Source organism: Lacerta agilis, chromosome 3 (assembly GCF_009819535.1).
Source record: "Lacerta agilis isolate rLacAgi1 chromosome 3, rLacAgi1.pri, whole genome shotgun sequence".
Classification (NCBI taxonomy): domain Eukaryota; kingdom Metazoa; phylum Chordata; class Lepidosauria; order Squamata; family Lacertidae; genus Lacerta; species Lacerta agilis.
Window position 1 is genome coordinate 27,262,076 of NC_046314.1, and position 144,179 is coordinate 27,406,254.

The following is a 144,179-nucleotide window of genomic DNA, read 5'->3' on the forward strand; positions in this document are numbered from 1 at the left end:
AAATATGGGTGGCAAACTCATGACACATGGAGGGGCTTTCTTAATTTACTGAACATGAAGAAGCTTTAGATTTTCAATTTTTTTTTTAAGGAAGTGTGGGAATACGTTCTGACGCCTCCCGCGCATGCTGCCGCACGCAGGAGAAGGAGGAGAGAAAGAATCACGGAGCTGGAGTTGAGTTCCCTCCGCTCCAGGAAAAGCGCGCCAGGAAGCCCCCTCTATTAACGGTCCCTGAGACTGTTTCCCGCCCGGAAGGGCTCTTTATGCTTGCTTGTTATTGGTTGTTATTATGCTGACGTTATTATACAAATTGTTAATAAATAGCCCCTGCCTCCGTGAGAGGAAAGGAGAGCTCACTCGCTACCATTGAGTGCACTACAAGCTACGACTGCAGTCCTTTTATTTTCGGCCACCAGATTCTGCTGCTTCGGCCGCCTTTGCTGCTTCAACTGCCTTTCGCTTCTTCAGCCCTGAACCTCCTACCATCTCTCCAAAATCTCACGACCTTCTAGAATTGTTGGAGCAAGGAGAATTGCTCCAACAATTCTAGAAGGTCGTGAGAACAATGAAGGACACATGGGGGGGGGAATGTCAGCTATTCCTTCCATATACTGGGATCCATTCATCATCTACAGACAAAACAGAGAAACAGCTATGAGGGATCACCGTAATTGTCCACAAAAGCTTCCCCTCTTCTTTCTGCAATTTCGTTAACTTGTTCGCTTGATCCCATTCCATCTTCCCCTTTGTCTTCTATCATTTATTTGGTTTTAGTTTCTTTAACTCATTGGTCTCTCACTTTCCAGGTGAATTTACTTCCACCTTTAAGCCTAAAACTCTCTCTTTATCTACCCACTAATCACTGCGTTTCTTTTCCTTCATTTTTTCCCCTTGCATGTATTTTATTCCTGTTGTCTTGGATATCTTACTACTTTCTAATATATATATATATATATATATATATATATATATATATATATACACACACACACACACACACACACACACACACACACACACACCCCACTATGTCATGAAAATATTTCAAAGTGATTTGCAGCAATAAAAAAACTGCAATAAAAAAATTACAAAGTTTTTAAATTTCTTTAAAAATTGCTCTTTTTCTCTCCGATCTAGATTTTCTTCCCTTCAATCTAATAATATTGCCCTTACTAACACACAAAGAAAGCTTTACTAACACACAAAGAAAGCCAAACCCCTCTTTCTCTTGCTTCTCCTCTTTATTCCTCTTCCTCCTTCTCTTGATAGTATTGACTGTTTTCTTTATAATTATCTTCTTCTGCTATCTTGCACAGAAACTAGTTTTAAAAATGCTAAAATCCCTCCAGACTGGTGTTTTATTTTGTAACATGTCAGGTAATTGTGCGCTAATGGCGGATTTGTGCTGGACTGCCAACACATCTTTCTACTTCATTACAGTTGTTTTGTGATGCTTCCCCAGTGTTACTACAATATTGCTTTCTGAAAGGTCACTCCTGCACTATAGTGCAACAAAAGTGGAACCAATACCCCCACCCCCACCCTGGAATGTTTGTGGTATTAAAAAAAAACAAAAAAACCCCACAGGATTTCGGCAGGAAGCTACAGTTCATTCAGCAGCTGGAAATGAACCCTTGCTATGTTTAAATGTGCAGTGAGATAATAGGTTTTGTGTTTTTTCTTGAATAGGTCAGTAAATCTTTGAAAAAATGAAAGTCAAGGATGAGATGAGTTCTTGTTAGAAAAACGAGATTGCAGGAGAAAGTTAAAAACAAAACAAAAAAACACCACGCAATCCCAGGATACTCACCTTAAGGTCATTAACTCAGGTTCATGAAGTGTGGCCACAGATTTTAAAAACACAAATTGCAAAAATACATAGAACACACACGAGCAAAATATATGATGTGAGCACGTACCCAAAATATAATCCGAGCGCATTCACAGGCTGTGGGCTATATGTCACTCAAATCCACTACATATAACTAGGTAATAAGTGACCATGTATATTTTGGATTCAGCAGAGTGATCATAGGATGCAGTATATGTAGAGAAAGACGTGACCTGCCATGAGATGGACCCGATGCCATTGGAGATCCACTGATACACATGCAGAAAGCTCCTGTGGTGTAGACAGCAGTATTCCATTCCTGGTGGGGGTCAGAATGGGGCAATTTGGGGGTGGAGGTAGCTGAGGTCCTCCTCCGTGGGTCTTCTGCTGGTTCCCTCACTATGAGAAGTGAAGTTACAGGGAACCAGGCAGAAGGCCTTCTCAGTGGTGGCACCCACCCTGTGGAACATCCTCCCTTCATATGTCAAGGAGGTAAAAAACTATACAACTTTCAGAAGACATCTGAAAGTGGCCCTGTATCAGGAAGTTTTTAATGTTTGATGTTTTATTATGTTTTTATATATGCTGTAAGCTACCCAGAGTGGCTGGGGAAATGCAGCCAGATGGGCAGGGTATGAATAATAAAATTAGTAGTAGTAGTAGTAGTAGTAGTAGCTCCCACATTCCCTGACATGCCCCTCCAGACAAAATATACTAGTGAGGATCTGGGAATCATCACAATGCACAGATTTTCAGGGAATCCCGGTTGTTGCCCTTCTTTTGTTTATTTGCATATTTATATCCTACTTGTAAAGATGAGCCTTCACAAAGCGTCTGGCAGTAACTTAATGAACACAAAGCAATAATAACCCACTTTATTTTCCTTTATTTTCACACCGCCACAGCCAGGTATGGTGATTTGGTTTCAGATGAATAAATGCTAGCAATGGTTTTAGGAAACATATGTCCTCTTGTTGGAAATCCCCGTCCTCCAATACGGAATGCAGTTATCTTCCCTGGACACTTGGTATGTGGAAACATCTTGAGAAAGGAAGCGTGATCCCAGCTGAACTGATAAACAGCTCCCTTTACCTAATTTTTAAAATACACACACACTCATACAATCACACCGTCATCATCCCTTTCCGATAGGATTGCCAAATTTTAAGTTTCTTCCCTGATTTGTATATCCTGCAGATGTGTCTCCTTGAATTCCCCACTCTATTAAACTTTTGGCATTATATTAAAGGAAACAAGTATTTACCTGGACCAGAAAGCTAGCACATTTTTTACATCAGTAAGAGCTGACCTAGTTTTTGCTGAGGAAGTAAGCCTGTGTCAGGGCTGTGCCACTTTACACTGAAGGTGTGGCCTAGAACAGAGATACAACCATTTCCATGCCCCACATGCACCCTGCACATAGAAAAATGGTACATCTGAGAGAAGGTTATACACTGGAACTTTCCTCCCGAACGTCTAGTTTATTATGTGCAGCAAAATGTTGCATGAAGGAAAGTCCAGTGAGCCTCCGCAGACAGTCTGAATTGGTACAACCCAGACATATTTGCTACCTCTCTGTGAAAGCTAGGCCACAAACGGAGGCATCAAAGAGATGAAATGTCGCAGGTGAAATGTCAGAAATGAGCAGGGCATGATTTAGCCAAAGCTAAGCACATTTATGGGACGCGGGTGGCACTGTGGGTTAAACCACAGAGCCTAGGGCTTGCCAATCAGAAGGTCGGCGGTTCGAATCCCCGCAACTGGGTGGGCTCCCGTTGCTTGGTCCCTGCTCCTGCCAAAGCTAAAGGTACCCCTGACTGTTAGGTCCAGTCACGGACGACTCTGGGGTTGTGGCACGCCAGCCAAAGGAGCCGGCGTTTGTCCACAGACAGCTTCAGGGTCATGTGGCCAGCATGACTAAGCTGCTTCGGACAAACCAGAGCAGCGCACGGAAATGCTGTTTACCTTCCCGCCGAAGTGGTACCTATTTATCTGCTTGCACTATGATGTGCTTTTGAACTGCTAGGTGGACAGGAGCTACACATGTGCTTAACACTTCCATTGAAATTAATGGTGCTGAACAAGCTTAACTTGGGACAGGATCTTGTCTGCTGTACCTGCAGCACTTCAGTTAAGCCTGTTAAAAGCTGGAACAAAGCCTAAAATATACATAACGATTATTGGCCCATGGTTATTTGCAGCACAGTCCTGTGCATCCTGCTAAGTTCAATAGGAATTACTTCCAGGTAAATGTGTATAGGATTGCAGTCTTTTGTTGCCTCCCAACTGCCACTGTTTTGCTCTCTTATCTAGTTCTTACCTTTATTACAGGGAATGGGGAACTAAGATCATGTTACTTAAATGGAAAAATGAAAATATTTTCCCCAGTCCCGTCTTTATTTTCATCTTTCTACTTAATTCTGAATGCAGCTCCATCAATTTGTTTTGTTTTGTTTACAAAATTAAATTCTGGCCAGATCAGTGAAATTCAAGCTGATGTGCAATAATATTTCCATGCAGGGGTATGAAGAAAAAAAATGATCACATGTTTGACTCACATATTCTGCATTTCCAGTAATGTTAAATTCCTTATCCACTTCTGATGTTACCTCTTGGTATGCACCCTTTAAAATAAAGGCAGGTGTTTACTATGTTATTCCCTGAGCCCAGCAAGCTGCCAATCAAAAGTATTGTGGCTAGTACCCATTGAAACTGGTAGGCCAGAAGGCAGGAAGACCAACAGTAGGTGGCGAAAGAGCCAATGAAAGGTAGACCCACTCCATGACTGATTGTAAATAAGAAGGCAGGAAGGTAGGGGTTGCTGAGGGCAAACTAAGTTTGATCTGGCAGTGCCCCATTTCCTGTAAAGGACCAGCCCCCGCTGCTCAATGGGTTTGTTTCTTTGTTTCTTTTTTAAATTGTTTTTTTTTAATGGTCCAGGGATACAACTACTGAAATAGGAGTGAGGTCTGCTTTCTACATACTGATCATCACAGAAGGGAGGGGGCAGTCTCCCTGAGCATTCTGGGATATCATAGAAGCATCTATTCTTGCTCAAACAGTTCATTTGCATCCAACCTCTTCACCCTCTTCTGTTGTCCCCAGGGATCAGCAAATTTTTCCAGCAGGGGGCTGGTCCACTGTCCCTCAGACCTTGTGGGGGGCTGGACTGTATTTTTTGGGGGGGGGATGAACGAATTCCTATGCCCCACAAATCACCCAGAGATGCATTTTAAATAAAAGGACACATTCTACTCATGTAAAAACACGCTGATTCCCGGACCGTCTGCGGAACGGATTTAGAAGGTGATTGGGCCGGATCTGGCCCCCGGGCTTTAGTTTGCCTACCCATGTCTTAACCCTCTACAAAGGACAATGAAAACTACCACAAGTTAATTTGTGACTTCACTGGAACACCATGCAGTGAATTATTGAAGAACCACATCCAGTCTCCAAATGCTATTCTATATGATGTGGTTGTGACACTTGTGATTTCCTTCCCTGCCATAAAAGCTGGGTTTCTCATTTTTTTAAGAAGAAGAAGAGTTTGGATTTGATATCCCGCTTTTCACTACCCGAAGGAGTCTCAAAGCGGCTAACAATCTCCTTTCCCTTCATCCCCCACAACAAACACTCTGTGAGGTGAGTGGGGCTGAGAGACTTCAGAGAAGTGTGACTAGCCCAAGGTCACCCAGCAGCTGCATGTGGAGGAGCAGAGACGCGAACCCCGTTCACCAGATTACGAGTCTGCCGCTCCTAACCACTACACCAAACTGGCTCTTAAGAGTGGTGATCTGCAATTATGTGAGGTGGGTAGCCGTGTTGGTCTGCCATAGTCGAAACAAAATAGGAAATTCTTTCCAGTAGCACCTTAGAGACCAACTGAGTTTGTTCTTGGTATGAGCTTTCGTGTGCATGCACACTTCTTCAGATAAATTATGTGAATTTAACTTCAGATAGAATCTCACATGCAATTTAATGCTGGAAATTTCCAAATGGCTGGCATTAAAAGTTAATGGATTATTTATCTGGGGCATGTCAGCCAGAGGTTATGCTGGGGAGCAAGCAGTTTTGACATCAAGAGTGGGAGCCCAGTTGGAGCTGTGTGAGGAAAGCGCAGGGAAGGATGGGCAATTCCTGATGGACAGAACCAAGAAGTGGCTGGGAAAAAGACTTCTGGCACAGTAGTCTGGAAGTTAGCAAGTCTGACAAGTAGGTGGGGAAGAGAACAGAAAATGCCAGAGCTGGATATCACTGGTGGGGTGGGGTCAGTGCTGTCAAGTATCCTGTTTCCCCCGGGAATCTCCCTTATTTCAAGCAGTTTCCTGCTGCTATCCCTTATTTTTTGTATCCCTTTAATTTCCCGTTTTTTCAAAGGAAGCAGCTCCTCTCCCTCCCCCTGCTGGCCAGGGACTGGGAAGACCTCGCCTCCTTGCAGCCTCAAAGCAAGCGGGAGCCATTTCCCGCGCTTACAGGCATCGTAGCCCACAGGCAGCGTTTCCAAAATACAGTAAGCCTACTGCACGCGTTCACACCAGTGCCGCCCACTTTTGCTTCTGGCTCCGCCCACCACTGCCATGTGACTGTCCCCGGGATAGGTGAGGCTGCTGATCCCTTATTTTCAAATCCGAAACTTGACAGCTATGGGTGGGGTGCTACTGCACTCTGATCTTGTTTGTGAGCTTCCCATGGACATCTGATTGGCCAGTGTGAGAACAGGATGCTGGACTAGGTGGGCCTTTGGCCTGATCCAGCCTGCTCTCTGTATGTTCTTATGATGTGTGTATTGTTCTGGTGCAACCAAAGGCTAATCCCTGGAAATGGAAGCATGGAGGCATTATTTGGCATAAACTGTGAGCTAAGTGGCAGCTGGAAAGGAGTATTTCATCCCCTCACGTTAATCCAACAACTTCAGGTGTGTAACGTAATGGCACAGTTTGGGGAGGGCATAGCTGTCAACCTTTCCCTTTTTTTGCAGGAAATTCCCTTATTATAGCATTGGGAAACGGCAGGGAGGGTTGACAGCTATGGGGGGGCAGAGGGGTGGATAATTTTCTCCTCACATTGACTCTGCAGCAGCTACATAGTAGGAATGGTCTATTATTGTGTTTGCTTCTCATGTTCCAACCACAATGGTGTCACTGTCACCACAGGTCTGGCCCTACCATTAGGCAAAGTGAGGCAGTCACATTAGGGAGCTGCTGTTGCTTCCACTTGTCTTGGTGCTTCTGTTTGCTTGTTGCTGGCTTGGGCTACCTGCCTGTTTCACCTAACTACCTTCACACAATATATGACAGGCAATGCCATTAGGAGAGGCTCCTGACCAAAGCTGCATACACATTGGTGTTCATGAGCACTTGAGCCACACAAATCCAATTTTTCCATGTGTAGGTTTGTGAAATCTGACCTCCTTTGTGTGAATACATGCAGGCATTTGTATACTGGTTCATGTCACCAATTCTGTTTATATCTTTGAGATGCAAGTTTCCCGGTATACCAGACTTGCACAAAACAGCAAGTTAAAACCGGGGGGGGGGGGGTGTGTGTGTGTGCGTGTTGTGCCCTGCCAGCAGCCCAGATGGCACCTAGCAAAATGTCACTGCGCAATATGTTCCTGTATGTCCACACAGTTGGGTACCATGTGGTTTTAATGGGAATTTCTCCCCCTTACCGCCTTATCTGCAGATTGAGGAAATTCAAATTCAATGCAGGGGAAACTACTGACTGGTAATTGGATGAGGAAAAGGTTGTGTGGACGGTGTGAAAAACATGCACACATGGGAACCATCGGATTCACTTTATACTGTTGTACAATACATACGCAGCCCAAGTGAGCAGGCAGGGAGCTTGCCCAGTACATACATTCCAGCAGGTACTCTGTTTAGATAAGTCCCGCTCTGATCATGTGAGGATGATTGTGTTTCTGCTGCTATATTGCAGCATTTGTCTGTGTGGGCAGTGAGCAGGTGTCAGGCAGAGAGGTGTGCAAGCAACAGTGAAGCCCTGAAAGGACACAGCTGTGTGTGCCAGGAGGTGTCCTATCCTGCACTCCTCAGATGCAGTGAAAGACACTATCCTTTCTCTAGTGTTGCAAGTAAGACTGGAATGCCAGTCACACTGCCTTCCGTAGGTGGTTTGGGTGCTTTGGGCATCCTCTTCTCCTTCATCCCAGGCAACAAAATTTCTGGGGCCATTTCAAATTTCACTGTTACATATTTTTAAAGTCTCTTTTAGGACATGAAGCAGTCACATGAGCAGGAAGATTTTGGCAGAGTAAGGCTCGTTCCACATACCAATACATTAACACAGCATTGCCTGGAAGCCAGGGAAATTATTATTTCCCCCCAGGGTTGTTTCATAGATGCCTGCTCAAGGGACTGGGATACGGGTCTAACCATGATAACATAGCACGAGGAAGGAAGCAGCTGGGGCTCAGGGCTGCTTCAGATCTTCATAAGCTCAAAATACACCCAGAACTAACAGGCAGTAAATACCAAAGACAACCATCTCAAAACAAATTTTAAGCGTTTTCATTGCACAGCAGGACCTGAAGGCAACTGACCTACTACTTGCCATGGGAAAGCAGTCAGTTGCATTATATAGCTTCTGAACAGCAGAAGAGGAAGCAGCCACACATGACAGCCACAGGAACAGGCTTGTACTGAGTAGGACCATTGGTCCATCCTTTGCCCAAACTGATTTTGAAGTGTCTCACAAGGCTTTCAGGTCAGGGGCTCTTTCTCAGCTGTGCCTGGAGGCGACAGGGATGGAAACTAGGGTCTTCTGCTGGAAAAAAAGATACCACACAAAGGGGAAAGAAGGGTGAATCCAGACAGTCTTGGAGAAGACAGCAAGCCACCCAAGATAGCTCGGGAACATGAAGAAAACCTGGGAGATGAACACTGTCACGCAAAACATAAGCTAAGTTTGGAAAACTGGATGCATTGCAATGACCCTCAACACACTAGAAAAACATGGAGGATTGTAGCCAACTAAGTTTTACTAAAAGTAGACCCAATGAAGTTAATGGATTTTGCTAATCATGCTCATTAATTGCAATTGGTCCAGTCTGAGTGAAACTTAGTTGCATATAGTCCAGCCACTCCAGCAAGAGATGTTAAACAGTGATGGGAATGCCACAAGGAACGTACAGGAGGGATGATGGAGAGATCCTGTACATGATCCTTCATTTGAGCCACTCTAAGTTTATTAATGGGAACACGGGTGGTGCTGTGGGTTAAACCACAGAGCCTAGGGCTTGCTGATCGGAAGCTCGACGGTTCGAATCCCTGCAACGGGGTGAGCTCCTGTTGCTCGGTCCCTGCTCCTGCCAACCTAGCTGTTCAAAAGCACGTCAAAGTGCAAGTAGATAAATAGGTACTGCTCCGGCGGGAAGGTAAACGGCATTTCCATGCGCTGCTCTGGTTTACCAGAAGTGGCTTAGTCATGCTGGCCACATGACCCGGAAGCTGTACGCCAGCTCCCTTGGCCAGTAAAGCGAGATGAGTGCCGCAACCCCAGAGTCGTCTGCGACTGGAACTAAGGGTCTGGGGTCCCTTTACCTTTACCTAAGCTTATTAATTAGTAAAGCCCCTTAGTGCTTTTAACTTTACTGCTTCAGAGGTACACTCAACATTCAACAAATCACTAACATTTCAAAGGTAATAAATCTGTTGGCTGAACAGATAACTTAATATTGTTGCTAGACATTAGTGTTCTGTTTAGGGACAGCTAACATGGTGCCCTCTGAATGTTGTTGGACTCCAGCTCCCATCAGCCCCAGCCAACATGGCCAATGGTCAGGAATGATGGAAACCAGAGTCTAGCAGCATCTAGAAGGCATTACATTGACTACCGCTGCTCTAACTGATGGCTTGTACCTTTCTGCTTTTGATATTCATTTCTAGGCAGTGTCTGTTACCTATTTTTTTTTTTAAAAGGAGCAGATAGCAGCTCAGATGGGCATGGAAAAAAAAGAAATGAATGAGATTTCATTCCTGTTTACATGGGACAAAATAAGAGACTGTTTTATTGAAGAATATATTATTGAATATAATACAATGAATATGCGAGCAGGATTTGAAATATGAGCAACAGAATTAGAAATTATTGCATTGTGATTGTGATATAAAAGAGGGAAGATAGGGTGCAGCAGATGGGTAAACCCCCCCCCCGAAAATGGGATGGGATGTCACTATGTATCGGAATTATATGTGAAATCTGTGGATATATCTGAAAAATGAAAACAGAATGGCACTGAGCTCCAAAGGTGGGAGGCACCTACCCCCTTCCCCTCCTGCAGTGACCACAGGAGACCCATTCTGCTCCCATTTGCAAAGGGTCCCAGGGCTAAATTTGGCCTGGAACAAGGCTCTTATTTACAACAACCTCAAGGAAGATGCAGCTCTCTCTTTCTACAAAAGAGCACAGCTCCTTCCTAGCCTTCCACTCTAAGCAGCTTACAAGAGTCATCACTCTAAGGAGAGATCATGGCGCAAGGTGACAAAATAGTGTCTTAAGTGGGGCAAGCTAGTGCCAGGTGCTCCACTGGACAGCTGCCTCATGTGGGTGCTTGTAACATCACACGGTCAAACAGTCACGGTCACTGTGACCAATTAATCATGACTTGGAATTAAAGCAGATAACGGGTGATATCCACACTGAGGAAACTATTAGAAAAGGAAAGAGGAGGGATAAAGAGAAGCAAAACATGGAAGGAGAAGTTAAGCAGCAACTTGAATGAAGATAGTTACAGGTAGGTGGCCGTGTTGGTCTGCTGTAGTCGAAATAAAATTAAAAAAATTCCTTCCAGTAGCACCTTAGAGACCAACTACGGTAAGTTTGTTATTGGTACAAGCTTTTGTGTGCATGCACACTTCTTCAGATATCAAGATGTTAAAAACAGAACATGAGTGTTATAATTTATGGGAAGTATCTTAAGCACAAAGCTCTAATTGCTCATCAACATGCACAAGAACCGCAAAGCTGCATCGTGACCACTGATTTGACACAAGTGTTGGTGTTGGTTAATGCTCCAGTGGAAACAAATTCATTTATAAAAGGAACACTACCCAGAGTCTTGGGGCTATTTACAGCATCACCCAGAAGCATTGCAAACTGGAACTGAAAATAGTTTTAACGCCAGTCATGAACAATCTATCTCCCACATCACATTGCTCCCACATCACATAAAAGGGGGCTTGATGCTCCTTTGTGGGAAGCTGATCTATGGGCCATTAGTTCTTCCACATAACATATAATCATAGCCACATCAATCTGTTAGTCACAGATGCATAGCCCATGGCAGCCAAGAAGAAAAGCTATATTCATTGATACAAATCTATTCAACGAGATTAAAGTCTCAAAGAGGATGCAGGGAAACCATTAAAAAGTTAGGGTTGACACACTTGGTACAACTATCAGACAGCCATTTTAATATCCTTCCCACATTGTACAGGCCCAACGGTCAGGCAGAATGAGACAGTACCTCAGGCAGCTGGTTTTGGGTAGCAAAAAGACATTCAATTGTTTATTATTTAATTCGGTATTACTTTCACTCCCGGCGAGTGCGCCTTCTGGGATTTTCTACCTCAGGTAACAAAATAACTTGGCCAGCCTTGGGTACTATTCACCATAACTTGGGGAAGTGTGGAGAAGAGTGTCACCATTTGCCTTTTTGCCTCAGGCTGTGAGGTGTCTTGAGCCTGGCCTGGGGCTGCAAAGGCAGAGGGGCTGTCAGGAACCTGGCAGGCCACAGTATTTACAGCAGAGATAAAGCAACTCAGGCCAGGGGGTCAAATGCAGTCCTCCAAGTGCATTTTTCTGGCCCTCAGGACTCTCCCCACAATGCCCCCTCTCCCCAGGCCACAACCCTCACCATTCTTGCATTACACCAACCTCATGCGTGTGTGTTTTGCCTGACTGTAATGTGTCCTTGACCTCCAATAATTTATTTTGCTTACTCGGGAGGCAGGATAGAGGGGTGTGTGAGAATGTAAAATTTACATCCGTTGTTGTGCCCATTTTTGCCTTGGACCCTGCCCACGACTGGCAAGTGGGCTCTGGAAGGGTGTCCAAAGGGAATGTGGCCTTTGACTCAAAAATGTCCTTGAGTCCTGAATGACAGCTAGGCGGCTTTGTTTAGCTTGTCTTAGTGGGCCACAAGTAGCATAGCCCTGATATATGAAGCTGGACCCTTCCATGTACAGTTTCTCAGCATGCTGTGTGGTAGGGCTAGCACAAAAACAAAAGGAAAAACAAACCTGTGTGTGCATTTGTACCTGTTAGGAGTAAGCTGCACCAAAATGCTTGTGAGTTTTTATGTTCAGTTGACAGGTGCATCACACACACACACACACACACACACACACGTATAGAGCGGGAGGGAAATGCAAGCAGTGAGGTCAGGAGAAAAGGAAACATAAAATAATACAATCTATGACAACTATGTTAAAACTCTTAACTGCATGCAGAAATAAGCATTATGACTATTCACAAGGCCAGTAACTGATATATCACGAACATCCTAGCTTGCTAAGTTAATTAACTCTGGTCATCAAGAAAAGCCCAATGAGAACTGATCACAGACAAATTGTAGTTTTCCTCTTTGGAGTTCGTGACACAACTACATTTTTTAAGTTTTTGATGCTCATTTTATTTCACCCCATGTCTTTTTTATTTACCTTATTTTAGTCGATTTTTAATCTTGTACACATTTGGATGATTCGTTTTATGTGCTTCTTATTTTGTTTACTTGGCGCTGGTCACTCACCGTAACCATTAAGTAAGATGCGATTTGAGTCACCCGCTAGCAGAGGGATAAAAACCCACTGGCACAATTCAACCCAGAGGTGATAAAATTGAACTTATTGACTAGCACAATTAATTACAACTTGAGGCTACCTTTGAATTTCTTTTGATTTGAGAATGGCCAGATTCAGGCCAGTGATCCGAGTGTTCTGGGCCAGCTGTGCTCTCTCTGCTGGTTTCTGATTACTTTTAAGACAGTTCCACTCTAAATAATGCTAACTCTGGTTTTCTATTTGCAAATATTTGATTAAAAGTTTCTGATTGCAGTTAAGAGGGAACCGAGATCAGCGTTAGCTGTGGCTAAGATAGCTACTGTACCTTTTTATTATTACCATAAATGTAGTACACACACAAAAAGCATGATTTCAAGTGGCGAAAACAAAACCGAGACCGTCATTGTCCCACAAGTTCTCATTTCAATGGTTTATGAACAAAAAATTATCACTCTGTAGATGTATCCAGTGATATTACTTCTTTTACAACAGAAGTAATGTATACACAGAAGGGTGAACATACATTTTTGAAGTGACATGTTCTGTGTTCCGAAATCTCTTGCCCAGAGGCAGGAATACCTTCTGAAAGCATTCTGGTACTAAGTGTCGCTAATAAATTCCAATAAATAATTCTCATAAATGTCCCAGCTAAAGGGGAAAAGCAGCAAAATGGAAGAAAAGCACCCATTGCTTGATCAGCAACAATCCACACCTATGCACTATTTTTAAGGGAGCTATTTCATAACACCTTGCACTTTTAATAAATAACATCTCTTGGCTCAAGATGCCATAGGCGACTTCATGTGTGAAGTGGGCCTCTCTCCTGTGTGTGGGGCAGGAAATTGGTTCGGTGCCAAAGACTGCTCTGAAAACTTACCGTGATGCAGATCACTATAGCACGTTTGATTATTTTAGCATACATATTAAAAGACCTTGTTTTCATTCAGACTTTTTGCAGGATATACATTGGTGATGGTGGCACATCATTAGCTTGCAGGAAACCTGTTGAATTGTCTTTTTCTTCTTCTTTTTTATAAGTCCTCCTGTTTGCTGTCTCTGGGTCTAACATACACATGGATCGCTTGTTATCCTTCACTAGGAATGGAGAGCTGATGGCTTTCCCAGCTGTTGGTGGGACTACAACTCCCATCACCTCTGACTCTCGGCTAAGATGGTTGGGACTGATGGGAGCTAATTATAATAATTTATTTTATTAATACGGTGCCATCTATATGCATGGCACTTTTCAAGGACAAAATACAACAGGGTGAACTGGGTGAGAGTGTACGTGACAGGAAGGAACATAACAGAGGGAAAGTACTGTGAGGCCATGGAGGATTTTGAAGGCAATAAGCTTGGTACAGGATCCAGGAGTAGCTAGGAAGCCATTGCAGGGATTTAAGGAGGAGTCACATGATCAGAGTTTGAGAATTTGAGTTCTCTTCATAGAATTGTGGAGTTGTAGGGGGACCCTGAGGATTCATCTAGTTCAACCCCCTGCAATGCAGAAATATGCAGCTGTCCCATACGGGGATCGAACCTGCAACCTTGGTGTTATCAGCACCATGCTCTCACGAACTGCGCTATCCAAGCTGACGATAATTAATTATCTTTGTAATAGACTTCATAATTTCTTGTCATATAATTCCCATTCCCACCCATCATCATCTTGATAAGACTTGGCAGTTCAAAGTTTTTCAGTCCTTCAAAGCTGGAGTCTTTTGAAACAGCGCATTACTATTAAAATTTTATTTTTTTTAAAGGTGATGTCTACTCAGCACAGGAATGGTTGTATCTGAAACAAACACAATGTTCTACAACCAGCAGTTTAGAAACATAAGTATCTCCATTCCAAATCAGCTGCTTTCCCTGGTTTTGTTCTTTCTTTGCCACCCAGTTGTGCTGTGGACAGTTCTTCTCTGTCAAATGTAACTTGAAGAGTTTTCACTTGTGTCTATCAAAAGCAGAATTGTCCCGTTAATGGAAGGGCCGCCCTCTTCCTCTTTTACTTTTGAGATGGCCAGCTGAACGCCTGAGTTTTCGCCTTTCTTGATGATGGTGTTTCTCTGCTTCCTGCTGCTTTTTCTGTTGCTCTGACTGAAAACAATGCAGAAAATACCCACGTGAATACTGCACTTCCAAACCATACTGATATACCAAGAGAGATGGAGAAAATATTACTTTATTCTAGTCAAATCCAAAAAAAACCCCACAATTTACTAGGTAGTCACCCGAGAATTATTACTGCCACATTGTCTTGAGTGTATCAACAAGCTATTAACTTTATCTTCTAGTTTCATGTACAAGCACATTTAATTATATTTAATCCTGTATACTTGTTTGTTCTGAATTTTAAAATAATAATAATAATAATAATAATGTGCTTTTGGGGGGAAATTAATAAAAACAACTATATATATCTATATCTATATTTATATCTATATCTATATTTATATCTATATCTATATATGTGCAAGCTCAACTAAGGGTGCAATCCTGTGCCCACTGATTTGGGAGTAAGCCTCATTGAACTGAGTAGAGATGTACGAGACTATACTGCAAGGCACTTTGTTTAAAGACATCCATGTTTCCATTTGTTCCCAATTTCCTTCTCACCACCAGTGTGTAGTCATCAGTAGGTTGGGGATAACACTAGAAAAATATTTGATGCTGGGTGGAACATTCCTCCACCCTCAACTTGTGCCTTCTGTTTGTGCTAGTGCTGTGCTGTGTTCAAACTAACCCCCCTCACCATCCCATATAAATGACTGAATAGAATTCCTAGCTTCCTAGGAGAGTCCTCTAGAAGCTTACAGAGATTCAGCAGCTTGCCTAGCTCACTGCTCTTCCCCACAGCCAGAAGCAATGAAATAAATTATATAAAGCAAGTAGAGGTATGCAAATCTGCTGAAGTTGCACAACACAAACAGAGCCCAGCCCTTGAAACAATCCAAATCGTCCACCAGAAGGCTGACTTAGCCCTTCTATTGCATTGCAATTAACACTGCATTAACTTACACCATTAAGACTTTAAGCTTACCTTTTTTAATTTAAAGGTAACTTGTTTACTTCCTACAGTGGTGTCATGCACGCTAAGTGCACCAACTCTCTCTTCGAGCTGCAAACGATCTCCGAGTGTTTTTCTGCAGGAGATACAAGAGGGGGAAAGTCAGTTTCTTAGTGTTCCTAGTCAGCACATTAAAAGTACACAGGGGGGGAATAACTACCTCTGTGTGCACACAAGTTATTTCATGCCATTCCAAATATGATCACTAAAAAAAAATTCTGAAAATTTCACTCTTATTTTCCCAAATATTACACACATACGAACATGAGGTTTGTATGCTCCACACACGCTGTATGTTTAAGATCCATTTTTACAGAATGCTTAGGTGCTCCAGCAGAACTATTATATGCAAAACAGACTACAAAATACGCTTTAAAACCCCCCAGAGCTCTACATAACCACATTTCTAATATTTTATATGCCACATAAAATAAATCTCTTTTCTGTTTGGACAAAACAGAAAGCAAATTTTAGGTGAAAGCGAAAAAAGCAAGTGAAGCAGCCTGAAGCATAGTTTATATACCAACAATTGTACCTCAGATAAGAGGATACATTAGCACTAAGCAATTTTTGCACAAATATTTTAACAGGGACTCTCACATGTAATTTATAGGGTACAAGAAGCTAAGACACGGCAATCCTGCATTTCCAAATCCAGATACGAAGTTTAATCTAGGAATACCCCTAGAATATGTACATACCTGTTTCTCCAGATGAATGCAACCCTATCAAGAGCTGGCCATCTACCCAATTCCGAGATCCAAAAATTGCCAAGACACACCATCTCCCCCTTTATCAGGGTTCGGTGCCCATTTACTGGCCTGCATCCAGCTCATTACAGCAGCCTGGCACTAATCTAGATACAAACCCCTACACCCCAACTAAGATGGTAAGAAGAAATAGAGCTGGGTACCCTACTCCAAATTCCCTGATGGCTTCAGCAAATGGTTCCCTACAGGTGTTAAATAATATTGGGAGCTGGTAAACAACATGGGGGTCAAAATGGGACCTTTGTGGGACCCTGTAGTTCCAAGTGCCATGGAGTTGGAAGAGAAGAACACCCCCATGCTGCTTTCTGAAAGCAGTGGAACCACAGTAACCCTGTGACCCTTACTCCCCACCCACAGAGCCAATTCAGTAAGATATTGTAGCTGATGGTCTCAAAAGGTAATGAGAAGTCCAAGAGATTTGATAGGATCACACCCCCCAGTTTCGCTCCTGAAGGAAGTCATTTGTCGGGGTGACTAAAGCGAATTCAGTTTCAAAATGGGACCTAAAGCCAGGCTGTGTGTAGATAATCTGTCCTCTCTACGAGCATCTGAAGTTGGCTAACCACCAACCTCTTGAGCACTTTGCTCAGTAAAGGCAGTAGTTTTGCAAACTGCCGGAATACGGGATACTTTTGCCATTGCCACCCCCCCTTGTCTTCTCCCCTCCATACCACTGTTTATTGTTGTGTGTGTGTGTGTGTGTGTGTGTGTGTTTTATGGTTGTTAAGGGAGAACTTAATACAGTATTAATAAAAGCTTTGAGCAACACTGAGTCAGGAATATGATAAAGCAACACCCAGTCTTATATTAAAAAGTCATAAATCTCTTCAAAGTGCCATAATTAAAAGCAAAATGTCTAGCCATTAGGTGGATTGGGGAGACATTAAGACAGTCAAGATTCGGGGGGGGGGGGGCTGAGCCCTGTTAACACCTTAACAAATATATTGTGCCATAAGCTTTTCTGGATCAGAGTCTACTTCATCAGATGCGAAACTTTATGCCACAATACATTAAATTAGTTACAGGACTTGTGTTGTTTTTGCTACAACAAACTAATATGGTGGCCCTTCTTGGAGATTCAGGAAGTTACGTTACATATACTACAATGAAAAGAAAAAATAAAGAAAAGGAGATATATATCTGGCATCTACTAGGTATTTTGCCATTCAAGAGTGGCATCCTTAGCTGGAGTCACATGATTTTATACACCTGAAGATGGGACTTTACTCTCTGAAGGGACACTCCATGCAGCCACTAGGTAAAAGTGTTCTCATTTGGCTTCCACTGACTTTTTTAAAAACCTAAGTAGACCACATGAAATTAATCTCCAGTTTTGCCAATATAAAAATTGCCATGTTTCTCTTTCTTACTGGTTCTCAGCCACAATAAACCTGTGTGTTTTGCTTAACTTTTGAGATAGATATAGGGAACTTTCTAGATGTTATATGTTTTAAGAATGATGAATCAGCCATTGCCTATTTCTAGGTGTACCGTATTTTCCCGTGTATAAGACTAGGTTTTTTTCCATCTCCCCCCATTTTCTTAAATCTGAGTCCCCCAAAATAGGGGGCGTCTTATACATGGAAAAATATGGTAACTGGAAACCTGCATAGCTCGTAGCAATGCCTTAAGACTGATACTAAAACGCAGACTTTAATGGTTTCTAACACTAAGCCAGTTTTTCTACTTCCCTTAATAGCCAATTTGATGAAGAGTTCTAGAACTTGAAAGCTTTCTCACTATTTTGTGACATCACGGTTGGTCTAATAAAAGTATAGCCCTCTTGTGAATCCTGGAATTATGACTAACCAGAAATTCTTCTTTCTGTGTGACAGGTTTCATGGACAGCAGACCAACTAATCAGCACTTAGTTAACAAACTTAGTTGGTCTCTAAGGTGCTACCGGAAGGATTTTTTTATTTTTTATTTTGTTTTGACTATGGCAGACCAACACGGCTGCCTACCTGTAATTAGCACCTAGTTTTTTAGGAAATTATTTGGCTAGCATAAGTATCACTTTTTGGGGGGGGGGGGAAGGCCCTTCTAAGTTCAGCATTCTGTCACCAACAGTGACCAGCTATATGCCTCCCGGGATGTTCCCAAGCAGGGCGTGTTTGCTCCCAGAGTTTGTAATTACAGGAAAACTGTATATGGTGGTTCTGTTCTTGTGTACCATGGCTAATAGGCACTGAGACACCTGTTTTGCCGTGAATATGTCTAATCCCCAAGCTAATACTCACCATTACACCTTGCAGCAATTTATTCTATAACTACAGTAACCACGATATTCCCTATTGTATCTTTGCTATTTAAAGCAACCATATTCAGAAGCTGTTTTCTAGAACAGCCTAAACCTGTTTCCCTCAAAACATGCAGGTGACCTGAAGAATACTAATAAAATCCTTTCAGTTAAAAGATACAACTCTTACCATGTTTCCCTGAAAATGAGCCATACCCCGAAAATAAGACATAGTGACGCGGTGCCTCCCTTAAGACGGCCTGGATAGGCGTGGCTATGCAGTGTACCGACGCAGAGCGGTTAAAATAAAACATCCCAAAAAAATAAGCCATAGTGTGTTTTCTTGAGGGGGAAAAAATATAAGACAGTGTATTTTCGGGGAAACACGGTAAGCTGATCAAAGGTGCTATTATGATAATATGAAACAAGAGTAATGTAAGATATTACAATCATTGGTAATAAGGTGTGTGTGTGGTGTGTGGTGTGTGTGTGTGTGTGTATATTATATATATATGTGTGTATATATATATATATATATATATATATATATATATACAACTCTGTTAATAATGGTTACAGGTAGGTAGCCATGTTGGTCTGCCATAGTCGAAACAAAAAATAAAATAAAAAAATTCCTTCCAGTAGCACCTTAGAGACCAACTACTGTATATAAGACTACTTTTTAATCCAGGAAAATCTTCTCAAAAGTCAGGGGTCTTCTTATACTCTGGGTGGAGAATCTGCTTTCGAGTATATCTCAAACTCTATATTTTAACTGGAAAAGTTAGGGGTCGTCTTATACGCCCAGTCGTCTTATACGTTGGAAAATACGGTAAGTTTGTTAGTGGTAAGAGCTTTCGTGTGCATGCACACTTCTTCAGATACATTTCTGTTAATAATGATTATACTCCAATATAAATAATTAAATCTACTGAACTTTCTTCAGGACAAACTTGAGCTATTGTTTAATGCTAAAAGCAGGTTCCTGCAGTAGACGAAACCAAGAGTGAAAATGGGGAGTGTCAAAATGTGCTTGTCTTAACAACAACGAAAAAAACTACCAAGCCCATGAGGTGAAAGACTAAAAAGTCAAGCCCTGTTCTAACAAATGTATATGCAATTCTAATCTCCAAGGGTTTTTTGTGGGGGGGGGGGGCCCTCTGGTAAAGCTTCTGGTGTAGAGAAATTAAATTAGCCACCAGTTCTAGCAAAAAATTGGATTGCCGATTATAAACAGAACAATACGAAGTTGGCTAATGAGACAAGGGATGCAGAAAAGTTTGGAAATATTCTTTAGACTGGTTCAGACAGGCTGACAGCTAGCTGGAAACAGGTCTTGTGACCCATCAGCATGGGTGCACTTTAGGGTTTAAGGGGCTGCAATCCGTTCACAATGACACAACACACTGCTGAGTCTCTCTGGGTGTAGCCCTATGTTGTATTTTTAGACAGCGGACTGGTGTGTGTCCAAGAGGGGCACCTCCTTTGATCCTTTCCCAGCACCATGTCTGGCTGTAGAAACAACCATCCCCAGAAGAAATCAGTGCAACATCTAAATGAGCCTCTCAAATACAATTCAAGGGGAGGGGGTGGAATTAACTGCAATCCCGGTGAATGAAACAGAGGTGTTAGCCTTACTTCATTAACTTTTGCCTTTTGGCGGTGTCCTTGAAACTTCTAAATTCTTCTCCAGCTTTAATCTCAAAGAACTTAGGTTCCAGGACTGTTTGCTGATCCTCCTTGAACCACTTCTGCTGTTTTAATTTTTCCTCTTGGCGTAGAAGTCTGCGCTGTTTCCTGACCTCTTCAACCCAACCTTTTTCATCATCTGAAGTCTCAGAACTTTCTGCATCACTTGGTTTTCCTTCTGGTTCTTCCTCTTCTTCCTGCAGACAAAAATAACTACTTAAAAAAAGAAAAAGAAAAACAGCAACAAGCCACCCCTCCCCACAACATACTAGTTAATGTTCCTTAGAAGAACAATTTATCCAATTAGATGAGTACGTGACACTCTACAGATGCACTATTTGGAGAGAGCTATAATTCTAACGGTGGGGGTCGGGGTGGTTAAATGGCATGGAACACAACGAAACAGAATGCATAGTGTTCTTCATAAAACTATTGATGTTGATAGGTTATTAAATAAACAGTTCTAGATCAGATATATAAGACTCTCAGAAAGACAAGGAGCAGAATAAATTTAATAATTTGGATGCAATCTTCATAGAAGAGAGGAACATACAGCAACAAAATCTCTTTTTGTCAAATATTCACTGATCCCATCCCCAGTCTCACCCCCACACCCGTAGCATGTGACTTAGCCTGGCCCCATTTGAACATCTCACAACAACAACCATCAACCATTACTACTGGGTTACAAAACCACTTAGATCACAGTTACACAACTACCTATTTGCCTGCTTATAAGAGGAAAAAGAACACTGGCAACCAGCTGGTAATAATAAGATCCTCTGAGTCCAGAGTCGGCTTCATCAGGAACAACTGAACCACAGCCTCTTTTAAATTAAATGGGATGGCTCCCTCACTCAAGGAGACACTGAACACTTCCTGGACCCAACTGGTCAACCCCTCCCTGCTCACTGCAACGAGCCCAAGAAGGACAGTTAGCCACAAAGTGGGCAACACTTGGTCAAGCATATTTGTCCGCATCCTCAGGCCTCAAAAGCCAAAATTTATTTAAAGACACAAGACCAGATAGAAGTAATCCAAACACGAAAAAAGAGTTGGGAGTAAAATCCCCAGCTTGACCACCATTCTCGTGCATATTGAGAAAAACAAATCAAGAGTTGGTCCTGCTACATGGATTAGGTCAACAAAATGTTGGGCCAGCTTGCAGAGTCCTTAGCCTCCTCTGTCAAGGTAGCCTTGGCATGAATGCTGAGGTCTTTCACGACCAACACCCTGCGGTCCGTAACATCAAATCAGAGAGAACCTCTATCAGTTCAGGCTGAGAAAGGCAGAATCTCTTATTGGGCCCAATTGCCCAACAAACCACACACAAAGTGGAGACTGGGACCCATCTCAACAGGAAATCTGGAGAGGGAGAAGGGATTCTTATACATGACAGAAACACCACCTCCTAAGCTTATCCTGGTACTGAATGGAGCATCCAGGTGAACCCAGCTGAGAGATCAACTCCACGTAACTCATCAACCCAGGTTTGGGTGATCCAAGCTAGTTCAAGCTCATCATCCGTGATTTATTGAAGCACAGAGTTTTTAGTATGTATAAATATTATTGCATGCTCATAGACATTTTAAAGCATGGCTGACTTGCACCCCAAATGCAGCGCCTCTTATATTCAGCCCCATCTGTGCCTTGCATGTTATCTATGCTCAGAGTATAACTATGGAACATTCCCCACATGTTATGTGAGGGAGGCAAATACTCCCCTTGTTGGATTGCCTGGATGTGTACCTCAGGGCAGGGTTAGGTGGAGAAAATAAGGCTATACGGAGTCCTATTGGGAATCCTCTCTTCAAGGGTACTGAGCCCACAATGTGATTGGATGGTGTTCACATTCTTGCAAATATATGTTAGAGAACAGAAGGCAAATCCTAAAACCTCACAGATTTACCTCTCCCAGGCTTTCTTGGTGCTCCAAGATCTTTAATTTCTGTTTCCTTTTCTCACTTATTTTGGAAACAAGTGGATTAAGCAGTCTGAACTCTTCACTCTTCTCATCCACCTGGAAATCTGGGTTCTCAAACATGACTTTGAAGCGATCGTCATGAAGAATGCTAGGCATTTTCTAGAAAGGAAACAGAACAAAAACGAAGTCAAGAGCTGGCTATAAAACTTACAACATTCTAACAAACCTGGTTTTCTGTCGGGTTTCACAAAGCAAGAAGACCTTCTGTGAAATAAAGGCTATATTTTATTCACCAGAAGGGGAAGGGGAATAATTAAAATTGCCATTCTGCCAAGAGATTCCTTTGTCATTTAATGAACAACACGAACTTCATATTGCATATAGCACATGTTTCATATACTGGACATAACTACTGAAGTTAAAATATCCCCAAAAAAGTTTAAAAACATTGGATGGACACAAAATGTGAGCAAGGATGACTCACCAACAGCATCAACCTAAATACTTTTCACGCACCACAGAGCCAAGTCATGGGAAGGGTAGAAAATATTTTGGATGTCTAACTATTTTAAGCTGTTGTCTAGAAATGTGAAATCAAAATTTTCCAGACTTGCTTATGATATGATCACAAGCTACTAAAAAAGGATGGCAACCAACACAAGGAATGGAAAATGCATCTGCCCCACAAAGGATGTCTATTGTAACTCTTCATGTACCTGTCAAACACACATGTATCCATGCCTGTTTCTGCATATGTGCATTTCTGCATATCTCATCTTAAATATTTCAAAATGAAATAACATTTGAAAAATGTACAGCAGGAAGAAGAATAGCTATCTGGAACATATCAGGCAGACATGGTGTTGGCAGCCTTCACAGACTTCTTTGAGGAACATGAAAAGGATGGAAGTCGATGCCAACCTGGTGCTTGGCAACATGTCTTTATGAACCATTAAAAAGACATTGCTGGAAAGTTTGGAACCAAATCTTTTAGTCACAGACACCATTAAATTAAGCAAGCCTAATATGGGGAAACTTGGGCAGCTGGAATGTCTCACTTACAAACTTCAGCAAGCGTGGCAGCTTCATCTTTAAAGTGAGCTAAATTTTTAATTAAGATTATGACACTTTAATGAGTAGCTTAGTAACAAATGCTCATTTTTTTATTAGTTAGGAAAATGCCATTTGACTGCTGCCGTTGGAAAAGTACTAACACCTGGGAATCGATCTGGTCCAACAGCATGTTTGTACAGCTGCCCAGAAAGGAAAATTATTTGAGCAGCAATGGTAGGTCTAAAAATATGCAGAAAGAACAACTAAGATGAATATTACTAAGGCCAGCTGCTTTATGGCCCATTGGGGAAACAGTCAGGTGCTGACGCCATAATTTATTTTACATTTAAAGTGAGAAAGCTGTAAAGGCCAAGTTTAAAATGTCAGATGAGCCGAGGACGTAATGCTTATGTGCTAAAAGCTGCTGCTTCTCCCACCCACTCAGCCCCTGCCTATCACAGTCATGCTGCCTAGGTTTTGACTTTCCTCTGCAGAGAAGCTGGGTTGGAGTTAATCAAAGCAAACTCAAGCTATCATGCATGGCAATTTGAGTTAACTTTTATCACAATATTAACTCCATGTCAACTTCTGTGTAGTGGGAAGCTCTTGGTACTCTTGATAATTTCCTCAATTATACAAAATTTTGCCTTAGCTCAATGGTAATATGCTTAGTAACAGGCTCAGGTTAGAAATATAGTAGACACAGAGACTTATGAGCAATGTACCGGTAACCTATTAGTACTATTCAAGTGCTGATTAACTGCAATCAGGTTATGTTCTGCCAAGTTAAGTAAGCATATGAAGTGACCTTATACCTGTTCAAACTATCGGCTCATTAGTTCCAGTACTGTCTACCATGGCCGGGGCTATGGTAAATATCTTTCCTAGCCCTGCCGACAGAGACCCTTTAACCAGAGATGTCAGAGTTTGAACCAGGGGCAATCACTGCAAGGGACATTCTCTGTAATGGTTCTACAGCGCTCTACACAACTGCATATAGAAACATGCTTACCCTGAAAACAGAAGCACTGATTCAATTTGGCATGTCTTAATATCTGAAGGCCCCTCCCATTTTACTACTGCCGTACAAAAGCAATGGCAGAAACAGGGAAGGATATCCTCTTACCTTTTGCTTCTTTCTTCTTTCATTTTGTGGCTCTTCTCCTTCCTCAATCAACTTCAGCGCAAGCTCTTTATTAACCTTGGGAAGTTTCTAGAGAATGAAAGAAATGTTAAAACGATGGGCTACTGAACAAACCGCACTTAAGCTAAAGGACATTCTGCAGCCGTGGTTTATTTCAGCATACTCTGCTCCGCTTCCACCATTGCCTGGTTACCCTTAAGACTTTGTGGTGCCCAAATGCTGGCACTGCCTTCCATGTCCGCCCCCCCTCCCCAATTGCCCTTTTTGCTGCTTGGCTGTAAGGAGCAAGGGTGTGGAAATCTTCTTGGCGGTCTTATACAGCTGTTGTCAAACAGCCATTCTCCCCTTCCATTTCTCCAGGAAAGAAACACCTATACTCCTTTGCGGCTTGATTCTTTCATCAATCAACAATCTGTTTTTACCATGTATTTAGACCAGGGGTCAGTAACCTTTTTCAGCCGTGGGCTGGTCCACCATCCCTCAGACCATGTGGTGGGCCGGACTTTATTTTTTTGGGGGGAAATGAACGAATTCCTATGCCCCACAAATAACCCAGAGATGCATTTTACATAAAAGGACACATTCTACTCATGTAAAAACACCAGGCAGGCCCCACAAATAACCCAGAGATGCATTTTAAATAAAAGGACACATTCTACTCATGTAAAACCACGCTGCTTCCTGGACTGTCTGCGGGCCGGATTGAGAAGGTGATTGGGCCGCATCCGGCCCCCGGGCCTTAGGTTGCCTACCCGATTTAGACTTTTGAGTTTAGTAAGCGTTGCTTAAGTTGGTACCACCTTCAACCTCTTTCCCCCCACACTCTGTGCTGCCATGTGCTTTGAATATTACTAATGTATTTTACTAATGCACACATAAGAAGCTTCATCTGTTAAGTTGTAACGGCTGTCAGAAACCGAACCTCTTTTAAATTAGATGCTTTGAAAGTATTTACTGTGGTTATTTCTCCGCACTTAATCAGAGTCCCATATTCTGACAATATATGAGAGGCTGTTGATCATGTGTGACATCCAACAGCGTCCTCCCACCAAGGTGAAAGATTTCTGCATGGGCAATGGTAACCTCCTTTCTTCTTCTTCCCCCTTCAAATCTGCTCTGGAGGGTTCGGGGACCCTTCCAGAGGAGATACGTGAATGTGCATGGCAGGGAGGGAGAGGAAAGGGGTCCATGGAACACTAAATATCACCCAGTGTGTCTCAGAGCATCACAAATGTACAGGATTGGTAGGGTAGCTTCTCCATCACTCCATAATGGACTGTTTATGGACACTTCATTGAACAGTTAAAACTGCACCTTTACCTTTAGTTGCACTCTTTGTGCCCGTGTTTCTTCAATCTTCTGCCTAATTTTCTCTCTTCTGTATTCCTCATAGGCAAAAGGATTCACCATCATTTTTACCTGCAAACACAAAACAGTAAGTCACAAAAAGGACTCATAAGATGCCCTATTTCTAAGCAGCCTTATTTTGCCCAGTTCACCTTGTGATACAGTCGTATGTCCATGAAAAAGCCATGCATATATGCTCGGAGAAGTGATGATCCAATAAGATGAGCCAGCCCTGAGGTGGAGGAGGGGGGGGAAAGGGAGAAAGAAAAAGACACAGACATAAAATATCAATGTATTAGGAAATATTTTGGCTACATCACAGGAGTTGGCTGTTGTTTTCTTAAGTAAAATAAAATTGGGGTTGTAATTTTCTTGGGGTGGTGGTTGTACGTATTCATTTGCAGAAATTTTGAAAGTTCCTAGTTTGCAGCCTTCACACATGTTCAGAACCCGGCACACTGGACTGACATATTGGAATGTATTTATACCTTCAATGCATACAAAGGTTCGCCCATTTCTCCAACAACATTATTGGGAGTGTGCCATGTGTGAAAGGACCCCCTTTGAATGGGTTGCTTTTCCAACATGGGAATAGGGAGAAAATGTACACTTGATATACAGGTACGTTGCCAGGCAAAAAGCTGCAAACTGTCATGCAAAATTTCTTGCTAGCTTGATGTAGGAAAAACACGAGGAGTCGTGTGTTGTACCCACAACTCAGTCATCGCTACAAAAAGAGATGGGCTAGGACAGGCAAACCATCACTGCTGGCCTCCCTCTCTCAGCAGCAGGAGGCAGCAACTATAGCAGCATGTAAACAAAATGAGCAACTGAGAGCAGAATTAATGAAAAAGAACAAGAAGGAATAAATAAATTCTTGCATCTTTCAAGGCAGTAATACTGTACCTAAATTGTCAAGGTCTTTTCTTGTTACGAACTTGTAGTCATCATATACAGTCGTCTCTGGGTTTTCTTCCAGCTCCTCTGTCAAGTTATCAAGAAACGAGCACCATTTTGGAGCAGGACCTAAAACCTGTAAATGCACCAAGGTTAGTCGTAATCACTGTTTCTGTGACATTCCAACAGCTGTTATTACATAATTTGTCATTACTTTAACCAGAACACTGAACTTCTAACTTTGCAGACAAGAGGGCAGCCAGATGAGTAAGCCTGTTAAGACTGTACAAGTCCTGTTAAGATGCAAGTCTGAACAGTATAAGTGACGTACAGTCAAACCATTAAACTATAATAATTGTGTGGCAAACTGTGGTTCTAAAACAAATACAGGGGATTCAGTCCATCCACTATATAACGGGGTTTCAATCTCTCCCTTAAAAAGAAAGGGAGAGATTGCCAAGTAATTAGTGATCCTAATGAAGCTGTTCCAGGATGTAAACATATGAAGGATCATGGAAAACTGCAGCTTTGCTGGAGAAGTTGTGATAGTTGTAAGTGCACCCTGAACAGATACCAAAGTGTGTAGATACCATTTCTTAATACAAGGTGCATTAATGAAGGTATTCACACAGACATGGCAAATTCATGCAAATAGGTTTGCCACATATTGCTAAAAGAGCAACACAATTAAATTTTTAAAAAATATTGATTTGAGGGTTTGTTTTTTCGGTCGTCTACTAGACTCATGTAAATCCATGTCAATCAGCACAATATTTATTACAGCACTCCAAACCATTTATGGTGATGAAGGGTTTGCTGATTTTAACTCCCCCCCCCCAACTTGCTGGAATCAAATAGATTCCAGTATGTGCAAGGCGTTGCAGGGGGAGGTGGGGAGGTCACAGAAGCTTTTCAGCTCCATAAAAAGCCTGCCATTGCAAGCCCACCCACCCCACAATACATATACAGCTTTCTTGGGATCCCAGTCAAACAACTCTTTTTTCTGGTAAAACCTTCTGAAGGTTGTGTGTAGATATAGACAGAGACAGATAAAAGTAGTTTACATACAGATCCTGTTCACCCAGTCAAATGCACTGCTTAATAAACAGATATGCATCAGCTTCAGACATCCACACATAACCAGTTTCTGCAAGCAAGTGAAAAACCCAGGAAACTGCAGGTAACCATAGCTTCCTGTTATGCCGCAAACCAAGAAACTGTGGTGAAAGGCTTCTAAACAATCCAGAATATATTAAGGCATGGTTTTAAATTTGGTTTCAAGATTCTGGCTTGCTTGGAAGCCATTACTCATAGTTACTCTGTTTGGATGCAAAAGGAAGCTACAATGTTAACTGCAATTTCCTGGCTTGTCTGAAGCTTGTGCATATCTTGACTGATTAAGCAAAGATTTGACCATGCAAACGGGAAGACTGTGGCACTAAATGCGCATTTTCATTGTGCGGACCTTAGAGCTGATCCTCCATGTTTTGGAAATGCAATGTTTCATTCCCCTTTCCTACACTTTTTAAACTGACGCCAATGACATTATATGCCGAAACACTCAAATTAAACACAGGGGACAGGTTGAATACCACAATAATACATGGAATATGGATGAAAACATTGTATGGATTCATACAGCCCTTGGAGGGGGGGGGGTCAGTTATGACCCCTGATGCCACACTATTGATGTATCTCAAAATTAGGTTTCCATTTCCTCCAAAATTCAGACCAACTAAACCCTTTTCCACTGTTGATATCAATCTCTCTCCCACTTCATGTGCGCACAGTCACACCCAGTGAAGCTAGATTATTTGAGTAACCGGAGAGTGCATCAAGGTAAACATCAAAAGCCCTCTCTCCAAGGGAAGGAAACAGGAAATAATGGCAAGTACGGAATACCCAAAGCACCTACAAAATGGAACGTTAGAAGGTCTGCTTCCTTTTTAAAATTGTTATCAGTGGTGATAATTTAAGTGAAAACAAACAAGGAATTATAAAAGGTCATGGTCACTAGCTGTTGTATCTCAGTGGACCACAATTTATGGGATTTTTTAGTGTGTCGTTGGTGCAATCTTAAAAGAAAAAGGTAACAGGGGGCACTTGCATCAGAGTTGCAGAAAACTGCCACAATGGAGAGCTACGCATATAATGAAATGGGGAGATTCAGACATATCTTTGCCCCTTTCAGAATCAGAAGAATCTTTATTTGCATCAGCCACTAGCCATAGCAATAAAATAAAATAAAATAAAATGTACTGAAGATAAAGGTAAAAACTTAACTATACAAAATACATTTTGGAGGTTTGCATGAATAATCAAATAATAGATCTCATTCTAATTGCCCCCGCTAAAAACCTTGCAGCCTTTGTCCTTTTTTTTTGCTTTGCTAAATATCCTTAACTGACTACACATAAAACCCCTAGGCCTACTCATTCTTTCCATAACAACGTCCTTGACATTAAATCCACCCCACCCACAAATATCCTATGAGAAAGTGCCCGAGCTAAGCATATTGTAGTTTCATCAAATTTATTTTTCAGCCTTATATGAGAACCAGCACACGTTTTTTTAAAAAATTAAAGCTGCCCATCCTAGCTTTATACTTTCTGGGTCACCCTTAGATCTCTTTGAGTTTGGTTGCATGTGTGTATTTTGTCCTCTTCCAGTCACTGCTAATTATCTAGAGATCAAACTTTTTTTTCTTTTAAAGGATTATGGATGTATTGCTCATCGTCTGAGCAAGCTGCTCCAAGGAAGAGGATGCACTAACAATTTGTCAGAAACTGACAGAGTAAATTGCTCCTTAGAACTCTAAACAACACATAAAGGTCTTCCATAGACAATTTCCACTCATTTCCTTCTTGCCGGGCATCTTTTATTTCCCTTCTCTACAGCTGTCCTAAATAACCATCTCTGGAGGCCCGTGAGTGTCCCCATTACAAGATTCCTGTCCCCGCCCCCTAGTCCAAACACTTAATAGGCATTGAGACATAAAGGATTCAAAAGAGTACATATGGCCCACTTCCAGCTTGCCAAGGTCTTTCTTCCCCTTCTTCATGATAACCTGTCTGCAAGTCATCTACCACAGACAGGGGTGTGTGTGTGTGTGTGTGTGTGCGTGCGTGTGAAAAAACAGGAGCTCTTGGTAGGTCTGAAGTAGCCTACAAGTCATACATTGCCTCCCCAACCCAAGATTAAAGGGTGAAACCTCCCACAAACAGACCCACCAGAACTCCTCAATATTTCACAGGCATGCTAGACTGGTTTATTTGGGTCTTAAGTTATTCACATCCATGCAATGCAATATCACATGTTTATTCAGAATATAATAGGATTCATTGTGAATAAATAACTTGCCAGAGAAATTACACAGGCCATTACCAACCATAGGCCATTTACATCTGGGAAATGGCACTGGATTTTTAAAAAGGCAGATTTGCTGAGCTTTGGGGGGGGGCAGAACTGGAACAGGGGGGGAAAGATGAGAGAGGGATGATTTGTTCATTATCTTATGCAGATGTCCCATAAAAAGGTGAGCGAACAAAAATATAGTTATTCCACAGTAAAGGCCCAGTTTGGAAGCATCTCAAGTCTCCAATACCTTTGTAAACAGCACAAGACCTTTCACTTTAAAACATTTAAGTGGAACGAATGAATCCCATGGGCAGTATGTGGTCTGCCCCTGAATGAGGCTGCTTGGCATCCCTTGGAAGTAAGGCACTGTAGAGTCCTTAACACTCTGCAGGTGTAAGCAACCCATTTCCTCCACTTCCCAAACTCTAGAACAGGGATGAGGAACCTGTGGTCCTCCACATTAAATGCTGGACTATGGCTCCCATCATCCTTGACTACTGGCCATGCTGACTGGGGCTGATGGAGTCCAACAACATACGGAGGGCTACAGGTTCCTCATCCCTGCTGTAGAGCTTTCTACTGTGCTCCAGGGCAGAGTTATTCTACTGAGCCACAGTTATCCACTCAAATTTATCCTTGTAGCAGCCATTTACGAGCTGGATCCTATTCACTAACGCAGTGCCTCACTTCTAACAGCAGTATCTGTGCTTCACATCCGCTTATCGGGCGCACAGACACTTCCCAACGGAGCATCCAAATGTGTTAAGAGATTCTACCGGATGGCCCCCACAAAATTACTTCCCGAGTGTCACACATTGGATGGTTTCCGCACCTATGCCCACACGCGCGCATTTCCTTTCAGGCAACCTGTTTTGATGGGAAGTGGAGGATTTCCTTTGTTGTGAATAAGCCCAACGTGCTACTTTTGAGATTGAAAGTATTTATCTGAAAACAGATAGGAAACCCATGCTTCCTGTTTTGAGAAGGAAAAACAATCGTCCGACAGGTTAACTTAAAAATACTAGCAGACAAACCACAGCCTTTCACTTGAAATCCGTATTACTATATGCAGACACAGATGCAGAAGAGACAGAGACCTAGCATTGTATGAGTGTAATTTACAACGTTCGTGATATTTTAAAATCTATATGAAAATGCCCTTAGGATACGCCCATTAAATGGCGTGTCCATTAAATCCCACATCTGTACCTGCTTTAATGGTTTTATGCAAGCATTTATCTAAGTTGTGGGTGGAAAGACTAGGGTTTTTAAATGTGGGGGAGGGGAGGAAAAAAGAGAGACATCTTGTGAAAACAGAATTTAAACACTGACTGTTTTGTACTTCACCACTATAGAAAAAGTACTACGAAACAATAACTGTTATCAAGCTTTCCACCAAGTGGAAAGAAGGAAGAGTTATTAACAAAGCCATCAGTGGCTGAAACAACTTTCCCCCTGAACAAATTATTTTCGAAACAACCATGGTCCTTCTCAGCTTAGATCTTTTAAAAGCACAAAATAAAATGGTACAATGGAAAGTCATGGTAATGTCCTGCAATTCTCTTTCACTGCCCCATCAGAGCCTTTCCCCATCCTTAATATGAGCTTCACTCAAGGCATTTGACAGTTCAGTGCTCTTGCAATACTGAGGAGATACTTTCCAGCAGTTGCAGGGCTGTAATTCCCATCATTCATGACCATTAGCCATATTGCCTAGAGCTGGTTGGTGGATATTGGGAGTCCAACAGCATCCAGAGGGCCACAGGTTGGCAACCCCTGCCACACCGTTTGGAAGGCTGATTTCAGCCATCTTCCAGCATCCTGTTTATGGAAAACAATCCAGGTCTCCACAGCCAACATAACACAACACCAACCAGAGTTGTTCTCTAATCTTCAGATCATTACATCCCCATGTTGTGTCCCGGAATGAAGTCCAAGAAACAAGTTGACAAAACACGCAACTAATTTGTATTAGTTTGTCTGTGGTTTCTCCCTTTTGATTTATATAACTGTGATCTTAAATTATTGTAAGCCATGTACACAGGCACTAGATGGGTATGGCGGAAATTGTGCAATTCAAGGGAAAACCTTAGCTTCCTGGTCTTATATTTCAGCTATGCAAATTAAAGTGGAGCTTTCCGCAACCTGAATCCACTAGTAAGCACATTTATACTTTTGCACTTTCTAGCCAGGGTGCATAAATCAAAGTTTTGGGGGTTTTTTTGTATCTGGTGGAAGACTGGATTTAATTACAAACATAGGAAAGCCAAGAAATGCAAGTATGGCTGCAGGCAAAATAAATGCAAACCTATCTTGTGGAATTTGGGGGATTTCACAGCACTCCTCTTCCTCATAATCCTAAAGGGAGGCTGTGATTGGCTGTACTAAAATTCTATCATATGCTTTCAAGTTCTATCAAAGTTCAGCAAAGTAAAAAACTACAACCAAGGTCATTAACCATTTACATTAATGTGAACTGAAAATAAAACAGCACCTTCTTCCCTTTCTGCACTTACTCTGTGAAACCAAAGCTGAACATGGTTCAAAAGCTGAACATAGTTCAAAGCTATTCTGCTCTTTTAAAACCAACATAGTTGCATTATTACAACAGGGTGAGAGTGAAATGTATCCATAATATATTTCTGGTGCATACTTTTCAGTAGCAAGTTTACACCACAGACTCTAACATACGTGTTAAAATCAGAAGTGTATTACAAGAAAAAAACAAAGCACAGAGCTATTTCTCGGTGTCCAGAGATCATAATAGCAGAGAAATTTTTGTTTACTTACTGGTATGTAGTAGATGCTATTTTGGGGGCTTCATTGGCCGTGAACAGCATTCCTAAAGATTTATAAGAGAATCTTGTAAATACAGGACATCCCCTCCCATTTTTAACTTTCAGAAATTTGAACTGAACACACTTGGTTAGAACATGAATTCCAAAGCTATTACTAAAGAGAAATCGGAGAGCACTATAGACATACCAGCTCTGGCTCAGTAAAAGCTCCACTTTTTTGAGTGCCCAGAGCTGTTCCTGGGCACTCAAAAAAGTGGAGCTTTTACTGAGCCAGAGCTGTTCCTGTTTCCTCTTCTTCTCCTACCACATACACCCTCACCCAGTCAAATGCACCTGCCATTTTATTCAGAGAGTCACCTTTCTCAATGCAATCCAAGTATCTGAAAAATGGGGGGGGGGGTTTAATTTTTGTTCTCCCTCGAAAGCAACAACAGATGCAGTCCTCCCATGAAATCAGTAGCAAAATGACCACGGATTTTAAGGGAGCAGGAATGAAAATGGGTCAAGTTTTCTGTAGCAGAGTTAATTATTAGTAGCTCCACATGGTTTATATGAAATCTAGTCAGTTCTTAAAAGCTCTTGTTCAAGAACATATACAATCGAGTCGTATATAAATTTTATGAAATAAATAAATAAAATAGAAATGTAAGATAGGGCTACCATGCATCCAGATTTTCTTTTTTAAAGACTCAGCAACTTTTGGGGTGTCTTGGTTTTTACTTTTTGAAATATGGCAACCCTATGTAAGAACCCATATGTGCCCATCTGAATTGTTTCAGGAAACCTACCCAGGCATGTGATTTCAGCATGTGATTTTAGTAAGTATAATTGTTTTAAAACTACTTGTTTTATATTTTTTCAATGTAATGTAACTGTTTTCAATGTTTGCTTTTATTGGTATTTTTAATGAACACTTCAGATTGTATCTGAAGAAGTATCTTTTTATTTTGTTTTGACTTCAGATTGTGTTTTGTAACATATTTAGAGGTCTGTTGTTTGAATAAGTGATATATCAATTTTAGTAAGCAAATAAACTCTGCAGCTGGAGTCACTTTTCTCGCCCTTCTGCTATGTCACAAGAGTGAATAGAAGAGGGTTTCCATGAGTGGAAAAGCACCTTTGAAATAAAGCCATTTTCTTTTATCTTCTACTCACAGGAACAAATGATAATTCCCACCCCACCCCCCCACCCCGCAGTCAGTGAAGAGGAGGTGAAAGGGAGGATTCGATTTAATAATTATTTCAAATGTTTTCTGTCAAGAAAAGAAAACACTTCATAATGGAAGCAGATTCCTACAGACTGAAGGTGTGCACTCTTTGGGGCAGTGGCTGGATGCAGATATAAGATAGGGAGAAATCTGAATTAAAGAGATTCTTAGAACTCTTTTGTTTAAACACGCTAATCCTGATCACTGTTTACAGGAAGAGGGACACACCTATTAAACCACAGAGCAGACTAATCAGATTATATGAAGAAATATTGCAGACTAGTTTGAATAACCTCATTACTAAAATACTGCCACCTGAAATTATGCTGAGGAATGAGATCTTGTAGGTGTTTCATGATGAAGCCAGAGGATGAAAGAATGAACATCCAGTTTTGACAAGGATATGATTTTTATGAGAAACAAGAGGATTTGGAATTTAGGAATGAGCTGAAGTGTGCAAGATAAAACATTGGAGACACAACTGCCTACTTGCTGTTTTTGGATATAGATAGTTATTCCGACAGGAATAACCTTTTTAGACAGGCACTATTCTGCTTGTTCCATCACAAGCATTTCTGCTTGCCAGATGGAATGACACCCCCCCTGTTCTGGGGGTTCACCAGACCTGCCAGAGTCAATTTTGGGGGCGTGGGGTGTGAAGCTACATTGCACTAGCAAAAGCCCTTGTACTGACTTCCACTAGCATGCTGGCTCAGTTGAATCTAGCCCCTAGTATAGTATAGGATTCCACAAATGAGCCTAGACATGGGATGAACTTACACATTGGCTGGGAATTTTGAAGTCGCCATTACTTCAAAACTTGCAAGGAGCAACCATACATACTAATAGCATTCTCAGTTCTCTTGAGACTGGTCCGTATGTAGCCAACCAACACAATGGGGCACTGTCAGCTGGCCTGGAGAAACTCCCGAGGTTTGCCGACGTTAACTGGTAAGGGTGGAACACAGCCTGTGGAGAGGCAGTGTTGACACACATGCACACCATGCAACAACAGGACAGGGCCTCGATCTGGGGTGTTGGAGTGAGGGGCCCATCAGTGGCACATGAAGTCTGGTGCTAGCTCTGGAAATACTCTTTGGGGTGGGGCTGGGAGCCAGAAAACAAGGGGAACAGAATGATTTCAGGAATCCTGAACAAAAGCCCTCCATACTGCAATATTATGTTGCAGGGTCCCCCTTCTGATTATTTACATCCCAACAGAGGACCAAAATCAACCACACACCCAGGTAGGAAAGCTACCAGATGTAATCATGTTTGGACCAGCATGGTTACCTATCATCTGACAAACACAGCAATGGTGAAGAATTTTCAACATACCTGAATTAGGATATATGCAAACATCATTAATATCATGTTCAGGCTCCAAGGAAGTAAATACCTTCCCCTGAAACAGAAAAAATATGCAAATAAAGGATTAACCCAGCTCTTTTAAAAGAGCCAGTTAGGCAATATAATAACCCCTCCATTGCATGCAAAAATCCCCAGGTTCAACTCCTGCCATCTTCATTTGGGCTGGAAAGGACTCCTACCTATAACACTGGAGAGGCACTGCTAATCAGTGTTGACAATACTGGGCAGTTTTCCTATGTTGATTAATTGGAGAGACCTTAATTCATTGGAAGAAAATGTTTTTAATCAACTAATTGATTAATCCATCAGAAGTGGTGGATCTAAAATATTTCATGTCTCACCTATCAAAACAGATTCTGAAGGCACCTTACTCCAATTGAAAACTACACAGGACCCACCCCCTTAAAAAACAAGGTTTTCATCAGCCAAGCAAATATAAATAGTCTAAATCACTCTCACTTTAGCATGCCTTTACTGAAGACACCTGAATGTTAAACACCATTGTAAAAACACAGTATGACCAGAGCCCAAATTCCTGTAATGCAAAATGTGTATTATGGTCATAAGCATAAAACTTCATTGCAGGGCAGATGATGTTAAAAAAAACACTCTTATGCCCCATCAATTTCAGTGAGAAGCATATCAAACTTCTTCCAGTGAAAGCAGCAGGACTTGAGTGCTTAAGCTTTGGCTGAATCTTGATTGCTAGAGGACCTTTTCGGTGGCAGCACCTGAGCTACAGAATAGCCTCTTCAGAAAGGCTTGCTGTTGTTGTTGTTTAGTCGTGTCCAACTCTTCATGACCCCATGGACCAGAGCATGCCAGGCACTCCTGTCTTCCACTTCCTCCCACAGTTTGGTCAAACTCATGTTAGTAGCTTTGATAACACTGTCCAACCATCTCATCCTCTATTGTCTCCTTCTCCTTGTGCCCTCAATCTTTCCCAACATCAGGGTCTTTTCCAGGGAATCTTCTCTTCTCATGCCTGCTACCATCTTCTTTATGGTCTTTTCAGCAGCAAATGGAAGATTGTTTTACTCTCAGAGACTTCAAAAATCCCTGCTCTCACAAATCTGATTTTCTAGTACCACTGATTGTGTATATATATATTTCTAGATGTATTGTGATTTGGCTCTACTGCTGTAAGTTTTTTTTCCTATGCTGCAACTGTTTTGAGATATTTTTAATATTGTATTTTATCTTTCTGAGCTGCTAGGAGACCTAGACTATCAGGCAGCCAATAAAAATACAATCAATAAATCAATTAATAATTTCATGGAGTGTAAGGCTAACAATGGCTACTAGCCATGATGGTTATATTACCATCTGTGCTCAGAGGTAGCATCCCTTTGAATGCGAGTTGATGAGGACCATGAACACTGAGAGAACTATTGTGGTCACTTCCTGCTTTTCAGCCTCCCACAGTGAGTGAGTCACTGTGAGCCTTTGGACCAGGCTTTGAGACTACAATTCCCATCATCCCTGGCCACTGGTCCTGCTAGCTAGGGATCATGGGAGTTGTAGGCCAAAAACATATGGAGGGCCGAGTTTGAGGAAGCCTGCTTTGGACTGATCCAGCACGGTTCCTCTCACGCTCTTAAGCATCTAACACTTTCAATACGTGGGCTACAGTCTTTTCTGTTCAGAAGGCAACAGTGCATGTTAAGACACGCAGTTCTTTAGCCCAGTGCTCTGCAGTTATGATGCAGCCGTCTGCAACAGGCTCCATTTTATTTTATATAAACTTGGGCGAGGCCACCCAAATCGCTTCAGGCAATTTCCCGCTATAGCCATTTGGGCAGAAACGCTGAACGTCCAAGTTCTATGCAGCCTCATCGTTATATAAAAGAAGACCGATGAAAAATAAAGTGAGACATTATAAATGTTGATGACCTGCAGTATGCCTGCACTTTAAGAGGCGCAATAAATATAATCCAGTTGCAAGTAATTCAAGAACTGAGAACTATAAGCAAGCTGTTCTTAAAATTCCATGATATGCATTTTGTGTGTGTGTGTGTGTGTTTAAGCACAGACATCCAAGCCATACATACTGCACCACTGGCATAAAACTGCCTTCCACTGGCAGCCAGGTCCTGTATATTAAAAAGAAGGCAATCGGCTTATTATGTCTTTGCATTTGTGAAAGAAACAATGGAAATCAGCACCTTCACTGAGAAATGAAACAAGGCCCACAAGGTGCATATTAGGTGGCTGGATTTGCAATGGAGTTGCAAATTGGGACATTTAAGAAACTCGTGTGTAATGGTGAGAGAAATGACTGCAAGGCTCATACAGTGGCCTCCTCCTTCTAACAGGTGCCAGTAAGGAGGGGGCCCCCACATCACAAACATGCAATCTTTTGCTGAGGTGGGACAAACTTCCTGCCTGCTGCGATAGGAATCGGCCTCATGCTTTTCGTGCCATGTGTGGACACGGCGTTGCTGGACCGCTAAGGAAAGGAAAGGACAAGTAATGGATTCCCCCCCCCCTTCCATGGGAAGTGTGTGGATTTCCCATTCCACTGTAACATTTTCCACATATGTATCCCGGGGGGAAATCACTCCAAAAGACTCACGTAGAGAGGAAAAGAAGTTTGGTCACAACCAGCCCTGATTCGCAAGTGGGGAGGGGGGCAGAAGAAAGAAGAAGAGCTGCTGCTTTGAAGCAAGCATCATGTCGCCTGACCCAGTCGTTCACTTCTGGGCATTATGGCTTCTGCTTTTTGTTTCCTCCTTACCTTGCTATCCATGGCAATTATCTCCCATGTACAAGCAAAATGCACTGGGATTGCTTTTAAGGCCTTTTTATTGTTTTATCACCTGTTGTTCGCTGCCACGGGCTCCTTTGGGAAGAAGTGCGGGATATGAACTTGGTAAATAATAAAATGATGAATGCTAAATCAGGGCTGGGGAACTGGTGGCCTTTGAGATCCTGTCGTTCTCCCAACACCCATCAGCCAGGGATGATGGGATTTTGGAGTGCAGCAACACCTGGAGGGCCGTCGGTTCTCCATCCCTGTAGCTGAATCATGGCTGTTGCTTGCCTGCTGCGAGTGGCACATGCTGGGACAGCAGCAGGAAGGCCCGTATCCCTGGCTCAGACACAACATCAGGCCGATGCTCAGCCTCATTAGAGCAGAGGGAAAACCACACCAAAGTCCAGGGCCAAAACAAAATAAAAAATTCTTTCCAATAGCACCTTAGAGACCAACTAAGTTTGTTCTTGGTATGAGCTTTCGTGTGCATGCACGAGTCCAGGGGTGAGCAGAGCAGCTAGGCTGCATAGGCCAGGAAGTACAGACTTAAAGTGGCCATTGATATGGAGTGGGGGAGAGAGAGAGATCTGGCCTAAACCTGTTCAATGCTGAATCTTCAATGATTCAGCTAATTAAGCAGATAAAAGGGTACAAAGCAGTTTGTTTCCTTTTGCACTCCTCCCTTTTTTTTCCTTGTGTGGTTAACAGCTTCACCTCCCTCCTGGGTGCATCCTTTCCCTCCCTGTTTAATTTTGCCACCCCACCCACTTCTGCTGCCTTCCGCCTCGGTAATTAACAGGAGGGAGGGTCTTCCCCCACCTCCGCGCTTTTGGAAAACAAAAGAGCTGGATGCTCCCCCGCTGCAGGCTAAGTCTCTGTAGGCCCTCTCTGCCACACACCCTTCCTCTTTTTGCCACTGATTTATAGCCAGAGACAGTTAAAGGAACCAGCATCAGAGAAGGAGAGGCCAGTGGGAACACATCACCTTCCAAGGGATAACAACTGCATCTGCCTTGCAGCCAGAAATCTCCTCATTTGACACTCCACAAGCCCCTTTGAACTCTTGCAGGTGCAATTTGGAGAGACAAAATATATTGATTCTTGTTGGCTAGGACTGTATGACGGTCACATTCCAACACAGAATTAAACACATCCTCACAAACATGAACTGGGCTGCAGTCTATGGGTTGGATCCAGATTAAAGTCACATGGAAGGGGGTTGGTGGAAGGCGACTACCCTTCTCCCAGCCCCACAAAAGCTTCTCCCAGGGGAGACACAAGTTTTTTGGAGTGATAACTTCTGGAAATATTGGAAAAAATTATAATGGAATGGGAAATCAAAGGAGAAACTCAAAGGAAAGACAAAAGGGATGCAAGACTTACTGTGTCCTTGTTCCATAGCTTTATGATTCTTGAATCAGCAGAAATAATTAAATCTAATGAATTGTGGAACTGGATTGATTTGATAGGCAGGCCATATTGATGATCCTTCACTATTAATGGGCTGTTTGATCGGAGGTCATAAAAAAGAACCTGGAAACAAGTAAAGGTCACTGGATTACATGTTCAACATTCAAAAGACATTAGAGGTCTCAAAAGCATGTTAAGTTTTCAATAGGTTAATAATTATCAGCTAAGTATAGAGGATTTCCACAGTATTTCTGAAGAGGAGCAAATAACAGCGTCATAGAATCATGAGGTGTGTTTATTCTGTAAGAATTAAGCATGAGCCTTCAAACACCGAGATCTATAAAAATAAAAGATCTCTATAGATGAACAGAGCAGAGAAGCAGCGTTAAGCTTTGTCCTGGTTTGCACATCATGGTAAGACAGAGCAAAGTGGGTGTGATCTCCTCTTTGGGAGCCAGTACATTCACATTAAGCCATAGTTTGGCTTGTGTGAGAACGCAACTTTTAGCTTTTCTTAAGCATAACTCATGTTTGAACATATTTAGTATAACTCACATTTTTCAACCTGCAAGGTAGCAGAAAAGCTGTTGAACCTCCAGATCTGCCAAACTCTCATCCCACTGTATGCTTTAAAAATCACCCATTTGTATGTCGGGTGGTTGAAAAGAAGGGGTGTGTGTGGAATTGGTCAGGTTGTAACAAGCTAATATTAGAATCATCCAGTTATGAGTCTGGCCTTGTACTAATGTGCTACCACATAAAAAAACATTTATATTTCATTCACTCTTAAACATTTGAAGAAATAAATCCATCCTCCTCTGCAATTATTATTAACATTGATTCATTATTTCCACAAAAACGCTTCAAAGCAACTTGCAATACAGAAATCAAGACTATGTTGCTATCCGTTCCCCTTATGGGAAACCTTTGTAACAAGAGCACATAGACAGCAAATCATCACCAAGCTGGGCATGCAACAAATTGCCGTAGTTTTCCATGTATAACACGACCCCATGTATAAGATGACACCTAATTTTGGGAGCCCAAAATTAAGAAATCAGTATTTTAAAGTTGTTCAGCTTTTTGGGGAATTTGCCCAAAAAGTTGTTGAGCTTTTTTTTACTGAACTACAAGTCCCATCATCCCTGCTCATTGGCCATGCTTGCTAGGGCTAGTGGAAGTCGTAGTTTGGCAATCTCTGGAGAGCCACAGGTTCCCTATACCTGCCCTAAAGAAGAGCATAGCATGAAGCAAATGAGCACCAGTTGCATTGGAACTGTAGCTTCCTTGGGAAGCGAGGCAGGAGGCAATTTCAACTGCAAAGCATCAACAGGGCTCCCCCATCACAGAGTGTCCCCTACTTTGATCACAATGCACATGCAGCTCAAGATCGATTTGACACATTCCACAGAACATATGGCCCACAATTTATATGCCAATAGAAGACCTGGACACAGTCTTGCACACCAGCCCAGTTTGCACATAATTGTAAACCATAGTTAATGGTTTACGGTGAACACAGTCACTTGCTCTGGCTTTACTTTTATCAGCAGCAACAAACCACAATACCCGGCTTAGAACTATGTTCAAACAAGATTTTGTGGTTTGTTTCACCCAGATAAACTTTGGCTTAACCTTGTGGCTTGTTTGGAGCGAAACAAACCACAAAACATTGTTTGGATGTAGCACTAAGGCCCTTACTAGAAAGAAGATCTCAACCATGTTCAGAGTAAACCATTATTTATGATTTACATGTGAATGCCACCAGTGACATTTAAGAATCTGACTTAATGTAGCCCTTGCTCAGCACAGAAATGTAGCACAAGGCCCATAGCAACTAAGCTGACAGCATAGCTACCTGCCCCGTGGATGTTCCAACAGCCATATTCAATATTCCATCAAACTTCAGGGCCGAAATAGATGGCAGACCATCTATCCTGAAAGAATTTGAGAAAAACCTCATTCTAGTTAATTGCCATAATAATTAACTCTTAAGGCTCAGCACCAACCAAAGGATGGTACGTAATTCTGAGAAGCTGCAGCATGTAAAAAAATGTTACTTAAGAAAATTTACTTAAGTTAAGAGGCAAGATAAATATATTTTCCATACTCCTTATCAGCTGTCACACTGCTTAAAGCGCAATCCAGCACCCCGACTCTGTTTCTTGTTCTAGGGTCCCAGCATTCCACCTTCCCCTGAGGAAAGCAAAGAAAATATCATTTAGTGCTTTCATGCAATTCACCATGCTTTCATCAGTTTACTCATCTGCCGTTCATTGAAGCCACTTATTTAGCATTCAGTCTCGAAAGATTGATTCCTATGCTTTCAGTTTTTTTTTTGTTTTTTTTTGCATTTAAAAACGATCTGATCTTCACATACTTGCAATGAGCAATTCCTTATGTAACCCGGGGCTGGGGCGGGCTGGGATGAGTCAACAGCTGGGACTACAGACATGACACATGTTGCAGCACGTGAACCAGCTCTATTACATACCAGAGCTGGCAAGAGTCTGCTGCTGGGCTCCATCCAGGTTAAAAATAGGGAACTCATAGAAAACATAGATTCCCAGCATAGCCTCAGCAACTCCCCACAACCAACCACTTGCTTTCTGCCTTTTTGTCACTTTAGAGAAGACGAGGGAAGGTTCTCCCCACCCACCCCCCTTCCCAATGTAAATAAGCACATTAAAAAAGAAAACTTTGACCCTTGGGAAGGTGGGGTGAATGTGCCCTTGAATGGCACGTATCCATGGCATAAACATTGCTAGCATGGCAACTACTGCCTTGTTTTAAACAGAGCCCAGGTGAAACCAAAGGACCCAGACTGGCAGTAAACCATTATCCCACCCTGCAATTATGCCAGGCCCACTCCTCAAAAGCATGCCTGAGCATGCTGAAACAGCATTGTCAATGGTGCACAATGCAACTGCAACACAACTCAGCAAGAGGAGGTTTATTCTCCTGTATTTTGTCCCCATCGTCACAACAACTCCGCTGAGCCCTAGTGATATAGCACCTCAACAGAGCCTCACTGTTTTGACCTCCCAAGGAGCTATTCCTCTTCTTCAGTTGACAAACCCCATGTCATGACGCCCAACACATCTTGTGTCCTTTGCACGCGCTCCAAAGTATTTCTGCAGGATTGGTTTCCCTAAACTTACAGAGAAATCTATGCATGTCTACTCAGAAGTAAGTCCCAAGTAAATGAGAAAAGAACTGCAACCTTAGTAAATGTGATGGAAATATATTCTGCTGCATTTTGGTGTGTTTTTGTTTACATTGTTGAACGCCTCCTGTAATAAATTGGCACAAGAAGGAGTTGTAACAAAATGTTGCAGTGTGAGATCTTTCTATGTAGGATTGCTGTCAGCCAGCCATGCCTTTTCTACAACACTCCACTGCATTACCATTCCTGCCACAAGGTTTTCCATTTTCTTCCCTCCAAAAGTTAATCTATTTTGGAGTTCCTCCTTTGTTAAGAGTCCCCAGCCTTGAAATATTATCTGAACTACTCCAACGTTGATTGGGTTCTTCCAAGCCTAGTGTTACCTCTTCCTTTTTCAGGGAAGGAGCTATTTTGGCTTCATAATGAGCCACACTCAGATAATGAATTTGCTTTTAGTATATAGGGTATTGCAGTCCTGTGTCAATGATCTTGTTTTTTAAACAGAAAATGGTGCTACATTTCTTAGTAAGATGAAACATTTACCTCAACTGTGCCAGTGGCAAATAAACCATGTGCAGGATTTATGTCACAGACATGATTCTCCCTAGAGGAGAAGGAAAAAGAAATTTAATGACTGACAGGGAGATATTATATTAAAATAAGCAAGCTAATACCACCTGTGAAATGTTCTAAAATCAACCCAAACCTACAAGGCTACGAAGAGTGAATGCAATTTTATGTGCAGTTGTTTTTTTTTTGTTCAATCACTATATTTTAATCACTCTATTTTGGACCTGTTAAGAAGTATAACTAAAACCATAGCTAACAGCTATGAAAATTTGAAACAAGGAACAATTCACCACAGATAGCAGGTCTATTGGTTTATCGGTTGTACCTGTTTCAAACTATTTGCCCTCTTCTTCTAAGATACTTCAAAATATCCAATAAGGTATTTTCTCGACTGAGCAACTTAATGAATGGAAACATTAAAACCTTTGCTTATTAAAGCAGAGTAATTAAAGTAGACATTATACTTTAAAATATAAACAGAGCAAACACCCCCAATTTATAAGTGCAGTCTGCAATGCATTTGGGACACTCAGATTACAGATTTTATGAAAATTAAACAAAAAAAAATCAATCCTGTGGCTCCACCTGCTGGAATTAAGATGCACCTAGTGAACTGAAGATACTTACGAACCATCGGTCTGTAAGGAATTCAGGTACCTTCCTTGTTCCAGATTTAGCCTGTATATTTCAGAGCTGCAACAACAACAACAACAACAACTGTACTTACACATTTCCCTTTTGATAAGAGTAAGTGACAATAAGTGTATATATTAACATTCATATAAATGTCTGTATGTATATCTAAATATGCCCAATTACAGGTAAGGTAGCCGTGTTGGTCTGCCATAGTCAAAACAAAATAAAAAATAAATAAATTCATTCCAGTAGCAACTTAGAGACCAACTAAGTTTGTTCTTGTATACCAAGAACAAACTTAGTTGGTCTCTAAGGTGCTACTGGAAGGAATTTTTATTATTATTATTTTGTTTTAAATATGCCCAAGTCATAAATAAATCTACTCTTTTCTTACATTGCAGCAGCAAGTAATCAATTCCAACCCCTCCTTCTCCCTATTTTCATTTAGCATGCAGGCAACACCCATTTTAGGCACGAATGATATGTGTGCGATCACGAACACATGTTCAGCACCAAACCTGGAAGTGACCTGGGAACGTCATAAAGACATCATTGAAACGTTACTAGAAGGGCGGGGAAGAACAAGGTGTTTGCAGGCCTTTACACACAATTAAATGCTTTTCAAATGCCTTAAAATTCCTAAAATAAACTTAAAATCATCACTAAATTGCAATAAAATTGAAATGGCCCACATATATTTCAGAAACTTTGAACTCTGCTTTTTAACAGAGCTTCTCAACAATTCAGCTTAACCACTTCCTACAAAATATTTTCATCTACTCATTCAGAGTTCTCTTCCAATATATTTATGAATGTTTAGTAAATCTGCTTTCATAGGATATTCATCATAAACACTAAATAAAAATGTATGCACAGTTAAGGAAGGACTCAGCGCATCTTAAATACCTTGCTCCTACGAAGTATAAGTCACATGATGGATAATGATATGAGAAATCTCTACCGAACTTTGGTATTCTTGTCCTGTAGTAACGGCCATGTTGGGAATGAAATTCTACGTATCTGTCACACAGCAGAAAGACTATCTGAAAAATATACAGCACAGGGTTGAGATTTGGAGGGGAGTAACTCTCCCCCCTTGCTTAACCTTTAAAAGTGGGGAATAATTATTTTTCTAGAGGCATAATCAAGTGGGCTCAGATCCAGAACTGCTGTTCTGCAAATGTGTCCAATCTAGCGGTGGCTCCCACTCCTCAAACTAGATGCTTTCTGAGGCAGAAGTGAGAAGAGAGGCTATTTTCTCCAAAGCTCCCTCCACCAGGCAGAGGGCCTTCTCAGCAGTGGTGCCCTCCCTGTGGAACACCCTCCCTTCAGATGTCAAGGAATTAAACAACTTGCTGACTTTTAGAAGATATCTGAAGGCAGCCCTGTTTAGGGAAGTTTTTTCAGTCCATGGAAGTGTAACTTTGGAGAGGTTTGACTGGTGTAAACAAAATAATTGCAGATTGATCATCCATGATACCTAATTTAGCAACTATGTGAAGTCTGTTTCATGTGATCAATGACTTATCAGGAGAGATATAATTTACACCAGGCATAGGCAAACTCCGGCCCTCCAGATGTTTGGGACTACAATTCCCATCATCCCTAGCTAACAGGACCAGCGGTCAGGGATGATGGGAATTGTAGTCCCAAACATCTGGAGGGCCAGAGTTTGTCTATGCCTGACTTACACATTGGTAAGAATGTTTTAGCGCTACTTGAGTACATTTTTAAAAAAGATGTACCACACTATGGAGGATAATTCTTTGTTTCAAAAAACACAGTTAATTCCAGCTTTTCAACAAACAAACAAGACATTCAAAAGAATGTCAGCAGAGGATAAAGAGCAATTTTCCTTCAGATTTCTGTTGCTCAAGGAAATGGCGGGTAATTGCACACTACAGCAAATGGATCCTTTTAAACATTTTGAAATGCAAACTCTTCTATAGCTTCCTACATGAGATAAACATTAAAAGGAGACGTACCTTTGAGTAATCATCTGACAAAATATCAAATGTAATGACTGTGGAGATGAAAAACAATTATAAATAGGAGTCACTAAAAAACTCTTAAATAAACCACACAACCTCAATTTTCATCACACAATGCTCCTGTTTGTCTGTCTCTCTTCTTCCCTTAAAACCAAAGACAGTGTGTGTAATGAAACAAGCAAAACCATTAGCAATGCTGTTTGCAGTCTGCTGTGAGAACAGCCACCTTAGTGCTGTTTCTGTCCATGCCACCATGTCACTGGGATCTGAGAGCCCACTGAAGGGAAAAGTGATCAATTATTAAGTCCATCCTCTTGCCATAGGAGGAAGGTTTCCTGCTGTTACTCATTTTGAGTTCAAAGGTCCAAGGGAAGTGTTGGCGAGCTATTGCAACCTCCATAGCTAACTTCTATTTGCCTTACAGAATCAGTAGCATATAAACCAGGGATGACCGTCCAGATGTTGTATCCCTGGCTATCAACCGTGCTAGCCAGGGCTGATGGGAGTCCAAAAACATCTGAATGGCTACAGATTCCCCATCCCTGTTAAAAGCCAGGAAGGAAGCAGAGCCACATACATGAATTAACATGATGGCAGCTGCTGCTAGCTCCCATTTCAAGCAACACTAAGCATGTGACAGTGCACTCTTGGCAGGCACTAGAGCTTACCACCATCCGTGCTACTTGCTCCAGGTAAGCAACAAACACAAGCCAATATAGGAGCACAATATCCTGCCAAGGAATGAACATTATCTCGATTTCACAAAAATACAACCCCCAATACACTCTCAAATTTATTTAGACTATATGTACTAATGTATAACTTTTCGCATTCATGTGTATACTAACATACTTTCCAAAGAAAGGCAAATGGCACATGCTCTACTCTAAAAACACACACCCTGATCTACATAGAAAGCACAATTGGGGCACACAGCAACACAGGATCTGGTCACTTAGCAAGCAATTCTGTACATCAGTCAGTGGCGGAGGAAGGCTCCGCGCTACCCGGGGCGGCGAAAGAAAACACCCCGGGGGCGGGGCATCATGACGTCACATTGTGACGTCACGACGGAGTGCGCATGTGCAAAATATCGCGCAGGCGCACTCCATTGGCGGGCCACTGCCGCTTCCGCAGCCCCCTTTTAAGTTGCCTTTTCGCTCTGCAGCTCAAAAGGGGGCCGTGGAAGCGGCGGTCCGACGACGGAGTGCACCTGCGCAAAATGTCGCACCGGTGTGTGTGGTGCTGCTGCTCCCAGGGCAACTGAGCAAGCGGCGGCGCGTGGGGGTGACAAGCGGCGGCCCCTCCCGCCCCTCCCCACACACCGCCGGTCACCCCGGGAGCAGCAGTGCTGCACGGACGGGGTGCTCGCTAAGCCGTGCACTGCTGCTCCCGGGGTGACGGAGGGAGCGGCGGCGCATGGGAGTGGTGGGAGGGACCGCCGCTTGTCACCACCCAGTCACCCAGGGCGTACCGCCCCTACCGCCCCGCCCCCCCCAGCGACGCCCCTGACATCAGTCTTCTCCTGCCTGGTGCCTTCCAGCTCTTTTGGATTACAAATCCCATCAGTCTCAGTAAGCATGTTATTGTTTGTTATGTTTGTTGGTTGCTTTTTATTTATTTTTAAGTCACAAAGCAACTTAACTCAATAAATATTATAACATTGTACGAAGTGGGATTTCTCTCCTAATAAAGATGCATAGGATTGCACTGTTTTCTACTGCCCTGTTAATATGTTTTATATATTAGTTTCCATCATAATTAGGGTTTACTTACCATCAGCGTCTATGCATCTTTCAAATTTCATTGATAACTGGTAAGTATCGTAACATCGAATCCTTGGTTTGTATGTCCCTGTTCACAACACAAAATAAAATAGTGTATTTGACATGTGAGAAAATTTGCTTTAATACTCTTGAATTGATTTGTCTCACAGAGAAAATATGATTCAGGTCCTGAAAAAGTTTCTGACCTGGACATGAATGGTTGTTCAAAAGGAGCTGCAACTCTGCACCTAGAAGCGTGTTTTTTTTTGTTCCTTCGTGACAATAACACCAATCAACCAATATAACTTATTTTTAGGATTGTGGCACAAGCCACTTATACTGATCATCCTGTCCCCACACCCTTTGCTGCTGTGAACAGCAGGCCTGTGAATGCTGTGGTAACACTATAAAGCCTTATCACTGGGAGGGGTGAGCTTGGATTGAGACGTAACTTATACTGAATCTAACTCATTGTTTGCAGGTCCCCAAAGTCCAATTTTAATGCTACAGAAGCAAACTTTAAGCCAAGGGTCAGCAAACTTTTTCAGCAAGGGGCCGGTCCACTGTCCCTCAGACCTTGTGGGGGGCCGGAATATATTTTGGGGGGGAAATTAACGAATTCCTATGCCCCACAAATAACCCAGAGGTGCATTTTAAATAAAAGGACACATTCTACTCATGTAAAAACACGCTGATTCCCAGACCGTCCGCAGGCTGGATTGAGAAGGCGATTGGGCCGCATCCAGCCCCCGGGCCTTAGTTTGGGGACCCCTGCTTTAAGCCCTCAAAGAAAGTTATGCTTCCTGCCATGCTATCCTTTGCCAGCTACTAGCTTTGCTGTCCAACAGAAGTTTCAATCTCAGAGCCCAGTCTTCCTCAGCCATAATATATCCAATGCGAGAGTTACTTGTGCTTTACAACTCAGTGCAGACACATTGTTACAGCTGGCAGCAGACTGGAAAAACCTGAATGTTCGCATACTCACCAGTTGCCATCACGTACTGGCCATCCCGTGATACCTTGATCTTGGAGCTAACAGCAGGCATGTCAAAATCTTGGATAAGTTCAATTCTCCTAGAAATACCTTTAAAATAAAAGAGTTATACGAAATGTTGCCTAATCAACACATCACAATAAAAAGTTTTCAATTACAAAAGTACTGCCAAAAGTGCATTTTTTTATATATAAAAAAGCTGAACGTAGGGATGGGGAAAAGGAGTGTCCCAATGTTGTTGGACTCCATCTCCCATCAGCCTGTGCCAGAATAGCCAATAACCGGAGAGAATCAAAGCTGTAGTCCAGCACCATTCAGAGTATCACTAGTTTCCCAACCCTGGCTTCAAGTTTAGCATAAAACAAACTGTTCCAGCTTTAAGGTGAGATCCAAGCAACCCCCGTCCAGCTAAGCACCATCAGATTACTCTTTGAAAACAAAAATGACATCCAAGCTAATTTTGCAGTGCCCTTTCCATTGTACAATGTGGGTAACTCACCAACATCTTTCTTTTGCAGTGCTCTCTTCTTTCTATCAGAAAGCCACTGTAAGAAAAAGAAAAGAATATAGAGGGTTAGTGTTAAATGGGCAAAAACAGATATGGTGATATATAGCCTTCAAAATACTGTATATTCTGGTGTATAAGAGTACTTTTTAATTCAGGAAAATCTTCTCAAAAGTCGGGGGTCGTCTTATACGCCGGGTGGAGAATCTGCGGTCGAGTATATCTCAAACTCTATATTTTAACTGGAAAAGTTGGGGGTCGTCTTATAAGCCCAGTCGTCTTATACGCCGGAAAATACAGTAAGATTGATAAGCAAACCATTATGCTCTATAAGCCCTATTTCAAATTTATTTAAGGAAGCTAAGCCAAAGAGCTCTCAGGGCAGTCTATATGAGATTAAAAACAAAATGCAAACAAACAATTATGTAGCAGGGTAGTTAAAATTCCATAATTAAATAAATATAAAACAGAGAAAATCACTTTGAAGATCACTGTGCTGTAGCACAGTGGTTTTAAATATGTAAAGGTGGCATACAAATAAAACAGTAACAATTATGATGATTTGTGAAATGCATCTCAGATTAAGCATTCAGATGTGCTGAACAGTCACTGGCCTTAGGCACCCAGGCACACCACTAAAATTTCACAATGAATATTTCAGAATAAATATGTATAGAAACCAACTACAAACACACACACCCATTGGTCATGAAACTTTAAACTCCCCGTCCCAACTGTTTTGCTCAGAAAGATGAAAAGCAAGCAAGCAACTGTACTGAGCTGAGAAGCTTGCACACACCAGGCAAATTTGAGATCTTTGAAGCCAAAAAGACCCAACAAACTGGGTAGCCAATGCAGGAAGGAGCATAAATTACTGTCCGTCCATCATAAGAAAATCTTGCAGGATTCTTTTGCGAGACGTAGGGGCGGGGAAGCCACATGTTTTAAACGTGGTGTATGGATGTGACTTATGCTTCTTTAAAAATAAAGAGGGTGCAAGCCAACCCCCCTTTATTATTAAAGAAGGCTTGCTAAGATGTATAAGCCTAAATTAGATAAGTGCTGGACATGCAAAGAGGTTGAGGGAACGTTCTTTCACATGTAGTGGACTTGTAAATGGGTAAAAGAGTATTGGGAAATAATCCATAATGAATTAAAAAAAATGTAGAGTCCTTTTCGTTGGGGATAATTCAGACTGAAAATCCCAGGTGTCAAAAAATGTTATTATGTATGCCATTACTGTGGCCTGTGGTTTGTTAGCCCAAAAATCGAAAATGAGCAAGGTCCCAACTGAAGAAGAATTGCAACTTAAGCTGACAGAGTACATGCAGCTTGCAGACTTAACATATAAAATAAGAGAACAAGAAGAACATACGTTTAGAGAAGACTGGAAAACGTTTATTGAATATATGGGGGGGGGGGACTTTGTACACTTGAAAACGTTGGCAGCATTAAGAAAAACTCAACAGCGTGAATAAGTTTTGATGGATGCAATAATGGAATACTGAATGGTTTAGTGTTTTTTTAAATAAAATATGCAGGGATTTATGGTATGGAAAATGAACCATGGAAAGAGAAGGAGGGAAGTCACTGATATTTTAAGGATGTTTAAATGAATATTTTAAATTGTAAAACATAAAATCTAATAAAAATTATATACAAAATTAAAAAAAATAAAATAAAGAGGGTGCAGAAAGCAAGAGATGCTAGCAGTCACTCGGGATCAATTACAAACCCCTGTTGGTACATATGCACTTTCTGCGCATCCATCGGGAAATAGTGAAAGAGGGGTGGAGGAAGAGAATGGAGAGAGGGGAAGACACGGGATGCGTGGGAAGGAGTTCGCCCGCAGGTGGGGGAAGGAAGCGCACGAGGGGGAACCGACGGCGAGGGAGGGAAGCGGGGCTCCGGTGTTCTCACCTCAGGCAGGCTCCGTCCGGCGCTGAGGCTGTAGATCTTCACCTCGTTGAGGCTGGAGACCTGCATGGTTCTTTTCCTCCTGAAAAGCGGCGAGAGGGCTTCGCTTCCGGGGTTAGAGAGGAACACATCCGGTCATAGAATTCAGAGGCGGAAAAAACCCTAGAGAGGCAGAAAGGCGAGCACAAGTTCCACACTGCCAGTCGTTGCTCCCTCCAGCATATTTCTCCAGAGAAAATAGGGACTGTTCCCTTCCATAATGGCCATTTTACTGTTTATACTCCACGCATCTGACTGGGTTGCCTGCACCAGACACTCTGGGCAGCTTCCAACATATATAAAAACAATAATATATTAAACATTTTTAAAAAACCATCCCTATGCTCAGTGCTTTTTCCTGGGGGGGGGGGCGTAGGGGTACGCATACCCCTAAACATTTTGTGAATCTTTGTACTTTCATCCACTTACTGTATTTATTGCCTTCAGACAGCTTGGGGGGTCGGATAACTCCATACCCTCCATTTCTGCAATGAAAATAGGGACATCCTGAGGAAAAATGGGACATTCCAGGAAACTTGGATGGCTTCTTTAAATTAGGGACGTCCCTGGAAAATAGGGATACTTGGAGGGTCTGCTATCACTATCACTATAATTGTATTAATTATTATTATTATTAAATTTCATCCTTCATCTGAGGATCACAGGGCAGTTTACAGTATAAAAACACAAAAATACATAATATACTAATGAAATAATAACACCACACAGTTTAAAAGGTCATAGATTGTTTAATTAGCCAAAGACCTGAGGGAAGATGAAATCTTTTCGCCTGGCACCTAAAGATACATAAGGAAGGCACCAGGTGAGCCTCCCTGGGGAGGGCATTCCACAAGCAGCGAGCCACCACAGAAAAGGCCCCTTTCTCGTGTTGTGGCCCTCTGGACCTCTTGCAGAGGAGGCACGTGAATAAGGATACGTGAATACAGAATCATAGAATTGTATAGAGTTGGAAGGGACCCTGAAGGTCACCTTTTCCAACCTCCAGCCCACAGCCGTGCCTGGAAGGAGTGGGGAGCTCAAACCACCAACCTTCTGGTTAACAGATGATGATTGCAGGGTCAAGGTCAGTTCATATGGGGAAGGGCAGTCCTATAGGCATAATAAGGTAAAAAATGGGAGCAGGTGGGACTGGTCTAAACCATTGAGCCCCCTGGGCTTGCTGATCGGTTGGCGGTTTGAATCTGTGAAATGGGGTGAGCTCCCATTGCTCTGTCCCAGCTCCTGCCAACCTAGCAGCTGAAAAAGCACACCAGTGCAAGTAGATAAATAGGTACTGCTGCGGCAGGAAGGTAAACGCTGTTTCCGTGTGCTCTGGCTTCCGTCACAGTGTCCTGTTGCACCAGAAGCGGTTTAGTCATGCTGGCCACATGACCAAGAAAGCTGTGTGTGGACAAATGCTGGCTCAAGTTGCTCGGCCTGAAAGCGAGATGAGCGTCGCAACCCCATAGTCGCCTTTGACTGGACTTAACGATCCAGGGGTCCTTTCCCTTTCCCTTATAGGCATAATAATTTAATTGGCCTGTTGACCTACCTTATATATGGAGACAGACGCTACAGCATCTCCCCACCTCAGCCCCACATGACCACAGGATTAGGATTTTCATCAAGGGTGCTTCTCTGGATTTATAAAGAAAATACTTGGAGTCACACACAGCTCTATTTTTAGCTTCCCCTCCTTCTCCCCCCCCCCCCTTGCAGTGCCTTCTTTCAAAGAAATATGTGTGAGGTAACATGATATAATAAACAAGGGCACTGCTGAACATGTAAGGGGGGGCACCACAAGTCCTTTGTTATTTTCACTGCAATATACTAGCAGTGACCCCCGCCCACTGGAAATTGCCATTTTGTTAACTGTTATTATCTGTTTCCAGCCAGTGGATAGTGACAGGCTAGGACCTGGGAGCACAAGCTTCTAGTCCCTATTTGACCATAAAGTTCATTGGGTGACTTTGAGCCACTAACAGACTGACAGCCTAATGTACCTCACAGGATTTTGCAGTGATAACATGGAAGCTCAAGGGGACTGTGTACACCACCTTCAGCTACTTGGAATGAAAGTCAGATACAAATGTAATAAATGGTTGGCAACTGTCTGTCTTGGGAGACAATGGAAGAGTGTGCCTGAGGGGGTGTTGTCAAACAGTTGGAGAGTTAGAGTGCCTGCTGTGGCTGTAGAGACTGGTATGGGAGAGACATGTTTTATTGCAGCTGGGGCAGATGAAGGTGTCTGGTTGTGCTGCTGCAGACGCACCATTGCGTTTTTTCTCTCTGTGCTCCTCCCAGCGGTCATTCCTCCTCTGGTCACTGTTGTGGATACACAGCCTGACTGTCTGTCTGTCTCCAAGTGCTGCTGTCGTCTGCAAGGGATTCCCACATGCGGAGGTTGATGTTGCCAGTCTTCATGTCTCATTTGCAGACATCTTTGTAATGCAGAGTTGGTCTGCCAATGGGCCTAGTGCCTGAAGCCAGCTCCCCGTAGAGCACGTCCTTGGGGATCGTGTGGCCGTCTTCCATTCTGTGGACATGAGCAAGTCAGTGCAGACGTCGCTGAGACAGGAGTGCAAACGTGTTGGGAAAGTGGGATTGGGAGAGCACATCTTTGTTTGAGACTCTGTCCTGCCATGTGATGCCCAAAATCTTCCTGACATGGCACACATGGTAGGCATTGAGGCATCAATAAATAAATATTGTGTTGTGTCAAGTGCGCTAGGCATTTGGGGTCCTTCCTGTGTGGAGCCCAAAATGCATCCCTGTAAATAGTGGGTGGCGCTGTGGGTTAAACCACAGAGCCTAGGGCTTGTCGATCACAAGGTCGGCGGTTCAAATCCCCGTGATGGGGTGAGCTCCCATTGTTTGGTCCCTGCTCCTGCCAACCTAGCAGTTCAAAAGCACGTCGAAGTGCAAGTAGATAACGGCGTTTCCGTGCGCTGCTCTGGTTCGCCAGAAGTGGTTTAGTCATGATGGCCACATGATGACCCAGAAGCTGTACGCAGGCTCCCTCATCCAATAAAGCGAGATGAGTACCGTGTTCAACCCCAGAGTCGTCCGCGACTGGACCTAATGGTCAGGGGTCCCTTTACCTTTACCTAAATAGCCATGTATAGCTAACCACACTTGCATAAGTGGTATTAAGTTCAGGGAGCGTTTTTAGTGTGTGATGTCCTATTGTGCTTTGACTATTTTTTTTTGAGAGCCGCCCAGAGTGGCTGGGGCAACCCAGTGAGATGGGGCAGCATATAAATAACAATTTCTTCTTGTTGTCGTCGTCATCATTAGAGTCATCCGCATTTTTGCTTCCTTGAATAATTTTGGACACCATCCACATTTGTGTGTGCCCATCTGAAACCTGACGATGGGGCAGTTTTTTTTGGGGGGGGGGGTAGAGTTAACCCGTGACAAGTGCCCCTTAAATTTATAGGCCAGATAGGGGGATGGGGAGGCGGGAAAGCTGCGGAAGGAGGCGGGGCATTCAGGTAGCACCTCCTGGGTGCAAAATAATCCCCCAGGCTGCTCAAGACATGCAGAGCTCGGAGCAGAAAGAAGCCCCGCCGGCGACTATTGCGTGCGAGGAGGTGGAGGAGAAGGCGCCTCCGAGCTCCGCCCGCTGCTTGGGGCTCAGCGCCAGCGGGCCGGCCGTTGGCAGGGAAAAGGAGCCGCCAGCCCGTGCAAATACCCGAAGGTCTTCTTTGGTGGCTAAGGCAGCAGAAAACTTTATCCGCGGCTCTTCGCCACCGCCGCCCTTTAAGGTGGTTTGGACGCCTTTGCGCAAAAGCCTCTGCGTTTCGCTCGGCTGAAGAATCCTATTGGGAAAAGGCTCCGGTGGGCTCAGCTTTGGATAATCTCCGTAGGAGAGGGAAAGAGAGGGGGGCGAGCCGTCGTGAGTGGACTTACCCCCTGCCCTGCAACTCCGTCTATTAAGTTAAAACAAAATATTCGTCTTTAAGATAGCTGCTTAAAGAGAATAGAATGCTCTAATTATCGGACGTTGGGTTCTTATGTGTGGCTTTGGCCGTTCTCTGGCTCTTTTTTCTGAAAACAGCCGAGGTGATGATGATGGGAGACAAATTGAGCTCCAGCCTTTCCGAGTTTGAAGAGCCACAAATGAAAACCGAAATGTAGGCTAATGTAAGTTGCAGCAATGAAACAGTAGCCAAGCATCAATATAAAAAGTTATTCGGTAGGGGTCTTTAGGTTTGGAGGGGAGGGTGGGGTTCACAGGGCTCTTAAAAGCTGAAGTTGAGAGGCAATGTGCAGTTTATAATTCCAAACTGGAGATGAAACGGGTCAATGTTTAATAATAATAATAATAATAATACCCTGCCCATCTGGCTAGGTTTCCCTAGCCACTCGTGGGACACTTCCAGCAGAATATAAAAACATAGGTAACATTTGTTTAGGTAACAAAATGCAAAATCCAAAGGCTATACAAGGGTGTCCTTTGTGCTTGGGGGAGGGGATTCAGAACAGGTATCCTTACTAGGGTAAATTGAATATTGAATTGTTGAAAGCAACACTGTTTAAAGAGCATTTGTAGTAGTATGCTTATGTCCATTAAAATTAAGTTATTTCCCCCTCCTTTTTAGTGCCTTCGATATGTATTCCTAGAGCAGAAGCTAATTTATCTGCTAATGTAATACTTGGTGTGTCAAATGAGTAAGTTGACTACAGGTGTGTTCCTTATGAAAAACCACCTGTTCCTGATGTTGTGCTCTTGATGAATGAGCTAAAACCTGAAAGAAGGAGGAAACTCTCCGCTCTGGTACTTGGTACTTTAGTGGTGTTGTGTGCATGTAGTTAGCCTGATTTTGCTAGAGTTAACAGGAACAGGTTTAGAAATGAGTGCTGGGCATGCCTACTTGGTGACAAGCTTCATGTATTATTTGCCTGCCATTTATCCCGAACTTTGAAAGATGGAATTAATTTTTATTCGTGGCTGACTTGGGCACTTCTAGTGAAAAGATGGGATAGAAATGTTGCTAATAAAAAAATACCTTGTTTGATAACACACCAGCCCTGTGAGATGGATTACGATCATACCCGATTTGCAGTTTGGGCAAATAGGCAGCAGGGCTTCTGATCCAGAGTTAGGGATACAGGTATGGAAGCCTTACTTGCACACAAGGAGATTGAGGCAAGAGTATACTATTTTTCATTTTTACTGTATTGTTTTATTGTGTTTCATTTTTCCTCCTTATTATTTTATTGAGAAGTTAGCCATTGAGTTCTAAATCTGGGACAGAAGAGTGGGCTCCTTTAGTTTTTAATTACTAAATAGACCTTCTCCCCCCCTTAAGATATCTGTTGGTTACATTTTGTACATTATTTTGCTCACTTTTTGCCATTTTCAGTTTCCAGTGCCTAGCCTTCACTAACCTCTTGCCTGAGATGAACAGTAATAGAATTTCAGTGACCTAGCAGCAGGTATATCCCCCCCCCCCAAAAGTAAAGATTGGTTTACACTTACATTTTCTCACAGTGAAGTTTTAAATGTCCTAAAATATGATTTGTATTTTAACTTAAAGTCTAAAAGGTTTTCCAATCTTCAATGCCATTTTTGAGAAGGTTTCCACCCCCCTCTTTTCTTACTCTAATCAAAATCCTTTAGCTTGCAGTTCATGATAAGTTTATTTTAGAACAGTTGTACAGTACTGCAATCAATGCGACAGGACTTAGAATTTGGTTTTATTACTTTTGCAAATGTTGTGGATTGCTTCAGGCATCAGTGACCTTGTGACTGCAGACTCCTCCCCATGGACCAGATGAAACAACCCAGAGCAGGAAAAAAAGGAACTACTGCCTTATGGTAACATTCAGGGAAAGGTCACATTTAGTCAAGATCTGGATTGAAAGGTGACTAGGCAGAAATACTAATCGTCTTGCTGCTTTTGAAAAACTTAATTCTAGATTGAAGATAATTACCTCTGACCTGATCTATTGTGGGGGCTTTTTGCTCCAGGGTGGTTTTCTTTTTCTTTTCTTTTTTTGGTTATCTTAGTTTTTGGCTACAGTGATTTAGAGTGAAGGGAACTGCTTGCACCATGTCAGAATTCTGGTTAATTTCGGCACCTGGAGATAAGGCAAACCTAATAGCCTGGGACAGGATGAACACAGTGACTGCCAAAGCCAACCTGTCCTGCAACAGCAAGTTCATCATCCCTGACCTCAAGGTAAAGATGGGAGGTGGGGGGAGAACTCAGAACAACAACAGGGCAGGGATGGGGCAGATTTTTCTTCCTTCATGAGGTGGACCTGTGCTGCAATATTAGAATGACTATAAAGGGTCAAATAAATATTATATACTTCGTTTTTGAGGTGTCTTGAGATCAGGAATGAAAACGGGAAGCCATTTTTTTGGTGCAGCTAATCAATGGATTAATTCTTCATAGGAAAAAAAAAGATTTTAAACTTTCCATCAGAGTTGTCATCTCTGGGAAGCTTGAAAGCCTTTTTATAAATAATAAAGTTTATGGGCAACTTTTGACTGGTCAAAGCCCTGAAATGAGCAATGTGCAGCCCTATATTATATATGTTTGCAAAACTGACTTCCAACAGGGTTTACTCCCAAGTAAGTGTTGCGGCACAAACACTTGCATAAGAGTAAATGCTGCTAAACTCAGTTGAACTTACTTCCAATAAGATTGGATTGCAAAAGGTCTGTTACAGTTCAATCCTCTATACATGTTGAGAATTAAGTCCCATTTAATTCAATGGGGCTTCTTATAAGTTAAGCTTGTTTAGCTTTTGTTACATTATTATAGCTGAAGCCAATTTGAATCTGCTAAATGTTTGAGCTCAACTATTTGCTCTTTTAGAAAGAGGATTGCCTAATTTGTAGAAACATTCAAATATCTATTGGTGGTTAAAATTGGCTATGCTCCTGACAGAGAAGTCTGATCTCGCCTTTCAATATGAGCTGTTTAGATGTTCTCAAATTCTTGTGTGGATTTTTCTGTCAATTGGTAAGCTTCTTTTGTTTGACGAGCATTCATTGATCTTCACTTTCCTTGCAGATGTAGACATATTAGAAGGCTATAATATAAGCATGCAATTGTGACAGAAATGCTTGTTCATATCTTAAAACCAGCTGTTCTGTTTGTAACAGGTACATAGCTGTCAACCCTCCCTGCTGTTCCCCACTGCTATATACATAGCTGTCAACCCTCCCTGCTGTTTCCCAATGCTATAATAAGGGAATTTCCCGCAAAAAAAGGAAAAGGTTGACAGCTATGAACAGGTATCTTTAATATCAAAAAGAATAGAAATCAACAATTTATTTGAAAGAATTGCTCCCCTCCCACAAGTAAAGATCAGTCATCTCTAAGGATGAGAATTCAGACTACAATGCTATACATGCTCTCTCACCTCGAAGCAAGTCCCATTAAATTCAGTGAGACTTTCTTCTGAGCAGATATGTATAAGACTTGGCAGCAAAGTCAGTGGCAAAACTTGTACTGACTTTAGTGGCTCAGGGAGACACTACTTACAGTGTTTTACATTATGAGCAAGAAGGTTTTAAGGAACTTAAAAACTGGGAAGAATTCCACCGTGAGTTTTGATCATGAGACTACAGCATAGAATGTTTTCCTGATTTAGAACAGGCTTTTAAAAACTTCTTTAAAAGTAGGTTTTGATCTATTGCAACCGTTTTCCACTGGAGGAAAACATTCCCTTGAACTTTCCCATGAATATACTTATTTGATAACAATAAGTTCTCATTTGCTAAAGAAAGGTCACTTTGAAAAAATAAATGTCTGGTAAAATATGCCCTGCGGCTGACTAGTTTAAGCTTAACGTGTTTGTACTCCCTTCTGCAGGTGGGGACCCTGGATGCTCTCGTTGGCCTCTCAGATGAGTTGGGGAAACTTGATAGCTTTGCTGAAAGGTAAAATAGAACTTATTTACTACACACAAAGAGCAAATGGGTGTTGTTTTTACAAGACACAGTGTTCTTGTGTCAACCTAATGCTGGTATCTTTAACCTTAGCCTTAGGATTCAGCCAGGGTGAGTAGGTGTGGTTTTATTTTCTTTAGAAAAGGATTAACTCTAAATAAGGTCTGGTTCTGCATTTTCTCCTTCATCCAACAGTTATACATGAAACGTCAGGGATTAGTACAGGTGGTGGACTTCATGCTGGGAGTAGGTAGACAAATCCCTGTGAAACTTGGTACTTTTCCTCCTATATTTTGTGTCCTGTGCAGTGGCATGGAACTGGGACACTTCTGCACAGGCTGGCTCTGGGCAAGGAAAGAGCATTTTCCAGCCAGATGGGTGGGGTATAAGTAATAAAGTTGTTGTTGTGTTGTTGCTGTTGTTGCATTTTGCAATATAAACAGCCCAGTGGCTACAGCAACAATCCTCTTCTTCTTTCCCCTCCACTGACAGGTCTTACCTCCCAGAAAATGTCCTCACATTCAGACTCTACATGTCTGTAGGGCTGCCACTTCTTGTCTGGCCCTGAGGGGCGGAAACATTTTGTCAACCCCGAACTGCAGTAGCATGAACTGGTGTCTTCTACTTTGGCAACGGCTAGTTGCCTAATTCAGTTAGCCAGAACTAAAGCACAGCACTGAGCTGGAGATGGGTAATGTGGCTTGAGTAGGCCTGAGACAGATTTGTCTATTCCAGATACCAAAGTTGGCTTTGCCGGTGGGCAGCCACAAGCCAAATCCAGCTCTTTGGCAGTGTCCCTGCCCCCTTTCCTGTTTCCAGTTGAAAAGTGTGAAAAAGGAGGGCTCAAGTAAGCAAGATGAATGAATGAATGGAAAACCCTTACTCTGCTTGCTTCCTCCTTTGTGCGTCACCTTTTCCCTTCCCCATTCTCTCCTTGTTAGTCTATTTAGTGGAAAGTATAGACTGCCATTTTTCTCCAGGCTATCCTGAAGAAGTAATGGAGCATTTGGAGCCTGTTGCTAGGCAACGAGCCCCGGATTTTCCTCCCCAGACAGGGAGCCTCTACCCCAGAGAGTGAAGAAAAGAGGCTTGGGTGTGGTCATGGAGCCTTGAGGAGCCACAAAGAATGAAAATTGAGAGACCTACCCACAACTGCCACCTTCTCATTGTGGCTCCGTAGCAAAACTATTTTCTGACTGGGATCCTAATACTGTTAGGTGCCAAATTTGGATTACAACTTAACATTTAGATGCCTTTTTGAAGCCAGTTATTCCAGCAGGTCTTTGGCCTGCATGCCTTATAATTTTATCACCTCACATGATGGCATTCTATCTGAAGCTATGCAAATGAGCCAGGCCAGGCGTTTACATTTTTGCTCCACTGAAACATCCTGCTGGCAGAGCTGTTATTGGATCAACACACCGAGAGAAGTGCAAGTAAACCTAGATAGGCAGCAGAAACCTGTCAGCACTGCTTCTGGCCAGGACAGCAGAGAAGGGGCAAGAGTTTTCAGGGTCTATTGTTTCCATGTACTTTTATTACTTATTTACACAGGGAGACAGGGTAATTTTCCATGTCACTATAAAGCAGCATTTGGCATTCAGATGCCTTTTCTGCCTGGTCATTCTTGATTTGTTTCCTTATCAAGTGGCACGTTCGTTTTGCAAACCCATTTTAAAAATTGCTGGGAAAAGATGTGGGCGAAAGCCAAGAGTTATGGGATACCTGGCAATCAACGTAAATCTTCAGAAGGAAGGCTAAAATGAACCCTTGAGCTTGGGGTTCCGTTTATTATTTATTGGAGTCCCATTTATTTATTACATTCTGCTTTTTATTCAGAGATCTTGGTATACTTTATTCTAGCTTCAAAATGACCTTGCTGAGGGATACTGATTGGCCCAAAGTCTCGTTTTGCCCATTGTAAAAACAAAAACATGATAACTAAGGCTGGCAAGATTTGGTCTTGTGCACTTCTGGGATTCCACCCCCCTTCAAACAATATGTTCTTGCACAGGTACAGAAATACCTGTGGTCTTGACCAGAACAGAAAAAGCACTAGAGGATAGGGGAGGGACCATGGGCAGAGCCAGGATTTATGTTAGAGGGGGCAGGACTTGGGGGGGGGGAACTGAGCTATCTGTGACTCAATTGGTCAGTTAAGTATTTTTATTTATTTACTTGATGGGGGGTAGTTGCCCCCCGCAGCCCTGACTAAGCCCATGGCCGAGGGACAGACAGATACAGCTCAGGTGATGTCAGGGGCTGGACTGAAGAGAAATGATGGGGGCCGTCCCCCCCTTCTCCTGAACCGTCCCGAGAACAGGAGGATAGTATAGATTTAGAACAGTGGTTTGCAGAAGGGCATAGTTCAGAGGCTGCGGTGGGGAGAAGCTGGGAAATATTGGGAGAGGAACAGCAGGAAGAAGCACCAGGGAAGAGACAGCAGACAGACTCAGTGTCTTTGGAAAGCATTCCTGACCGCCCCCCCCCCAATCCCAGGACCAGGCGAGCATTGAAGGTAGTAGAACAGAAAGCTCAGAGGCAGAAAGCTCAGATTAGCTGACGCACGGGTGACGTAGAATAGGAGAGATGTAGGGGGGTGGGACTTTACTTGGAGCAACACCATTATCTAGGGGAGACTGCATTCCTTCGTCTCTCTCTGTGAATATGGAATAAATTACTTGATAAGAACTTTTATTGTTTATCTGCTTCTTGGCCGCCACCGTGGGAGGGATCGGATTCTCTGCAGCCTGAGAGGTACATTCTGTCACACTGCACCCACTAGTAGCGAATATTCATAACCGGGGTGGGGTGGGGACGGGAACAGGAATGTGTGAGAGCCAACATGCCAAACCACACAGAAAAATAAAAATCTTTATGACCTGTTTGCAGTATAAGGTGCTACCTAGGACCTCTGATAGAGCACAGGTTAAAAACAACTCAAACTGAAGCCCCAGCTGTGCTTTCCTTATCATGATCCTGCACTGATGGGACAAGTCAGGCCTTGTATGCAACTCTGCCTACAATGAAAAAGAGCTGAAGAATTCATTACTAGAGCCATCTCAGAATATGGACCCGGTGACTGTAAAAACATTCGCTTTGAGCATCCTGCTGTAAGTTTATTTTAAATAATGTATGGTTTTTAATAACTTATTTGACTTATCTTAAAAGGCTTCTCTCCTTGCCTTTAGCGTAATAAAGAAAATTGCCCAGTATATTGGAGAGGTTATGGAAGACTCAAAAGACAAAATGCAGGAAAACCTGCTGGCAAATGGAGGTAGGTCCTACAAAGTATATAGATAAACTTGTGGATTTTTTTTTGTTTTTGTTTAATTGTTGCTGGTTTTCATCCAGTTTCCAATGGAAAAAGCTGGACTTAATATATCCATATGCTTAAGGGGTGGGTTGCTACTCCAGTTTTAGAAAAGAATCCTTTCAGATAGTCAGCAGCCTCTGTTTCTACCGGCATCAGGGAAGATAATTTTTGCTCTTTGGTGAGATGCAGATGGCGTGGTTTGGTTTTCTTCCTCCTCTGGTTGCTTGACAAAGGGATCTTGTGACTATTCCATCATGAGTTCAGATTTTCAGAGGTGGCTATTACTCACTTCCTCCCATTATCTACTTCTCGCTAATGGCATGGAGAAATATGCCATAATCACTGTGCGTCAGAAGTCGGGGGGACGGGAGGGACGGACCTCTAATCCACAGGCCAGCCAAGGCCTACCACTGGTCCCAGTTTGGTCCATGAGGCCATTTTTTCTCTCAAAATCACAGCCACTCGTCAATCAGCTGACATCACACTGATGGGTGGGCAACATGAGCTGTTGGCCCGCGGGCTCATTTCTGAGTTGGCTGTGCATGCCAGTGCCCTGCAGGGAAAGGGGCACATGCAGCCAGTGCAGTAGGATTTAACCCACAGCTCACGAGTTCGGGGCTAAATCCTGCTCAGTTTCATAGAATCCATTGCTAATCCCTTACTCATCAGAAAGGGGTTTGTGTTGAAACCCCTGCTAAATGTTTTGACCCCCACTTCAGAACTTCGAAGTGACAGATCTCCTGACATAATTGTGCTGTCGGGTGATTGCCCACTCTTCAGATTTGGCCCATGAGGCCAATCCTCAGAAGGATCTGGTCTATGTAGCACAGTAGAGCAGGGGTGAGGAACCGATGTGCTTTTATTGTGCTGTATTATATTAGATTATATCTGGCAACTGGCAGCGTTTGAGGCTTGATGAGGAAAGTCGGCCTGGGTGTGCAATAAACCCCGAAGATGCAGTATTGAGAGCCATGCAATCAGGTAGAAGATCTGCAAGACTTATAACAAGAAGTTAATTGCATCTTATGCAATTTTGGTTGGTGCTTGTGAGTGGAAGCCTTTGATGCCTAATCTATTCAGTTTCCATTTTATTTCGCTTAAGAGAAAAAAAGGAAACAGGGTTGAATGATCTAGGCTTAATAATGCTTAAAGCAGACCTTCTGAAATAGTGGTGACTAACTTAGTTACATCCAGTGCCATTTTTATAGAAAAAGAGGCATCGGAACTCACCACGAACACCTCCCCCTTGTTCTCTTAGAATGGCAATGGTGCCCAACTGAGAGGTGCCGGAACTGAGTTTCGGCTGAAAAAGAAGTCCTGGTTGTATTGGTTTTAATGGATCTACTCTCAGTATGATGGGAATCTAGATCCGAGCCAAGATCTTTAGTCTGTTAATAGACAAAAATAATGGATGGAGCAACCAGATGTGTCTTCTGTAGCTTCCCCCTCCCCTCACCCCGCTAACCAGTTATTTGGTGGGAATAGAAGTACTCACTCCAAAACACTTTCCCCCATCCCAAACAAAAGCTGTTTCTAGGGATCAGGACTGGTGTTGGCACCTGGCATTCTTGGTCACACTGCTGTCTTGTCCTCTCTTAATTTCCCCCCATGGCCTGGCACCCTGAAGCAGACTATATGGCTGGATCAAAAGCACCTTTTAATTTCCCTTGATGACCCTGACTTAACACCCACTTGCCTTCCCACATTACAGTATGGGAAATTAAGAGAGTGGCTAGACCTGGTTGCCCGGTTTTGCTTATAGCATGACTACCATAACCAGGTGAGCCTGCAGGGACCAGTTTGTTCAGGGCCAGCTGAAACCTAGAGTTGCCCCCGAGTGGGATTTCAGCTTTTAAAGACTAGAACATAATCCCACTCTTTTGACATCCATCTTGTTGTATGCAATAGGCTTAATTTTAAATCTAACCTGTCTTTTTCATGTTTAATAATCACAATTACTATATTTCAGGAGCGAAGGCTAAACTGCAATGTCTAAAGAGTATGTTGAGCATGGGTGATTGTTGTGTTCTTGTAAGCATGCGCTGGTGTGTTTAATGAAAGAGTTGACTCCACATCTGGTTGTAGGGGTACAGTGATCAGGTTACGATGGATTTCTCTAGTAACAACCTCGTAGCTCGATCACCATCTCCCTATGACTCAGATAACAGCAGGTTTGACAACCTCTCCTTTCTTTTCACACTTTCCCTGGATGTATTTTTATTTCTTTCCTTCCAACCACTCACTGCATGTAAAACAAAAGGATGTAGGGACTATTGGATTGTGTGAAAATTTCCTATGCATGTCTGTTTTCAGAGGCGTTGTTAGGGTGGGGCCCAAGCCCAAGCCACAGGACCTGGATCTTCTAGCCCTTTAGCCTTCAACTTTTGCAAATCTGGGACCTGCCTTTTACTCAGACAATACGTTTCAGGGAACCTCCTCCCAACTTTTTAACCATCTATTTGTATGGTGGCAGTGTCGCTGTTGGGACCTACCTTAGATCACGCCACAACCTGGTAGTGGATCCCAGCTCACCAGTAAAAGACCCATGTCCTAGCCTTTCCTGCTCCTGCCCCCCCCTTCGCTTCACTTACAAAGTGGGTGTGGTGCAAAGCACGGGGCAAATGAGACTCTAGCTGCCACCGTCTTAATTGCCCCAGAGGCAAATTAAGCCTTGTCAGAAAAAGTCAAGTTGGGTGTCCTGCCCCAACTGGAAGTGGGATAAATTTGCATTGCTGCATGAAAATTAGCATATGCAAATTTATGCCATAGGCCTGTGCTCCAAATCTTTTAGATTCCTAGCAACGCCTCTGTTTGTACTCGTTGGTTCTGTGCTTAAGACTTCAAATGTTTATCTTCCCAAAACTATTTTGTCTTAGCCCATTTTTTCCCCTTCAATGGACTAGTTAACTAGGCAGGCACCACTAACTGGGGGCCAAACTAGGCATGGCAGTGGCTGTAAGAAATGGCTGTGGGGTGTGTGTGTGTGTTTGTGCACCTTATCCTCGTCCTGGGTAGCATACAGAGTAGACGTCACAAAAATTTGTGTCTTTTCCTTTTTCTTAGCCACCATTGGCACAGGGCAGGCAATGTGGGCCATTGTGGTGTGGCCTGGGGTAAATTCAACTTGGCATTACAAGCGGAAGAGGAATTAAATGTGCAGCTGTTGTTTTTGATGGCAGCTACACATTTAACATCATACCTAGTTTGGCCCTGCATTTGTGGCAATAAAATCCAGATAGGAGCTTACCTGGTAGGAGTTTTGCTGTTGACTTTAAAGGGCTGTACCACAACTTTGCTCCCAGGGTGTGAGTCCAGGTTCTCTCCACCATTGTATTGCCTCTTGTGTTCCTCTTGCATTTTTTAAAAAACCTCCCATGCATCCAATTCATTCCTTGCCTGCCAAAATGGCCAAGGTTGTGTGCTATATTATAGGTGCCAGCCCATCAGCACCGTGCACAGCTAGCTTGACTCTGGTGAGCATTGTGAGTGCACTTACAGAACCTAACAAACCCTACTCCTTTTGTATGGGCTGCTGCTTGTTCTCTTACGCTTGTATTGGCTGCCTCATATATACGGTACTTTATGGAACAGTGATAAGGCACCTGCTGACTCCAGGACATTCTGCATGCTCTTTCTGTGTGCATGCTATACTTTCCATACCCATGAAACCTAAGACTGTAAGGTGACTCTTTTCAAAGACGAGAGAAACCCTAGGGAAGGAAATTCAGATACTCCGAGGGGAACAAATTTCACGTCATGAAAGAGGAAGCTGCCGAAAAGCTGCTCTGACTGTTAGAAAGAAACAGCATTCTCGCGGCGGAAGCACAGCCAAAAAACTAGACTTCTGTTAAAGATGTGCTTTTAAAATAAACACCCTCTCCTAAGATCAGCAGGCTTTATATCAGTTTTGCATTACTTCACTAAGGTACAAATTTTAGTAAACATGCAAGCCCAAGCTCAGCATCAGTGCAGGATATCCAGTTTAAAGTCTGACCCACATTCATGTTGAGTTGGGTGTATGGGAAGGGGGGCAGGGAAGATGAGGAGAGTCTTACTGGTAGGCATTCAAGCGGGTCAGATAAAATAAAAAAGCTGAACAGCAATAGACTATTCCCCATCTCCAAGCACTAAGCATAAGTCACAAACAATAGGTGACCATTGGAAGTTTTTCACACTGGAGCCCCATCACATGCCCATTTTTTCCCCCAGTTTTTGGGCGAAGGCTGAACATTTTGACAGCAAATAGAGGAGTGTAAAAAAGCAGTAAAAATAAAGCATCAGAGAGGTTTCCCATCACACATAATTAGTGCAGCTGGATGATCAAAGCCTGCTTTCCAGTGTACTCTCCCCTCTCAAAAAACCACAATTGCACAAAATATAGAAAATTGCTTGACAAATTATGTTCTGAGGAGGACCTAATCTCAAAGCAAAGTTTCAAAGGATTAATGAACAGAGGAGTCGTTATATTTTGCTGGGGGGAGGGGAAACACCCCTCAAGATCCACATATTTTCATCTTTTCAGACCGAGTAAGGTACGAAACAAACCTAAAAGACCATTGATACACTTGTCAATTGCCTGAATGGTGGTCACATTTAGTTTGGCCCTTTTGAGAGGGAGTTTCAGAACTCTAGGTGTCACAACTGAAAAGTCCCTACTTCAAGCCTTTGCTGATGATACTCATTTAGGATACAACCCATGCCATCACAAGGTCAGCAGCAAAACTCCTATATACTGTAGCTAAGATTTAAATACTTAAGTTCCCTTGGATTGGAAACCATCTGTGATGAGAACACTGCCTTTAGCAGCTGAGGCAGGTACTACAAGATATTTCTTCTGAGCATTACTTTTTTAATCCATGCAGAACTTTTATTTGAATAGCTAATCTACACACCGTGTCTGAAAACGATCAAGTGAGTTGAAGATGGATTTTAAAACAATCCACTTTTATATGGTGCCTAATAATATTGAAAATATGGAAATGATAGCAGAAGGCAGGCATCAGATTGAAACTGTTAATATTAGATTAGCCCCCACATCCTGGTGGTTTTTCTTTCTTTCTTTCTTTCTTTCTTTCTTTCTTTCTTTCTTTCTTTCTTTCTTTCTTTTCAACTCATTGGAGTTACTTGTATCTTTTCAGTTGACCTGATCAGTTATCTGATGAGGTTTGAGTGGGACATGGCTAAGTATCCCATAAAACAGCCACTGAAGAACATTTCAGAAGCATTAGCAAAGGTAATATGATCTCTTTTGGAAAACCACCCTCACAAAAGTTAGTTTTTTGGACTTACAACAGATATGATCATTTTCTTATTGGAAGCAGTGAGTTTTGTGGATTATTTCTGCAGAAACAAATCTGGGTGCTCTCTCTCTCTCTATATATATGGAGGTTACGAGTTTGATATTAAAGCAGGCTATCATAATATATACAGCACAAAAGCCAATAATCCAAAGCAATTGCTTTTTTACACTGGCAAATTGCAGGAATCAGTCTTTCCCCTGCATATGTTTTCTTCCTGAGAGGAGAGAGGGATGCTTCCTTCTTTATCCCAGCATTTGTATAGTTAATAATTAACTGCTCCATAAAGTTTTGAGAATGACTGAAATAGTTTGAAACATACTTGCCAAGGTGCTGTGTGTGCTGAATGCTTGATGGTGGAATCTAGCCATACTGGTGAATTTAGCAATAAAATCAATGTTTTGTTGTAGTATTTTGCATTTGTGGTATGTAAAACTGCCAACATATACAGAATCAGTTTTGCTCAGTTGGATTTCTCCCCCTCCTTTTATATTTAGCAAATTACACAAATAGAAACAGACATGAAAAACCGAGCAGCTGCGTACAACAACATCAAAGGAAATCTTCAAAATCTGGAAAGGAAAACTGTGTATGTATAGCATTTACATATATATACCTGTGCATATGTATAGTGTGTGCGTGCGCATGTGTGCACTTGCATCTGAATATGTATTGGGCAATATTTACTTGCCATGATGATGCCCCAACATGTCAGTGGATGTAGCTGCACTAGAACATAGGCTTACAGACAGGCAATGTGGACCTGACAGACATGGCTCTGACAGTGGGAAAGCAGGATACAAATTGGATAGATAATACAAAACCATCTAGACTCAGGTTAAATAAAAACATTTCAAGGTATGGTGAAGACCAAGAGTAAATGTAAGCTTTGGGGAAATAGAAGGAAGCTCTGTTTTTTTTCCAAACCGTAAGAGCAGTGCTTTTCTCTGGGTGGACGTTGGGGTACGCATACCCCTAAGCATTTTGTGAATCTTTGTACTTTTGTCCATTTACTGTATTTATTTTCCCCAATTCGAACTATAAAATGGTGATTTTCTTGATTCAAAATGAGTACCCCCAAACATTTGTTTTTATTTTAGAAAAAAAAGCACTGCATAACAGCAACCATAATTTGGTCTTACGTTGTGGGGAGGCATGGGGTCCCAGTGTGTTCTGAAGTCAGAAAAAAATATCCTTCCCCAGAACTCAAACCAGTGGCTCCTTTTCTAGTGCTGATACAACAAACACCACTGTCACTAGTAAACATTTGTAAAGAATGAGCAGTGAATGCACGAATCTCATCATTTTCGGCTTTTGTGTCTTCTCTTAGGGGAAATCTTTTGACACGTACTCTAACGGATATCGTGAACAAAGAAGACTTTGTGTTGAATTCAGAGTATCTCATCACTCTCCTTGTTGTAGTTCCCAAGTAAGATAAATTAAGTCCACCCGCAGCAGAGAAATTAAAGTACATATGATATTGCATTATCTCAGCAACCCCCTCAAGGAAGGACACTATGACTGTTATCCTCATTTTGCAGATAGGAAGTTGAGAGAAAGTAGAAACGAGCCACCTGGAGTTCATGACAAAGACATGTTTGAACCAGGGTTGCACGGTTCACTGCTCAGTCTCATAGCCTCTGCCCTGAACTAATTCACGTAAGCATTTTGGATGTAAAATGTGAATGCAGTGAGAGAGAGAGACCCTGAGCAGATGGAAACCAGGATTTGTTTGTTTCGATGTTTTAATTCTTGAAGATGAAAGGTGGTTGTGGAATTTAAACTCGAAGCAGCAAACATACAATGCTCCCACATGCATGTAAAACGGTGAAGGTGTTGCTAAAAAATGAGAAATAGAACTGGGTGTTGTCAGTATATCAGGCCGTATTTCCAGACACCTTTACTCAATGGTTTCATGTAGGTGTTAAAAAGCGGTGGGTGACGGGTGGGCAGATATCAATTGGGATGGGCCCATGGATGTTATGAGGGCTACTGTATTAAATCTGGTATCGCTCAGGCTAAAGGGGCATCTCTGCGAATGGCGATGCCCCATCCCCTAAGACAATAAATGTTGTGGTTTTTAACAGCTCTTGAGACCAACTCCTGTCAGCTTAGGCAGAGATACTGTTTAGGCAGTGGGGTGGACAGCACAACAACAGAACCCCTATACAAAATGATACGACCTCTGGACCCTGGAAAAGGAGATGGAATTGAGATGGACTGTGGCAACCCTTCCTTCCTGCTTTTTCCTGCTTATGGCAAAAGCTGGACCTCACTATCCTGATCCTCCCTGGTTTTGGAGATGTAAGCCAGGCCAGCGTGTTCACTCAGGGTCTAACCCCAGATGGTAGCTGGTTTCCCATTCATCAATCTTGCATGAAAGTGTTAATACTCAATGAATTCCAAGCATGCTAACCATAAGGACCCTGTCTTGAATTTGGATCCAATATATAATACTAGGAAAGATACAAATGCCGGCTCCCTCAGCCAGTAAAGCGAGATGAGCGCCGCAACCCCAGAATCGTCCGCGACTGGACTTAATGGTCAGCGGTCCCTTTACCTTTAAGATACGTAAGGCCTGAGGTTCCAATGAGCAAGGCAGTCAGTCATACAATTTTGTACTAAAAGTCACTTTTCCATTCATACAGATGCTACTGTATAAAATTTAATCTTTCTTGTTTTAGATCAAGCTATGTACAATGGCAAAAAACCTACGAATCGCTCTCTGATATGGTGGTTCCTCGCTCTACGAAGTAAGTGAGATTTCCCTGGTCAGCTTTATCTTAAGCCTTCTCCTCATAGTTGTTTATGAACTGTTAATTCCCCATTGACTCTCATTTCCTTGTCACCCTATGGCAGTAAATTCAGTAGCATTAAATTGACCTGGCAGAAAAGCATAGATTTAGGAATTGTAGGAGTCGAGTTAGGCTTCAGGTTAAGAGCCAGCTCTGCTCAAAATTAGATATTTTTGTTGTTACTGGCTCTCCTGAGCGCCGAGTGTAAAATGGCAGAGTAATTTTTTCCAACAAAGAAATGAACATTTTCTTTTTGTACAGGATGATTACTGAAGATGCAGAGGGAGGACTCTTCACAGTAACACTATTCCGAAAAGTGATCGATGACTTTAAAGCCAAAGCAAGAGAGAACAAGTACTGACCACTTTTCATTCGTAATGCCATGTCAGAATGCTTAGCTTTATTGAACAGAAGCTAGGAATATGCATGCTTAATAATTACACGAGTCGTCCTTCTGAATTCTTTAACTAGTTTCAAATCTGTTTAATTACGTTTTCATACATGGTATTATTTGTATGTATGTACAAATAATGACTGGGGTTAGAAAGGAGAAATATCTAACTCATTCTAACCAATTATATTTGTATTGCATAAATGGGAAGCTGGTAATAAATGTGTTTAGGCTCACACATGAAAATGTCTTAAAATGCTGTAGCTCGCAATTAAGGAACATTAGGAGCTGTATCTCTGTAAGGGGGTAAAGATGCTGATCAAAAAAATTTCAGCATATACAGAGATTTACAGATTTATTGAAAGGCAAGAAGCCATGGAGTAAAACTGTTTCTATGTCGCTTCAAATATGGTAGAATCAATGTGCCCTAAGGCAATTTACCAACCAAATTTTGTACAGTGGTACCTTGGTTCTCAAACTTAATCCGTTCTGGAAGTTCGTTCCAAAACCAAAGCACAGTTTCCCATAGAAAGTAATGCAAAATGGATTAATCCATTCCAGACTTTTTAAAAACAACCCCTAAAATAGCAATTTAACATGAATTTTACTAACGAGACCATTGATCCATAAAATGAAAGCAATAAACAATGTACTGCAGTCACGCACAATAATCAATCAATCAGTAGTGAACTGGGTTCCACACAATCACAAAAACAAAACCCCAAAATAAGTAGCACTAATTGACTGATTTCAGCGTAACACTCAAAACGGAAGTGTGGCACTCAAAACGGAGCATGTTTGGCTTCTGAAAAAGTTCACAAACCGTAACACTTACTTCCAGGTTTGCAGTGTTTGGGTTCCAAGTTGTTTGAGTAACAAGGCGTTTGAGAACCAAGGTACCACTGTATGAGGCTGTACCAATCAGTGGCTCCATTCCAAGTTACATTGGAACCAATGGGAAAAAAATCAGTTGCACCTAACCAGGGTCTTGTTTTGTTAAAAGTACTTTTCGCCCCACTCTTTAAGCCAAAAATTCCTTCCAGAGCATGCTACAATTAATTAGAACACATTCACCATCTAAAAAACAGGCCACTGATTGGAAATCACTTGGAAAGGCAGGGAGGAGGCAGGTTGCTCCTCCTTTGGTTAGAACCAGGGTGGTCTCCACCCTTATCATGCTGTCCTTCCTGAAAGCAGGGGTCAGTTGCCTTTGGTCCCCCTGATGGCAGAGGCCACTGTGTATTACATTTATTTCAGTTCTATTTACAATGCAATCCTATGTGTGCCTGCTCAGAATTAAGTCACACTGTGTTCAGTGGAGTGTACTCTGTAGTGGTGTGTGTTATGGAATTGTACCTAAAGGATGCAATTAGAACCCCACGTACCTGGCTGTAAGCCCCACTGAATTCAAGGCAAGTTATTTCTGAGTACATGTGGTTAGTGGTTGCACTCTACTAAATTCCTATCTCTCAACAAACCTCTCTGAGCTGTTGTGAAGTTAAAGCCATGTCGAGTTTTCTGAAGGAGTCAAGTTTCCCATCTTCTGATGCATCCTTGTGGGCGTACAGACCCATTAGAGCAGAGAAAGAAATGCATGCTAATTGCAAGAGCTCCTGGAAAGCTTTTATGATCGGTCTGACGTGACTTGCCTGCTTAAGAGGACCTGCTACGCCAACATGGCTTGGCATAGCTTTTTAATTCGTAATTTTAACATGTTGCACAGCTTAAAAACGCAGGCAAGGCAGGCAAACAGAATGCAGAGGTTTCAATAAGACAAAGCCTTCTGAATGCCAATCTATTTTCATTTGCTATTTGCTTCAAGGTTCATGGTGCGGGAGTTTTATTACGATGAGAAAGAATTGAAAAGCGAAAAGGAAGAAATGAGGAAGTTGGCTTCTGATAAGAAGCAACAGTATGTGAGTACACGAATTAAGTTCATACCCGTCTTTTCTCTTAAGTATTGGTTTCTAGGCCGTAATTGGATGGGAGGTAGGTTAGAGCAGGTCTAACTAAGAGACACAATGATTCAAGAGACCTTCCTATATTACCCAAGGATGACAACTCTCATGTCAGTTGAATACCCTAAGGCAGGGGTCAGCAAACCTTTAAAGCAGGGGGCCGGTCCAGTCCCTCAGACCTTGTGGGGGGCTGGACTATATTTTGGGGGAAAATATGAACAAATAACCCAGAGATGCATTTTAAATAAAATCACACATTCTACTCATGTAAAAAAATCCATTGGCTGGATTTAGAAGGTGATTGGGCCGGATCTGGCCCCCGGGTCTTAGTTTGCCTACCCATGCCCTAAGGTGCCCTAAGGTGGTATTTTCAGTGCAACATTGTGCAGTTAACTGGATGTCTTTCCACAATATAATGTTTTTGATTGCACATTTCCCACAACTCTCTGAGCTGTGTTCTGGTTCCCTCCTTTTCCTTCACATCAGTTACTGTCTTAAGCACCGTGTGTGATGTTGGTTCCACAAGCATCACATCTACTTGTTGATAGTTCCTGTGAATTCCCTGGTGATGGATGACACAATTCCACCTATCATGACTATACTGGAGCTGGGCTAAAATTTCTCTGTTTTTGTTGTTGTTGAGAAAACGTGAAATTTAGGGTAAAAAGAGAACCTATGCTACTGCTAATCCTGGGCAGAAATTTGAGTAATTTCCTCAGCCCACAAATAGGCTGAATAATATTGAGAGGCCATTTATACCCAATGTCTGACATAGGTTATTTTGTTCCCTTTAGTTGTTGCTGAAAGGCTTCCTAACATTCAAGCATAGGAGCACTTATTTAATTTAAAGCAGGAGCAAGACAGCTCCTTCCTAGAAGTGGAACAGATACCTCCAAGTGAAGCCCTGCTCTTGCAACAATACATGGGAGAAGGTTGCTAGCATTCAGAAGTCGTCCAATATATGTTTAGGCCTTAGGCCAGGGCAGAGAAATTTGTCGCCCTGCAGCTGTTAAGATGCCAACTCTCATGCCAGTGGACAGGAATGATAGAGCTTCTAGTGCCACAGCCTCCCCACACCTGTTTTAGGAAGCAAATCCATACCCCCCCCAATCATGATGAACAAAATTGCTACCTTTTAATGGTATTTCACATTCTTCCATTTTACCTGACCTTAGTTATAGAACAAGAGCATTTGCAGGGATGAGAGGACTTGTACCCTATTAGGTATATCAATATATTGCATAAAAAACTACTATTTGTATGGACAGTAATGTAACTTAAGCCATCCCCGTAGCAGTTTGGTGGGTGTCTTAACAAATATTACACAGTGTCTCTAAACAAATCTAAGTACGGTGTGCCACTTTTGTTTTTTCCTCTCTCAAAGGGTCCACTATTACGTTGGTTAAAGGTGAACTTCAGCGAATCATTTGTGGCCTGGATTCACATAAAGGCTCTTAGAGTTTTCTCAGAATCTGTCCTCAGGTAGGTTGCAATTGAAAACTTTCTGCATTGAAACAGGTAGCACTCTCAGCACCACCATGCCCCAAGGACTCCACCCATAACACAAAAAGGACCACACACACAAAACTAGAAACTGGTAGCTTGTTTCATTAGCAATATATATTTACCCTGCCCATCTGGCTTGACTGCTCCACCCAGTAAGAGAAAAGTCGAACTGAAATAGCTGAAGTAGACCAGATTTGTAGGATCTTTTTATTTATTTATTAAAGCCTTCAGAACCCATTGGCTGAAGCCAAGTGAAAACCAGTGGCTCTGGGGAGCCAAGACAGACTTAAGGAACAGAGAGAGTGCTTGAGCATAGGGAACTGAACATTCATTCCTTTTATGGATATATTACCGGTAACTCCTTCTATTCCCCCAGGCTTTTAATCTGGAAAGGGGTTGTCTCTCCCCCCCCCCCCAATTTATTACTGTTGCACAATTCATAACCACAAACCCTTACTGGTGGATCACTGCATGGTTTGCAGTTAACTACCAGCCCCCACTTTTTAAAATAGTTGTATCAAGTTATCTGCTTGACAGCTTACCCCATTTCTTTCCATTTATAAAGGTATGGCCTACCAGTGAATTTCCAAGCAATGCTAATTCAGCCCAACAAGAAGTCCACAAAGAGACTGAGAGACGTCCTTAATGCGGTCTTCAAACATCTGGATGAAGTAGCAGCAGCCAGTATAATGGATGTAAGTGTCTACTGAATGAAAAGTGCCATTTCTGCTCTGTGAGCGAATCACAAAAACCGGGGGGGGGGGGGTTTCCCAACTTGCAGTATAATCTTACTCTCACCTAACCCCTAATGTACCTACCTGGCCAGTTTAACACTAGTTACATTGTTGAATCTTTCCCCCCAGACTTCTATGGACATTCCTGGCTTGCAACTAGGCAATCAAGACTACTATCCTTATGTCTGTTTCAAGATTGACCTCAGTATTCTTGAGTGCAGCTAATAATTGCCTGAATTGGAAGCATCATTTGTCCTCTAGGATTCGGTTGTTCACGAACAATGAAACTGATGTGGCAAGCACCTCCGGCTCCAAGCTGCTTTTTTAAGAACCCAAGTTCTGAGGGGACCGTGCGACAGGTGCCTTTTCTCATGCAGGAGGATTAAATAACTGTAAGCAAGTGTTCATTTGTAGTTCCCAGGTTTTGCCTGCTTTTACAAATACAGTAATTCTGCCCTCTTCCATTTTGAAAGTATTAAGATTCTGGAGCCTCTTCTGATCATGTTAGAAAACATGCTTCACAAGGCAGTTGTGTTACAGTTGTATTTATTCTTCTTTTTTTGTAAATTAAATAAAAATGAAGCAGTATCTGATGGTTAAGATGATAAAAGTACTCCTAAATCTGTAACAGTTGGAATCAGTCAACAAAGGTACAAACTCTTGCATGAAAGTTAATCGGTAGATCAGATTCTTAATTTAGAATTTAATTTTGGGGATGGGTGAGCTGTTTCAGTGTAGGACTTGCAATAAATAAGATACTTAATCCCTCCACTAATCTAATGTGTGGTGAAAAGGAGAAACTTGGCTGGCAATAGATTAATAAAATACAGTGCTGGAAAATCTAATCCATTTTGAGAGTTTGGTGGAAGTAGTTTCTCTGACAAGGGCGGAGTATATGTGTCCCCTCTTGAAACCAAGTTCAAGATTAATCCCCAAGTCGAAGTAAATTTGTAACACATACCATAGCAACCTCAAGTCTGTACAGAATTTAAAAGTGGCAATATTGACATTAATAAACTTCTCAAAGGGTAATTGGCAGACATGATACTCAAAAGAGAGGGCTCTCTATAGAAAGACCGTCAAGTATTTCTTACCAGGAAGTTCTGTACTTCTTGTGGCAGGAAACATTTGTTTAATACTGGAAACCTAGATTCCTTTCCACAAGCCCTCAGAGAGGAAAAAAAATGCCAAACACTGTACATCAAAACAACCTGGATTACCTGGTTCTGTATCAGACAATAGGAATGCTGTATTAGGAAACCTTTTCTTCCTGTGAAATAACCGTTAAGCAGTCACTGTAGATCAGCCCCTTTTCCGTATCACCAGCATCAATGCAACCTTACTCCTAGAAGATTCCAACTCCAAATAACATCCATTTAAGAGTTATGCCTGCCAACAGACATTCCACACACACACCCCAGGACACCTTCAAGCAATATGGTGCTTCTGTAAACCTGTAAGGCTCCAAAAAAGTGAGATGAAACTCAAGTATCCTCTTCTAAGTAAAATAGCTCCTCTGGTGCTGTTAAGCGCTTACCGTGTAATGACACCGGAAACACTGTGCTGCTTATCAAAAGACAGTGCTGCATACAACGTACAACACTGACGTACAACACTGTGTGTCAAAAATATTTGTTTTATTCTTTCATTGAAACGAAGGCGCTGGCATAACCTAGATTTTTGAGGGGGAGGGGGAGAGAATTAGATCACATTTTAAGGGGGAGGGGGAGAGAATTAGATCACATTTTAAAACTAGTTGAAGTCTTGAGTCACGGCCAACCACATACCAGCTGGAGAAAAGCTAAAACAGGAGTATTTCAATGAAAGATCAGCGTCGCCCCGCATACAATCAATTTTACTCGATACAAAAAAAAAATTAATTCACAGAATTTTAAAGATGGGCTTTCTTGAGAGGCAACACAGTTCACTTGCAACAGTGCTTACGGTAGCCGGCCGAGGGGGCTTCTCTCTCGGTGAAAAGGCCACTGGAGTATCCGTGGGATGCAAAGAGATGTTCCGTCAAACTACTGCTCAAAGTCTCTCAAGAAACAAAGTGTCTTCCTGCTCTCACAATTCGTCTTTCTGGGTATCCCAGTCATCGAGATCTACATCACTGAGATCGATATCCTCTTCGATTGGCAGCTGTAAGGCAACCAAGCGGAGTGTGAATAAAATTTACATGTATCCAGGTGCATCAACTGTTGTGTCTCCATGTGCTTCCTTGAACGAATTCAGAAACAGTGTGCTCGAACCATGACAGGAAGCTCAAACGCACATGGCCAACACACAAATAAGACTCTGTTTGTGCCGGCTATTGTTGCAGGAGACTTCTTGGCTTTAAAACAAAGGTCTAGCTACCTTTCAGTTTGTGCACCTCAACCAGCACCCTTATTAAAAGTGCCCTCAAATTAGACTATATACTTATGCAATTTAACTAGAGCAAGAAGAGCCAAAGTGGTGCCCTTATGGCGCTGTGGACTACAATTCCAACCACCCACTTACCATTGGCTATACTGCCTGAGGCTGATGGGAGATGTAGTCCCAAACAGCTGCACTGCACCACGTTGGCAGCCCTTGAACAGACAGCTCTCGCTCATACACAATGATGTACGCAGCTCATTAAAACTTTCATATTGGAAGGTTGTTCAGTCTTCCTGTGAACTTGCTTCACTCTCAATGTCATCAGCAAGTAGAAAGCGCTAACCAGAGACATTTATAAACTGAAGTTAGGCTGGTTATTGAGTATACCAGTATACTGAGAGAGTACTCTTATTTAGCATAGTGGTTTGTTGCAAGAATTTTGTTAGTAGAGCACCACACAAAAGGAAGGAGGGAAGTTGCCAAAACCATCTATAGCAGTATATGATTGGAATGTAAGACCATAAAACGGGCAGAAGGCTTTTAAAGAGAACTGCAATCAAAGAAATGAGAGACTGACTTCAAGTGAAAAAAGAGGTATTCTGATGAGCTGGACAGCAGGAGAGAGACGTAGCAGTACTATAGATCAGGCATGTCCAACAGGTTGATTGCAGTATTAAGTAAAGTGATCACTTGTGTGGTCCGCAAAAAAAGCTCAACAACACACCTCCCCTTAAAAAAAAAGCTCAACAATTCCAGGCAATGACAATGGGTAGATCATAGCTAGTTGTTTTTTTTTATACTGGGAGCATATTGCAGTCTCTTGGAAGTTGGATGTGCCTGCTACAGATGAATAATGAGAATTGGGATTTTAGCAAAGTCTATGACAATGTACTCCTTCAGATGTTGTGGACGACAACTCCCATCAGCTGCAGACAGCATGGTCAATGGTGACAGATGGCTTGAGTTGTAGTCCGGCAACATATGGGGGGCACCAGGTTGGCTATCCAACTACGTGAATACAGATGTTTACAATGCTATTAAATCTGATCTGGTAACGGGCAGCCTGGGAGAAGACACCCCAGAACGCCCCATCCAAAATCACAAGCTATGGAGTGGATTCCAAAAGAGCACCGTTTATCCCCAAACAAGCACTAAAACAAAATGCTCTGATGCGCAGAGTTCAAGAAGCCACCTCTTACCTCGCCATCTTTGCCGTCCCATGGCTCTACTGTGTTAACTTTTGGAAAAGCCCCTCCACCTACAGGTGCCGTGGACCCTCGACCAACGGAGAGTTCCCTAAAAGGAGAAGGTTCGTTGATGTTTAAAATTGGTTTCTCCCCCCCCCCTTTTTTTTTGAGTGGGTGAAAAAATACCAAACCATTAGCAAGTCTGAGGTGGCATAATTGTTTGCCACCACCCAGTGGGCAATATATGGTCTCCTTGTTTCATTTGCAGCACCTAAAAAACGGTTACCAAACATGCTCAGGTTTACACAAAACCAAGCACACGTAACCTTTAAAGAGTTGAAGTAAAAATTAGCTCTGATATAATGGGAAAATAAAAGCAACCCTAAGAATGATTTTCAAGTCCAGTAGCATTCTTCAACCCAATGCAAAACAACAACTTGTGTCCAAAACTCAAGGGAAAAGGCATACGGTTATTGCCGTTTGGATACCATCAAACGGAGAAAACGTACAGAGAGATTTTTGTACCTCAGGAACTCGTTAATTCCTTGCTCACTGAAAGATCCTTTCAGCAGTGCGAATTTCATCTTCCGAGCGTTAACGGCTGCCATGGCTGGGTAGCCAAACCCTCCAATTCCAAAGGAGTTTTCAAGATCAGACTGAGCTCCAGCTTCTGTCCACAGCCACCTGGGGGGGGGGCAAAAAACCCACATCACCGCCATTGTACATGAAGGTCGGTTCTCATTTGTATGCCTTAAAAAAAACTAGTTTTCCCTTCCTTCGCTTCGACACCTCGGTTAATGCTCATGAAATGGAACACCAAAGCAGGACAAGGGTGAGGGAGGAGAAGAGAGAAAGCCAACTGGAGTGTGCAGTCATACAATCCACTCCTAATCCCTGACCCCCTGAACATAGGAAGTTGCCTTATCCTGAGTCAGAGCATTGCTCTAACTCTCCCGGCTCTTAACTGGAGATGCCAGGGATTGAACTAGGACCTTCTACATGCAACGCAAATACACTATCACTGAGTTATTGCCCTTCCCGCGTGTTACATTCATAGTAATAGCTGCCTTTGCATGTCTGAATGAGGCACGTTCTTTTGCAGAATACAAATGACACGTCCGCTAAAAAAGTAACAGGCCTGGCAACATTTCTTCCCTTCTATGCGTTTCGATGTGACTTACCCCCACATCTTCTTTTTGTATTTATCTGCCAATTTCAGCATTACTTCTAGGTAGGAGTTTCTACCTGCGGCTCCTGTATGACAAGACAGGCAAGGGCAAAATGTTTGAGGCACTTATTACAAACACAATATTCGGGGGGGGGGGGGGAGAGAACAAGCTTTTTCTCGCTTTTATTTACCTGTGTCAAGGATATGGGGCAAGACGGAAATGATGCACAGCTGGTGAGCATCGCAAGTTTGTTTCAGAACATCTTCACTGATAATCTGAGAGAGAAACACGCACATGCCTCATCACCCATGAAATTACTAATGGTTAAAGCAGGCATGGGGAAACCTGTGTCACAGGCTTAATCTGGCCAAGCACACTTCTTTATCTAGCTCCATCACTCTCCCCAAGACATGCTCCCTTGTCCCATCCCATCCTACAATGAGCTGGCCGTGCAGATGAGATCTCTTCCTACACGGCCCATTTGCTTCATTTCATTAGACTATCAGGACAAGAATACCTCTAGGAGTTCAGGTGGTGGAGCATTATCTGAGAACAGGTCTAGAGCGCGAGCAACAATATCCGATTTTGTCCTTCCACCTTCGTAATCGACGGGCTCTTCTCCCTTCTGGAAGACCTTTATGGTCGGGAACCCACGGATCTGGAAGAAGTTTTCAAATGGTAACAAATCAGAGCCACACACCTTGACAAAACAGCGATACCCACTGGGAGGCTACACACTTTCTACATAAAGCTGCTTTCCTGCATAGCAGGAGTGACGTCCAATCACATATACCTGCATTAAAAATAATAATACTAATTCCTGGCATGGGGTGTAAAAAACTGACTGTGCTCTCACTCTGCTTTTGTTTTGAGATGCAGTACATTAACTCACTGAAGCAAAATGCTTATGAATAAAGTACAGTCAAACCTCATTTTGCGGACAGGATCCGTTCCGGAGGCCCACCCGCAAGCCGAAAATGACGCACGTCAAAGTGCCGTGTCTGCATATGCACGCGGCGTGATTTAGCGCTTCTGTGCATGCGGCGAACCCGGAAGTAACCCGTTCTGGTACTTCCGGGTTTGCTGCAGACGTTCACTGAAGCGGACGCAAGTGGAGGTGGACGCAGAATGAGCGTTGACTGTTTCTTTTAAACTCCCCCACAAAACCCTAATGGAGACAACTTTCACGTAATTTGAGGAAAAGAATACTGCTCTGCTCAACTCACCCCGTATCGGCTTGCTAACACCTGGTTCACTGTAGCATCCACAGCAGCCAATTTCACTTTTCCCTTTGTCTGCTCCTTCACTTCTGTTGCGGCTGCCGCCCATTCTGGCTCTAAACTGTGGGAAGAAAGGTGGGGTTTTTGTGTGTTTGTCCCCTCCCCACTTTTTAAAAGATCACTACTAATTAGCAGCGGCATCCAAAATCCTAATATTTTAAAGCATCTTTTATCACAACTGAAATAAGAGGGACTAAACCAGCGGTAAAAGCAAGGTGGGTCCCCTCAGGAGGATGTCAGACTCCACCTCTACCACAAGTCCCAGCCGGCATGGCCAATGGTCAGGAATGAGAAGTTGTAGTTCATAAATGTCTAAGGGCCACAGGTTCCCCACCCCTGCTCTGTAAGCTATGAGCTTTCCAGATTCATTTGTGAACAACAGGAGGGTAACTGGCACCAAGGGGGCTGCACTGAAATCAAGAGAAAACCCCAGCATAAGGGAGGTGGAGGGTGTTCATCATTTTCAGCTGTCACAAGCTGAAGAGCAATTTAGGCTGCAATCCATGTGTTCAGATCCACTGCAGTGGGGTTCACTTATGAGCAGATATGATACATAGGATTGTCCTTACACTGGAGCACTGAATAAACACTTCAGACACTCGCCAATAAATTTTGACTCGTACTTTGCACCTGTAGCAAGTAAACGGTGCCTTCAATCCACTTACTTTTTGCAATGCCCGCACCAAGGAGCGTAAAACTCTACCAGCCAGACATCTTCGCTGTTCAATACGTTCTTATCGAAGGTGTCGTCCGTCAGGTCAATCACATCCTTTTTGCCCGAGCCACCACTTTCCCGGCTGCTCTGTAGTTCAAAACACAAAAAGGCCTCAAATTTAGTCTGAATACCTTTGCCACAATCTAGCAGTAGTCACTCCACATAGGCACACGGAGTTGCAATTGTAAGCTAGAAGTCTGTGGAGCGCGCTCTGTGTGTATCTATGCCGGGGCAGCCAGTGTGGGGCCTTCAAAGCGTTGCTGAATTACAGCTCCCATCATCCTCGGCCACTGGTCATGCTGGTCGGGGCTGATGGGAGCTGTAATCTTAACATTATCTGGCAGGCGCCACGTTCACTATCCTTGGTCTATACTCTATGGCAGACACGTCCAACGGGTCGATAGTGGGATGGACTTTGGTCGATCACACTAAGGTGGTATTTTTTTTGCGTGTGTCCTCTTTTCCTCCTCAGAGAACTTCTGCCTCCCTTTCCCCCCTCCACTTAAACTCTCTCATTGGCTCTTAGTCCCACCCTGCCATCCCGCTCATATTCCCCATTAGTTGGCGGCCGTGCCACTCCCAGAGGAGCCGGGCGTCTACAGCCATGCAGCCCGCCTTTAATTTGCTGCCATCCCTATTGGAGGAGCTCCGGCCCCGAGGAAAACAAATCCACTTTGTTCCCAGCGTATTGGTCTTCGATGTCTGTCGATCAAGCGCTACTCGATGCTCATCACTGGAGAATATAGGCTGACCTGCTTAATAACCTGTGTTTTATTTGTCTGGGCTGACTGCCAGGGTGACCAAGCGCTGCCAATGATTGGCTGAAAATGAGCCTCTTCAAGCCGCCTAGCAGGTTAGGTTGCGGAGGCCTCCACCCTCCTCTTCTTTTCTACGCATTTCTATTTCTCAATTAATTAATTAATTAAACCTAAATGACGTCAGAGGGGTGCGAGAAGGGAATGCTTGCTGAAGTCTGATGACCCATAGCAGATCGGCCAGGGGAGGAGTCGAGAGAGGCATCGACCAATGGCACTGGAGTACAGTTAACAATCTGCCAGCCAATCAAACTTTGCAGAGTTAATCACTGTCTAGATTTGGCAAGGAACTGGATTGTACCAATCACAGATAAAGAAGGGGGTTCTAGGGAGCGGGAGCAGTGGGCTGTTCCATTCTCAAATTATGGGGAATGGATTTAAGCACAAGCGGGGGGGAAAGGAGAACCTGCAGAAGCGAGTGAAGGATGGAAAAGCTGAGTTGGTTTTCCTTCTTGTCTGGGTGCCTGGTAGCTCAAAGGCTGCCACACTTTCCAAAGCAGGTCCCATTCTGTCTTGCTGAGTTAAGGCGATAACCCTATATACACCATGATTATATTATCACCATTATTACTATTAATAATGATTTGCTAGTTGCTGACTGCAAACAGGTCTCTTAAGTAATTTACAAGAGATGAAAAACCATAACCAGCAATTGCTTGGCTTCGGAACCAATACATGCTGTTCTCATTTCCGAAACCCGGAAAGGGAAGATGCGATTCCTTGCACTTTAAACTGAGGCGTACTTTCCTGTTACCGTCTTTGCACAGCCATAGTTTTTAAATCAGTTATTTCAAAGGCTTAGGCCCTATACTTAACATTTTCACGACGAATGGGAAACGGAGTATTCCTTTGTGATGGTGAAAGGCAAGTGGTGTTGTTTAATTTGTAACGCCTCAGTGTCCTTACCAAAAAAGGGTAACTTGGAATGCCATTATAATGCTCTCCACTGTAGTAAATTTGATGTTGATTTTCCACTCAAAAGTGAAATACGCAAACTTAAGCTCAAAGCACTTAAATCAAAATTAGCTGCTCAGCAACAATTACTAGCAAAATCCAGCTCACATTCTAACAATGCAACCATTTCATCCTTCAAGGTGAGCAACCTGATTGCTAAAAATTGCAAACCTTTCACCGAAGGGATTGTTTGTGAAATAGCATTTTCTTGCAATAGCCGATAATCATTTTGAAGGTTTTAAAAATAAAAAGGAGATCACAGCTACTATCAAAGATCATCAACTATCGAGAAACACGGTTGTGTGCTGAATGGGAAAAAAATGTGTAAAAATATAAATGAACAACTGTTGAAAGATGTGTCCAATTGTGTTGCTTTCTTTACTCCAAGTGGACGAATCTACAGACATCAGCGACACAGCTCAGATGCCAGTTTTTATTTATATGGTTTTTGAAGATTTCGACACCAAAGAAGAACTACTTGGGATGGTTTCTTTAAAAGAAAGAACTACAGGTCAGGAAATATTTAATTCTTTCATCCTTGCTGCCATCACTACTGATGGAGTAAAAGCCGTGACAGGTCAGGTTAATGGATTTATTGCCCTTTGTCGAAAGCATGGCGATTTCCCTGACTTTCTTGCATATCACTGTATCATTCACCAGCAAGTTTTGGCAGGCAAGAGACTGAACACAAAGAAAGTCATGGACATAGCTTTTAAATTTTAAATTCAATTCGTGGAAAATCATTTCAAAGGCAGCTTTTCAATCTCTTTCTTGAGGAAGGGCAACCAGAAGTAATTTTACACACAGATGTAGGTGGCTCAGTAGGCACGAATTTTTGCTAAGATTTCGCAGTTTGTTGAAAGAAATGAGTACGCCCAGTTAGAAGATGAAGAGTGGTTGTTTGGACTGGCTTTCCTTGCAGATTTCACAGGTAAACTTAGTAATATGAACCTAGGAACTACAAGGTAAAGATAAATGCATTGGAGAGTTGATGAGCAGTTTCATCCTACAAAACAAAATTTAAGCTAATAATGGCTGACCATACAATCAAAACCTCTGATCACTTTTCCTAACATGCAGGACCATCTTGGGGGGGGGGGGGAATCCTGGCTTTGTTTTTCAAATGGAGAAGTATGTGGCCGAAATTGGTTCTGTTATTCAGGAGTTCGAAAAGAGATTTGGCGACTTCCAAAAAATTGAATCAATTGTAGAGTACACGTCATTTCCATACAAATCCGATTTGGACATTAAAGAAATCGCAGTCACTATCAGTAAAAATTACTCATTGAGCAAACTAGCTCTTGAAAATGAGATACTAACTCTGAAAAATGACATTTTTCTGAAGGCCCATGCAGGAGAACAATCATTTTGGAGGTTTGTGCCTAGACAAAAATTTCCTAATATGAGAAGGTGCAGTGGAATTCTACACTCATGTTTTGGTTCAACTTATTTGCATGAATCTGCATTTTCATATCTAAAAATGATGAAGAGTAAGCAACGTTCCAACATGACAGATAAACACCTTAAGGATTCTCTGAAGCTGGCTCCCACCCAGGAATCGCCTGATATCTAACAGATGGTTAATGAAATGCAAACCCAGGCCAGGTGTCACACTAACGACGGAGAGAAGCACGTGTTTTAAAAAATATATTGATTTATAACTAACTTTTCAGGTTTTATGGAAGCGACTATCATTTCTTATTATTTTTTATCACAAGCTCAGCCAAAGATCATATGTTTAAGTTGAGGAATGACAATGGGAAGAGTGTGGTAGATCACTGCCAGTTTTTTTTATACTGGGTAGTAGATCACAGCCGACTTGGAAATGCCTGCTCTACGGCATCTTTACTATTTAATTCATTTGCAGACCTGCTTTCGTTCTTGTGTATTTTAACTAGGTTTATATGGCCACCCAACAGAACATGTTCTCTAGGTGGCTCACTTAAGACAAAAACAGCAGTATCAGAATTGTAGAAAGCGACACAAAATGGTTGTTTTTGATAGAAAAAAATAAAATAAAAATGTGGATGCAAAATAAAACAAAAATAACATAAATGATAAGCCTAGATTGCAAAACATGTGAGTTATTTGAAAGGCATAGGTTAGAGGTAGCCAATATGGTGCCACTCCCCCCCCCCAGCCATGTTGGCCAGGGGTGATAGGGAGCTGTGGTCCACCAACATCTGGTGGGCACTATATTGGCCACCTGGCCCAGGTGAATAACTGGTTTTGCAAAGTCCATAAAGATGACATCTGATGGGACTTTTTACCTTGCAAGCCTTGAATGGGCAATGCCACTAAGACCCAGAAGCATTTCAATCCCATTCCCCCCCCCCCCGCTATTTCATTCTTTGCCAGCCATCAATCCCAAAACACACTTTTATTTCCCCCACTTAAACTTCTGCTGTCGCTACTCCCCACCAAACTGTATTTTGATACTTATACAACAATGCCACAAATACTTCATAGGCAAAAACCAATCCTGCTAGATACTCCTTAACGTGCATTGTTTGCCATGTGTTCCTAGTTTTCTCCCCCCCCCCCCTTTTAGTATTTTTTATTAAAGATTTTCTTGATTTACAAAGGTAGTGCAATGTCTCTCTCGTATTTTTCCCATTAACATTTTTACAAGTCAATTTCGTTTGTTGAGACATTAGGAGGAAAAGGGGGAAAGAGGTGGACGGGATGGGGTGACGATGTTTCTGTTTTACAGTGGTGCCTCGCAAGACGAAATTAATTCGTTCCGCAAGACTTTTCGTCTTGCGAGGCACCGTTTTCCATAGGAACGCATTAAAATTTAATTAATGCGTTCCTATGGGGAAAAAATCCGGGGGGCCCTTCCGACCGGCACCGGAGCCGCGCAGCTCCGGTGCCGGCTTACAGTGGTACCTCGCCAGACGAATTCGTCTTGCGAAAAACAGCCATAGACGAATTCGTCTCGCGAGTCAACTAAAAACTCACAAAATCCTTTTGTTTTGCGAGTTTTTCGTTGTGCGAGGCATTCGTCTTGCGGGGTACCACTGTACTTAATATATGTAGGGTTTAGTGTCAGCGTTGTTTGTGCAGGTTCTCTGTTGTTCACTTGTGTTCCTTTGGTCCTAGTCTTAAATGGGCAAACACACTGCACTGCTTTGCACTTTACAACAGCTTACCTTCCCAGACTTCTTTTTTTTTTTTTAATTCTCTTTAAACCTATAATTAAAATCCTTATACACTATGCATTTTTTTTTTTTAATGCAGACTGAAGTGTTTTTGATTGTTGGAAACACTTCAAACCAACCTTAGTACACCTTGGAGCCCGGCACGCTTCCTTCAGCGCACGTACCTCTCCTGTACGTTCTCCTTGCTGCCGTCTCCTGTGCTATTCAGCAGAGTTATCTTCTCTTATCTTCTCTCACGCAGCGGGGTTGTGTATGCCAGCATATTACAGACAACAGAGTCCGGCTTCTTTCTAATCTAGAAGCTTTATTTTACAAGGCATAAATCATTACATTCCGGGAGAGTCGCAAGCCATGTTGGTGGCTTCTCCCTTCTCTCCGTTCTCCGGACAACAGAAACAGAAAGTATCACATTACACAGTACAACAGTACACAGAGCATCCGGTGACGCTCTTCCTCCTGTGGGTGGGACAATCTGGTTGAGCTTGTTAACTCTAAAAGCTCCAAACCTCTACACCCCCTCTTGTCCCGCACACAGGGGCGTTGTAAGCTTGCAGCTTACCTCACACAAACCCTCACAGAACTCCCCATGACGTTGGAAGCTCAGGGGCGTCGTGAACCCAACCCTCTGGTTCACCTGACCAGGACAGTACTTCAGCTTCTCCAAGCCGGTCTGAACGCACACGTCTCGAAAGAGAACGTCTAGGTGTTTGGGTCTGGCCTTGACTTGTCCAGACTCTGTCACTAACAAACAGAGTTGGTTGTCCTCCCAAACCATCACGGGCAGGCAACTCTGAACGCAGATCTCTTGGACCAAACACCTATAGAACTCCAGTTCCCTGCAAAGTACTGACAACGCACTGTACCTGGCTTCTGCACGAGAACGAGCAATGAGGCTCTGGCACCGGGACTTCAGCCCGCCTAGAGCTCCTCCACACTGTACAACCATTTCAGACACAGATTTCCTGTCCTCGGAATTTGCCCAACCGCCGTCGCACCAGCGCGTGAGCTGGGGCTCACCGGTAGCTGACAACTCCGGGCAAAACTCCTTAGTTTCCTGCAAACTCTGGAGCACTCTCACCATGCCATTCCAGGCATGCACGCTGGGATTTGCAGCCACCTTGCTGAACAGATCCACAGCAACTGCTATGTCAGGTTTGCTCAACCGTGAAGGAAACAACAGCCTCCCAGGAGCTGACCTAAACACCTCGGGGCTCTCAAACTCAGAGCGTTCCCCGGTCTGACTGTCCTCACCTAGACACGTCTCCATGGGTGTTCTGACACTAGCACATTCAGACACTCTACACTTCTTCAACGACTGCACTACCTTGCCAGTCTGATTGAGCAAGACACTACCGTCTTCGGCTCTGTCTACCTGCACACCTAGGTAAACACCAACAGGGCTTAGGTTCCTGAGCTGGAAAGACTGACCAAGCTCCTCTGCGAACCGTTGCACCTGTCCCCTGGACTTCGCCAGGTAAAGCATGTCCGCACCGGACTGCAGAACTAACTCCTGCTCTGGACTTACTCCTGCCAGAAACAGGCAGCTATCAGCACAACTCTGGCTGACACCTAGCTTTCTCAAAGCTTCTTGCATGCCTGAGGACCAATCTCTGGCTGACTCCTTCAAGCCAGTGATTGCCTCGTGCAAACTCCACACTTGATTCGGCCCGTTGTCCTCGAACCCTGGCGGAGGTACCTCGTACCTCTCCTCATCCAGGTCGGAATCCAAACAGGCACCCAAACCAAAGTGGCTTGCCTCAAAGCTGCTTTGAGTCGCGACCGCTAACAGCATGCGCGTGGTTTCGCTTCTGAGAGAGGGCGCGTCCAGTACCTCGTAACAATGGACCCCCTCCTCCCGAGTGAAACCTCTGGCTACTGACCTAGCCTCGCACTGCAACTCGCCAGTTGCTGCCGTCTTGAGTCTGTACACCCAACGACCTTCTGACAGCGTCGTGGTTGTGCACACACCCAAAGACCTCATTGAGCTTACCTGCTCTACCATGGCATCCTGCCATTTCTGGGCCTCACCTTGAGATACCCATTGAACCTTTACAAGGCTTTCCGGTTCACACTGAACCAAACAAGCACTCACGCTAGTGGCCGTGAACCTTTCGGGCAGAATCCCTTCAGTGGATCGTGCATACTGCTGTGATACCACTTCAGATTCTCCCTCTGTTTCAGTTGCACTGGACTCCACCTGCACGTCCTTGACGTCAGGCATCTCACCTACAGACTTGCTGCGCCTGTGCATCCTAACTGAACCACCCAAGGATGACGTTGGCGCGCCTTTGGGCTCCTGCTTCACTGCCAAAGAACCCCGCTCTTGCTCCGGGACGAGACCTGCGCCAGGCTCTCCTGGAGAAGAGTTGCCACACAAAGAGTCGCCAAGCGTGGCCTGCCTCCTAGTCCGTGACATAGGAGTTGCGGGTGCACTCCCAGACTGCTGCCTTGGAGTCACCCCTAGCTGTGCTGCACCCTGGTGATGACTGGGAACTCGGCCCGAGCCACCAGCAGGTGCTAAAGCCACAGCGATACCCCCTCTTGGGGCTGATCCACCTGGACCACCACCGCCACCAGCAGGTGGCGTATTGGCCTGTCCAGCACTGACAGGACCATCCAGAACATCAGGGCTTCTAGGGATGTGTTCCAATCCATTCTGCTCACAAAATTCAGCACTCCTGCTGACTAGAACCTGGGTCTGGTCACTATCTGGGTTAACTAACCTCCAGCTACGCAAGCTGGGTTCGTACCCACAGAAAGACACTTTCGGAACCTTGGTACCACCCAGTTCCACCCAGAACCCTTGAGGAAGCTCTGCATCCAAGAGCATGTCTTCAGTGGCAGCATGCAGCATCCTTTGCTGCCTCTCTGCAAGACCACATACCTGTGAAGAAAACAGGTTAGTCACACTGTGCTTACTCCCCCTCTCACGGAGGACCTGGGAACAGCCTACTCCAGTAGAAACCTGCTGTTCCACTGCAACCAGTGGTGCTGCCTCAGTTGCCTCCTTGAGCAACGCAGACCACATGTGGTGAAAGAAAGCATCAGCCAAACACTCAGAACAACACGCTCCCCCCAGGTTAGCTTCTGGCATCCCTTCAGAAACAGCCACATGAACCAGGGAAAAAGGACGCGTGGTTTCCCTTTCAGATGCGGGGTAGCAGGATGTCGACTCCTCGACCTTGCAAACCCTGCAATCAAGAAAGCTGTTACATGCCCTTAACTTGCACCCTTCAGAGAACTCAGGCTGCTTCAGCACATTGTCCCAGTGGCGACTTGCCAGCCTTTGGTACCACTGACACAAACATAAGTGGTGCATGGGCACATTGGCGCATTGAGCAAACACTGCATCAGTGCCACCTCCCCCTGTTCTTGCTTGAGGCCCCTCGACAGCAAACAGCCCGTCCTGGCTGCATTCCATGCGTAGAAGCATCTTCTGGCCCCTGCAAGCAGAACAGGTGATTATCACAAAACAAACAGCAAAAACATTGGACAGAAGGTTTGACATAAACAAACAATACAGAGTTTTGTCAACAACCACAGAAAACGCCAGTTCTGTCCCTTTAAGACCTGCAGAGACTGTCTCAAGCACGACAAACTGTCTCTTGCATCCAACAGTCACAAACTGCCTCTCGACTGCAGCAGCCAGTACGTTGAACTGCTCTGTAGAAGGAGACTCGCAGTTCCTCACAAGTCCACCAGGAGGAACGATGACGATGATGGCAACCACCACACGCAGCTCACCAGGGTTGGCCTTCGTTGCCACGGCAACTGCACGACAACAGTAGGCATCCTCTTCCGCCTGGGCTGTGGTAGAGCTGTTGCGATTCTCATGGCCAGTACCACACATCATGTCCTTGGCCTTATCTTCAGCCATGCACGTCAACAAAAGACCAGGTGCAGGCTACGTGCCAAAACACAGATCCACAGTCTAGGCCTTTATGCTGGCTTCAGACTTGGAAACAGCCCCTCCCTTTCTGGGAGCAAAGCCCACGGCGATCTGGCCCCCCTCCTGCTTTCCATGGCACTGTTGCCTCTCAACAGCCATAAGCCGAGCTGGGGGCGAGCTTTCCAAAGCCACTTCAGCCAGTCCCTCAGCCCCGTGAAACTGGGCTAGGGTCTTCTTCCAGGCTTCACAAGCACTGGCCAGACCTTCCTCCTCACAGGCGTTGGCCAAAACATCAACACTCTCAGGGAACAGCCCTCTGCATTGAAGCTGTGAGGCTGGAGGTGCTTGCAAACAAAAGCTTCCCTCCTCCTTGCTGGGAATGCTATGGCTCCCTCCATCTTGCCCAGGGGTAGCGTACTCACGAATCTGTAGCTTCTCACCCGGCTCCACAGATGGGGGTTTCACCAGAGAGGGTACACTGCTTGGGCACACCTCAATCTGGGCTTCCCTGCTGCCTTCCAACCTCTGGCAGCAGGTTTTAGGCTTCTGAGCCATTCAGCAGACTGCTGAATGCTCCTGCTGGCAAAGCAAACTTTCCTGGGTGCTCCATCACAGTCCAAACCAGGGAGGCACTTCTCAGCTTGGCACACACGTTCTGGATCCTTGGAACTGCTCCAGAATCAATCCAGAATGGGGAAAAGCTTGGATCCATAACCTGAAGTGTTTTTGATTGTTGGAAACACTTCAAACCAACCTTAGTACACCTTGGAGCCCGGCACGCTTCCTTCAGCGCACGTACCTCTCCTGTACGTTCTCCTTGCTGCCGTCTCCTGTGCTATTCAGCAGAGTTATCTTCTCTTATCTTCTCTCACGCAGCGGGGTTGTGTATGCCAGCATATTACAGACAACAGAGTCCGGCTTCTTTCTAATCTAGAAGCTTTATTTTACAAGGCATAAATCATTACATTCCGGGAGAGTCGCAAGCCATGTTGGTGGCTTCTCCCTTCTCTCCGTTCTCCGGACAACAGAAACAGAAAGTATCACATTACACAGTACAACAGTACACAGAGCATCCGGTGACGCTCTTCCTCCTGTGGGTGGGACAATCTGGTTGAGCTTGTTAACTCTAAAAGCTCCAAACCTCTACACAGACCAATTCCCCACCAAACTGCTCTCCAGTTATAGCTTGAGGAATGTGCCTAGAAAACACATTCACAAAAGGAAATAATCTGTTGCTTCTTTCTGCCTGGACGTACCTGTTTTCCGTAGTTATATCCACCTCCTCTGCCACTAAGACGATCTTTCACCATTGACCGGATGGCGCTTAAAGCAGCATCAACGATAGCATCGCTTGTCCTAGCCCCTAAGAACGTAAGAGAAAGATGGCAGGAATGTTTAAACTGGCTCCATGTCAGATTCTGTCAGCTCTGCCTTGTGATGTGATGGAGCCTTCCAACAGTCATGAAGAAGGGAGTAAAACTGGCAGGCAGGCTCCTCTGATCATTGCAGTGCTGCACTGGGTGAAAGCACATATGCCAGAAGGAATGAGTCACAGATGAGATGCAGTGGAACACCCTGTCTCCTTGCAATTAGGCTTGAAAACAGCCTTCTCTCAAGCCCAGTTACAATGAAGGAGGGTCATCTGGGGGGTGGGTGGGGAAGAACACAGTTGGGGACGGAACAGTTACCCCTTCCTCTCTCAGCTGTGACTCCCTAACCTCCAAGCCCACTTCTGGAGATTTTAGTACAAGAAAATGAGAAGGTGTGATGATTACCTTTACAATGCATGGCCTGATTAGTTAGAAAACAGGAGGGGGCTGTAAGAAGTTTCATTTAATATGCTCATCAGTTAATCAGTGTTTCCCAAACTTGGGTCTCCAGCTGTTGTTTTTTTTGGACTACAATTCCCATCATCCCTGACCACTGGCCCTGCTAGCTAGGGGTGATGTGAGTTGTAGTCCAAAAACAGCTGGAGACCCAAGTTTGGGAAACACCGAGTTAAGTGTATAAGGCTCAACAGTCCTAGCAAAAACCACCACTTTTACAGAAGTACCTTGGTAATCTTCTGGTCTGTTCTTGTTGGCACCAAATATCTTGATAGTGGGGAATCCTCTGACACCATACTGACCGCCTAGGGAATTATGTTTATCTGCATCCACCGCCCCAACTTTCACAACACCCTGCAAGAAAGAGACTTTCAGATTAGGTAGGATTGATCCATTTGAGAAAGAAAACTAAGCACCACCTTTAAAAAGGGGTAGAGAAGGGGAAATAGGGTTCTATATGGGATGTCGCACATTTAATTTTGCCCAGATGAATGTGGTAAGTCAAGGAATCTTTTCATGAACACACAGTATGTGCTTGGCTTGAACATTAGTAAAGCTGATTTCAATTAAGGGCTATTTCTAGTTCATAAGAGAGTAACTTTTACAAAGTTCCAAAAATGAGAAATAGAGCGGTATGAAACTGATTCTCCATTTAAATGTAATCAGAGGAATGATGGATTGATGGGGACAGTCCTGAAAGGATGTGTATCCTGAAACACAGGATCAAATTTTAGTGTTAACCATCCTGATCACAGGATAACATGATGGAGAAGATCTAGAAGAGGCTTCCTCAAACTCAGCCCTCCAGATATTTTGAGACTACAATTCCCATCATCCGTGACCTGCTAGCTAGGGATCATGGGAGCTGTAGACCAAAAACATATGGAGGGCTGAGTTTGAGGAAGCCTGATCTAGAATAATATAGGTATTGCTACCGGTACAATGATGCAGTTAAGGTAGGGAGGATTTAAGATGAAGTAGAAGTACTGCTTAGCAGCATACAGTGGTACCTCTGGTTGTGGACACGATCCGTTCCGGGGTGCCGTTCACACCCCGAAAAGTCCACAACCAGAGTGGCGCTTCTGCACATGTGCGAAGCACGATAGAGCGCTTCTGTGCATGCACGAACCACGCAGAACGCTTCTGTGCATGTGTGAACCACACAGAACGCTTTTGCGCGTGCGGCAAAACCCAGAAGTAAACACTTCCAGGTTTGCTGCATTCTTAACCCGAAAAAACGCAACATGAAGTGTTCGCAAGAAGAGGTATGACTGTATAGTCTTCAGACAATGTTACAACTCTAAGGAATTATGGTTTATTGTAGCAAGAACAAGCAGCAAACTGAAGCACTCCCTTCGCTTCTCCTTGCACACCCAGCAGGAAAGGGGACTTCCTAGTTTTGTTGAGCTGCACCTGACTCGGGAAACTGTGGTTTGAATGCTACCTTACACACCAGGGAGCTTTCCTGTATGAAATGGGACATCACACACGCCACTTTTGCAGTCGCAAAACTGTCAAGTTAAGGCTCCAGAGTGCTTAAAATGAAGATTGCAAAACAATATGCTTGTTCAAAGCAAATAAGAAACGTGTGTTACAAAAGGCAGCCAACAACAGCCACCTTCCAAACACCGAGAGAGAAAAAGGCCAAAGCAAAGCCGTAGGGCACATGCTTTGCCAGGTTCCCTCCCTGGCAGGGCTGCAAACACTCCTGTCCAAAACCCTGGAGAGCAGCTGCCAATCAGCACAGACCAGCCACTCCCAATCTCCAAATGCCTTGGACTACAACTCCCATCATCCCACGCCAGCACGGCCAATGGAATCAGGGACAATGCTACCGGGGCACCAGGTTACAGAAGGCTGAGCTAGAAATGTCATGTTGTGGTTACTCACTTTCAGTGCTGTGGCAGCTTTCTTCCATTCAGGTGCCAGTCTTTGGCAGTGGCCACACCTTAAAGGGGAAGAAAACACACACACACACACACACACACACACACACACACACAGAGAGATATTTAATAACCCTTTTGAATCCAAGGTGCACAGGAATCCAGACACTTATAATATTTTGCAGGAACAGGGAACGCAAAGAACATTCATTGGATTTTAAGCAACACCACGGGTTTTATTTGTTTTATAGTTTGGTATCAGTGCATCCGTGGCAAGTGGAGACACTGAGTGTGGGTGCAGCAGGAGCTGATGTGGAAGGCTGGTTTGTGTGTCTGTCTTTAGTGTTGATAAGGGGGAGGGGAAGCAAACAAAACAGCTTACAGCCACCTTATAAATCAGGTGCATTGCAAAGGTTTAGAGGAGAGATGGCAGGGAGGCCAGCTCTATGAAAAGCAGCCAGTTGAAGGGGATGCCAAGCCAAGTCAGATGGTAAGGAGGGGTAAGAATGATGAGGCTTGATGGCTACATAAACATATAGAGATAGAAAGAGAGAGAATGAAACCCAGGCTCCTTCGGGTCTCACTATTATAGTCATAGTTATACTCTTTCTGACCTTGACAGAAAGAGATAACAGAACCAGCTGTACTTAGCTTCTCAGAAGGAATAACCCAAACATCAGTAACCTTCTGCTTGCTTCTTTCACACAGAGAACGTTGTGGAATGAGGAAATAATGTTTGCTGTAGCGCTGCGTGCAATAGTCAGTTTTTATTCACCCCCCCATAAAATGCTCAACAGCTCTTTGCCCTCCCCCCATAAAATAGCTCAACATCTCAGGTCAGCCCCCCCAAAAGCGCAACAAGTCTTGCCCCCCCCCCAAGATCAACAACTCTGGCCAACCCCACCCCCTAAAAAACGCATGCTCCTCCCTCCAATGACAATGGGTAGATCACTGTCAGTTATTTTATACTGGGGGTAGACTGCAGTCTCTTGGGAGCTGGACGTCCCTGATCTATTCTAGGATGACCAGAACCCTTCCTGCCATGATGGAGGATGAAGATCAAACCCTCCTGGCTCATCAGGTGAGTGAGGAAGAGGCAATGCAGGGATCAGCTGAGGAAAGGGGTGTTCTGTGCTTTATGTGTGGGTGATGTCATGTGTTCATGGGGTGCCCCACCCATTGTGAATATGCAGCCTCCAGAGGAGTGGCTAAAGGTGACTGTAGCTGTCATTCTCGGAGGGGGCAAAAACCAACTGTTGACCTATACATATGCTTAACACTTGTAGAGGAAAAATGAAAACACCACTGGCTGCATGCAACTAAGAACTCTAAACAGACAAAGTCCCCATACAGCTACTCTCACTTGTTATCGGTGTGCAACTGGCCACTGAGGGAACGTGGGCAGCAAGAAAATGGAGACTGAAAGTTGCAGGCCTGCTCCTCACTCACACATAAGAGGTTGATGCACTTCATTCTGGACTACAACTCCCATCGGCTGTCTGAGGCTGATGGGAGTTGTGGTCCAAAACATTTTGAGCGAACCAAGCCGGTGAATGTTGGTGCAGACAGAACACCCCCCCCCCAATAGTAATTATTCTCCAGATGTGGCTCGATCGTTACTCACCATGGTGCATAGAACTCTACGAACCACAAACTGTCACTGTGGATGACCTCGTTGTGGAAGTTTACAGGTGTGAGCTCTATAACATCGTCGCTGGGAGAATATAAGCCGTTGACAGCAAGGAAGAGCGTGCAGCTTACCATTCCTAAAATGCAGATTTTGAACAAAAGTGAAGTCCTTTCAGAGAGACAAGCATCACCGTTGCTGCTTTTACGGCAAAGGGAACTCATGTATGTTAAAGCAAGGGGGGAATCTGACGCCAGAAAGACCTGATTGAGCACCACCAATCCAAACAGGAGAAGAATTGTTATTAGACTAAGTGACACACCCATGCCCCACCTTTGCCATTTATTTGGTGCTGCCTCTCTCTTCACACAACCACAGTCACCAGAGCTCAGAGCACAAGGGGAGCTTCCAACTAGTTTGTGTCATGTCCTTTATGTGCCCTTCTACAGGTTAGCAAGTCTTGTACACTGCCTGACAACACATCATTCCATAGTGGGTGCTGTACAGAGATTATTCTCCTGATGGCTTAATATTTCATGGAGTCTAAGTCAGGGTTCTGTAAAGACTGGATTCACTCCAGCTCAGGCTGCAATCCTATTAAGACACAACAGACATGCACAGATATGTGTGTTGTATCTCAAGCTTCTTGGAACTCAAGGCACTAACCACTTCTGCTGCCAGTGTTGACTGCACCAACCGGCACAATTTATCACACCACAATTTATCTCACCAGTATGCATTTGCAGTGGCTTTATTCCAATAAATGCGGCTATTAATTCAAAAACTGTAGTTCATTACTAGAGTAATATACCTAACATTCCTTTCTTTATTTTAAAAAGGACAGCAATAAAACTACCTCTGACTTAAGCAATAAAACTACTAGCCCTTTTGCAAAGCTAAGCAGGGTCTGGTATGGTTTCAAATTGGATGGGGGACCATGTGTTGAGATTCCTGCATGGCAAGGAATAATCCTTTGGGGGGGTCCCTTCCAACTCTACAATTCTGTTTAGCACCACATCCCTTTTGAAAAAAAATCCAGTCTTTAGTACATATGTATTAGTAGAGCCCAGGCTAATTGTTTGCAGCCCAATAATCCAGTTTATCAGCAGTTGAAGTTGGCCCCATGAGCACAATTCCAGGATAACACAGTTAATGGGTTTCACATGAGTGAGCTACATGGATGAATCATTCCAACATATACCAACCAACAGGTCGTTTTATGAAGACCTAAAAGAACATTGCCTGCTAGCATTAATCTCTTCCAAAATCTGAGTCCAGAAGAAAAGAGTGGGGTGCGGGTGTGTTTAAACATGTAGCTGTTATCCACAGCAAAGCAGACTGACCATCCTTGTTCTCTCTTTTCTTAACTAGTGAAAGGTCTGTTTTAACATGTGAAGAGAGACGCCTTTGCAAAAGCAGGTAGCATCAAGCCATTTCCACCTCACCCCCCCCCTTTTAACAAGATCTCATCACAGAAAATTGGAATGTCTGCTCTATGCGTTGCATTTTAGGAGTATTTGCCGAGCTTGGCATACCTAAGAGGGATCACCGCACTGGATAGGCTGACAGCTTGAGATCACACACCTTCCACCTCATAACTTTTACGTTTGCTTAGGAGTAGGAAGACTACTTGCATTGTGCCAACTATGAATGTATTTATACTCAAGAGTCTCACAGGGGTTGAGAGGACTTATATCAAAATAAGAAAGTGCAAGCAGGACCAAAGCAACAATTATCTGGTATGTGTCTTGTCTACTGGCTAGAGCATCCTTTCTCAACCACCTGGGCCCCCAGATGTTGTTGGACTACAGTTCCCATCATCCCTGACCCTCCCCCCCAAGCTAGCAATGATGGGATCATCTGGGGATCCAAGGTTGGGAAAGGCTGGGCTGGAGTATTGGCCGTAGCCTAGGGAGGCCCAGGTTCAAAACCCTGTTCAGCCATGAAGCTCACTCTAGACCACCCATCAGCCAAGGCTACCTCACAGGGTTGTTACAAGAATGAACAGGTATGGGGAGAAATCATGTACGCAACCGAGAGCTCCTGGGAGAAGGTGGGCAAAAAAATATGCATATAATACAGTACACTCATGATCTTTCACAGCAAAGCCCTAGATCAGGAACCCCCAAACTTGGCCCTCCAGATGTTTTGAGACTACAATTCCCATCATCCCTGACCACTAGTCCTGTTAGCTAGGGATGATGGGAGTTATAGTCCCAAAACATCTGGAGGGCCGAGTTTGAGGATGCCTGCGCTAGATGGACCATCGGTTTGACTCGGTATTAGGCTGCTTCCTAGGTTCCTGCTCTAAGGAAACCCCAACCAGCAGCAAAAACAGAGAGAGAGAAAGATGCAACCCCTCTCTTCTTCTAAAAGGATACTTGCGCTTTATTTCAAAACGTGGTTCAAAAGAAAGCAATTTGGAGCACCCACTCCCACGATCTAAAATATTGATTCTGGGCACGGTATAGAAACCACGACCCGTTTTCAGCCTGGACAATAGAGCCGGCTTCTTCCACCCACCCCAAACACAGCCGCCCAACAGGCCTGGGCTTCCCCCATATCCCTATTAATGCGCTTGCAATGACCCCCACCCTCCCCGACCTTGCTAATAATTAAAGCCCCGGCACCTCTTTCTTCTCCTCCATCACCACCACCACCACCACCCACGCGCGCCCCTTACCAAGCAGAAACCGCCTCGCGCCCATGTTGCACCCTTAACAAGCTCCTGCGCTCGCTCGCTCGCTCACTCTACACGCTCCTGCGACTTCCCCTCCGGTTAAGGGCACCCAAGGCTTCGCCGACTCCAGCCGTGGCCGCCGCTCATTGGCGCTCCCGACGTTCCCTCTTTTGCATAGCCAATGGGAATCGGACGGATCAACGCCGCCGAGAGAAGGTTCGGAAGGGAGGCGTTAACTCCGTTGGGGAGGAAGAAAGAAAGAGCCGCGAGGGGGAGGAGCCGTCGCGAAGATCCGCTTCCTGTAAGCCATAGAGATAAGGAGGAAGGCGCCCGTCGCCACCTGCAAAGCGCAGGGTTCTTTTCAATGGTTGTGGTGGGGTCCCCCCCCCTACGATGTGTGTTTCTGGATCCTGCGCCAGCCCCTATCTACATCACTGGTGGCATCAGTATGTTAAGGACGCCTCTTTGGTCTGTTTTTGTTTGGTGTCGACTTCAAGTGCAGCTGCAAGAACTCTTAATCATGAGGCTAAATCCCATTATAGTGGAAATCTCATTTTCTAGATGCGGTCACACTCCCCTTAGGAAGGAGGGTTACTCCTTGCCCCCCGCCTTACGTTTTGAGCATCGGGTGGCTGTGGTGCATTTTCGCAGCACTTGTCACATTCGCACCAGGTACTGCCTTCCTCGCTCCAAAGAAGCATGGGAACTTTCAAAGAGTGAGATGGCCCTGGGTCTTATATACCTGAGGTGCCTTATTACATATACTGTACAGGGTGTTCGAAAAGTATTACACCTTTGGACAATGTAATACATATGGTACGTGTATAGTTCATTTTCAAACACCCTGTTTATCTTCTAACACCTTATGACATTCAAGTGGGGGCTCTCTGCTTTGCTCAGCCCAGTTCTCAAGCAATACACACCAAAGCCTTTTCAGTGGTGGCTCCTTCTGTCTTGAACTTACTTTCTAGGGCACTCCGCAAATGCTCCTTCCTTATATGCCTTCCTTGCATGGGCATAACCAGGTTTTTTGTTAGGGGGGCAGCACTTTGTTGGGGGGCAGCACTTTTGTTAGGGGGCAGAATCAACGTGATTGGTCAGTTAGTTATTTCTATCGTTTTACTTGATTAGGGGGCAGCTCCCCTCCCCCCGGCTATGCCCATGTTCCATCGTAATCCTAAACGAATCCATTCGTTTCCTGATGGCATCTTATTTGATGGATTCCTAGTTTTTTCTTAAGATCTATTAACTTTTAAACAAGTTTTATTTTTACATTTTAGGGTTTTATGCAGTTTTGTTTTAATTCTGTTTTCTCTGTATGTTGCTTTGAGGACAGTTTCTATAGGAAAGCAATAGATAAACTTAATCAATGGGTGGTTTCCAAGCCTAGCTTTGAAATGGCACTGAACTGGGCATTAATTTTGCAAATGTACAATGAGCCTTACTTTATGTTTAGTCGCAAAGTGTTGCAGCACTAAACAAAAAAAACTAAACAAAAAACCATGGGGTGGATAAACCTATTTATTTGTTTTTAATGTATGCAATTGCAAAAGCTAAAGGCATCCCAGCATTCAGTGTGCTCTGCAGCAGAAAGACGTATTTTGCATGAATTGACACGTCATCCCTAACAGATTTGCTTCTGTACCAGAGGGAAAAGGTAATTGCTCTTTGGTTGACTGCAAGTGGTGGGTGGGCAGTTCAAAAGTTGCAGCCCTGCAGCAGCCAACAAACAACACTAAAAGAGCAGGAACTGGTCCTTCGCATTTCTCCTGTAAAACTGCCAGAATTGAAGGTGATTGAGAGATTAGATCAAGTCTTAACAATTTATGAGCAACAGGTTGCAGTCCCGATTCCCATAAATACTATTCTAAAGCATTTGAACCACATGAAACTATCAAGTCAAACATTTGTTCCATTTCGCTTGTCTGCTCTAACTGACCATGGCTTGGATGGCACATAATGCTAAACCAGGGTTAAGATTAACCCTAGTTAAACCTAAGTTGTCAGACGATCACTTGGTTTATTACATCACAGAATAGTTAAAAGTACCGGTGACAGCAGCTGAATATTGAGAGCAGTTTGTAAAAAATTTTTACTGCTCTCCACTTGTGGATCTGTAGCTATTGAGTGATGATGGCTCCTTAACCATAATTAAGGAGGAGCTTCAGGTTTTAATGTAACACTAAGCTATGGTTAACGTTAACTAAGGTTTGTAAACCAACTGCGATTCTTGGTCAACAAGTGACCATTAACAATATTTAATAACCATAGTTAAGCTGCTGGACTGGGTTCACACATAATGCTATATTATAGTTTAACAAACCTAAGTTTAATAAACTGTGGTTTGGTTTCATGTGTGAACTTTCTCATACCTCCCATCTCCCAAGCTGGAGGTGCTGATGGCTGAACTTGCAGCCTTATGCATGCAAGGTAAGTGCTCTGCCACTGAGCTATGAGCCTTCTATTGCCATCCAAGCGATTAACACATTGTGGCCAGCAGAAACAGCTGCATGAGCTTTGCAACCCACAAATCCCACTTCAAAAGAAAATACTTGTCTTGAAATGGAGAAAAAAAAATGAGGAAGAGCTGATCAAGAACAATCCATTGCTGGTGGCAGTGGGCATGTGGAATGGTTTTAAAATAGTCTCTTTTCCACATGGCCAGATATATCTGTCTGTCTGTCTATCTATCTATCTATCTATCTGAGAGATCGGTTCCTTAAAACACACTCAATGTTTATTGCTTATCGCCATAGGTCATTGTGTACAATACAGATAAAAGAAAAATGTCTGAAAACACATGCAATTAAGTTTCCAATTAACAGCACACAAAGCAGGACAAACGTAACTCCTGGTTGACAACGTCTTACTTGTTAAGGGTGGTGGATACAAATGCAGTTCACGGCCACAATATTCACGAAACCTGTATGAGTTTTCTTTGGGGAAGCTGAAACTGCGATTTGGCAAGATCTGTGTTCAGATTCATCTGGGAGTAGATAAACCATTATATCTTGTGTAGACCAGTGCATTGGGACACATGCTGAAATGACAGTTCAATTGTAGCATAGGCACAAAGTGGAGAAAACAGTAAATAATTTACTTAAATGCCGCCGATTCCACAGATGCATTATCTCTATGCCATGGCAGTATACTGATGCATACATTCTAAATAAGTAGTGGTAATCTGCTGAAATCTTAAATTCAGCTGTGAGAAAGTAATGTTCCATAGGTACCTTCTGACTTGATGATCTTTTTATTGGTAGCACACCACTGAGAAGAATATTATGCTGTTAATTTGCTTTCCTACCGGCAATTGTATGGAAGTTGGTAATCTGTTCACATAGTCTCTAGTCTGAAGACCGCGATCAGCTACATACACTCCCAGATTTGAATACTGCTGCATTTTATCTTGACAGATCTGTGCCGATTGCCCTGATCTTATTTTTTCATAGCAGCGTTTCTTGAGAACCCCTTGAGTTGGCTGTTTCATTTGATTTGCACCAATACAGAATTGTATTCTTGTTCACTCTTGATTTGGTTGAGCAGGTGTGGGGAACCTGTGGCCATCCATATGTTGCTAGACTACAATTCCTTCCATACCTGACCATTGGTCATGCTGACTGGGGCTGATGGATGCTGTTGTCCAACAATCCAGCTGAAGAAAGGTGTGTGGATGGAGCAGTAGCTGTAGTCATAGGGCCTGTCAGCAAACCATTATACGGGGAACAATTCTGTAGGAACGTAAGAATGTAAAACCTCAAGCAGGCCTCAAGCACGAGAGCCCTCTCCCCTCCTTCACCACTCCACCCACTACTCAAAAAAGGCATGGGGGGGAACTAGTTGTTGACTAAGTGCTGTAGGCTCGTCTCATTTTTCATCTACAGCAGAATGCAAGTTATTAACAGTCATTAGATTTCTGCGCTCTCCAGATTAAAAAAAATAATCATTGTTTTTCTCATCATTGTCATTGCTACAAACATTTTTTAAAAGATTTTTTAAATTTATCATGTTGGCATTTCTTTAAATGCAGGTAGCTGGTATCCTTTTGATGAGGTGGAATGAACCCCTTTCGATCCTTATTGGACACACTCGTAAAGCGCCGTACCAATTGCCGAAAGCCAGCTCTTCACGTTTTAATTGCTAACTCATGAAAGCCAAATGACACTACACTGGCACATATCCTAAGATGCATTAAGCTTGTCCCAGTGCAAGCCAGCAATATTTCATCACAGGTAACATTGTGGAACATCCAAATAGGTTTGAGGTCACAACTACTGGCTCAGCATTAACCTGTAAGAAGTTTGGTTTTGTTTTAACCCCCATTTGGGCAATATTTGAACCATGAACCAGCATGGTTTATCTTCACCCAGCAGCTGGGGCTGTGCCATTAGTTACTAATATGAAAGCACACAAGCATGAAAATACATTTTTTGGTTGTGATGATAATGCTGTTCTTTCAGAAGATTGGATTTTTTAGACTCCAAGGTACTATTTCTTTCCATTTCCAATTCTATGCACCAAGTGGGTCCCAATGACTTATTTTCTGGCTCACATCTCTGTAGTAAACACACAACACAGGGCTTGCTTTGATTCAAGAGAAGCCTCCACTTTTATTCATTCACAAACCTGTACATCTGATTGAGCAAAATACTGCATTTGTTTGCGATCTTCTAGTTCTCCGCTTCCAGGGACAGCTCCAGAGACAGGTTTGGACTTGCAGCATCAATTTTCCACTGCAGGGGTGGGGGAGCCGTTAGATTGGTCCACTCCCAGAAACTGATGGAATCTGATAGATTTCTGACTGCTCTGGGGTTTTACCCCCAGTGGATAGAGCTGGTTGTGGTTGTGGTTTCACTATGGAATTGTGAGGCTTGTAGGGTCATTGGCATGGTTGCTGCTGGTGCCATAAATCCCACTTTACTCCTTGGTATACTGAGGAGCTGAGGTCGATGAAAATGACCAATTGAGGGCTGCAGCAGAAGTGGTATCGATCTTGCTCCAGAGCCAACTGAGCACATGTTCAGGCTTGTAAACAGGCCTACCACAAGGCTGTGGGTTTAGCGTCCATTGTTTTCAAGAAACCACCAAGAAGATTGGCTCCATGTCATCCAAAGAATGGTCATTCCTTACCAATGCGGTATAGTGATTGGGTTGTCATACCAGGACCTGCGTTCAAATCCCCACTTAGCCATGAAGCTCACTGGATGATGTTGAGCCACTGTGTTGCAGACTGTCTCGCCAGAGTGGTGCATGCTCTGGTTATCTCTCGCTTGGACTACTGCAATGCGCTCTATGTGGGGCTACCTTTGAAGGTGACCCGGAAACTACAACTAATCCAGAATGTGGCAGCTAGACTGGTGACTGGGAGCGGCTACCAAGACCACACAACACCGGTCTTGAAAGACCTATATTGGCTCCCAGTACGTTTCCAAGCACAATTCAAATTGTTGGTGCTGACCTTTAAAGCCCTAAATGACCTCGGTCAAGTATACCTGAAAAAGTGTCTCCACCCCCATCGTTCAACCCGGACACTGAGGTCCAACGCGAGGGCCTTCTGGTTCCCTCAATGCAAGAAGTGAGGTTACAGGAAACCAGGTAGAGGGCCTTCGTGGTAGTGGTGCCTGCCCTGCAGAACGCCCTCCCATCAGATATCAAAGAAATAAACAACTATCTGATGTTTAGAAGACATCTGAAGGCAGCCCTGTTTAGGGAAGTTTTTAATGACTGATGTTTTAATGTATTTTTAATCTTTTGTTGGAAACCTCCCAGAGTGGCTGGGGAAACCCAGCCAGATGCGAGGGGAATGAATGAATGAATGAATGAATGAATGAATAAATAAATTAAATAATTATTATTCAACCCATCTCTTAGCCTAACCTACCTCACAGGGTTGTTGTGACCATGCACAACACCTTGAGATTCTTGGAGGAAAGGTGAGGGTATGAATGCAATAAAAGATAAATGAAAAAGCGGTGCACAATTGCATCCTGCCATATGATGGAGAGAATGCCAAAGTCTTTTACACTTATACAAACACGTTTTCGCTAACACACCCAGTAATGTTAGAGAGCAACTATTGTGAAAACGCAGCCATTTTCCGTATAAAAAAACGACACACACACACACACACACCCCATCTGCTGGCATTGTGACCCCTTGCACTGAGCCTCTGGAAATGGCAACAAGGCACACACACACACTTTGTGTGTGCCTTGTTGCCATACCCAGGGGCTCAGTGCAAGGGGTCACAACGCCAGCAGATGGTGCCGTTTGCTTTGATTCGGCTACACATAGGGCACACAGATGTTGACGGTGAATATTACAGGAAGGAATAATTCATATGTTACTGATGAAGAGTGTTTGCTGGAAAACTGCCCCCGCCCCCCACCCCCGCCAGCAACATTTCCTAAAATGCCCATTGGAAGACATCACCATATAGGTATTCCAGGAAGTGCAGGAAGCTGTGGAATCACCAGAGACCTGTGGAATTTTTAAAGTTAAAAGCGAGAGCACTGCATGGCCACCTCATAATGTTATTAGCACCAAAGCAAAAAAAGTCAACTTCTTTGCAACCACACTCACCTCAGAAAATTTCACTGAGTTTCTCTCTTATCCCTTTACCATTTTTGGGAGACAATTTATTTCTTCCCCCTTGAATGGTCAAGGGGAAAAAAATCAACCAACAATATCAGTTCAGTCCTACTATTTAATGTTTTAAATAATGTCATGCCATTATGTATTTATTTATAACCCACCAACTGAAAAAAATAATAGTAACAATGGTAGTGTCCAATAAAATCATTCAAAATTGTAATGCTGCAAAAATGCAGAACCAGCGACCAACAACAACAATAAAATTAATTCTCTAAATGGCAAAATGGGAACATAAGCAGTAACAAAATATCAAAATTTATAGGTGCCTATCTGATTTCAAAAGCATTCCACTATGCTAAAAGCCTTAGCTTATGCAGAAAATAACAGATACAGTATGTGTTGCAATATTAACACTGTTTCTGCAAAAACCTGACACAAACTTACCAAGCCATGTAATGACATCCAACAGTGTGCAACAATCTCCTCCAAATTGGGACAATACCCAGCTAGATTCCTTTTTTTTTGGCCAAATCATTTTTATTAAACTTTTCAATACAACAGCCAATCAAAATCACATTGAAACATTCCAAATTACATTCCGAATTATGTGTACAATTATCAATATTTTTTAAAAAATTCCAATTCTGCCAAATTATTATTTAATTTTTTGACTTCCCATGCTTCAAAATACCCAGCTAGATTCCATAGGTCTGAACTACATCCAAGTGTCTTTAGGCTCTGTAGAATCATCATTTTTTCACACCTGATATATTTGTAGAATTCAACTATATTCAGATCAAAATGAGAAGTTCTATGAGATCCATACCGATTTCTGAGATGACTCAATACGGATTAGGGTGCCTCAGACAATACAGCAAAAGTAAGCAGCAACCTTTCCCAGCCTACACAAATCCAAGAAGGTAAGCCTCAGAACAAAGCACTATCAAACTGGGCTTAAGACTCAGAACAGCAGGAGGAAATCCCAAAAACAAAAAAGGGACAAGTCTGGTTTCATTTCAAGGGAATGAAAGAAAGCTATACAGTACAATCCTAGACATGTCTACTCAGAAGTAAATCCCATTAAATTTCACAGGGCTTACTCCCAGGCAGTGCTTTTTTCTGGGGAAACGCAGGGGTACGCACAGGGGCATCTTAGCCATCGAGACTAGTGGCACGGGGGGGGGGACCATGGCACCATGTTCTGGAGGGTGCAGGGAAGAGGTGGAGGCTGGACGCAGCGCCTCCTGGCATCAGCTCGCCACCCTTGTCCGCCTCCACCATGCTGCGTCGCACCCGGAGCCTCCGTCCTGCCAGAGGAGGGAAACGTGGGGGTGGGGTGGGGGGCACCGGAGAGATCCTTGCACCACAGCACCAGATAAGCTTAAGACGGCCCTGGCTACGCCAGATACCTCTAAACATTTTGTGAATCTAATTTTGGCCTCATTGAGGGGCAGTATTTCAGTATGAGTAGGAAAAAGAGTACCCCTAAACATTGTTTAAAGAGAAAAAAACCACTGCTCCCAGGTAAGTGGTTATAGGACTGCACGTCTTAAAACCTAATGTGGCAAGTTGCTGTTGAGAGTATTTTAGGGAAGTGTTTTGCAAAGCAGTAGAATTAAGATCAGGGAAGAGTGGCTTTTAATAGTTTCATCACTTAAATGATTGATTTTTTTGATTTTTTTAATATAAAAAGTACACATTACCAAAAGTTCAGTAAATGCGCCTTTGTGAATAATTCTGGATAAGTATTATATAACTTACTTTGAACGAGCTGTTCTGCATAGTTGTAATGACTGTATTTAACACTTCCTTATTACAACAATATCGCAGATCCAGACTTGTTCATTTCTCTTTAAAAACTGCAGTGGGTTGTGAACGAAAGCTGCTTTCATGAAACCTTTAAGGTCTCTTGATGCTTAGTTTAGAGGGATGGTCTGTCCTTTTCTCCTTGGCTAAAATGCCATCCTCTGATGTGGCTTTAAACGAATTCTAACCTTTCTCTAGTCACCTTAGAAACAATTGCTTTCATAATAGACTGTGAAGTTATCACATTTCCCTTAGGAGGAAAGGTGCCAAGAACAGAGTCTTGCAAATGGCACTAAATTGTACCTTTGGGACTTGTAAGAGGGCAGAAATCCCCTCAGATGACCTCTAAACAAATGCTTTGAGTAAGAATTTCCCAGAGCATTCTTTTTGCGGGAACAAGCCTCACTTCAGTCTTGTTGAGGGCATTTATGGCACTACAAAGGCATTTGAGGGCATTCATGGCACTACAAAGCTCCACCCACACTGTGGGTACAACGTACAATTTAGTCAACATTTTGGTAAATTATGGCCAGGTCTCAGGAGTGAAGTTTCGGAATACAGCTGTGCTCATGGGCTTATCTCTTCAACCCTAATTCCTGGTCTGTTTGGCAACATAGAAAGCTGCCTTGTATCGGGGTCATGCCATTGGGTCCACCTAGCCGAGTATTGTCCACACTGATTGGCAGCAGCTTTCCAGGTTTTCCAAGAAGGAATATTCCCGTACCTTCCCGGAGATGTCAGGGGTTGTACCTGGGATCTTGTACATGCAAAGCAGATGCTCTACCACTGAGTGCCAGCCTTGCCCTTGATACAGCCATCAGTATGATACAGTCGTCCCTTGGCTCCCGAACGCCGCAAACCCAGAAGTGAGTGTTCCGGTTTTGCAAACGTTCTTTGGAACCCGAAAGTCTGCCATGGCTTCTCCGGCTTCCGATTGGCTGCAGTTAACAAAAAACAAAAACAAAATCCTTTGGGGAATATGCTCCCTGGGGGCGATCTGCTCTGAGTGAGCTGGGATTTATGGGAATTGGAGTAAGGTTACCAGACATCCCCATTTCCCTGGGACAGTCCCCGGATTTACAAATCTGTCCCCTGACAAAATCCTATCATTCCTACTGAAGTTGAAAAGTGTCCCGGGATTCATTGGGAAAAAAATATGGCAACCTTATAATGGAAGGTGCCATGTTGGTTGCCCCTAGTGTAGACAATAAAACTCAGCTACCAAAATGAGAGGTGGAGAGAACGACAACATCGCAGTTACTATTCCACCCCCCCCCCTTTTTAGGGCTAGCTTTCTGTCAACTCTACCATGCAACTAGCTGCTCGTGGTGGAATACTCAATTCCTAGTAGACATTTGCTACATGACTGATGGGAAGAGGGTACCAAGGTCACTTCTCCACCATGTGAGGACTATATGAGCCCTGACAAATGTATGAAGAAAGACAGGTGACATATTACAATGGAACCCCGGGTTGCGCACCCCCTGGGTTGCGCAGGTTCGAGTTGTGAACGCCTGCAACCTGGAAGTGTTTCTGGAGCAGGCGCAACCTGCATGCACTCCCCGGATGTGCAGAAGTGCTCAAATCGAGCTACTTTCGGGTTTTTTGTGCGTATGCCCGCGTTACGCACCATGACCCGGAACGGATCGCGTGCATAACCCGGAGTTCCACTGTATGGATAAACCTCCTGACACTCTGCAGATAGCTCTGGGATAGCTCAGTTGGCAGAGCTTGAGACTTGTAAGCTCAGGGTCAGGAGTTCTAGTCCCATGTTGGGCTAAACCATTGCAAGGACCCTCGTGGTCCTTTCCAGCTCTACAATTCTATGATTATACCCCTTCTAAGGTCTGCAAGTGCAAATTGCAGCCATTTCAGTGAGGAATTATTTGCACAGGAGAGGAGATGGACTGCATCTTTAGTCATGAACACCGTGGTCATATTCATACCCTACATTCAAAGCACTCCAATACCACTTTTACAATCCTGGCTTCCCCCAAAGAATCCTGGGAACTGTTGTTTGTTAAGGCTGCCAGGAGTTGTTAGGAGACCCCTCACAGAGCTACAGTTTCCAGCAACCTTAACAAACTACAGTTCCCAGGATTTTTTTTGGGGGGGGGGAGGTCATGATTGTTAAAGTGGTGTAACATAAAAGTGCTTTAAATGTATGATGTGGATTTGACCAAATTGTTTACGTCAATTTAACTGCTCCACTGTGAGGAAGGATCTGCTGTTATTCATTTGCAATTGAAGGAAGCTATAGTTCATGGGGTCACGAAGAGTTGGACACTACTAAATGACTAAACAACAATAGTTCTGGATCCAGTAAGCTGGAAAAGCAGAGAGTGAAAAGTAAAACGGAAAAAGAAGAAGAAGATAAGATAAAATGCTAACGGAAAGGGCAAAGCAATTTTTAACTTTCAGCCAGAGTAAAAATAGGGGGCTAATTAGCAGTCTGTCTCCAAGGGGAACATCTTCAGCATTTGAAAAAAAAATAACAATCCATTATTAGACGTTATTCAAATCATCTGAAGGCTAACTGGGAAAATTACTTATCATATTATAGATTCCAAGGAGAGGCACTGGTACTACTGGGGCAAACTAGTTAGCACACCCTTTTCGTTCTGGGCCTTATCGCTTTACCTTCATGTTTATGAATTAATAACTGGGTTTTGTAATTGCAAAGTTGCCTCAACTGGATCACACTTAGTGTTATTACACCTCACCCTGCTCATAGCAGTCACCCTCTTCCCCGTTCAAGCCGTTACTAGGGAAGTAGGAGAAATACAATTCAGTTTGCATTTAAAGGCACTTGTGCACCTTCCGAAAGTAGTTTGATTGCCTGGTACCTGAGCCATGCAGAATATGCCATCCTTCATATTTATTTATTTTTTAAATCACCAAGTACGTTTGCAATAGCTCGCCTTTATATGAATGTAAGGGGTTGCATGGTATGGAGTAGACCGCGATCCTAGTCGTCAACATAGTTGTTTCAGGTAAAAAGCTACCAAATTTAAGAAGCTATCTCTAGTAAAATATGCACAGTGGGTTTAGAAAGTTTACAAACCACCACAGTGCATGCTCTCTCTCTTCGTCTCTGTTGATGACTTCATAACTTTTTTGGGCGGAAAACGATAATAGAGAGTATAAATTTAATAATTCAGACCAAACCAGCCATGTATGGTGACCCACAGGGCCAACTTCTGCTCTGAATGTTTCCTCAATGAAGTGTCCTGTAGTGGAAACCCCCCCCCCCGGTCATAGGTGGACCTTGTGGTGTGAGTGGTACGCAGCCATTTTGATTTCCCCAAAAGCACTGGAGCAATGCTGTGGGCACCATCCGCTCTGGTTGCTCCTCTCTCCCACTTTTCCGACATACAGAAAGAGAGAGAAAACACTCGCACACATAGTATATTCAACAGTTATGTCTTCATAACAAACCAGAAAAAGAAACGGAGTGCCGGTTACTTGGCGTTACCAACAGTGGCACTGAAAGATCCATCAAACAAGGCACTGCAGGATACAGCAAAGCTATAATTCTTATGTTGCCTGGCTTTTAACAACTCTGAGGAGAGATGGTTTTATTCCTCCAGGGTTGACTCATTTCTATTTCACTTTTTTTTTTAAGGAAAAACAAAACCCCAGACAAATCCAGAGTGATCTGAAGCAACACAAGATTTTCTGGTGACTGATGGGAATCTGTTGCACACTCAAACGATTGCTCAATCCATTCTGTTGTAAACTGTCCAGTTCTAGGGAGATGACAGGCTAACTATGTTATGCAGCTCCCATGAAATCTATAATCAGAGGCCAAGCCAAGCAGCTCTTAGAGATTATAAAACCATTAGCAGAGATAAACTGCAGTTGCTACTGTGGAATTCTTAAATAACCCCTAGCATGCAAGAGAGGGGAACCATTGCTTCCAGGTACAGTTATATATACAGGTATATTCAAAAAAACACAAAAACACCAGAGTAATCTACATATTCTACCTACCCGTACATTGCATATCACTGAATACTAGCTGCTGGGAATAGCTGCTGAGTAGAGTTGTTGCACTTAGGTCTTGCTTGTATGGTTGCCCTATGTCCAGAATTTCCCTGACATAGACAGGCCTCAGCCATTGGAAACGGTGTCCGGGTGTAAATAGCTAAAACAGGCATAGGCAAACTCCGGCCCTCCAGATGTTTTGGAACTACAATTCCCATCATCCCTAGCTAACAGGACCAGTGGTCAGGGATAATGGGAACTGTAGTCTCAACACATCTGGAGGGCCAGAGTTTGCCTATGCCTGAGCTAAAATGTCCAGGAAAATCTGGATGTATGGCAACACATGTTGGCAGTGTCGTTTTTGGCGAATTTCCTTTAAAATAGCTCAACAACTTCTTCTTTTTCACTTACAGGCTTCCCATGGGCATCTGGTTGGCCACTGTGATAACCAGGATACTGGACCAGATAAGCCTTCGCTCTCGGCTCATACAGCAGAGCTATTCTACTGTTTTTATACTGTAAAACATTGTCTCTTTTCCTCCTAATTTCCTTGTCTTTTATTGGGGAGGATTGCCCCATTTTGCAATTTAGAAAGAAAATAAAAATTCCATGAGAATAAATTCATTACAACAGAAATATGTGGTAATAAAACACACACACACACACACACACACCCCAGGAAAAGAAACTGACATGGGACAATTCAGAGAGCGGCTATTCAAGGGGGAATTGCTCACTAATTCCCCAGCGTGGATAAAACTAGCTGAACCTTCCAATAAAGTTTAAAAGGCATGGGAGCCCTCAGCCCTAAAGATCCTTAATAGCAACTTGCATGTCCACATTAGAAAGGCTGAAACTAAATTTTATCCCCACCCGCAAAAAAAGTCACCACAATCAGGTCTAAAAAATTAAAAAAAAAACTTGGAAAGAGAACTGCTAAATTCATGTTGTGCAAGTGCTATAGCCTAAATTCAACAAGGATCGTGACATACTCAAGAGTTTATTTTAAAATTTATCTTCTGATTTTAAGTGTCAAGACACAATTGTCTCATATTTTTGTTATGGAAAATAAATATCTGCAATCACCAAGAAAGTGAAATGAATTGCTTGAAATGAACCTCAAGTTATTCACTGCCTGGGGAGAAAGGCCTTTCGTATAAAACAGGCTTTGGATAACATCGGAAGAATTGACATTGGTGCAATAGCTGGGTCTGTTTTCTCCTGATATCAAGCTGCCTTCCTGATGAGGGGAGCTGATTCTGTTCATCACTGTAACAGCTCTGAGGGCCATCTGCAGTTCAGCAGGGTTAGAAGCAGCTAATGGCTTGTTTGACCCTCCCTTGGTGAATCAAAGGAGACACTCTGTTCCTCTCGTAAGCTAGAGGGAGGATAATTTCAGAAGAGTGCGATGCACTTTAACAGGAAGGTTGCCTTCCTCTGACCTCTGGAAATTACACCAAGAAAATGAGAGACATTTATTTCCCCACTTTCTAAAAATAAAAGCCAGCTGGTTACAGGTAAGAAAAAACAAGTCTGTTTCAAAACTCTTTGACATTACAACTGCCTGTCATTTTTACCCCATTTTCTGATTATCTATGTTGTGCGTTTCCTCCTTCCCTCATGAATCAAACACATATAGCAGCTTTCATCAACCTGATGCCCCCCAGAGTTTTTGGACTACAACTCCCATCAGCCCAAAGGCTGAAGGCTCCATACTGAATGCAATATGTTCCACTGGCATTACAATGGCATAATCTCCCGGTTGTAATGTGAGTCGATTGCTCTGTCCGGTGCCCAAGTACTGTACAATCCTTCGTTATAAAAACACGTCTAACAAAAGCCTATCTTTATATTTTTATTTGGCGGATGCTTTCATAATAGCTTGCCTCCTGACTTTGACTGCATGATTAAATTCAGCATGTAAGGTATGGCATTTAAATAAAAAGGGACTTAACTCTAAATGTCAGCTGGATTCAGAACATCCTAGATCCTAAGGGAGCATGTAAGTTTGTGGTCCTCAACTGTTGACTGATACCCAATTACAGGTATCTTAATGGAATGCAACTGTGGAATTCTGAGTTTGTACCATCACCTTCCTTGGGACCAACCCAGACATAATGCATAATTATATCAAATGTGCTTTTTAGTGCATTGCCTCACGGGAGCCCCTGACCAGGAGTTTCCATCCATAGGCAAATTCCTTTGGGAGTGCGGTAATCTTCACCAGGACCACAGCAAGGGAGAAAGGGCTAAATTCACCCTGCTTGAGCAGTATAGTTCTGATCCCACCCACCCAGCACCTGTTATTTATGCACATCAAATACAATCCAGTATTTAACAAGCTGCTTTATACTGAGTTGGACGTTGACCCATCAAGCTCAGTATTGTCTCCAAACGCAATAGACAGGAATCTCCAGGGTTTCACACAGGGGGTCTCTCCCTACCTGAATCTTTTACATGCACAATGTGCTGCACCACTAAACTAAAGGCATCTATGTGTCCAGCACCCTACCCCCTATCCCCAACACCTGGCCTTTTAAGGTATACTGCTTCTGGAAACTGAAGTTGTTTTTCACTCCGGTGTCTTAACAGCTGCTGATAGAACTACCCTCCCTAAATTTCTTTGATTTTTTTTTCTTTCAAAGCCAACTAACAGTGGCCACCAATACATTTTGTGGCAGTGAGTTCCACAAGTTGGGTAATATTTCCCTGCCCAAGAGATGTAAATGGAATAGTTATTGAGGACCTCACTAGTAACTGTATCTGAAAAATATTCCATATTTCTGATGTTTACATGTACATATACATCATAGACTGGCCACATGCTGGCCGGGGGGGGGGGGGGTTCCGGCTCAAGAGTCAAAGAAAGTTGTTAGACTGAGGCAGGAGATGAGGGAACCACAGCTGAAACACTTTTCCTCTGAAAAATATAATCTTGCTATTTAGGACAGTGTTTTTTTTCCTCTGGCTGATTCATACGGCTCTCCTGTGAACTGATCGCAAGGTTATCAGTAATTACTGTCAAATTAATGTATCCAGCTGGCTCTTTTAACCTCCATTAGCTATATAAATATGATGGCAAAGCAGGAGCCTAGCAGCCTATAAAGAGATGAGAATGCTGGGGATGGCAAAATAAAGGTTTTATAAGGTCCTTTTGTGAAAAAAACCTCAAAATCTACCGGTAATACACAGTAGATTGCAGGCATCACACTGGCCCCTGCAGACTTGCACATCAGAGATCACTTACTGGAATAACTTCTTATTCCGGTTTCCCCTTTTCTCCAGAGCAATTTCCCATTGTTTCTCTTCTCGCCACTAGCCATGATTTCACAGTATATGTGCAGCAGCAAAACTATGGTTCATGGAAATGAGATTCCCTTTGAACCATGGTTTGCAAACACAGATTAAACCATGGTTTCGAATCAGATTTATGGGGAAATCATGGTTTGAGCTAACCATGGGTTACAGCAGTACATTTGTAACATGAAACCGTAATGCACAGCAAGGAAGGAGAGACGGAGAACAAACGCTTCCAAGGTTGGCTCACAATCTGCAAACCAAGGTTTGCAGGGAACCAACATTAGATTTGTCCCAGGTTTATGTATGAAAAGCTTACTATCAGCTCTATTATAAAATTGTCCTCGCATTCCATTTCACAATGGTTGCTCCCCATCCCATATGTTGTTACGGTTCCCAATACCAATCCACAGGTGATATTTAAAACCACGAATCTTCTTTTTAAAATAAACTGAGGAGCTTTTGCCTAATGAAAAGTAAGGACTGGAACACAAAAGGCAGAGTGAGCACAGCCGCTTCCACCAGGGCTATGTACACATCAGTGGCTTAAAGTGCAACAAAGTCATGGATTTTATTTTCAAAATGGTCCAAGGTGTTTTGGCTAGTTACCAATTAATGCGAACGAGGGATAAATCCTACAGAGATCTCTGCAGGCTGGTTTCCCCCCCAGTCTATCCCCTGAAGAAGGCCTTTAAACAATAATTTGCTTAAAATGTTTTGCGCTGTTTAGAAAATAAAATCCATTTTTCCCCAGAATATTGAGACACATCCTCTTTTGTTTTGGAGTTCACTTTGGGTACTCTCTGGGTTTTGCATTTTCTACTGTTTTTTTTTAACGGTGACAGAAAAAGAACATCTACATGGCAGAAGCATTGGCAGTTCAGCGAACACCTTCTGGCTTGCAGGGAAATGTGCCCCAAAGGATCACACCAGAAGCAGTCCGTCCCCCAACATTGCCGATATGTTCTTAGATGTGTAACTATTCCCCCCCCCCATTGTTACCTGGTTCTTTGTGATGTAATCACTTCCGCATTCTTCCTGATGATGTTTGACTCAGGCATTTCTTTTAAGTTTTGCGTGTGGAAATAAGCAACAGGGTAGCACATGAATCGCAGCCCGAGCATAAACATTTTAGAAGTGCAAAAAGTAAAGCATGGTGGCATGGCATCATCATGCATTCAAGGGGGTGGATTTGGGATGACGACGAAAGCACAGAAAGCAGAATGGGTGGCATAAATGTTTGGATGCAATAATGCAGGAACAGTGGGGAAGCATTGCAGAACAAGTGTCATAATGTCTCACTTTCTTCAACTTTAGCTTCCACCCCTTATTTCAAACATCTGCCTGTCAAAACAAAACAAAAAATAAAAATAAAATTCCTTCCAGTAGCACCTTAGAGACCAACTAAGTTTGTTATTGGTATGAGCTTTCGTGTGCATGGACACTTCTTCAGATGCCTGTCATGCTTCTTCAGATGCCTGTCATTTACACACCAGCATTGCCGCATAATATGTAATGGATGCTCTTTATTTCATAATTCCCCATTATCACAGAACTGTACATAGAACATTCCTCATAACAGAAATGTTGATTGGGCATGCCTACACTGAAATGAGCTTCTGCTAAATGTTGTTTTTTTTAAATTACTTTTTCTCTCCAGAGTTGCACCGTTCCATTCAGAAATGAACTGAAATGGCACTGTTTCCATGACAGATTACTTCATAGCGCTCTCACAGCACAAGCCACACTGAACTAAAGGATGTTTGTGCCTTAGGCTGTAATATTCGAAGTAATTACTGTTGTTTAGCATCAGTGGAACTAATCTAGAAGATAACAGATACACGGACAATTGTCTACTTCCACTGCAGCCAGAAAATGGCTGTGTAGAATTCCCCCTTAAATTGTTCCAGTTTGTGGGAGGCAAAAACTTCAGCAGTGTAGGTGCTACTCCTTATTTTCCGCATATTTGGCTTGTGCAATGCACATGGCAGCTGGAATGCCCACTAAATGAAATGATATTGGCCTCCACAGATATGGAAATGGCACTTGAACACCATGTGAAACCCTATGAACTTGAAATCCTCCTTGCCAACAATTCTGTTCTTCCCCGAAAGCTTTGGTTTACAAGCTGGAACAGATGCAAGAATCTTGCCGCTGCTGAAAACTGGCATTTCCTCTTCAGTATTAAATAACACCACTATTAATCATTTGCAATGGATCTATCTTAAAAGTGACTTCATCAATACAGTATGTCCTGACTTGCTCATATTTATAACTCACCATACCACAAGGGAGCTTAAGGACAGTATATACACACACAGGGATTATCAGCTAATCTATTTTTCCAGGTTTAGAGGGAGCGGCAGGAGCAGTGTCACCCAGGCCATATTCACAACATATTGTTGTACGCCGTCGCCACCCCAATCTCTGAGCGGTAGTGCGAGATTCCAGGGGTTCCAGATGTTTACCCAGAGTTTGTGTTTCCTTTTGGAATGAGGCACATACCGGTATATCTTTATGATATAAAATTCATTTACACACATATATAATCTGAGCCTACGATGGAGGGGTTCACAGCATTAGCAGACGTGAGTGGGGAACGTGTTCAATCCACCTGAGCAGCCATTGGGGTGGGGAATGTATGAGTAACCCTTTAAAAGAAAAAGGTTTATTAAGTGCTAAGCACATATTTGTTTAAGCATGATCGCACACCTACTGTATGTCACCCATGTCATAATGCCTTTGACATAAGCAAAATGCTTAACATCTGTTTTGGATCGGGATGTAGTTTGGAAGTGTTTAATTAGGGGGAGTGACAGAGTCCTAGAATGGCAGTGATTAGAAACGTGTTTTCTCATTATCTTTTTTTAAAAATTAGCATTATAGTGTGATAGCACTGTAACACTTCGGTTTATGCAACATTTTGCTAATACTGAAGTGTTGAATTAGGTGAAAAACCTTATGTTGCTGAAGCAGCAATGACCAGATGGGATTTTATAACACTAAAACATTGTTTCATTTATGAGGCAGTGTTTCCCTAAGATATTAAAAGAAGAAAGAGAAGGAGAAGCTAGAAAAGTAAGCACTTAGTTTGGAAGCATCTCTATTGCACAACTGCTGTTGATCGTTTTCTCTTACCTATGCCATGTCCTAATGAAACTGCACGGTATTTGAAACAACCCCCTTCCGAATGAAACGGAGAGCAACGTGTTTCAGGGTCGCTGATTATAGTGTTTTATTTCTCAACAGACTTTAGTTTTCAGCAATACAGTCTTCAGTACTTGTTTTCACGGCGTAACAGATGCTGCCTCTGTGTGATAATTATACCCTTGTTAACGAATGGGAAGAAGATTTTAAATGTCTGTTGCCTTTTATTCTGAAAGCATTTATTTAAAAGTGCCATTGATTCTGCTTATTTTTTAAGCTACATGATCAGCAGGATTACATGGTTAAGTTGGAAATAGGGTGGGATTTTGGCTCGCCATGCAATTTGGAGCAACCCTCCCTGTGGCGTTTGCACAGAGCCCCCGGGTTGTTCCACGGACTATTGACCCTGCACCACCACGGCTTATCTCTTCCACTGCCACCAACCAGGTTTCCCCAGTAATATATTCAGGCTCAGTCAGGTTGTAACGTATTAACAAAGATTCCAGTTTATTGTGAACGCAAACAAGTTTTAAATACTTTGAAAGACTGTAATCCGATTTACTCCGTCTCCCCTCTGTCTCTAACTCACTCTGACTCCTATGCCTCCCACCCACAAGAAACCAACCGAACTAACTGCCAAAACCCCTGTGTTGAGCCTTAAACACAGTTAGGCTCTGCCCCTGGGCTTTCTTATTGGTCAGCCTATTAACCCTTTCTCTCCCCCCCCAGTACAACATCTCCATAATGAGTGGGCAAACACCACACTCCCCATTTGGCACCTGCTGGATCATGCTCAGATAGGAATATGGACATGTGGATTAGGTTGGAGCACAGTTTGTCACGATTTACATTTACATGAGGGGGTCCGAAGGCTTCCCCGGTTCCTTCTTTCCTTTAAACAACAGAGGCTTGGCTTGCAGCAACTGTAAAGTGCTGCACCTGTTGAAAACTTTTGACTCCAAAGCATCTGGAAGCAGCAGTGTGTTATGACATACCACCCATTCCTGTGTAATTGTACAGAGCAAAAGAGGCCTGCTTCTATTTTCTGACAGAAGCCACTATCCCCCCCCCCCCCCCCCTGTATCATCCCTGGTGACTCACAGGCCACCTTGTAAGTTCTTCAAATCAGCTTAAATCTCCTTAAAGTGTGCAGAGTTTTAAGGACCTTTCTGAAAAATATATGCAGAGATGTGGCATGGAACAGACTTGCCTGGCTAAGGGACACAGACTGGATCAAGACTGTTTAGTCCATCCCTAGGCGTAGTTCTTGCTGACTGTACCACCTCAGCTTGTGGTGGTAGGCTCATGTATTTTCCTTCCCCCGTCACATTAATTTTCTGCATGGGAGAACGTTTTCCTATGGGAGCAAAATTGAGTTGGCAACCCTTAGGGATGGGGAGCAATGTGATTCACTTCACATTTAGAGGAGAACTTACCAAAGTCACACTTTCTGAACCACAGCCATCCTCCAAAATTTATACTTCACTGAATTTTGCAATGTAGTTGGGTCCAGTCAAGTAATGTGTACCAAAAATACATATACTAGGGTGTCGGGGACTAGCTGGATGAGGAAGAGTGGTGGGTGTTGCCCACCCAAGAGCCCACCCCCCAGGGATGACACAGATGATGACAACTTAGACCCTGGATAGTGGTGGTATGACACTGGGGACTAGTTTGCAGAAGGGAAGAGCTGGGAGGTGCTAGATGCAGGAGGTTTGAGTGATCAAGTGGGGTCAGAGCCGTCTTTCCCATAGGGCTTGGTGGTGCATCGTGCCAGGGCGCCGGCCTCTCAGGGGCGCCCCAGCAAGTGGGGGAGCTGTGTGGCTTTGCCGGCAGCCTCCCCTTTCCTTGAACACCTGCCAGCTGCGCCCCATCAACCATAAGGCTGATGGGTGTGCAGCTTCCCTCCCAAGCCTCTGCAAGGATTGCTCTCCTCGCGCGGAGGCTTGGAAGGGGTGCAACTTCACTCCCAAGCCTCTGCGGGGATCGCTCTCCTGCAGCAGCATGGGGGAAGGGTTGTGCGACCCCCCCCCCCTCCGGATGGCTGGCAGTGCGCAGCTATGGCCACCCCAACACTCTCTGTGGTAATTTGGGGGCGCTTGGTGGATATTTGCACTCCGGCGCCACATCTGCTAAAGATGGCCCTGAGTGGTGTCAGGAGAAGGAGGGCCTTCCAGGACAGGACTGGGTGTTGAGAGTCTCAGTGTGAGTGTAGACTCAGGCAGAGAGGAGTCAGAGCTTGCCCCTGCTGCCCAGCAGCTGGATAGTCCCAGTCCTGCTGGGTCTCCTCCCCACCTGACACCCCACTCGAGGAGAGTCCTGCATGTTACTGAGCAACAGGCCAGACAGGCCCAGAGGAGAAGTTCACCCCCTCACCACAATCTATGTTTACTTGGGGGGATCCAGAGAGAGGCTGGGGGGGGAGGTGGGACCAGTGGTCAGTTCCAGCGACTTCTTCAGCGAGTTGAGATGAACAAGAGGAACTCTGCTGTGTTGTTTACCCTTCTATGAATAAAAGCTAATTGCATTCAATGTCTCAAGTTCTTTCCTGCCCTATGTATGACCTGTGCTTGCCTGATAGCTCCTTGACACAGTGTGCATAAAAATGCATTTATTAAGTGCTCTGGTCCATGGGGTCACGAAGAGTCGGACACGACTAAACAACAAGTGAAAACAACATATAGAAAAGCATTATACATGGGGGGGTTGCTTTGCAAAGATGCATCTATATTAGACAAAAGTGCATTTGAAAATGCATCTGTAAGGAGAAATTCACACACAAAATGCTGTTGAATTTTCATGGGGACTCTTTTTAAAAAATTGCAAGCATGAAGTGGAAATGTGAAGAACTGAACTGTATACTGTGTAAGATGAAGCAGTTGCTTTGCAGGCTCAATGTCCAACTCAAGGGCTTCATGGTACAGGACTGAGTGAGCACACTTGAAAGAACTAACTGCTTATGTTTGTTGATCCAAGCTTACCCAACTACCACAGCAGTTATTACTAATAATGCCCATGGCATTTGCTCATGTAAATGCTTGACAAAAAGCAGGCGCTATTTCTATGAGAGTCTAAGATTGCAAAGTGAGACTGTAGGTGGAGGATGCAATAACGCATCTGACAGAACAACGAAGTCAATATCTAAACAGCTAATTTCACCTAGTATGAAGGACCTTCCGACTCTGTCGTCTGTGCTATATAAATCTAGCCTGGAATGACAGCGACTCTTGAGGTGGAATTCAAACGCTCCTCTGCTTTTATAGCAAGGTCACATTGTTGGGGTGTGATGTTGGCCAGCCATAAATGAATCAGCTGTTGCTGGTGCCTGGGCAAAAAGCCTCAAATGCCTCCCTGAAGCCAGCGGATATAACATGCAATGATGACAAAAGGAGAAACCAGGCAGGGGCAGTGTAACTCAATCTGGATGCTCATTCAAAATGTTATATTATCTTTGCAAAGGCATAGAAGACTTAGAAGGATTTGCAAGAGACTCCCCTGGGCTGTGACCTTTGTTTTTCCTGAAGAGAGGGGCAGCAGCTGGCTCCTGCTTTGGGTTGGGAATGAACCTGAAGATAAACTAGAAACTATTCTACATTCTGCCACCAAAATGAATTTTTGTGTGTGTTTAGTTCACCCAGCAATTATGGAGAATATTTTCAGGTGTAGTTCGGAGATTTTTGAACTTCATTCAAACGAACTAGCTTGTTTCAAGCACCGGACCTGACTAGCAACTACATGGGCGGTTTCTTTAAATTAACTTTCAGGTGTGGGGGGTGGAATAGTCATTGACAACGTGGCATATCCAGCAGGGAGGTCTAAGCCACCCTTCCTAACTGTGATATCAGTAAATTCCCCCTGTCCTGGCACAGCAGTCTCCTCCATGCCATCTGCGGCATGGTGGTGGTGATTTTTACAAACCCTCCCTGCCCTCTGCACCACAGTGCTATTGACTACCCCTGCAACACCTGGTAATTTAAGTTTTTAAAAATGTTATTGGTGGTGTCATGTTTAGTTAGGCCTGAGACTATCCCTGACTTGGCTGATAGTATGTGAGAGTCACACACTGCTTTCAGTCCTTTTTGAGAGAAATGCGAAGTCAGCCCAGGGAGAAGGGAGAACCCTGCCCTCTTTCTTTTTTTAAAGAGGGTTGTTTGCAAGGTAACGTAAAGAGCTGTTTCCTATATCCACTTTTTTTTTTACCTTTGAAGGACTCGGAGCAGCAGCAGAGTCATACTCTAATAAAGGGAGTGGGAATTTTCTTCACTGACCAGGGCTCCCCCCCCCCCAGTCAGAACTCGCCAGAACTCAGTTCTGGCACCTTTTAGGTGGATGCCACTGCCATTATAAGGGAACAAGGGAGGCGTTCTTGGTGAGTTCTGGCACCTCTTTTTCTAGAAAAATAGCACTTCTGAGACCCACATTCCCTCCTTGGAGAACCTTCTAGGGACTGCATGCTAGTAGCAGTGGGGGGGGGGCCAGAAACAAAAGTGGGTGGAGCAATGGATGTGATGTTTACCTTTGTACCGCAGGCTGTGTTCCAGCAACACAAATGTCAAGCATTTCTATATATATACACACACACATACATCTCTGCATCCTCCCATCCAGGCAAACAAGGAAGCCAAATCTGGCAGTGCCTACAAGTCATTCCATAAGGTATAGCTGGGCTTGAAAAGGCCTCTTGGAGCAAACATAAAGATTACAGCACCCAAGGGCAACCATCTAGCATGGGTCCACGTGAACATTCTCGCAAACCAGCCTTCGGTCAGTAGTACTATCTCCTTGCTGCATGGTTGTGAACATGGCCTCGGGGGAGATGTCGGCAAATAACAGCTCTGCCTAATTAGATACCGGTACTTATCCGAGGATAGACAGCTCTTTCATTTCAACCATCACATCACAGAGAACATCAACTTTACGTTTCCCAAGGGAGTAAATTTCCAGCATCTGCCTAGAGATGCTTTTGTTTGTTGAATTAATCTTCTAATGATGACATTCGTAATTGCTTCGTGGTAAAACAGAGGAAAACCATCACGCGCTATGTATTCATTAGCAGAAATTGCTGGCCTGTAGCTAGGATATCCGCTTGATGGGGCAAAATGTTAATGGAGAGAAAGGCGGCAGCGAAGGGAAAGTTAAAAGGCAAAAATAAAAATGCAGGTGGCCCATTTAGTAGCAAAGCAGCCTTTGCCAAACTTGTGTCATCCAGATGTTCTGAAATTTAATTCCTATCAGCCCCAGTCAGTAGGTCTTTGGGCTCATGATGACACTTTCCATCAGCCGCTATAAATTGTGAGGGGTATCCACCACCAAAATCCTCAATAATATCACATGGCAGCAACTGACATGTGAATGGCGTGCATTATTCAGCAGTGAAAAGGACAAAAGGAGAGCCCTGGTGGATCAGAGCAATGGCCCATCTAGTCCAACATCCTGTTCCATAGTACATAGCCCACCAGATGCCTCTTGAGAGGTTGACAGGTAGGAACACGGGCATCATAGTGCTCTTCAGTTCATGTTCCCCAGTTAAGTTTACACGTGTAATGTTTAGAAATACAGTCCAGGTTCCCCGTTAGTTTCACCATATCAATAGCTGAAGTAGTTCTGTCTCAGGTTCTGCTGACGACTTGTTTGTCTCTCCACAGGCTATGTTGTTGTTGTTCAGTCGTTCAGTCGTGTCCGACTCTTCGTGACCCCATAGACCAGAGCACGCCAGGCACCCCTATCCTCCACTGCCTCCCGCAGTTTGGTCAAACTCATACCAGTCGCTTTGAGAACACTGTCCAACCATCTCATCCTCTGTCATCCCCTTCTCCTTCTCCTTCTCCTTCTCCACAGGCTATGTCTCATTCTAAATACTTGTTTGCTCCAAAGTTGTTTGAATAAAACCAGATTTTGCTTCAAACGCCAGCCTATATTTTTCACGGCCCATGAAGAACCTTAACAACCTATGTGGAATCCGAGCTTTATAGGTAAAACTTCTACAGACCTCAGTGGTGGAATTTAGGCTCTCAAATTTCAGTGGTGCCTATGCGACGCTAAAATTTGGTGCCCCCCCCTTGCTGCCTCTCACACTCCGTTCTACAGTATTGTTTTGGCACCCCGTGCATTGCGGCGTCCGGTGGAGCCACGCTGAAACTGCCTCTGCAGATGTAAGCAGCAACTATCAGGTTGCTATTGCAAAAGCCTCGCTCACCACGTGGCAATGACAAGACCAACTGGTGAGGATGCGGGTCGTTTGCTGCCCCTGTTTGCACTCATTCCCTTAGAAATGAAATTCCATTTCACCACGACCAACAAATCCCTTCATGGGGTGCTGTTTTGTTATCGGAGGGACAACAGCAAACCCAGCAAAAGGGAAGTAGATTGTTAACAAGTACAAAGTTGGGGGGGGGGGTTTACAAACCTCAGAATTTGAAATCTCGAGGCACACAGCTCAGGCCAAACAAAAACGCAGAAATGTCAGCTACGTCAAGTTTGCTGGGGAGGGATGAAATGGAACCTTTCTGGTCGATAGTACTTTTCCTCCCAGCATAACTTTCCACAGTGTCTCATGAGGGTAAAAATGTTGTATAGGGGTGGGGTCACTCATATAAGCCCTGTCCCCAATAGCCCCCCGAGCACATCCCCTCCCCCAATTCCACTACCCTGATTCCAATCCCTTCCCCCAGTAGTTGTTAAAGAAGAACATAAATGTCAGGATATCTGATTGCAGCTCTCTGTCTCTAGTCGAGTTTGGCCCACTCTTTAATTCCAGGGTTCTGGGTTCAAACCGGGTGAAAGATTCCTGCATTGCATGGGGTTGGACTAGATGACCCTCAAGGCCCCTTCCGACTCTACGATGCTGATAACTGCCCTGGGTGACAAATTATCAACCAGCATCCGCCTTTGTTATAAAATCCAGTCTTGAGACAGTGAGTCCATTTTTGTTTTGTTTACTTCCTGAAGAATGATACTGACAGCTCAGGATTGCATGTCAATTCTCATTTGGCTAGCAAACACTGAATCAGTAATTCTAAAGCTTTGGTTTTAAAATGCTAGTTGTGTTCTACAAAGTGCTTCAGGTTTGCCTGTTCTGAGGTTATAATTATTCCCTCCACTAGCCATGGCCAATTGCATATGAAATGCCATGAAATCAGAGAAACCTTAAGGCGCATACATAAAGGAACTTGTGCTGCCTGCTAATGTGTGATATTTTTGGTCCAGTACTTTGGATTTAAAGTGTTACAAGGAAACTAACCCTGAAGCTGGAGGAAATTCAGCCTATGTGAGAACTGCAGCACCGGACTTAAAATTCTTTCTAGAAATGTATGCGAATAAATATATATATAATGTAATGAATATATATATATATATATATATATATATATATATATATATATGTGTGTGTGTGTGTGTGTGTGTGTGTACATATAACCAACTAACAATTAAAGACATAGGAACGATACATAGCGGCAGGCCTTCTGCACACAGTGGTACCTCTAGTTACGGACACGATCCGTTCCGGAGTGCCGTTTGCATCCCGAAAAGTCTGCAACTAGAGCGGTGCTTCTGTGCAAGTGCAGAGCGCAATAGAGTTCTTCTGCGCATATGCAAAGCATGCAGAACGCTTCTGCGTGTGCGGCGAAACCCGGAAGTATACACGTCTGGGTTTGCAACCCGGAAATCCGCAACATGAAGCAAACGCAACAAGAGGTAAGGCTGTACATTATGTACATTCTGGCTGTATACACACCACATATTTAAAGCACATGACATGCCTCAAAGAATTCTGGGAATGGTAGTTTAAGGGTACTGGGGATTGTAACTCTGAGGGGAAAACTAGTTTACCCAGAATTCTTGGGTGGAAGTCACGTGCTTTAAATGTAATGGTATGTACACAGCCTCAGTGCACTAGTGACAACAGTGTGTTCAGTATTTCAATGGTCCAAATCTGAAATACTACGTGACACAGTCTGGCCAGAAGGTGACATCTCTGAAGGAGACGAACCTTTGTAGTGGTGTCAGTCCAATAAGTGTTTTGTTTTTTGCCCCCTCAGTCCACTTCTCACCATGCACATCCATTAATGGGGCACAGGTGGTGCTGTGGTCTAAACCACTGAGCCTCTCGGACTTCCCAATCAGAAGGTCAGCGGCAGGGCCATCTTAAGTAAATCCGGCGCCCTGGCACCAAGATCCCTCCGGCACCCCTCGCGCTCCGCTGGGCAGGGCCAGGCGCAGCGGGTGGGGACGCTGCCAGCTGTGCTCCGCCTCCGCCTGCTTGGCTGCAGCAGCGGCACGGTGCTGCCATCCAGGGAGCCCTGGCTGCAGCGCCAACGGGAGGCTCACTGATGGCCTCCCCGTGTCTGCAGCCCAAGAAGAGGTGGGCGAGAGCAGCGCTGCCAGCGGGGCTGGAAGGCACAGGCGCCCTCCTCAGGCTGTGGCGCCTTGCGCCAGTAGCCTCAATGGCTAAGATGTCCCTGGTCGGCGGCTCGAATCTGCGTGACAGGGTGAGCTCCTAGCAGTTTGAAAGCACACCAGTGTGAGGAGATAAATAGGTACCGCTGTGGCGGGAAGGCTAACAACGTTTCCGTGCACTCTGGCACTCCTCACAGTGTCCCGTTATGCCAGAAGCAGTTTAGTCATGCTGGCCAGATGACCCGGAAAGCTGTCTGTGGACAAACACCGGATCCCTCGGCCTGAAAGCGAGATGAGCGCCGCCACACCCCATAGTCGCCTTTGGCTGGACTTAACTATCCAGGGTTGTGTGGTGACTTGCACAAGCTGGCAAGTGCCAATATCTCATGTATAAACTACAGCTCCCTTAATTCTTTGGGGGAAATTGTGTGCTTTAAAGATATGGTGTAAAAGTGAGCAAACCCTCCTCTGCCTCCTTGGTGTATCCCCCCCACCTTTTCCTTTTAGTAAGGCATTTGTAACTAAATGTTCTTTCTTGCGTTGTTTCATTAACTCATTCATAAGTAGCTGCTTCCAAGTTCAAGGCAACTTCATGCATTTGAGCACCAACCGAAGTGAAACCAGGCAGTGACATTTTTTTTGTAATGGGGAAAGTTGCCTTCTGGGCATTTTTTAAAAAACTTTTATCTTTGATGCACAGTTTGGCTATCACTTTCTATTTACTGTTTCATTTTAATTACCTTGGTTGCTTGGAATCTGTGTCTTTAATTAAGCTAGATGGTATTTGTGCAGTTTAGAATAATTCAAACGCCCTGGCCTACTCTGGAGTGCAATTTCTTTTTATAAAATCGAAAACGGAGATTCAGAGAGATTTTTTTTTAAAAAAAAAAAAGTTCGCAAATTATGTTAAGCCAAATAAGGTAGGAGTATGAATTTGAAAGTGGGTAAATGTAGACGCGGGTGGCGCTGTGGTCTAAACCACAGAGCCTAGGGCTTGCTGATCAGAAGGTCGGCGGTTCGAATCCCCGTGATGGAGTGCGCTCCTGTTGCTCGGTCCCTGCTCCTGCCAACCTAGCAGTTCGAAATTACGTCAAAGTGCAAGTAGGCACGTCAAAGTGCGGGAAAGTAAACGACGTTTCCGTGCGCTGCTCTGGTTCGCCAGAAGCGGCTTAGTCATGCTGGCCACATGACCCGGAAGTTGTATGCTGGCTCCCTGGGGCTAGTAAAGCGAGATGAGCACCGCAACCCCAGAGTCGTCTGTGACTGTACCTAATGGTCAGGGGTCCCTTTACCTTTAAATGTAGAATACAGGGGTATTAAAACTTCAGATGGGAGAGTCGATCCTATGGTCCATCCAATATGGCCATCATTATAGCACGATTTATATTCACATGCTTTAGTCTGGATCCTATGCTTGCAATAGTAATACCATTACAAAGAAAAGCTAGCATAGCAACAACGAGAGCCATTTCCACAGAGTGTACAGCAACTACATCACCCCACAATCACAATGCCACTCGCTGACAATGTCCCCATATTTAGCTGTGAATAGCTAAATACTCCGTGTTGCAAACTCCAAATGGAGACACAATTCATACACCTCACATCAAGAGGAAATGCTCATGTCCTCAGAAGTTACAAAGACATCAGGCATGATTTTATAACACAAAAAACCAGTCCCAGATTACGTTTTTGTTTTTACTATTAACATTCCTTTATTTGTCACCCTACACCAAGAGGGTCTCCTCTCCACGCAACTTACACTGCCACAACAGAAATACAGAATATGATTAAAAAAAACATACAACCAGCTAGAAGTGCCCAGGCTTCACACAACACAATAGACCTGTCATTCAAATAACAAGTCAACAAGTGCCTTAGCAGCCAATAAGAAAGCGTCCGCGATCGTAAGAAAAGTCTTGGGTCTGCTGCCAAAAAGATGGCAACGCTGGCGTTAAGTGGGCCTCTCCAATAGCCTCCCGGCAACATCGCTGAATATCATAATGAAAATTTAATCCTGACACTCCGCATCATGTTTGCCGAGTGAGAGCAAAACCAAAGGAGGAAATAAGATCCCTGATTGACACAAAGCTTACTGGGCAACCTTGCCTGTTTGTCTCAACCTTATTTACCCCACAGGGATCTTGTGAGGATAAAGTGGGAGGCACCATGTATGAATGCTCTGGACGGAAAGTGAAGGAAATGTATTAGATTGACAGACAGAATAATATATTTCTGCCAACAAGAAATAGATTAATTTGCCCTGGGAAAAGAAAAAGAACTTAAAAAAATAAATTCATAATTACAGCAGATTTTCTTTATACACCTATTTCTACCTATAACTACGTATTTTTGCAAATAACTGGTACTTCCAGATGAAACTGTACATTTAATGGTATGAGTAAGATGCAGAAATGTTTTAGGAAGTATGCACCATATGTTTCATGCCTTGCTTTTTGCTTGCTTTATGGAATTATTTATAGGATCATGCCATAATTAATTATTTTGTTCAGAGCATCCCACAAGTGACAGTAATTATCCAGCAGTCTAGCTTTTTCTTTTACATTTTTTCAATCCCCCACACTGGTAAATTTGATTTTAAAAAAAGAGGAAAAGGGGGTTGGATCTCTCCTGTGCAAGGAAAATTATGGGTGCGTGGGCACAGCATTGCTTTAGTTTTTTGTTTTGGTACCTTATTATGCCCATGTCCTCGGAGACTTTGCAGAGAAACTGAAGGCAGGGGAATAAATAAATGAATAAGTGACACAGAAAATACAAACTGTCATGAACTTGGCTTGTGTTATGTGATAATTAACTCCTAATTCAGGTCACATCCATGCCATGCATTTATAGCGCAGTTTCCCCACAAAGAATCCCAGGGACTGTATTTTACCCCCACAGAGCAACAATTCTCACCACCCTTGGGGGGGGGAAACACTACAGTTCCCAAGATTCTTTGGCGGAAACCACATGATTTAAAAGAAGTTTGAAAGCAAGTTTGCTAGTGGGACACTGCATCCTCATTGCACAAATGGCAAGGGAGACTTTGCATTGGTGTGAAGAATTTACAGTGTGTTGATTTTAACTGGTTACACTTGAAATGTTGACTTTGCAAATATGACTTCTTGGCTTATCAAGTGCAGCTCCTCAACATCCACTGGACTTTGCAAACACGTTACATCTGTCATGCATTCAGCATTCCATCGAATGCGCTTATACGCTTAAATTAGCAAAGCAAAACCTTTTGTGTGGTTATTTTAGAACCATCTATCATTAACATGTCAGATAGGAATCAGAAGAGCTTCCTGTAGGCCATGGGCTTTTTTAAAAAAGGGAAGACCTTTACCGTGGGGAGGGAAGGCCATTGCGACCCCTGGACAGTTAAGTTCAGTCAAATTTGACTATGGGATGTGGCACACATCTCTACGGTCAGGCCGAGGGAGCTGGCGTTTGTCCGCAAACAGCTTTCCGGGTCATGTGGCCAGCATGACCAAACCGCTTCTGGCGCAACGGGACACCGTGACGGAAGCCAGAGCGCACGGAAATGCTGTTTACTTTCCTGCCACAGTGGTACTTATTTATCTACTCATGCTGGTATGCTTTTGAACTGCTAGGTTAGCAGGAAGGCAGGTCAGCCCAGCATCAGCATGGACTACCCCTGGACCGCTTCTGGGGTCTCGGCAGTCTGGCATGCCCTGCTGCTAACACTTCTCCGGCCCACAGTGCAAACAACTACTTATTTCCAACCAGAAGCACTGCATCAAACTAGAGGCCAAACCAGATGAGATAAGACATGCCTCCCTCATTCACATGTGAAGCACAGAAATGGGAGGCCCTCAAGAGAGATTGCTAGGGGCTTGTGTGAGTCTGCAGTCTCCAAACTACACTTGAGTAGATCAACCAGGTGAGCCACTTTTTTTTTTTTAGTGCAAGTTAGCCCTGGTGCATCTCTGGGACTGACTCAGAGCAAACTAGGCATGACATCCTTCACACAATTAGGAATGGCCAATTTTTTCTTTAATTTTTTAAAAAGTGAATAGCAGGTGCAGAGGTCTCCAGCCCAGATCAGGACCATGGCAGGGAGGGAAGGTGGGATATAACCCTCTGTCCGACTGTGGTCCTGGATTCCCTCTGCAACTGCCATTTGAATTTGGGGTGCATTATGGCTTAATAAAAACGAGCAACCAAATTATACCATACTATTAAGGATGCCCAAACTACGGGGTCAACATGTCTGAAAAATGTGGTTGCTTTCACTTCTTTTTTGTTTGTTTACCTAGCAGGTTGAAAGCACACTGGCCTGGAGCAGAGGATGTTGTTGTTTTAACCACCAACTGCAAGCAATTCATTTGTGTGGCTCTCTTGACTGGTCATTGAAAACAAGCCCCAGAATTTAGCAAAACAGGCCCATTTAACATCACAAAGGGAATGATTAAAACCCACTGCGTTATTATGAGCCTTTCATGTACCCTGCGTGAAGTAACTTGGAGAGAACAACAAATAGAGGGAGTGCTGTTTCCCCGTGAATGCATGAAAACTTCTGCAGCTGAATTTTTGCTCGGTGTATCTTGGACCAGCTATTGGCGCCCAAGTTCTGTTGTGACATTCATTCATTCATTTTATTAATTTCATAAAACTTACACATAGCTTGATTGTGCAAAAACAAAGAACCAAATCAAATCAAACCAAACACCTCATCAAAGCAAGATCCCTATCAAAGACTGGTAAAATTGCCCACTTGATTGAGGTATTGCAAGAGACAGCAAAATGTGAATTCAGTTTGATATAGAAAAAATTAACCATTAGTGTAGCTGATCTCTGCAAGGGTGGCAGCAACCCAAAGGCGGAAACCCCACTGTGCTCACATGGTGGAAGGTTGTTCTGAAAACTTGCCCACTGCCAAATTCTCACTGTAGCCAAGAACAGAATGCCTCGTAACTTCTACTCTTGCACTGAACTGAATCTGTTCCTCCTCCTAGTTGGCTTGAGTTGGACGTAGTTTCTTCCTCAGAGAGACAGGACTGCTGCAGGTAAAAAGGAGGAAGCAGCAACATTTTGGCTTCCCATGATGAAAATTCCTCTTTGAAAGAAAAAAAAAGTCTGTCCTTAATGTACTAAAAAAAGGGGAAAGAAATCATCCCAGTAGCACCTTAGGTAAAGGTAAAGGGACCCCTGGCTGCTAGGTCGTCATGGACGGTTCTGGGGTTGCGGGGCTCACATCGCTTTACTGGCCGAGGCAACCGGCGTACAGCTTCCGGGTCATGTGGCCAGCATGACTAAGCCACTTCTGGCAAACCAGAGCAGCGCACGGAAACGCCGTTTACCCTCCCGCTGGAGCGGTACCTATTTATCTACTTGCACTTTTGACATGCTTTCGAACTGCTAGGTGGGCAGGAGCAGGGGCCGAACAATGGGAGCTCACCCCATTGCGGGGATTCGAGCCGCCGAACTTCTGATCAGCAAGCTCTAGGCTCAGTGGTTTAACCCACAGCACCACCCGTGTCCCTGCACACGAAAGCTCAAACCAATAACAAACTTAGTTGGTCTCTAAGGTGCTACTGGGAGGATTTTTTTGTTTGTTTGTTTCGACTATGGCAGACCAACACGGCTACCTACCTGTAACTTAATGTACTACCAACTTTTCTTCTCCAGATACATTCTATGGCCCTTAAACACAGTATATACAAATGCTTCTTTGCTTGAATGTTCAAGAATATGTACCCCCGACCCAATAATAAACATGCAAAAAAGGAAACAGCACTGTACATCCCTAGGCACCCATCAAGAGCACTTAATTCCCACCTTGCAGTACTGCTCCTGCTTTTACAGCATTTCACCAGAAGAGGGTAGACTATGGAAAGCACTTGATGGCAGCCTGGAATCCCTATTGTGCTTATGAACAGCAAGGGAGATAACAAGCACAACTTTATCCTTTGCACACTTCAAGCCCTTGTGCGAGGGAGCTGCTGAAAAACTCCAGAATACCTTTGTACCAAAAGACACACAACAGATTTCCCTCTGTGAGCCTCTCTGAAGCCAAGACATCACAAAAGCGGCTGGTGGGACTTGTCTCTTTTTCCCTCTCTTTCTCTCTCAGACCTGTTTCGTTCACTTTTTTTGTTATTTAGGCATAAGGGACTTATTGTAGGAACCAGAATCTCCGATGGCAAATCAATGCCATTTCAGGAAATAAAGAAAAGCTGAAAACAGCAATGGGTGAGTTTCCTTAAGTGTTCCTCTGTCTCCCTGTCTGTCTCTCTCTCCCCCCCCCCCTCGTTCAAATCTATTGGAGCAATTGCTGCTAGTGAAACAACCGCGCTCTCTCACTCGCAAGCAGACAGATGACTTGCCTCCTCACTGCAGCTTGTTGCAGACTTCACAAGGTTTCGCAGCCTGCAGGTTTTCCTTTTGCAGTCTATTTTTTCCCCTAGTCCTGTTCAAAGTCGTTGCCACTTAAGGTTTTGCTAATGAACAGCTGACTTGATTTATCACAAAGCTTCTCCCGTAATAACTTGTGGAAGGAAAAGGCTGTTGGAAACAAGGCAATAACGTTAAAATGGCAGATGACATTAGTTTTCAAGAGCTGGAAAGTGATGGGTCAGAAAACAGTGAAGAAACAGAGATTGTCGTCAATGTCGGCGGGGTGAGGCAGGTGCTGTACGGAGACCATCTCAATCAGTACCCAAAAACGAGACTAGCAGAGCTTGTGAACTGTTTATCAGGGGGATATGACACCATTTTCTCACTCTGCGATGACTATGATCCTGGGAAAAGAGAATTTTACTTCGACAGAGATCCGGATGCTTTTAAATGCATAATTGATCTGTATTATTTCGGGGAGGTTCACATGAAGAAAGGGATATGTCCCATCTGTTTCAAGAACGAAATGGAGTTTTGGAAAGTGGATCTTAAATTCCTGGATGACTGCTGCAAAACTCATCTCAGCGAAAAAAAGGAAGAGCTAGAAGAGATTGCCCGCAGGGTCCAGCTGATTTTGGACGACTTGGGACTGGACACCTCCGAAAACCGCTGGAAAAAATGCCAAAAGTACATTTGGAAATTCATGGAAAAACCAGAATCTTCATACCCAGCTAGAGTAATAGCAGTTGTGTCTTTTCTACTCATCCTAACCTCATCGGTAGTGATGTGCGTGGGGACCATCCCAGAATTGCAGGTGGAGGACTCTGAAGGAAAATCTGTTGAGCACCCAGTGCTGGATAAGATTGAGACAGCTTGCATAGTCTGGTTTACTCTCGAGTATGTCCTCAGACTCATCTCATCCCCCAACAAATTGCACTTTGCTCTTTCTTTCATGAACACTGTCGACATATTCGCGATACTTCCCTTCTACGTCAGCCTGATATTGACCCACTTAGGTGCCAAACTGATGGAGCTAACAAACGTGCAGCAAGCCATCCAAGCGCTTCGGATCATGAGGATCGCAAGGATTTTCAAGCTGGCACGGCACTCCTCAGGTCTACAGACTTTGACCTACGCTCTTAAAAGAAGCTTTAAGGAGTTGGGGCTGCTCCTGATGTATTTGGCTGTTGGGATATTTGTGTTTTCTGCCCTCGGTTATACGGTAGAGCAAAGCCACCCCGAGACGATGTTTAAGAGCATCCCCCAGTCCTTTTGGTGGGCCATCATAACCATGACCACGGTGGGTTACGGGGACATCTACCCAAAGACCACGTTGGGCAAGCTCAACGCTGCCATCAGTTTCCTTTGCGGGGTCATAGCCATTGCACTACCGATCCACCCTATCATTAATAACTTTGTCAGATATTATAACAAGCAGAGAGTTTTGGAGACAGCTGCCAAGCACGAACTGGAATTGATGGAGCTAAACGCAGGCGATAGCAAGAAAGGTGGAAGCCCCAGTTGTGCACCTGCATCTCTTCTGGAGAAAGGAAAGGAAGATCCCCGGTGGAGCAGCCATCTCAAATTCTCCAACAGTGACACCTTCATTCACCTCCTGTCAGATAACCACCACCGAACCAGACTTCAGAGCTGTAAGTAGGCTGTGAATTTGTCTCCATTCGGCAGAAGCCTGGAATACAAGTGACAATCTCGTCCTGAAATAATAAAAGGGACTCTTTTGAGGTCAGCCTTTCTTTTTCATGTGCATATATTTATACATAGGCAGACATATATATGTATATATGTGTGTGTGTGTGTGTGTGTGTGTACACACACACACACACACACACACACACACACACACACACACCTCTCAGCAATTCCATCTCAGCTTAGTAAACCATTGTTTATAAAACACAAGAACACAATGAATGTATGGCCAGATATAAAGACTGCATCCCAACTAAGATCCCTTTGTAAACATTTCAGAGGGGTCAAAAAGAAATACCTGTCAGTAAATATAACATGACTTGGATGTAAATTCTTACAGAGTCACAAAAAATGTATGTATAATAATAAAGGGGGGTTGGGAAGAGAACACTGAAAGAGCAAGTTCTGTCAAAACGTTTCTCTAGAAGTGCTGCTTGAAAGAAAAATTAAAGCAAACTGTCACTTTAAAAGCACGTGTCCTGCCTACTAAAATGCTACTTGAGTTGTATGATGCTCTGGGAGATAAAGCAAATGTAAAGAAGCCTCTGAACCTTAATGTTTGGAGAAGTCTACCTTTGTTTTTAATGGAGGAAAAATGTTTCTTGCTCTAGCCAGATTTTTGAAAGAGAAAAGGATGCAGAGCCAATGTGTTAATGATAGAAATGTATCAGCAAATAAAAAAAAGTATTGATTAAAATGCAATGGGCATGCTTTTCTTTTAAGTAACTTCCTTCAGTTCTTCACAGAGAAGTTGCATACTATATATATCCCAAAGCTGAGCACTTACCAAAACCTGTGGGCCTTCTAAATCTTTCGAAATAAATATTAAGTAATTGCAGTGTATATTCTACTCACAGTGTAATGATCAACTATTAGTACAGCAACACAGCACATGATTTCTTTCTTCCTTTCTTTTTTTGAATATTTTATTTGTTGAATATAACACAGGATTTCTATCACAGCATAAAGCAAGCAACGATTAGAGGGATGAATGCCAAAATCATGATGCAATATTTAAACCAATTGTTCTATTTTGGCTGTTTTTAATTACATTTTTTATCCCACACTTTTGCCAAGATTTTAAGGTGGCATAGATGAGTCTTCCCCTCTTTGGAATGGCAAACCCAAGGTCTGCTGTGCCCCAACCCTTGAGCTGCATGGTTGAGTGGGGATTTCAGCCCTAGTACAGCAATCTAATCACTGCTCCACATAGTGGGACAAATAATTATGACCAACTTTATTACAGTATATAAAGGTGGTGGGGAGATGCTAAATAAAACTGTCAAATGCTCACTGCTACAGTCTCTAGGCCCAACAGTTCTTATTAAACATGACATTCAACATGGCAATGACTCATTTTATTAATGGTAATTATTTCTTTAGTTAGACACAGCCTGGAGCAAGAAGGGATGTGTAAATTATGCCACTTTGGAAAGAGATTAGGAAGGCAGATAGCTCAGAGGCACACTGCTTCTCTAGAAACAGATAGTAGTAGCTCCAGAGTCTTTGAAAGCCATCCTTTTCCCCACCCTGCAGGGGATCTGGGTCCAGGACAGGACAGAAAGATGGAGCAAAGTCTGGATAGCTCAGCTGGTTAGAGCGTGGTGCTGATAACACCAAGGCTGCAGGTTTGATCCCTGTATGGGACAGCTGCCTGTTCCTGCATTGCAGGGGGTTGGACTAGATGAATCCTCAGGGTCCCTTCCAACTCTACAATTCTACGAAAAGTCTCAAAACTTTGTATGCAAAACTTTGTATGCAAAACCGATAATGGAAACATAGAGTTGCAAAGTTGGAAGGGACAACAAGGGTCATCTAGCCCAACCCCCTGCAATGCAGGAATCTTTTTGCCCAATGTGAAGCTCAAACCCACAACTCTCAGATTAAGAGTCGCAGGCTCTCCCAATGGAGGATTGGTTTCCTTGAGAAAAGAATACTGGTTTGTGCTCTTTTTTCAGATTGATTATTTATTGGCTCTTCAGATCTTAAAGGAATACAATGTTTTGTTTTGTTTTTGCTTTGCTCTTCATTTGTTATAATCACATTTGTTTCACTGTGCATTTCTTTTCAGTACATTCGTTTTCACTACCCACTTTTAAAAGGTGTTTTTATCTTAACTTCTACTTCGCTTTTTTTGCCATAGCCTGGTTTGGTGACAGCAGTGGAACTGAATCTGGCAATTGTCTTGTGGTATCCACCATTTTCTCTTCTTGGAATACAACAGATGCGGCATTATTCCAGAACATTCCGAGAGAAATATGTTTGCCCTGTCATATCTAAACTCGGTGAAAGCATAATTCTAAACAATTTTCTGAGAGAAAATGTCGGCCCCCACAAAAAAAGAGCAATACCCACTGATGGTTTTCATTTCCCTCCAAGAATGACCTCCATGTTGCATTGTTCTGGGGCATGCTGTGGGTGATGGCAGGCACCATTTTTGTGTGTGTGCGCTGGCCACAATTTCCCCCTCAGAATGTTCTGGAACAGTGGAACTTTACAGGTTAGCAGGAATGGTGGCTGCCAGGAGGGAAAAAACCCATAGGTAAGCCAAATACGTGATGGATAGAACCTAGATGTAGCAGTTGTGATGTGATGCAAATACAGGGTGAGGATGTAAAAAAAACTATGCTCACATTCATAGCCTACATTTAAAGCACTCATACTGTTATGGCTTTCCCCTGTTAATCCTTGGATCTGTAGTTTGTTAAGGTTCTCCTGAAAATCCTCAGCAGCTTTTACAAACTACAGCTCCCAGGCTTCTTTGATGTAACAGTGCTTCAAACAAATGGTGTGGATGTGAGCACAGTATTTTAATCCACTTCCCCTTCCTCTTCTGCATACTGTTTGAAACACCGTTTTGTCTTAAAGTGCAGACCTGGGAATCGAAGGGTCCTATGATCACATCTCCTCTGCGCCCTTAAAACCTCCCTCCCACTAGATCCCTACAACTGAAAGAGGCAAGTAGTTCAAATTCATGACAGTGCAGGCAAGTTCCCCCAGTTATCCTTGCATTCCATCTCTACTCCCGCTGCTACAAATTTAGACCACAAGCAAAAGGCAGGTGCAGTGACAGAAGGGCAATTATGGAGCAAATAGCTCGAACTGACATCTGCAAGCAGAAGTCATTTCACTTTGCTGCAGGGGAAGGCAAAAAGTAACCCCACTGAGGGTTACTTGGCCAATCTGACCTGAGGCAAAAACTCCTTGCCAACTCCAGACACAGGGGATCAGTAAGACTTTGAGCAGGAGCCAATCCCAGCCAAGGGAAAGGCTGTAAATGCATCTTTATGCCATGTAACAACTAATGCCTAATGAGTTCATTACCACACTTAAAACCATGGAGAGACCTGGTCTGAACAAAGACACTGGATTCTTATCTCATTATACATGACAAATCTATCTTTAGCCATCTCACCCCTTGCTTTTTCCTGTAAGACCAATTGCAGTCGTTAACAGTCGTCAACAGGTTTTCCACCCCTATCAGCCAATCACCTATTCCCACCACCCTTCTGAGTAATACCCCTCCCCACTCTCTCACTATATATAAGGGTCTGGTGACTTCTGTTTCAGTGTATCTGAAGAAGTGTGCAGGGGCGTTCTTAGCCCCTTGGCTGCCGGGGGAGGGAAGCCAAGAAGCACCCCTGGGGGCAGGGCATCGCGGTGCGTGCATGCGTCATGATGTCATGACGCACGCGACGCCCCGCCACGGGGGTGCTGGGCGGCGGATTCAGGAGACTCCCGAAGCCTCCGCCCGGCGGCGGCACCCCTTCGTGCCGCGGCTGCTCGTGCCTGCGTGAGCAGCCGCTGCACGAAGGGGTGCTGGGTGGCGGATTCGGGAGTCTTTGCGGGTGTCCCTCCTCGCTGGTCTGCCCCTTGCCTCCATGCCGAGCTGCGCCGCTGGAAGGGGGGGGGGGCTATTTTTGGCGCTGCTGGGGCAGAGCCGCAGGGGTGGTCAGCGAGGGGGGGTGACACCCCTCCTCGCTGGCCGCCCCTGCGGCTCCACCCCAGCAGTGCTGAAAATAGCCTAAAAAGAATTTTTTTTAATAAAAAAAAATTAAAACAAGTAAAAAAAAAGCCCAGTGGGTGGGGCCGCCCCCGATGTGTCACCCCCAGGAGGGGCGCTGCCTGGGGCCCCCCACCCCCCGCCCCCCTGCGACGCCCCTGGAAGTGTGCAAGCACACGAAAGCTCATACCAAGAACAAACTTAGTTGGTCTCTAAGGTGCTACTGGAAGGAATTTTTATATTTTTATATTTTGTTTTTGCTATTTTAAATTCACATAAAAAACATCATCATCATCATCTCAGCTTTAGGTAGTATGCGCTGGCCAAACCTCACACAAATGCAATGAAGGTCGGGAGTCCACCTGCACAATGGGAGACAGCCAGCAATGGCAGATGGTGACACACCGCAGCTGAAGAGCCTGCTAGGAAGTTTAAATATGAACTACGCAAGTCCAACCATGTCTACTCAGAAGTAAATCCTACTGAAGTCAATGGGATTTACTCTCAGGTAAGTGGAGCTAGGATTTCAGCCAGAGTCTGTCTGTACCCTATGGGAGACAACTTATGAAAACGCACATGCGCATGCATGCACACACATACACCAAGCTCTGTTTATACTGTATAGCCAAGTTGCACATGGAAGCAAGGAGATAGGATCAAGCTCACTGTCCCCATGGCCAAACCTCTGCATGTGCATAAGGTCTTCTTTGCACAGGCTACACAGGTACATGTTCAACATGTGTAGGTTCTGCAGAGATGAGCTGAACACACAGACATTGGAGACTGGCGATAGCAGACATGTCCGATTCCTATCCTTCACCCTGGCTTCCCCTCTTCCTTGCACTCATTTGAACAGGGCTCAAAACACTGCAAACACTTTGGGTGGGACCGAATGAACCCATTGCCTTCAACGGTGCTGTGCAAGAGCAGCAGACTTCTGAAGAATTCAGCTTCAAGTGCAGGGAACCTATTACGGAATTACGGAAGTACCCTACTTAAGGAAGGAGACTCGCAATCTTTCTTGGAATGCTGCTGTTCCATCAAGCTGTATTGATTACTATAGTCATTCTCACTGTGAGCAAAGTGTGCTCTAGCCACTTGGGTGATCTGTAGTCTTTCATTCAAGCACATATCAACAACAACAACAACAGTGCCTTACATTGTATTTTAAGCAACCAGCAAGATATTCTTATGGGAATGAGATTAAAAACTGAGATGGGTTCAGAATTTGTGGGAGAGAAAAGTGGTACTAAATCATGGAGGAACAATCAGCCTGCAAAACGAAGAAAAATGAAAACTTGCAGCACAATCCTTTGCATTTTTACTCATCCCTCATCTTCAAGGATGCTTACACCCAGGAAAGCATGCATCAAACGACAGCCCAATCCTATAAACATGTCTGATGGTCACATCCTATCAATGTCCATGGAACTTACTCCAAGGTAAGCATGTATTGGATCGTCAACGCTGTCTTAGGGACCAATTCAGGCTACATGGATGTGACGGACACACTCAGTTAACACAGCTAGTCCCTTTCATCCTGCTGCCCTGGGAGCTTCAGACCACCCAGGTTGACCCCCCCCCCCCGCCTTTGCCGCCATCTCCATGGCTGATGGCGAGAGTGGTAGGGCTACTACAAACTTGCACTCTGCAGAATAAACCATTATCATTTTATTCTTGTGTAGTTTTACTGCTTACTTCCGTTGTTATGTTTTGTTTTAGACTTTGCAATATTCATCTAAAAAGCTGGGACTTAATTTTATAAAACGAAGCAAAATAAGACTACCCTCCCAGTGTTGGCATTGGAGTCTCCCCCTCCCCCGTGGAGAAAGGCACTCGCATTTGCTTTTATTTTCATGGCATCCAATTAGCAAGTGTGGCAATCTTAAGTTTATACATTCAGCATGCAATCAGGAAAAGGTTTTCAGTCCTTGGCAGCAGTGCGGGACCAGTTCTGCCATACATGGTGCACTTTTCAATGCACTTTATAAAACCCCTTAAAGCTTCTCCAGCGACGTGCTCTACTATCTGATAACATCTTAGAAACAGCTCGATCCCTTATATACGGAAAAAAAGGAAAGTAACAGTTTGGACAAAATGAATGTTGACTTTAAACCACTTTTCAGAAGTTCAGTGCAATGAGCATACATGAGCCATTATGTTTTCTTACTGAGAATAAGGGGCTAGGTGATAAGGGCATACCATTATTTAATTTTGACACATTGTGAGGGAATCCAGTATTGATCCACAAGGTTTCAGCCCATAAGCTTCTATGTCATTTCACAGAATCATCATAGAGTTGGAAGAGACCCAGAGGATCATCTAGTCCAACCCCCTGCAACACAGGAATAAACAGCTGACCCTTACAGGGATTGAACCTGCAACCTTGGTGTTATCAGCACCACACTCTAGCCAACTAAGCTATCCAGCTGTAGCATTCAGTGCTCTCTAGTTCATATTGCTCTGATTCATCCTTGCATGCAAAGCATATTAGCTGGAGCTCATTCCATGTTCTTGTGTCTTACCTCTGCATGGCAGGATCCTAATCCCTGGCAAAATCTCTGGGCATTGTCTAGGTAACCCTCCCTTCAAGGGGGATGCATGACCATGTAAGGAGAGCCTAACAACCATGCTTGCTTTTGCTGTATTTGAGAAGGAGCTCTGTGCAGAATCACTCCATTCCAGGTTGGAGGTTCAGATTGGTCCAGTATCTACCCACCCAAACCAATATGGAGTTGTTCTACATACATATGCAGTCACATGCACAGAGATGCTTCTCCTGCATGCTGGAGATGCATAGATAGCAGAGGGCCTAGTTGGCAGGCAGACTGGCAGCAGCCCACTCCCCACTACAAAGCATGGGGAATGTGCAACATCCTAGCCCTTCACCCACAAAATCTAGATACTGGTCACACAGACCTAGTTGAACGGTTTGTTATCACATCACATAGGCCCAACGGTCTGTTGCCACCGTCTTAAGCATATCCAGCGCCATGGTGCGAAGATCCCTCCGGCGCCCCCCTGGCAACTCCAAAACAAGGGAGGTGGAGGTGGAAAATGTCCTCTGTCTCCCCCACCGACCCATCCCCGGTGTGGTGGCGGCGATCAAGCAGGAAAACGTGCTGGCGGATATGCTCTCCAGCATTGTGGTGCCTGAGAAGGCAGCCAGGGAAGGCTGCGTGCCGCCTTTCGCCAGGAAGCAGGAGGAGGACAACAACAACCCCATCTTTAGCAGAGGCAGAGTCTTGGGAAGGAAGCTGCACACCCGTCAGCCATATAGTTGGTGGGGCGCAGCTGGCGGGCGTGCAGGGAAAGGAGAAGCTGCCGGCAAAGCTGCGCAGCTCCCCCACTTGCTGGGGCACCCCTGAGAGGCCGGCGCCCTGGCGCAACAAACCACTAAGACCAATGGGGGAAAACGGCTCTGGTCGCATGACTACCAGATCATGGTGGAAATGCAAACGTGGGGAAACCATGTGGGTCGTTCGTGTCAAGCAGAAACTTCCCATAGCAGCGCCTGCAGGTGGTGCTGCAGCTCAGTAGCAGAACATGTACCTTAGAATACATGAAGTCCCAAATTTTAATCTCTGGCTTCTCCAATTTAAAACAGTCTTGGGTAACAGAGTTTGGGGGGGGGGGTATCTGCTTGAGGCCCTGGAGAACTGCTGCCAGTTGCAATACATAGTGCTACACGAGATGTACCGAAGGTTTGGGTCAGTATACTGCAGCTACACATGAGAGTACACGTAAGGGCTGTGTAGCTATCTATGGTCTCATCGTGGCACTGCTGCGTTCCACAGGGAAGCTACCACAAAGGGTATTGGAACGGCTACTCTCTCCAGTCAAATACCACAAGCACATTTGCGCAGGCACAAAGCACCAACACCCCTTGCCAACAGAGCTTTTTGTTTCTACTGTTTTCCGTTAAGTATAATAAATCAGAATGAAACACAGTTCCTAGCCGACTCTTTTGAGGGGCAAATGTAAACTAACTGGCAAATGGCCTTTCAGATTCGAGCGTTGTGCCAATTAGCCATTTGTACAGGGAATAGAAATGCTTTCCTAGGGTGGGGAACACACACACACACACACACACACACCTGCAGCTGTGGAGATGGAGTGTTTACCCTCAAGAGCAAATTAATCCCTCTCAGCATGCCATTTACCGGTATTCCTGCTTCCTTCTATACCCCTTCAGCAAAAGAAATACAGATCAAGACAGTCCTGCAAATTATGTTCAGCTAATGACCAAAAAAGGCAGCGTGCGCTAAGGACAGTGGCAGGCATCCAGGAAGAAAGCAGTCCGCTTCCAGGTCTTTAAATCTCCTCCAAGCACTGCAAAAGCAGTAAGCCTTCCCCCCCTCTCTCCTCGCCCCCCCAAGTTGACTGAGGTGAGAGTGAGAAGAAGCATGGACTAGGCTGTGGACACATATTCTGAAGCTCCTGGAATATGTGTCCCCCAAACTCCCTCTCTCATCACAGCTTGCCCCATTCCCAAGATCCCACTGCTGCTGCCACCTGCAGAGCAGGGGAGCACGAAGAGCACGAAGTATTTTGCCCTGTGCCACCACCACACCATACATTCCCTGCCCCCCAAATCCTGGAAACTGTAGGTTACCCCCCAACACAAAGCTACAATTCCCAGCACACTTAAACAAACTTCGACTCCTAGGATTAGTGTGTGTCTGCTTTAAATATATGGTGTGTACATGCCCACTGATAGTATTCAGGAGGGCAGAGAAGGAAGTGTACTATTGACATTTACTGCTTCTCTTTTGGAAATGAGATAAAACCATGTTTTCTCCCTGCTGAGGCCATCTATACTCGTTTTCCAAAGCCTGAAAGCACTAAATAATTATGATGCCTTAAGGCCATAAAGTGTTTAAACAACAACAGCCTATTTAACTTGGCTTTTCAAAAGGAGTTATGGTTTTGATAGCTTGATCTCATGAGGATAACCGAGCAGGTGCTATTTTTTTTTTTAACAATGAGTTTATGATCTTTTTTTATGAGGAGCTGTCCAGCTCTTTCATCTTGGGACCTTTCGTGCTGCCTTCTTTATGAAGGTGGCTTATTTTCGTGTGAAGCCTTTTGAACATCAAGCTCACTTTTCCACTTGGGTTTTATCCCAGAGCCACTAGCTCAGCTATACAGTATGGCGAAGTCCAGAGAGCTCAGGAGGCAACTTGAACTTAAGCCTCAGCTGTTGCAGCATGAACCAATTTCCAGCGAGGGATGCAGGGGCAGAACAGGAGATCTACTGTGTAACAGCAAATGCAATATGAAGGAGAACAAAAGTCAAAGGTGGGATCTCCCACCTGGAGCAGAATTTCCCACACTACATTGGTGACATGTTTGAGGGAAGAACTGTAGGCCTATCTTATTGGTTTGCATGCAGAAGGTCCCATGTTCCACCATTGGAATCCATCTAGGAATGGGAACATCTCCCGCCTGAAACCCTGGAGTGGCACTGCCGATCAGTGTAGACTAATGTTGAACTAGATAGACCAATGGTCTGACTTGGTATAAGGCAACTTTCTATGTTCCTTGCGAAGGCATGTACAACAAAGGCTTCTGCAACAATCTGCCAAGCGCTCAGAAACAAGTCATCAGCCATAATGTTTAGCTGGTGGTGAGAGAAGACGTGTTGTTTTCATCTCTCAGCATAAACAGCACATGATGGGAAATGCTGCTTGAACGCAGCTCCATATCCAAAGGCCCAGAACATCCTAAAGTTTTATTTTTTAAATAAAATATTATTATGTTTGCTTCGCCTTCACTATGATGGATACACCCAGAATTTCACTTATTTTTATCCTGAATGTGGGCAGCTCTGCACGTCAGAGAAGCTGCAGGTGAAACATCTGCCCCTCATTTCAGAAGCACCAGGTGGGTATTTGTGCTCAGGTGGCTTGTCTTTCAATACGCCCATACACAAGAGAGAAAGAGAGAGAGAGAGAGAGAGAGAGAGAGAGAGAGAGAGAGAGAGAGAATGCTTGACACTTACCTTATGGCCCATCTCAGACAACCCTGTTCTGTTTAGGAACACAGCAAGCCTTGCTTGATTTTGTTCCAACACTAGGCACCAAGGCTAATTTACAATGTTTTAATAGCTTTCTTTCACTCCTCCCAGCTGGCAGACCACTCCGCACCTCAATGCTCATGTTTGACATTTG

General features: G+C 43.6%; 4 protein-coding genes across 10 annotated transcripts; 2 read left to right on the forward strand and 2 right to left on the reverse strand.

Moving 5' to 3' along the window:
* Positions 1-14,579: 14,579 nt before the first annotated feature.
* NOL10 (nucleolar protein 10) lies at positions 14,580-51,302 on the reverse strand. The gene is given in 22 exon segments (XM_033143098.1): positions 14,580-14,730; positions 15,674-15,776; positions 20,348-20,595; positions 22,308-22,481; positions 24,502-24,588; positions 25,840-25,938; positions 26,019-26,098; positions 26,773-26,899; positions 32,911-32,927; positions 32,930-32,962; positions 35,465-35,531; positions 39,636-39,785; positions 41,521-41,599; positions 41,773-41,858; positions 43,372-43,432; positions 44,026-44,091; positions 44,941-45,077; positions 46,020-46,057; positions 47,802-47,879; positions 48,777-48,875; positions 49,285-49,330; positions 51,211-51,302. Coding segments are annotated over 22 exon segments (2,061 nt in total). The 5' UTR covers positions 51,277-51,302; the 3' UTR covers positions 14,580-14,610.
* Positions 51,303-54,923: 3,621 nt separating this feature from the next.
* On the forward strand, positions 54,924-75,971 carry ATP6V1C2 (ATPase H+ transporting V1 subunit C2). Of its 7 annotated transcripts, XM_033143101.1 has the most exons (15): positions 54,924-55,392; positions 56,616-56,688; positions 57,263-57,434; positions 59,082-59,149; positions 62,350-62,435; positions 64,444-64,473; positions 67,613-67,707; positions 68,269-68,360; positions 69,102-69,200; positions 70,456-70,524; positions 70,828-70,920; positions 72,780-72,873; positions 74,300-74,397; positions 74,987-75,116; positions 75,285-75,971. In XM_033143101.1, the coding sequence occupies exons 3-15, from the start codon at positions 57,306-57,308 to the stop codon at positions 75,378-75,380; spliced, it is 1,179 nt and encodes a 392-aa protein (XP_032998992.1). In that variant the 5' UTR covers positions 54,924-55,392; positions 56,616-56,688; positions 57,263-57,305; the 3' UTR covers positions 75,381-75,971. The 7 variants fall into 7 exon arrangements, with proteins under 7 accessions (XP_032998992.1, XP_032998991.1, XP_032998996.1 ...); XM_033143100.1 differs by lacking the exon at positions 56,616-56,688; XM_033143103.1 differs by lacking the exons at positions 54,924-55,392; positions 56,616-56,688 and adding an exon at positions 56,266-56,363.
* On the reverse strand, positions 75,279-98,790 carry PDIA6 (protein disulfide isomerase family A member 6). Its single transcript, XM_033143099.1, has 13 exons — positions 98,709-98,790; positions 96,023-96,164; positions 94,403-94,460; positions 92,740-92,866; positions 91,943-92,049; positions 81,818-81,954; positions 81,099-81,213; positions 80,390-80,530; positions 80,063-80,147; positions 79,885-79,957; positions 79,229-79,387; positions 78,716-78,812; positions 75,279-77,297 (listed from the first exon to the last, which is right to left on the reverse strand). Exons 1-13 carry the CDS (start codon positions 98,731-98,733, stop codon positions 77,223-77,225), a joined length of 1,341 nt encoding a protein of 446 aa, XP_032998990.1. The 5' UTR covers positions 98,734-98,790; the 3' UTR covers positions 75,279-77,222.
* A 33,049-nt stretch (positions 98,791-131,839) lies between these two features.
* On the forward strand, positions 131,840-134,091 carry KCNF1 (potassium voltage-gated channel modifier subfamily F member 1). The gene has a single exon (XM_033143108.1). It carries the CDS (start codon positions 132,490-132,492, stop codon positions 133,951-133,953), a length of 1,464 nt encoding a protein of 487 aa, XP_032998999.1. The 5' UTR covers positions 131,840-132,489; the 3' UTR covers positions 133,954-134,091.
* The last annotated feature ends 10,088 nt before the right edge of the window (positions 134,092-144,179 follow it).

Bases quoted from the DNA above. Each gene is read 5' to 3' on its own strand.
- PDIA6 (XM_033143099.1), bottom strand. From the start codon at position 98,733: ATGGGCGCGAGGCGGTTTCTGCTTG. The intron at 94,461-96,022 runs GTGAGTAACGAT...TTCCCCTTTAAG, and splicing joins GTAGAGTTCTATGCACCATG to GTGTGGCCACTGCCAAAGAC. The intron at 79,388-79,884 runs GTAAGTCACATC...CCCCCCCCCCAG, and splicing joins TACAAAAAGAAGATGTGGGG to GTGGCTGTGGACAGAAGCTG.
- KCNF1 (XM_033143108.1), top strand. From the start codon at position 132,490: ATGGCAGATGACATTAGTTTTCAAGAGCTGGAAAGTGATGGGTCAGAA.
- ATP6V1C2 (XM_033143101.1), top strand. From the start codon at position 57,306: ATGTCAGAATTCTGGTTAATTTCGGCACCTGGAGATAAGGCAAACCTA. The intron at 69,201-70,455 runs GTAAGATAAATT...TTCTTGTTTTAG, and splicing joins CTCCTTGTTGTAGTTCCCAA to ATCAAGCTATGTACAATGGC. The intron at 70,525-70,827 runs GTAAGTGAGATT...CTTTTTGTACAG, and splicing joins GTGGTTCCTCGCTCTACGAA to GATGATTACTGAAGATGCAG.